We start from the raw sequence: 144,179 nt of genomic DNA, 5'->3' as shown, positions 1-144,179 counted from the left end.
ATATCAAGAACACAAAGCACTTTTACCATTTCAAGTTTCAAACTCTCAATTGTTTGTTGTTGTTGAAAAGAAACTCATTAAGATGAAATGTTTCAGTACTCCCACCACCAATACAACATAACTTGTCAAGGCCTTGAGGTTTTTCCTCATATTCCTCAAGGCGATATGAGGTGTAAGCCTTAATTTCAACTAAAAATATCAAATTTCAAATTTGAGTGATGAAGTATGGCTAAACATGATGGTTATATAAAATTATCAAAAACATCGCCCCTGTTAACTGCCACATAAATAAAAACTCTAAAGGTACATCATTAACGTCACTACTATTATCACTAATAGTATTGACTGATTTTTTTATTTTTTATTTTTTTTTGAGAAAGGGTAATAGTGTTGGCTTATTCTATAAATTTTTGCCTTCAATGTTTTTGAAATGTAGGTAGTAAAAGTAGTAAAGTTTATAAATGCTAATACAATTCCTCTATTAGCATTCCATATATTTTTTAAAAATTGGGCAAATTAATAATATTCTTCTAATCATTACATGAGAAGTAAAGACTTTAATTGTGTTTTATGAGGCATAAGCCTCTTATGATCCAAAGAATGCACAAGTCTCGAGGCTAAAAGTCGAGACAAGACTCAAAAGCCTTTTAAAACCATTGATTTCTAATTGCATTCATATAAGAGTACTATCCTCCAAAAGAGAGAAAAGGACGGATCTAAGCGACCTGATAGTTTCCCCATAACATGTTCAATTATTGCTTAATCAACAACCCGACCAATTAAATTTTCCCATAAAAGAATACTAAATAGGTTACATTAATTCACTTGCACGAATACGCTAAATATACCCAATGGTCCCTAGGTTTTTCTCAATTTGACCATTTTTCTATTAAAATTTTCAATTAGATCCTTACCTAAAAAATTTGTTAAAATTTGTCAACATAAAGCTAATTTGTCATTAATTTAGTGTTTTATTAACATATCTTGACATGTGAGCATGCAACTTAGAAAAAAATGTGTTTTGTTAATTGGTGGGTCGAGTTTTGCTAGGGGACAGGTTGGGTTTTGTGTGTTAGATAACATCCAATCAATAAGTTCACGTGTCCACATATGTCAATGCAATAATAAGGTATTCAATTTGAGTGATCAATTTTCTTACCAAATTTGGTGCAGCCCAGCCAACCAGAGCAGAAAGAATGGTCATCACCTTAAAAACAGCAAAACTACTAAGTAAGTTAGAGGCATCAACAAAGACCGGGAAGGTGGTGAAGACACGTGCAATGAAGAAAAAAAATATTGGTAACTTTTGACAAACATACTTACAATCAAAGCTGACAGACAGCCAGCCAAGACGATTCTCCTTGGATGCCGCATTGCCATAATCTTCAAGCAGAGAATTTAAAGATGAGAAAGTGAGTACATGTATTATTTAGAAAAAAAAAAAAGAAAAGAAAAATCATTATTTTCTGTCACACAGCCCTATTAGGGAAACAATTTTCATTAGAAGAGTTGAGAAATACATCAAAAATTGCAGCCGAAACCTCCTTAATAACAAACCATATGCAACTATATGTCCTCCTGACAAATTACAATTACCTAGTTTTAGACATAAATAACATAGAAAGACCAAGTATATTATTCCAGATTCATGATTTTATAACATCATTACAGCAAATGAAACTGCATTGCTTACATTTTGGAGAAAAAAAAAATTCTTTTTACGTGTTTTTATAAAATATATTAAAAACCATTTAAGTGTATGTGAAACCATACTATTTTCACACCAGATTCTACTACTTCAAGTTTTTTAACTGAAATGCATCAATCCCCACTATTAGTCTCCACTTTCCAATTTTCATTGGTTAATGCTTTACATAACTATGATGGTATCGAGCCATGCATCCCGTTTAACTGCGGAATGTGGACAGTCATTACATTTCAAAAAGGTCAATACATGAACAAATGGAACAACATCAAAACTGAAATTACAACCAACTTGGTGAAAGTGGGGAAAAAATGGGGAGACAGACAGCGACAGGAACACTGTTTAGGCAAAAAATCAAAACAGTGGATATTTATCCTCATAACCGAACCGCAATTCCGCCTGGGAGGACAAGTAAACCAGTAAAAGTAGGAGATTTGCACCTCAAACGATTAAATTTACGTTTCACTCGTCTTTGATCAGGAAGGCGATGTAAGGTCTTAAGTACAGAATTTATGCTTAGAAAAAAGAAAAAGCGAATGCAGAAAATTCCCTCCTTCTGTCGGTCTCAAATTAGTCTGCACTCGCACTGATAAGTGATAACCACAAAACGTGATCCCCAAACAAACTTTAAAATCCACTACGGTATACATATTCGATTCCAAGTCAACATTCGGAATTAAACGCACGGCTTATACTAGAAGACAAGACACTAAGAAGAACTGATTTATCGAAACAATCAAAAAAACAAAAAAACAAAAAAGAAACCTATAATCATCGACTAACCGCAGCGGCGAAGAACGTCTTATCGCCGATCTCGGAGAGCACTGTCATCGCAAGAGACTTAGTAAAACCCTAGCAAAAACAACGAGAAGAAGAAACACGGATTGAATTGAAAATACAGAAATCTGAATAGAATCAAGAGAGATGAAATGAAATACCTGGACGACGGAGGTGGCCATTGATTAGGTAGAGAAATGGAACTGAAGAGGAGCGTCAGAGAATGGAATCTCCGACAGGCTCCGATTCCCCAAATGCAAATTTGAGACGCAGCAGTGGGCGTGACTCGGTGAGTCGCTCAGAAGTTCGAAACGAGGCGGAGAGGAGAAAGAAGAGCGTGTGGTGGCGGATTTAGATTAGAGATTAATAGGTTTTTTTGTTTTTATTTTTCTTTTTTGGTTGGAATAAATTAGATTAGAGTTTAATGGTTGCGTTTGACCACAGCTGAAAATGAAATTATTGGTCTTTTATTTTTTAATTTTGGTTAAAATTAAAAAAGTTAAACGATTCAGTGAGCGAGTCCATTTGACTCGGGATGCTCCACGCTGGCACTCGTTGACTTCTTCTCTCTCTAATTTTTTTTTTTTAATTCAACTTTAACCTTAAACCTTCGAATTTATCAATTTAAATCTTTAATTTAATAAATATTAAACTCTATACTTAAATTAACGAGTGTAATTTAATAAATATTGAAATTTAAACTCTATCCAATCCTTTTGATTTTGCATTTATGCTCCTGACTAGGAATGAACAATTCACCCAACCGCTCTTAAATATTTGACGATTCATTACTTTTCTAAATATCTTTTTGTTTTTACATTTCTTTCTTAATTATCACCGAGGAAATTGCTCCTTGCCTAATAAGTAGCTTAAGTATTTTTTGAGAAAAAATTGAATAAATAACTATTAAAAATTTTAAAGGTGGTAAGTAGAAATATATCTACTTATCAATAAATACAAAATATATCTACTTATCGGTAAATACCTAAGTTTTATCATAGGAAAAACTTAACTCTTAATTAATAAGGATCTAGGTCCATCCTGACTACCTTTAAAAAATTGACAGTTCATTATGATCTAAAAAGATGTTCTATTTCTATATATTTTTTTTAGTTAACCGTTCTATCGAACGGAACTAAAAGCGCTTTCTTATTAAATTAGATACGACTATAAAAAAAAAAAAAGAATTCTTTTTGTACCCATGTGAAAGAGCTTGAACAATAAAAGATTTTGTATGTCCAATTTGAATAGTGAAATACCAGATGCTTACCTGTCAGAATTTACTATAGGTGTTTTCTTCCACAATCCCTACCCCGAATATATATCGTTCCCCAGTCCCACCCCCACCCTTGAAATTTGGAATTGATATAGTTGTTTAAATTTTTCTCCCACACGCTAGTCTAGAAACTATGGAACATTTTTTTTGTATAGAAGCCACAAATTTTGAAACCCACCCACCAACGGGCGGCTCGTGATGATACGGGACCTTTTAAGTAAAATTTTGATTGAGATATCTTATGGTAGAAAATATCATCTAAAATTTATTTTTCTTAGTTTTGGAGATGCAAAATTATGTATTAAATTTTGAAAACCTAAATTCATACAATATGACCCATTATTTAATTTTTCTTGTGACAAAGTTGACCTTAAATACGATTTCATTAATTTTAATTTTGAAAAGCTTTCTTTTAGTAGAAGCAACTGTGTATTGTTTAATAATATTCTATAAACAATATATGTATTTAGAAAGGTGTTTATTTTTTTTATATAATTTAATATTTTAACGGGACAATCAATTTGATTTTGCAAGACCTCTCTTAATATTTTTAATTCAAAAAATAAATCTAAATCGCTAATGTCAAGAAATGTATCATGTCTTAATGTATTTTCAATATAAATACAATATGTTTTCAAATTATCATCATCTTAATGACTTTAAAATTTTCATATCAAATAAGAAGTTAGAGATATTTACATATACGTAAAATTGTTCAAATATATTTTTAAGTGAAGAAATTGCTGGATCTATTATATAGTAAAAGTAATCCATTCTATAAGAATCTCGTGTGATCGTGTTTTTTCAATATCAATATTCTCATTGTTTTTTTTCTTCTTCTTTTTTCACAAAATATTGATTGTATTTTCATATCATTTGCAATTTTCTTAGCTGAAATCGTAGCAGTAAATTCATTTTCTCTATATTTTCTCTCTATTTTTTTTCCATGATTGGATACTTGATTCCCAATAGTCATATCATCCTCTACTATTTTTCTTTAATCTCTTATTTGTCTATACGTATCATTTATTTTATTAGTTTAGCAACAAATTCATCGAGAGCAAATTCAATAAGTTTTTCTAGTCTTCTTTTCTTCTAAAGCTTTTTATATTCAGATTCATATTTTGCATATTGATGTTCTAAGTAATCAAATCTAAACAAATCTTTGATATTAGGTTTTGAGCGATCAACAATATGAAATCATTTATATATAAAAAATAATAATAAAATAATTTGAACGAAACACCTTTTATTGAGCCTAGTGTAGAATCACAATCATTACACATTCATTGTTGGTCTGGCTGCGGGTCTAGCGATCCTTCCTAGTCGTCGTCGTCGGTGCAGTAGTGAAACCAAAGTTCTGATAGAGAAAGGTGAGAGTTTAAATTTAAATCAGTGAAACTAAGTAATATATTTATGAAATTTTTTTTTGGAGGAGTTGAAAAGTTTTAGTGGTTAAAAAAATAAATAAAATAGAGAAATATGGAAGGTGTTCATTCTCCAATGTAAACTTGGAAGAATTTCGAAGAGCTTGTATTAATGGGTTGAGATTTTTAAGGAAATTTGAAAGGAATATGAATAAAAAAATTAAGGTTAACCAATTTGAAAGGTAAGCAATCAAAATTGAAAGAAATTTGTAAGCATATTAATTGTGGGTTTTTTTAGTAGTGTGTATTTTCAATATTACAGAAAAATATGAAAAGTTTCTTTAAAATTTTTAAATTTAATTTATAATTAACAACTAAATTAAATAGATACCAATATTATATATTTTATGAAAAATATGAGGCATTCCTGGAACGGTGGCCTTGCTCGTCTATAGCTTAAGCCGACCTTGCCACCAACCAAATGTAAATTTATCTCAAAACCTCGAGTGTCAAAAACGTATTTATCCCTTTAATTTTATTTTTTAGTATTTTAATTTTTCACGGTTCAAATATTCTATTTTAGATCATAAACTTTGCCCACACAAAATTTTATTGCAGTTGTTGCCGGCAATCTTTCATTAATCAAATTAAAAGGTATATATTAATTATTTTTTACCTTCAATATTAACCTACCACATGTATTTTCCACCTCATATCCAAAGAAAATGTGTTACACAATAATACTCGTTAACATCTTATTTGTTTAAAGAATTTTAATCAAATAATAATGAAACTTTTAAAATTAATTGGACCAAATTGAAATTAAGCTAAAACTATAAAGATTATATGTAGGACAATCGATCTTTCTATATTTTCACATATTGTTCACTTTTGTTATAAGACCTAATGACTTTGTCTTTTGTTTTAAAAATATCTCGTACCAAGAGATGTTGTCTTTAACTTATGTAGTATGATCTTTCCATTATCTAAATAATGTAGTACTTGGATTACATTTCTAACAATTTCGAAGATAAAGTACAATCAAACATCCTTAAATAATCATCCCTCCATTCATGAGCTTACTTTTATTCAAGCTAACTCAAACTCCTCGTGTCTGTTTGATATTCAGATAATCCATTTTTTTTTCTTTAAACACGTCATCTACTAGAATTCATCACATATCATGTTATGGATAATATGAACTAATCTACCATATCACCATCTTGAGCCACACTTTGTTATTTATTGAGAAAAAAAAAAGAATAATGACCAATATTTTTAATAAAAGAAAATTAAAATTAATATAAATTATTAATCAAATGCTCATTGGGTCACATGTCTTGCATAGGAGATTACAGAGTCCAAGACATAAGGGATCGAAAAATGGAGTGAGGTTGACTAGCTGGAGACAGGCCCCGTTTACTCAGATGAGTCTTTTGATTGAAGGTTTCAAAAAATACTCATTAATAACTATGTTCGTGAATGACATGTACATGATAATCAAATATGTGTTTAGTTGTGTATGGAAATGTTATCAATGTTTCAAATAATTTTTGTGAGCGATGTGAAGGATTTTTTTATTTCCATTCTAAAAAAGTTATAGTAAACAACATAATTATAGTAAAATAAATAATATTATCATTCCAATTTATTTTATTTCTTTTTTAAGTCCTAATTCTTTTACCATATCACAAAAAAATATTATAAAATAAATACTGTTCAATAAACTAATTTTAAATATATTTCATTCACGTGAGGCTACTAATGATTATTTTATCTCATGAACACAGTTGAAACATCAAGGATAAAATTACAAAAATTTTCTTTTAGACCAGCAAAAGTACGAGATTTAAAACTTAGTCTTAATAACCATTTCGTTTTCAATTTTCAACTTTTGGTTTTTAATTTTTGAAAAACAAATTTATTTGATAACCAATTCAATCTTTTTACTAATTATTAGTTTATTTCAGGAACACAATTGAAACATTAAGGATAAAACTACAAAATTTTTCTTTTAGACATGCAAAAGTACAAGATCAAAAATTTAATAAATCTTAATAACCATGTCGTTTTCAATTTTCAACTTTTTGTTTTTAATTTTTCAAAACAATTTTGTTCGATAACTAATTCAATTTCATTTTTTATTCTTTTAAAATCGTTTCCTAAATTCTTAATAAATTAAAGAAAAAGTAGTTTTTAAAAAAGAGATTTTTGTTTTTCATAATCTCTTTTTTATTTATTCTAATGTTCAACTTTTTTTTTTCTTTGACATATTTTTCTCTAATAATTTTTTTTCTCGTTCTAAAATATTTCTCTACCTAAATTTCGCTCTCTAAAAGAATTTATCTTTCTTTCTCTAAAATTTTAATCTCTCCTATATTTCTTTCCCTCTCCAAAACTTTTATTTATATGTATTTATATTTCTTTCTTTTTGTTATAACATATCACTTTCTTTTTTCTTTCTCTAAAAATTTAATACTTTTCAAACATTTCTCATTCTCAAATTTCACATTTTATAACTTTTCTTTTTTTGTCTAGCTTATTTTTTCTCTAAGAAATATATTTTTTGTTTTCTCGTTCAATATTCTTCCATTTATAACTTTTCTTCCTCTTTTTATTATTTACTTTCAATAACAAATATGTTTTAAACTTTTTCTTATCCAAATTTTGTTCTCACTATAATTTTTCTCTCTTTCTAATTTTTTTTCTTTGTTTAACATGTATTTTGCTCTCAACTTTTACTCTTTCTAGAATTTTCTATTTTTGACTTTAACTTTTATCCCACTAATTTGTGTTTCTAACTTTTCTCTAACTCTCCAAAATTTACTCTATTGAAAATTTCTATTTTAAAAGTTTATTTCATCTCTCTAAACTTTTATTTTTATATACGGCAAAAACTCTACGAGGAGTTCCCACTTTAAGAATAGATAATTAATTTCCTACTATGTCCTGTCTCTCCATTTTTTCAATAATTAATGTATATTGTATAAATTGTTTGACAAAATTATGAATAAATATTAATCTAATTATTTATACCAGTAAATAATAATGTTTTTGTAAAATAATATAAATTATATATCTTTATTAGTTTTATTTTTAAATTTTAAAAATAACTAAAATTAATTGTTAAACCAATAAACTTTTTCGTGAAGATCCTCGTCCTCAAATGAGAATTCTTGAACCTGGACCTCGATCCCCGAAATCGAATAATAGGTTGGAGATGAGAATAAAAAATTCCATGGAAGAGGGAATCCCGACTCCTATCCCACGCTATTGTATCTCTAATATTTTAGATAGCTTTTTATATCTCTAACATATATTTTTAATTTTCTAACTTTTTAAAAATAGAAAAACCAAAAACGAAAAACCTAAATGATTATATTTTTAATTTTCTAACTTTTTAAAAATAGAAAAACCAAAAACGAAAAACATAAATGATTATTAAATGGGTCCTAAATATAAGGAATGTCAAGGACCCAAAATGATATTTGTCTCGTTATATTTATGTAACAAAAAATGACATATTGTGCGGTTTCACATTAAGTTATTGCTTTGGTATCTATCTTATGTATGTTTATTAAAAAAAAAATAGACTGCTATACATGTAATATATTATTTTTATTAAGTTATTTTGTAATATTTTCCTAATTTATGGGACCTTTCCCAAAATCTTATAATTATTAAAAAAATAACTCAAAATATTTTGTGAATCTAAATAATGGCTAAATAAATGTTTTAGTCGACATGAGTTTCCACTTTAGGTCTTTATATTTTAACATTTTTAAATTATAAAATTTTTATTGGTGAATGTTAAATTTATTGATAATAATTTATACAACATGATACTGATACTGAGTGAGTGATCAAATTAGACGGCTGGTCTGGAAAAGTTTACAATTCTTTCTCTAAATTTCTAATAAGCGAATATAAATTTAATTTTTTATTTTCTTTAATAACTTAATTTTATCTCTTAAATTTCTCGACTCATTAAGTATCACATGTCATGTAAATTTATTATCACCCAATTTTATCATCCATGAAAATTTATAATTAAAAAAATATTAAAATATAAAGGACAAAATCAAAAGTTTTTAGACAGATACTAGGGGTGATCAACATTCTGTCGATTTTGGTGCAAAACCAACATTGAAACCAACTAGGTCATGGAAACCAATTTTTTTCATGGTTTTTGCCAACCGACCGATCGGTTCGGTTCGGTCGTTTCAATTTAAAGGGACTCTTTTTTCTTTTAAATTTAGAAAGAGAGCAGAGAGATGAGAGAGGAGAAATGGATCCTCAAATCCCTAATCAGAACCAACAATAATATACACTTTCCTCCGTAGTCAAAACCAAATTTCCATATCTAGACCAACAAAACCACACAACCCCAGAACCTTGAGCCCTAGATCTTAAATCCCTAAGCTCCGAACCCGTCTAGAATGCAACCTTGCCTCTTGAGCGCGTACACAACCTCCATGATGGTGACGGTCTTTCCGTGAGCGTGCTACATTACAACATCAAGGAATAACATTTTCAAGAGAATTAAAGGTACGCGACAAAAATTGAAAAAGAAACAAGATTCTGAATCCTAAAAACACACTCGTAAATGTATAATTTTTTCTTTTTTAATTTTATGTTAAAAAATCGGTCCATCCATCGATTTTATTAGACCTAAAAAGAATGATCGATCGATTGTCATCCATAAACTGACCACCAAACTATTCATCCTCTTCAATTGTGTTGGATCATTTTTAATATAGACTAAATCATATATTCAACTTAAAATAATTAATTAAGAAAAAGCATTATACATCAGATGCATTGTGAAAGGTGGAGATTTAAAAGGTGCACTAAAAGATGATAGTGGATAAAGACTAAATAATAAAGAGAATAAAGGCACATCTTTAAATTGTGAAATGAGAGAGGTGAATTGGAAAAGTGATAAACTTTGACTCGACCTTTGTCTAAAAAGAGTAACCATGCTTTAAAATGATCAATAAAATTGTCATGATATTATAAATTTGGCCTTTTATATTTACTTGACATTTTTTTAAAAAAAACTTCAACAAAAGTTTAATTTTAACCTTAAAATAAATTTTTTTAAAAAATATATCGACTTTTATGTAACGCAAACTTACATCTATATTCAAGTTGACACGATAGACTGTCAACTTTTAGATTTTTGTTGACATCAATTACGTAACTTTTCGTAAATTGTCGCAGTCCCCGTGTTTTTTACATAGTTGACTGTCCTTAGCCGTTGACATTTTCCTTTGATATTGACGGCTAAAAACATCAATAAAACAGGAAATATTGACGCGTTTTAGCCGTCAACAAAAATATGCATTGTTGACATGTAATAACTGCCAATAATTCTTGTTTTTCTGATGGTTAAAAAGCGTTAATAAAAAGAGAAATATTGACAGTTAATATATGTCAATTATACTACATTTTAATTGACATTTAGAACTCGTCAACTTACATTCATGTAAACTGTCAACTAAAACTATTAAATTTGATGGATATAATTGACAAATTTAACCCGTCAATATTAAATTAAAATAAAATGCATTACAACAAATTGTTTCATTTATAGCATTCCATTACAACATTTATGAAAATAACACTATTAAAAGTTAAAGAAAAAAACACGACAGTTGATAGGTGGGAATTCACTTTTCAGAACAACTCCCGCTCATTCTTTTCTTCGTTTTTCCTTGAACATCTCTCTCATTCTCTCCGTATCTCTCTTACATTCCATCAAGGGTTTGGTAGAAGACAATGTCTTCGAAACCAGCATGGTCGGTAGATACCAAACCTTTGTTTTTTTTATTCTCTGAAAATGAATGAGGATTCTACCATCTAAATTAAAACTGATTACAGAGGTTTATAAAAGCTTCAGTAAGCCAAAATAACATAAAGGTAACTACTCTTAACAAACTAACAATACATAAGCATATAATAGTTATCATAACTACTCTGCTTAACAAACTAATAAGTATAATTAGCATATAACAGTTATCATTCCCCCTCAAAAGAATGCTGAGAGAGACATGAGTTTGGTCAAAAAAACATCAGACTTGGGGAAGGAAGAGGCTTGGTAAAGAGATCTGCCACTTGAATATCAGTAGAAATATAAGCAAGCTCAAGATCTTTGCAAACCAACAAAGTGAAAATCAATTTCTATGTGTTTGGTACGACCATGAAACACCGGATTATGAGCCAACTTGATTGTCGAAGTATTCACACCACAATAAGGGTGGTTTAGTGCTAAAAATACATCATAACCAAACAAGTTTGGCTACAGTCGATGCAATGGCTCAATATTCAGCCTCTGTCAAACTACGAGACACAGTTGACTGTTTCTTAACACCGCAAGATATCAGATTAGGACCTAAGAAAACAATAAACCCTGAGGTAGAGCAATGATTACTAGAATCATCGGTCCAGTTGGAATTAGAGTATGCACTCAAACGAAGAAAATCATGGTGGCCTTTACAAAAAAACAATCCAAGACCAAGAGTCCCATTAAGATAACGAAGAACCCATTTTGCAGCAACAAGATGAGTAACATGAGGCATGTGCATGTATTGGGAGAGCTTACTGACAGCAAAGGCAATGTCAGGTCGGCTGAAAGTCAGATAATGTAAAGCACCAATGAGTGCCCTATAGCTCTTAATATCCTCTGATGAATAAACAACACCTAGATCAATAAGAAATATCAAAGCTAAAGGAGTCGTGCAGGATTTAGCACCAAGCATGCCAAACCGTTGTAAAACATCCTTAGCATATTTAGTTTGATGAACCAGAAAACCAGCCTGTGAATAAGAAATTTCCAGCCCAAGAAAATACTTTAAAGAACCCAAGTCAGTCATGTAAAATTGAAGCCTGACCTAGGAAATGAGAGTAGTAATATAACAAGGACCAGTACCAGTCACTATAATATCATCCACATACAATAAGAGGTAAGTGAGTGAGCAGCCAGCATGTCAAACAAAAAGAGAAGAGTCAGCCAATGAAGCCACAAATCCAAGAGTAAGCAAATAAGAATTGAAGCAATCAAACCAAGCACGAGGTGCTTGTTTGAGGCCGTATAACGACTTAAGAAGCTTACAAACAACAATGGATCGAAGAGGATCAACAAAACATTGGGGTTGTTGCATATAAATATCCTCATGAAGCTCACCATGAAGGAACAGATTCTTAACATCAATTGTCTTAATTGCCAACCATATTGAGCAACCAAAGAAAGAATGATATGGACAGTAGGCTTTTTGACAACCGGGCTGAATGTTTCATCATATTCAATCCCTTCCTCTTGATGATAACATTTAGCCACAAGACAGGCTTTATAACGAGCAACGCTGCCACCAGGATGTCGCTTAATCCGATAAACCCATATGCATCCTATAGTATTTTTACCTGGAGGAAGAGACACCAAACACCAAGTATTTTGCTTAACTAAAGCATTGAACTCTTCGGTCATTCTATTCTACCAAACAAGAATTTTAGAAGCCTTAGTAAAGGAAGAAGGCTCAAGGTTTTCACTTGTGTCAGCACCTACATTAGCAAGAAATAGCCTCTTTTTGGTAATGTCAGACTTGCTCCGAGTCTGCATAGGGTGAGAATTGGTGGAACAAAGGCTGTAGGAATATCAGAAATAGTAGGTTCATTTCTCATGGTTCCAAGCGTTGATTTTCTGCAACATAGTGAATCTATATCAAAAACTAAAAAACATTTAAGGTTTATTTCCAAGAAACTCTGCCAATCCCTCCACGGTACGTTAAATGACTTAGAAGATAAAGCCATTATAGGGGTCAAGGTATTCTTATTAATGGAAAATATCCATAGCATCATTCACTCCCAGTGAAAATAACAGCTACACCCTTCGGTCCTAAGCCTTTGAACTAATCCGAGTCTCTTGAACTCTTTATGGCAGCTAGTCCAAAGGGGGAAGAGTTTTGACCGAAGCCGAAAGGTATCCTGCCACTTTTTTTGGAAGGCGAGATACTTATGTGTGATCGTAGATTCCACCCGAGAGGCAACGATCATAGTTTACGAAGCAAGAGTCATAGACAAAGAGACTACAAATATATATGAATAAATTAAAAAAAAGTTATGTTCAAAATTTTTATGTTAAAAGGAAGAAAGTTACTTTAAATTAATATATTTATACAAATAAAGTTTTAATTTTTTTTAGAATCACGTATGACTTAGAAAAAATGGTAGGATTCTATTGTTTTTTTTTCTTTATTTTCAAATTTGAGAAATTATATAAGAAATAAAAGCAAAATCACTTGTCGAGGCATTAGACAATAAAAAATAATAATAATAAAATCAAAATTACAATTTAATAGTTTCCAACCCAAGTTTCGAAAGAGTTTGCTGCGCATTGTGCCACTACACCAATGTACAATATATACTATTAAGTAAACAAATTTATAGATATTGTAAAGTTGGGGGGCTAGCTAACGCCACCAGGGTAGGTTTTGTTTTTATTTTTTTGATTTTTAAATTCACTTGATTTTACCTTTAAAATGTTAGAATCTGAAAACTTTTTATACCACCATTGTTTAATTATATAATATTCAAAGTTCGTAGGATCTCAAAATTTTTGCAACCTCTTCTTTTTATAGTTTTTTTAAAATTATTCTCTTCATTCATTTTCAACTAACAATGTGTATTTATTTTTCTTTTCTTTCTTTTCACTATTTTTTTTTATTTTTAAGGTTTATAAATCATGTAGGAGAACACATTCTAATTTTTAGAGTAAAATTAATGTTGCTTAGCAGCTTTGAATATTTGAGGTAAAAATATTATTATACATAACTCAATATTTCTCCTGCTTCTTCCTCTTTTTTATCTTTTTAATTTTAAGGTTTGTTAATTAGTCTAGAAGATGATTATATTCCAATTTTTTGACATTTCAACTTTGAATATCATGGTAAGAGGTTAATGTATACATAATTCAATCTTCTTTTTTTCCTTAATTAATAATAACGTAGATCACATTCCAAATTTTTAGAACAATATTGTTTAACGGCCTTAAACATTTGCAAGAAGTATATAATACATAGAACAAACAAAAGAGATACTATCGGTGGTCGAGTAATAATGGTTTTAGACCTCTTAATATTCTCATACTTCAACTTACATAGGCATGTTTATTTTAGTAATTGAATACTAATGATAATATTTTTGGTCTAACCTATTGGACCAACAATTATTTTATTCCTTCATGAAATCAATATATATACACATATATGCATCATTTGTGCCTTGCAAAATATTTTTCCATTTAAAAATAAATCTAACAGTATAATTTTAAAATTATGTATAATTAGTATATAATAGGTTTTTTCTATGTGTGGTCTGAGAATAAAAGTATTAGAATAACGGTTAAAATAGAAAAGTAATAAAGTAAAAATGGTTAAATATATATTTTGGTCCTAATATATTTTAATATTTTTTAATTATAATCTTTCTTTAGTAAATATTAAAATTTGTTGACGATAAACTTACATAATATGATACTTTAGTATTTAATTTGGTATGAATTTATAGGACGAAATGTATACTATCTTTGTGCGGGTAAGTAAATCAAACCTTATTTCGATAAAAATAAATAAATCAATCAAACCTTATTTACTTATATATGTAAAATTAAACTCTTTTTACATTCCCACATAAATATCATAAATAGAATCTTTAATAAAAAAGAAATTCATCGACTCACATATAAATAAAACCAGTTAATATTTTTTTAAAATTAAATTATTTCACATTCCGCGCAAATACCACAAGAATTTAAATAGTTAATTTTTTTGTAAACAAAAGTATAAAAATATTTAAAATTAAAAATTTAAATAAACTCATGACAAATTGTGAGAGAGTGTTAAAAATTAAAATATAAAAATATTGAATATAAATCGTCAATTTATTTATTTATTTTGGTTAAAATACTAGTTTGGTCTCTATACTTTTAGTTTTTGTTCATTTTGGTCCTTGCACTCTGAAAATTTTCGTTTTAGTCCCTATATTTTAAACTAATCCCTGTATTTTCAAAATCTTCATTTTGATCTCTGTACTCTTAAAAAATGATCATTTTGGTCTCTTAATTTTATTTTTTATCTCATTTTTTCTATCACAATTTCAACCGATATTAGAATCAATATATTTCTTAAAATGTAAACACTACTTTATACTAAATAGTTTTTGTTCCGTGTAAAATTTGTGTAAAAATTTTGCAAAGAATGACTAAAATGATCACTTTTTAAAAGTACAGGGACCAAATAAAAAGGGTTAAAAAAAACTTTTGGTCCCTATACTTTGTCTAAAGTACCAATTTAGTCATTGAAGTTTAGTTTGTAATGATTTAGTCCATGTACTTCCAAATTGGTAACAATTTAGTCCTTGAGCTTTAATATGTAACAATTTAGTCTTTATAATTTAAAGTTGGTAACAATTTTAGTCCTTATAATATAGATAGATAAACTAATGAGGGACCAAATATGTTTATAACTAGAAAGATTAAATTGTTATATGATAAAATTTGACATTTAATTTTAATAAAATTTTTTATGATAGGGACTAAATTGTTACAAATTTAAACTACAGGGACTAAATAATTACAAGTTAAATTTCAGGGACTAAATTGTTACTTTAGTGAAAGTATAGGGACTAAATTGTTACAAACTAAAGTTTATGGACTAAATTATTACTCTAGTGAAAGTACAGGGACCAAATATATTTTTTAATCAAATAAAAATTAATATTTTCAAAATACAATGACTAACATGAACCAAAGTTAAAAGTGTAGGGACCAAAATGAATATTTTCGAAGTACATGGACTAAAATATGAATTAAGACTAAAAGTACAGGTACCAAAATAAGTGGTGTTTTAACTTTTTTTTTTCTTTCTCACGTGGTGGCCTTTTTGGTTTGAATTTAACCTGAAGATAAAGCAGGTAGATTTATAGTAAATATATATAAAATAATTGATTTGATAAAACGATGAACTATTTATATTAATAATTATTACTAAACTTTAAAAATAATTAATAATTATGTACTAAAAATTAATAATTATCTAATTATATCGAAAAATCACTCACTATTTTATAGATATTTTATGGTAAATATAAATTACTATTATATTTAATAGATTATCTCAAATTGAAAAAAAAAATATGATGAAATAAAATTGAGATAAACACAAGCTAAAATACTAGTTAGTTTTAATGATAGTTTAAGTCCTATTCTATTTCCTTTTGACTAAAAAAATTAAAAGTCCTTTCTAGCTTAGTAAAAAAAAAAACGTATTTTTGTTCATGGTGTTGAAAAAACTCCCATGATTTGAATTGGATTATAAATTTGTTTGGATTGGATTTGATTGATTTAAGAGTTCACCTAAAATAAGTTTGAGTTAAAATAAATCAACCTAAACTTATTATTAATTTTAAAACAATTTCTTTTACTCACCATAAATTATATATGAATATACTTATTTTAATTTTATTTCATTTAATAACTCTTTATGAGTTGTTTATTCTACAACAACTATTAAAAATAATTTTTTAAGTCCCTTCAGCATGGTGCAATGGCAACGACAAGAGGCTTTGTGGTATCACCTACTATGAAGTATTGTGTTCAAATTCTACGTTGGTTACAATATTTAGCCAGACAACGAGCTCCCGTTATAGAGATCTACTAATTTTGATCCTTTTTTCTTTTAATGTGAGTTTGAAACTGTTGAGTTTTGGCAAAATATTAAAAGAGTAAATTGTCCCACATCGAAAATTAACATGAAATGAATCTATTCCAAATGCTATAAAAAGAAGTTTATGTCTTTGAGTTTTGTTCATTTCAATTGAAATACGTTATGATATTGCTTTGAGATGGTGTGTTTTGTGTAATTGGAGTTTGAAAAGAGAAATCTTTGTGATTGTAATACTTTTTCATACGATGGATTTTTCCTTTGTGGGTTTTTTATCCATTTGGGAGTTTTTCATGTAAATTATTGAGTTTTCTTTATTACTGTGCTTTCTTTTAAGTTTACAGTTTCATTCCTGCCTTATAAATCAGGGTTTTTTCCATCATAAACCAGGTTGCAAACTGAAATGCTTGTTCTCTAACCAAACGCGAACGAGGTTGGGGTCTTCGACTTCTAGGCTTTTTTATTTCCTTGAATTAGCCTTATAGTCTGGTAGACTTATTTGGATCATTTTTTGACTTGTTGATTTCTTTAGATCAACCTTATTGATCTCTTTGGATCTGGCTTGTTGATCTCTTTGGATCGACCTTTTGACTCGTGGCTTGTTGTCTGCCTTCAAACTTATTGATCACTTTGGATTTTGCACTTTTAGCTTTCTTGATCTATCTGTCTTGCAGGTTGGATTGAATTTATGGACATGTCGATACAAGATCTTATGAACTCATCAATCTCTTTGGATCGGCCTATATTTGTCAATCTATTTTAATCGGATTGATAGATGTCTCGAAGTTTTATATGTTTTTTAAATGTTCCAATTTTGTATTCATAGTTTTTCAAAGTAGGTGTGTCCAACCGGAAAGTGTAAAAGCTGAGACGAACTGAATTGTAAATCAACGATTTTGTTGGTTTAGTTTGCAGTTTGTGTTAAAGGAAGTACCTCGAGTATTGGTATGATATTGTCCACTTTAGGTATAACCCTCACGGTTTTGCTTAGAGCACACCCACGAATTACACAATGACTACACCTTCTGAGGCTCACCACTTCTTTGTTCGGCATCCAAGGATTTCACCCACACAGCTAGATTTTTAGACCATGGCTCTGATACCACTTGTTAAGACAATGGGACAATGGTACCCCAAGTATCCCGAGTTACCATGCCTTGGATAACAATGAATTTGAGTTTTTCTCCTCCACAATAGTATAATATTGTCCGCTTTGGACATAACCCTCAAGACTTTGTTTTTTGTTCCACCCAAAAGTCCTTATACCAATGAAGATAATTGTCCTGATCTTATATACCCATGATCACCTTCTATCTTAACTAATATGAGACTTTGTTTGCAATCACTTTACAAACTTAATAGTTCGTGAATGTTATGATAGATGGGTGAGCCAGGAAAGTGCGAACAAAAGGGTTACTGCAACGCGCTGGAATAAGAAAAGGCAACAAACATGGTGTAGAAAAATTGGTGTAGTTCGTTTCTCACAATTCTTCAAATCCATGTTCCAAGGTATTGTAAGATTTCATTATTTATTAATAATCATGAGTTTCTTTATATTTAATTTGAAATCCATTTAAGTTTCGAGAGATTTTTACTAAATTGTGACAAAAAATATTTTTATAGAGAGATTAATAAAATTTGTTTATTATTGTTTATAAGTTACTATGTCTACCTTCCCTATAGATACTTCTCAAAACACAACCCACACAATATCTTTACTTTCTTTATTTTGCCCTTTCAAGAGCAATTAGTCCAAAAAAGGGTGTTTTTGGCTGTGGAGATTTGAACTCAACGTGCAGAGTGGTTTGAGTGAGTTACACAACGTTTCAGTTGGATTGTTGTAAGGACATGTCAGAGAATAACTGCTGCACCGGTGGTTGATAAAGAAATACACTCTTTTTAAATAGAACGAGATACTCACACTTCAACCTAATTCATTACGTGTTTGTTTCTTAATATTTTCTTCAATTACCTCTATTATTTGTAATTCTCCACCCAAGATTTTAATTTTAATTAGAGGGAATAAAACCTAGCTACTCCTTTCTCAAAAGAAGTGGAGTCAAAATTTAAGGGCTGCAAGAAAAATATTAAAAAGAAAAGATATATATAGGTTGAGCCGTAGAAGAGATGTCAATCATTGCTGCTAAGGAGAAAATAAAAAGTAAAAGAGTAATATGAAAATATAGTTTTTCAGAGGTTTCATATGGTAGTCGACCTTCGACTCAACTTTGGACTTGGGTCATGTTCGCCTGTTCAATCACAGGCCCAATTTTCTTTAGTGAGTTTATTTAAATTTGGTTCTAGGTCGATTAATGACATTAGGCTAATTTGATATTTGTGCTTAAGCTACCTTTTTTTTTTAAAACAAATACCAATGGAATGTGCTTAAGCTACCATTTAATGAACCATTTGGACTTATTTAATAGGGATCCCATGGTCGTAGGACTCAATTTGACCAAGTAATCTTCCACGATTAAATGACTATAAAAAGTCAAAGCGAGCATACCTCAGCGGTAATTAGCATATATCTTCAACCAAGAGGCTATGAGTTCGATTCCCCACCCCTACATGTTGTACTAAAAAAATAGCTATAAAAACACAGGTAGTATTATTTAGATTTTCCATTTTTTGTCTTTTAATTTTAATTTACAAATGCATGTTAATTTTTTATTGGTCCCAAAATTAATAATTTGCTATTTTTTAGAATCAGAATGGCTAAGAACTAAGATGACGAGAAATGAGATGATGACGTATAGAGGGTATTTGTCTCATGTAAAGACAACATTTAGTTGTGGGACTTGGTCTAGAGTAGAGGCAAGCTGACAATAGTCACGATTAAGTTTAAACACATGTGTATTATCAAGGGAAATTCAAGTTGCACATATAGTTGTTGTTGGGATAATGGAGCCAAAACAGGAACCCGATCAAATTCTATGAAGAAAATGATTTTCAACAGATTCCTACAAATGGTAGAATATTGTTTTCTTATAAGCATTATAATTTTGTTTTTCTGATAAGGATTAGGATATTTGTCCTGAGTAGAACCCTTTTGTTTAGGTTTTGTTTACGTGTTGTTACACATCAAAGTGGCAGAGACGAGATTCCGAGGTTGTAGTGTATTGTCGGCATTTAATTCTCGTAGGTACTTTGTGAGGTTTTTCATTCATATTTCCTAGAATTCTATTGTTGTAGTTACTAGAAGCTAGGTAACTTTTATCGAAGCTTCTATATTTGAAAGATTATTGTATTTGTCAATTTTATTATCCTGAAATCATAGTAGAATATGTTATTGCAGAAGACTGTACGTATCCGATAGTTGGGATAAATCAGTATAAATCTTATGTCGTTTACTTCACTTTCCTTATATTTCTCTTATTTTGTGATTCACTTAGTTTTCATTTGGAAGGAAAAAATATTATTGGTAAATAATTTTTCCAACAGTTGTGAAGCTTAAGACTAAGTCAATGGGTCGAGAAGATGCTCGTGTGTGTAGGTGATTTGAGTGAATGTTCAAGACGACATGGGGATACTAAGTATATAATGAGGCTTAGTTGAGGTGGAAAGAACATCACATATAATCCAACGGAGTTGAAAGACTTGTGCAAAGAATGTTAAAAGGGTGACTATGATGTTATGACACCACATTATTAGAAAAAGTATATGACTGCGACACATACTACCACAATTTTTTGTTTGATGGTTAAAATTGGTAAATTTTAACAGAATTATTTCATTGTACACTTTATACATTAATAAAATTTAATTTGTATATATTAATGAATTTTTCGTTTGTTAGGATTAATGGGTGATTTTTTTATTTACTTTTTTTTAAGAGAAAACTATAGAAATGGAAAGAACCCATGATCTCCTAACTGAACCCTCCAAACTTGGCCCATCAAATTCAATTGAATCAAGGTTTTGTTTCCTTACCCGGAATCAAAATGTGAATTAATCGAAATAGAAATAAACCAGAATGAAATTAACCAGAATGGGAATATTATTTTTTTTCAGGTTGTTTATCATAATTTTTTTGGAATCAGAATCAAATCAGGTATACCTTTTCTTCTTTCTAACTAATTACAAACACATTATGGGGTTAATATTTTTTTAATTAAAGTAATAATGAATTTTAATTTATTCTATTACTATATTATTGATAGTAAATATTTTATTTAATATTCATAAAAAATTCCATCAACTAATTTTTTCTATTATTCGAACCACCACCATTTAATATAAAATATTATTAAAATATATTATTCTAATATTTAATAAGAATGAAATATATTTAAAAAATTTATTTATATTAATTAATAATAACAAAATAAAATTAAAAATACTTTATAATAAAATCACATCAATTAATAAAATTTGTATAAATTTTTATTAAAAAATTATTAATGGTATAAATGAAAAAGAAATAATCAAAGTATAAAATAATTAATTAAAAAAGGTATAAATTTCATTAATACACAAGAGAAAAATGATAAAAGTAGTAAAGTGATTATGATAAATGTGTGGGGCTATGGAATAAGGAATGAGAATAAAATTAAAGAAGGTATAAAAGATAAATGAAATTACACCGTTTTACAAAGTTTGATGCGATTCCCGTTTGATTCTGTTATCTAAACATCCACTAACCAAACTTAATTTCCCTCTCTTATTAGTAGAAGAAAGAAAAAACTTCTTTTTTTAAAGATAAGAAAGAAAAAAGACAATAATGGGTGAATTAGGCATTAATCGCATTTTATTATTTAAAGCTATGCTAATTTTTTAGTCAAGGAAATAAATTTATGCAATAATGACTAAAATAAATGAGTCGTTTTAATAAATGATAAAGAGTATTAGTTATTATAAAAATGATTTCTCCTATTCAAGGAAATATAAATAAATGCTTCATTTTATAAATTTTTTTCTCAACAACAAATGTAGAAAAAAACATGCACACATAATCAAAATTAAACAAACTAAAATTACATCAGGTTTTACCATTAAAACTTATACAAATATTGACATTTTCATTTAGATAATTTTCCAATTGATATATATATGTATCGACTTTCTAATTTTGATGATTGAGTTGCATTTTGATATGATACATGTATTGACCATCCATATTAACATACTTTTGATAATTGGTTACCATCTTTTTGGGGATGACGCCTATATAGAAATATCATATAGCTCACACATCCTCGTGGGACAAGGCCACCTATAGCTCACACATCCTCGTGGGACAAGGCCACCTAATTTGGTCAAGTATCCCTCATTACCATCCTTTCGAGGATGACGCCTATATAGGGATATCGTCTGGCTCACACATCCTCGCGGGACAAGGCCACCTAATTTGGTAAAGTATCCCTCACGACTACCATCATTTCGGGTATGACACCTATATAGGGATACCGTCCGGCTCACACATTCTCGCGGGACAAGGCCACCTAATTTGGTGAAGTATCCCTCACAGCAACCATCATTTTGGGTATGACACCTATATAGGGATACTGTCTGACTTATGCATCCTCAGAGAACAAAGCCACTTAATTTGGTGAAGCATCCCTCACGGCTATCATCCTTTCGAGGATGACGCCTATATAGGGATATCGTCCGACTCACACATCTTCCCGGGACAAGGCCACCTAATTTGGTAAATTATCCCTCACGGCTACCATTCTTTCGGGGATGATGTCTATATAGGGATATTATCCAAGCGGCTACAATTTATTCGCTAACGATCAATCAGCTGCAATTTTTTTCCGCCAAGCTACAACTTTTTTGCTAACGATCATGCATCTACAACTTCTTCCCCAACGATCAAGCCGCTGCAACTTTTTTTTCTAACGATCATGCAGCTACAGCTTCTTCCCCAACGATCAAGCCTTCTTCCCCAACGATCAAACGTCTGTAACTTCTTCGCCGACAATCATGTGAAGATCCAGTTTGGAAGATGACACCTATCATGGGAAACAAAACCTAATTTAATGATTTATGCCCCAATGATCATCCTCTATTTTACTGTAAAGCTAGTCTTAAAAAGGGTTGATCATTGTATCGTCACCCTTGGTAAGGTAGTACATATGCGTCTTGCAGCGTCACTGTGGCCTCGCTTTTTTTTAACTTGGACTGAACTTAAAGTTTTCTTTAAGCTTCCTACGTACAATTTTAAAGAAAGAGATAAAGTCATAACGTAGTTTAGATACAAGATTTTTTTTTGGGCCATTCACATTTTAAACTCATGCGGGCTAAGAGTATCATGCAGTTTAGACTCTTACGATGAGGAGTGTTATATTTCAAATGCTCTCATTTTCATCACAACTTCCATATCCTCCATTAGGATTGGTTGAAATGAAGACCTTTTGTTTTACTTTTAAGGAACCTTCTGTATTTATGAGAAGGGAGAATTTTCTTTTCATACGTAAATGAACAATGCTGTGAATTTTCTTGTCATTATTCACTTCATCAGATGATTTTGCTTCCACGGTCTTCATCATTCTTTCGTATTGATCACACTTCGAGACGATCAAAAACATATTTCAAAGATTGATTTTTCTTTGACGTGGAGATGATTAGCCTTTGAAATACTGAAGATCGAGTGGGGATGGATGTAACACATTGACTTTCTTCTTTTGCAGTGGCCATACTCATCCTCTGAAAGACTGAAGGTCGAGTAGCTGAAGGCTTGATGCGATCGAAGACAGAAGTCCTTTGCTAAGTTATTTTAGAGTTGTCAATTTCTTCCACTGTCGCAACGTCATCGCGACGCGGAGCGGCCGACGTCATCCCCTGAAGGGTCTCTTTCGAGATAAGGGTTTGGAGTCGCCACCAATCATCTACGAGGTGTGACAGTCACCTAAAAATAAAAACAAAGTCTGCGAAAACAGATTGTTGGTTCGGGAGTCGACTGAGCGTAGGGAAGGTGTTAGCACCCTACGACACCCGTTCGAAAACAGTACCACATTTTGTAAAAAATTATCCTATTATTTTATTTGGTCCAAAGAAAAATATTTTTATTTTATTTTAAATGTCTCATATTATATTAATTCACATTTTGTAATAAAATATGAATGTCTAGGTATGAGTGGCACGAAGGCCATTAGAAAAATTTCGACACCTCGATAATACTGGAAGGTTCCAATTTTCGTCATAAAATCTTTTATTTAAAATAGATATTTAGTAAAAACAATGATAAAATGAGACATTGAAAGACTTGAACTTGGGTCATGTACATTATAAATCAAAACATCTTACCACTATGCTAACGTCTTAAGATGTAAACATTATATTCTTTTACACAAACAAAAGTTTTAATTTATTTTTTTAAACTAAAAAAAAACCTACGAATTTTGTTCAATTAAAACAAAAAATAAGTAACTTTTTTTATTTATTTCAAAATTAACAAGATTATTTAAAAAAAAACTTTTATTTAAAAATAAAGTCAAATTTACTTTAACAAAACTTATTTGCTAAAACTGATTTTTTGTTAAGATTCTTTTGAAACCATAATCACCAAACCATTAAAAGAAATTTTTAAGAAAATGAGATTTTATTCTAAAATATTCTGTTTTTATCTCCTCTTTTTTAAAAATCCTGCAGCAGAATATTCGTTTTTAATTAAAAAAATAAAAAAAAATTGACACAAAAAGTAAACCTTGTAAAAAAAAAAAATCCTTTTAATAGAAACTATCTCTTAAACTTTGAATCCACATTTTTTTAAACAAGATTTATTTTATAAAAATCCTATTTTTTTTCAACGTATTTTAACCAAAATTTTAAAGTAAAATATTTTATTAAAATAAAATTAAGTTTATATTTATTTCATTTAAAAAACTTAGAAAAAGAAAACCTTTTATTTTAAAATATCAAAATCCTTATTTTATTTTCAAAAACTTATTTAAAATTAATTTAGAAGATTTTTTTTATCTTAGAAAAAATGTTTCTTACTAAAAGCATTTTATTTTAAAAAAAGTAAAAGAAAAACTTTTTGTTAAAAACAAAACATTTTTTTCTAAAAAAAAAAATCTTTTGATAGAAACAAAAGAATCTGTTTCAAATTAAAAGCATGATTTCCAAAGCCAATTTTCCCTTATTTAGAAAAAAAAAATTTCCAACGTATTTGATACTTACTTAAAACGCACTACCGGGAAGGAGATCGTCGGAGTGCCAGTGGGCTTGGAAGAAGCTGTGAAGAAGATTGTTGCTGTTGTCGTTCGCGTCGTTCCCTTGCGTCGTCGAAGGTTATGGGTATGAAAGAGAAAAGTGGTGATGGTGGGATAAGAGATATAGAGAGAATAAGATACGGTAATGAGTTTCTAACTCTCTGCCCCCTCTCCCCTATGTTCCCTCTATTGCCCCCTTAAATACCAGAAAAAAAAACGGTAATACTGTGAGTTAAGTAAAACCAGAGAAAAAGAGGGAAGGGAAAGCGTTCGGTTTTGACGAAAGAAAAACGGGAGGTGAAAACAAATGTTTATTTTTTACCAAAACATAATCTAATTTTTTTAATTAAAATCAAATCTTTTTATTTCTTTTATTTTAATATTAAATCAAATTCTTTAAAACAAAATCTATTTTTTTTAATTTAATTTAAACCTTAGCTTATAACCAATGATAAAGTAATCTTATAAGTATTTTAACTAAAATAATCAAAATAAAACTTAATACAATAAGAATTAAATAATTAAAATTAAAACTAAAATGAAGCCGGACCAAATACGGTGTCTACAGCTTGCCCCCTTTGTGTATCTTTACAGAACTAAAAGGGTAGACAAAGGCAAAAGACAAAGTATTGGGAAGGCAAAAATTTTGTTCAAAGAAGGTATGATATAAATGGACTCAGCTTGACACTAGATGAGATCTTGATATGAAGGACCTGTACTTGACACAGGCTTCGACCTCGATTTTGGATCAGGTTCGATTTAACGAAGATAAGATGCAACAGACCTGACTATAACACAGGCTTCAACCTCGACTTAGATCGGGTTCGATTTAACTGAAGATAATGTAATGGACCTGGCTATAACACACGTTTCGACTTCGACTTGGATCGGGTTCGATTTAACCGAATGATAGTGTAACAGACCTCGCTTTAACAACAGGCTTCGACCTCGACTTGGATCAGGTTCGATTTAACCAAATGAGAAAATGCAACGGACCTGGCTTTAACACAGACTTCGACCTCGACTTGGATCGGGTTCGATTTAACCGACTGAGAAAATGCAACGAACCTGGCTTTAACAACAGGCTTCGACCTCGACTTGGATCGGGTTCGATTTAACCGAATGAGAAAATGCAATGGACCTGGCTATAACACAAGCTTCGACCTCGACTTTGATCGTGTTCGATTTAACCGAAGATAAAATGCAACGGACTTGGCTTTAACAACAGGCTTCGACTTCGATTTTGATCGAGTTCTATTTAACCGAAAGATAAAATGCAACGGACCTGACTTTAACAACAGACTTCGACCTCGATTTGGATCGGGTTTGATTTAACCGAAGATAAAATGAAATGGACCTGGCTTTAACAACAGGCTTCGACCTCGACTTCGATCGGGTTCGATTTAACCGAAGATAAAAATTACCAAGCTTGCGAGCTCGGCTCGGACGGAATGATGACCTTGAGGATGGGTTGAAACGTGTTGAGCAAGAGGCCTGCAAAAGAATATCCTACGACACTCAAGTCAAAAAGAATCCGAGTTGTATTTGAGGGAAAATACAGTGTTCGCGTACCTTGGATTGAGACAAATGATTTTTATATGTAGACAAGGTCTCTGACATAATTCCCATCAAGGCCTCAACTGCTCTTTAAGGTAAGCGTGAATTACGACGTGATGTCACGAAATTTGATGGAATATATGGTTGAGCAAGACACATCTAGGTCGGTTCAAACAAAGAACGGGAGCAAGACCAAAGGAGATCTTGGTCGGCTCAGTCGTTACGGGCGTTGGTTTGGTAGATAATGGAAGTACCGAGGTAAAAAAAACTGGTTTCACAGACTTAAAGCCACGCGTGTTTTTCTATTATAATACGGATATGCCATGTGTGAGGTAGAAAACCACCTCCAACAGATTAAACTACAAGTTCTTTAAAAAAGGCTAAATTTATTTGATTTATTAGGACGTTTGTTACCTGAGTTCAGGGTTTAGAAAGCCTCCTAAACTTGCTAAATGCATGAGATATGCACTTGACACATGACGATAAGACTAACAAAAACCACGTGTTCATGCTAATGGGAACTTCCATCAGTATGCAGTACTTATCGTAGTGAGAGTCTGACATCCGAGCGAGAGGTCAGACCAATCCAAATCATCTTGGAAAACGACACTACACTACATAAGTACTTGTGCAGGTGAGGCGTTGGTCGGTCCTAGAAACGGCCGTAGCGGCATGAGGAGTTAACGATTGGAATGCCGAGAGATCATAAAGAGTGAGATATGAATGGAGGTGGTGGAAAGCTGTACTAATATTAAATTGTGTCAGCTTGTAAACTAAAGAGCTCCTGCCAAAAATAACTAATGAAGATCAGGAACCTTGTCGCTGACAATTGACTGTAGCTTATCAACTAGCTCTAACTCTAAAGGCCGAGGAAAAGCAAAAGGGATCTGCAGGTGGCTCCAGAAGAAGCTGCTGCGCAACTTCTAGTGCAACTATCTTATGACGAATGGGTGCATCTACAAATTTGTATTGCCCCAATGTCATTAATGACAAATGATGCTCCATTTTATTTTCCATTTATTCTTATCACTTGAAAATGTGTGACAACATGCGATCTGTTTTTTTTTAGCTTAACCAATAAATTTGATCTTCAATGCATGATGCAATAATGTATATGCCTACTAAAAGCTAAAATGCAACATGTATGCATGATACTAATTTTGTTTTGACAATGGAATGTGATTATGAATGCACAATGCATGATACTTAAATTTTCATAATCTAATATGATGTGACAACTTTTTTTTTTGAAGAATATGTATGCAAGTGATGTGAATGCATGATTAGTGAAAATATAGTTGAGAGAACAAGAAGTTTTTCCATATTTTGTAAAAATATTACTCTTTTGTCTACTCTCATTCTTCTTATTAGCAATTATGTAGCAAAGAATCAAATGAGAAAAGGTAATGTCGACATTGAAGGAAACATTGCCAACTCTTTTTTCTTTTTCATTTTTCTTTTTCTTTTGTCCTTTTTTTTTAATAAATGCCTTCACCTGATAGAAGATATACACATAAAGGTAATTTCTCAACCATATCAGGTTTGGTGGGGATGATTTTGTATATGTATCTCATTTGCTACTTTAGAGAACTATTAAAAAGTAATACATAGCATTGTACATCTTGCTTGATTAAACTGCTTCATAACCTTAGCCTTGTAATTGACAAGAAGATTGGATACGAGAACATGAATTTGACATTATGAACAAACGAGGATGGAAATCATGATTTTCCATCAAGCCTCACGACGAGAAAAGTCTGCGAGCTTCCTTTTTAAAGAAAAGGAAACCAAGGAGTTCAAAGATATTTTTTCAAATCTCTTGAACAATAAGAGATTGATTTTTTTTTTATTATTGAAGCTTTGGGTTAGAGACTATGATAGAAGAGTGAAAGTGATTCAATTTCTTTGGATAAAATAACCTTGAGAATTGGTTGCGTAACTCCCCAAGAGTTCATCTCATGTATCTTGCCCCTATTTGAGTTTAGCTCAAGATCTTTGATAACAATATTCTTTCTCGCCTTTAGCTTCACTTTATGGTAATGTTGCTGCAACCCACTTTTTGAATGTAAGGCTCCCTTTTTAACCTTAGCTTGGACGTGCAGTTGATGCAATCCAGTTTTGAATGCAAATGACCTCTCTTTTTCTCAAAATGTAGCTCATTATAGAGTTATAGAGTGCACTTTGTGAATGTTGAAGATTTTGTGCGAAGAGAAATGTAACAATCTCAGTCTGAAGATGACTTTTGCCTCAAAGCTTTGTATAATGCAATTACAAATTTACCCCGATGTAGCATTACTCGACTTTGCCCTAGTATGAAGATTTGTAAAAAAGACCCTGAAGCCTTTGAATCTGTAGTTGTTGATCTATATTGATTGCCCCATTCATTGAACTAAAAGATGGTCACGACCTTTTTATCTTTTTTTTTTCTTTTATCTTTTTTCCTTTTGGTCGGATATAATCTTTTTTACAAACAAAATAGGGTGCAATCACATATATAAAAGATGGTCATGCGTAGTCACCTCTACTGCCGTTCCAAATTATGTCTTTGCTGCTGTTCCAGTAAAAATTGCTCTCAAACGAAACTCATCAAAGGAGACTGAGATCTTGAGACTTTGTCAAGTCGCTAACTTCCCAATTCTCAAAATCATTATCCTCGATCTTGGAATTACTTTCTACTCAAAAGAAAAGGAACAGATGAAAGATTAAGCTTGAAGAACAAGACGAAAGAGAGTTGGGAAGAAAAATTTAGATATGAATAAAAGGCAGTCAAAATAGGGAGATGCTTGTGCGACTACAAGTACCAATTCATGAAGCAGTAAATTATGAGAGCCTAATGTTATTTTACTACCTTCTAAGCTTTCAGGGTAACACTAGGTGAATAATTTTGGACGTTTACCATACAATTAGATGTGACAAGCTTAGCAAAAGACTTTTATGGTAAGTAGACAAATATTGATAAAATTGTATGTGACGAACTGAACAAAGGATCTTTTGCAGTAAATGGTCAACTCTCGATGTTGATCTTATTTACCATATATCTGGTAGGTTAGGTTCAAGGTAGGTTAGACTCAAAGAGGGCTAGGCTCAAGGGTTTACCAAGTGAGCAGTTTTGGGTTTTCACCTCAAAAGACATCCATGCCCCAGTATGAAATTTGGTGGTTTACTGGTTTGCACATGAGAATAAATACGGAGGCCAACATAAAGCTGTTTTGAGTTAGGGTTTAGCCTGAGAACAAAGCTTGGTAAAATTATATCTCATTGAGGACCTTGAAGGCATTCAAATTTTTCAAATTTTTTCATTTTTCATTTTTTTCCACAACTTTTTTTAATTATTTTTCCACTTTTTTCCGTTTCCTCCAAGTGACTTACAATGATTGTTTGATTCTTGCTAAAGTCTCAACTAACAAGAAATGATAAGAGTAGACCATATTAAAAATATTATTGAGAAATTTCAAAACATGTAATTTCCTTTTCATCGAGAGCCTTTCAAAGAAAACATTTTTTTTTCAACCAATGATATGATATGAGTGATGCATGAATGAATGTATGACTTTGATTTTTTTTTTAAAGAAATATAGCTCAATTTCCACACGCTCACATTCTTTTTTATAAGTACTTAGCTAAATCATGGGTGACTAAAGCTTCATTGTCGTTTTAACACTAGCAAGCAATCTCAAAGATGACTTCAAAGAAGAAATAAACTTTATTGATAATGCAAAGCAATAGGTCAACATTGATTTTGATAATCTTGTACACTCATGATTCTAGTGCTTCATGTGTTGACCATCTTCCGTTGAAAACTTTAGTCATCCTGCTTTCATTAGAACTTGCACTTTATGCTTTAGTGAAGTACAGTTCTCAGTTGAATGACCTACAGCTCTTGCATGATAATCACAGTGGACTTGTGGGTCGTACCACTTTGGATAAGGTGGTTATAATGGCTCTACGGGTATTGGAGCTAATAGATTACCTTGAAATAATTGGGATAACAACTTGGTATAAGATATTGGAATAGGATGAAAGCTCTCTTGCTTTAGTTGCCTCCAACTATTATGATTGTCAGGTAATGTTGACAATCTTGCATATGGACCATTCTGTAGAGCCAATGAGTTTACGGGTACTGTAGACAGATTGTATACCGCAGATCCTTGTTGGTGCCTCCACTTGCGCTTCGAGATTAGTGTCTCGACTTTATTTTTCCTTTTAACAAAACTTCTATTCGTTTCAGAATGTGGCTCTTTATTAATTAAAGGCACTGGCAGTTGTTCTGTTGCTTTTCCCCATCTTTGAGCATATTCTTTCCCTACAGTTTCTTTAGCATCTCCATTGGAAACATTTTCTTTTTCTTTACCTTTTAAAATATTTGAGTGAATGACTTTTGATGCTTGTCCATCTTGGAATGTGAATTCAACCTAACAGATTGTAGGAGCTTGTTGGCCTTTCTTGGAAAACTGAGTTTCATGTGACGAATTATGCTGGGGGAAGTTCATTGTTGATTGACAAAGAGGTGGGTCCACCCTAGGTGATGAGTTATTATGAGGTTCAACTAAATTGTTAGGTTGAGAAATGTCCCCAACTGTAACAATATTCTTTAAGAAATTGAAAATTTTTGTGGCTTGTCCCTGAATCTTATCGATATCTTGTCTCATCTTCTTTAACTCTGCATTTTGCACTTCCATGACCTGTTCTTGAATCTCTTCTCTTATTTTCTTTAGCTTAGTATTCAATTCTTCCATGACCCGTTCGTGGATTTCGATTCTGATTTTTTTTAGCTCAGTGTTAAATTCTTCCATGTTATGCTGCTTTATGTACCTTGTATATAAAGAATAGAAAATATATGGTTATTGAGCTATTTTTCTAAGAGTTCGTGTTAATTATGATTTAATGGAGAATACACATATTTTGATTGTTTTTAAATAGAAATTGATATGCATGAGACGATATGATGCAAATGTTGGATCACTAATTAGGGGAATTTTAAATGATTGTGCGAAACAGTGCTTGCGAAAATATTGCTTTTTTTTTAAATATATATATTTAGACATATGGAGTGATGCATTAGAATGCGAAATTTTTTAATTTATGATATAGACATGTAAAATGATGCACGCAAGAGATAGATATTTTGTTTAAGTTATGCCATGGACATACAAAATGATGCATGGTAAAACTATGTTTTTTTTATAATTATTTTCTTTAAGGAAAAAAAACGTGCTACCAATTACCCCCAAGTGATATGATATGCAATCTAAATGCATGTAAATGTAATACTAGACTATAAATCATCCCATGAAGGAAGATCATGAATATGCGCATGGAATGAAACCTTAGGGTTATAAGGACGAACTCCTAAATAAGTGATAAGTTTGAAAGTTTTTATGTGCCTACAACAGGGACATTTATAACCCCTTTGAAATGCAACACTTCTATCCAACCTTAAATAAATAGCTGGGAAGAAATAAGGTAAATGATTTTTTTTCTTCTTTTTTATTTTACAAAAAAAGTGGTTCATTTAAAACCTTATGGTTAAAACTAGGCCAAATTGACCCTATTTTTTTTATTAAAAAATAATTTGCCATGAATGACATAACAACCCACATATGCAATATGAATATGGTGTGAAGTTATGTACTAATGCATCCTATAGGATAATGGCCCTCAAATCTTCCATATGCTTTGGCAATATGGTCGACTTGAATGGAGAATTTCATGTGTCTGTACGGGAACCGAAATTCCACGAAGGTCACACTAACCAGTCTCTGATCTAATCCTAAAGGTAAAGTCCGGGTAGGAGGTTTGTGAATTTGTGTGATATGCATGAATAATGCAAACTTACAAAAACAAATAATTAAAACACAAAATGTGCAATAAGAAAGGAATGAACCAAAATATTTTATAACGGATAGTAAATGACAAAAATAATGGCTTGATTCTCTAAAGTCCCCAGTGGAGTCGCAAAGCTGTCTCAACGTCATCGCGACCCGGAGCGGCCGACGTCATCCCCTGAAGGGTCTTTTTCGAGATAAAGGTTTGGAGTCGCCACCAATCATCTACGAGGTGTGATTGGTCGCCTAAAAATAAAAACAAAAGTCTGCGAAAACAGATTGTTGGTTCAGGAGTCGACTGAGCGTAGGGAAGGTGTAAGCACCCTACGACACCCGTTCGAAAACGGTACCACATTTTGTCAAAAATTATCCTATTATTTTATTTGGTCCAAAGAAAAATGTTTTTATTTTATTTTAAATGTCTCATATTATATTAATTCACATTTTGTAATAAAATATGAATGTATAGGTATGAGTGGCACGAAGGCCATTAGAAAAATTTTGACACCTCGACAATACTGGTAGGTTCCAATTCCCATCATTGGAGTTTTGAAATAATTATTTAGAAAAAAAAATAATCAATAAAAAATCATTTTAATTTTAGGGAACATCAAAACTTAAACTTGCGACATGAGTATTGACACTAAAACATCACACCAATGTGTCACCACTTTGAGATATAAGCTATGCTTCTTTTTAAAATACATTGTTTGGGTATTTTTTTGAATTCAAAATAAATGAGAGTGCAAGTATACGCCCGTCACAAGTAGTAAAAACGGAACGAGTATTCCGAGTATCGATCCTCCGGGACAAATGAATTCATTTTATAGGAAATGTTAATGATCGGAGACTTTGTAATTGAATTTGGGGTGACAAATAATAAGGATAATGTTGGTTTTGATATTTAAAAATTCAATGCAATAAACCCAGCCCAGTTACTTCAAATTAGCTAACAATACACAAACTTTTTCCAACTAGGCGTCAGACGGCTCTCATAAATTGTCTTCGGTTTTACTTCGCCATCTTCTTATGTCTAAGTGATTTTGAAGGTTTAAGTCCATTCCTAATATGTCTATTAGAAAAAAGAACTTAATTTAGTAAGAACCAACCATAACCTTAGGTCGAGGTCCTATGTCTAGGCTACCCGAGCGAAATCTTTATATCTAAAGTATTCCTCTCTAAAGTTAAATCAGTAAAGTTGTGAAAACGTATCAACCCTTTCAGTATTGATGTTTGGTTAAAACATTAATTGGCCAAATCAAGTTCCAACTTATGGAAACAACTTTAAGTGATAAAATAGGAGAAAAACGCCTTTTGCCTCGTTGGATTTTAAAAAAAAACTTTAACTAACTATCCATAACTGGGCTTGGGAAAAATAAATTTAGCTCATGATGATAAAGGAAAAACAAAATTTAATGTTCATGGAAGTAGACGACATAATTAAAGGATGAGTAGAATTAAAACAAGCCGAAAATTATGAAGTTGTAACCCGAATGACCCTAACCCGTTCTCTTTCAAGATTGAGGAGCAATACTCAGTCAATTCCACAAGGTTGTGTGATTACAACTTCGTGATGAAAATGAGAGAGATAAGAGTAACAAAGAACTTGCTGGAATTTTAATTAAACAAGACTAAAACTTACAATTGAAGAATAATAAACTGGAAAATAAAGGGAAAACTTGAAATAAGTAAGGTTAAAACAATAACAACTCAAAAACTTAAAGGGAAAACGAAAACAAGCTGAGAAGTAAATGTCTAAAGCTGAAATGATCACTCCGGGATGATGAATGAAGAGAATGAAATGCTGAATTTATAGGGACTTCAAGGTGGTTAGGAGGTTGAGAGCTTTGTGGAGAGCCATCCATTTCAAACACCTTTTGATTAGGTAGTTGTTGAATTGGCAACCTTTAGTGTATGGAAGACACGTGGCAGAGCTTTGGAAGGCTTCAAATCACACCAAAACGTGCGTTTTACATTAAGGGCAATCTCGGGATTGGGGAAGGCCCCAAGCGCCTAGCTCGAAATTTTCTGCACAAAAGTGTAATTTTCGTTAGAAATCAACTCTAAATAATGTAAAAACGTCCTATGTGCATGTATAACCCAAGATAACTTAAAATGAAAGGTTTTGGATACTATACCAAGCTTAAATCACGGTTTCCGAGTTTAAAACGTTAGAAAACAGCACCCATTTAACTTCTTTTTACCCTTATGAACAAGGGAAATCATACATATTTTGTATTTTTGAATTTTATTTAAAAAAAAACTCTAAATGAAATCTTTTATTTAAAATAAATATTTAGTAAAACCAATGATAAAATGAGGCATTCAAAGACTTGAACTTGGGTAATGTACATTAAAAATCAAACATCTTATCACTATGCCAACATCTTAAGATATAAACATTATATTGTTTTACACAAACAAAAGTTTAAATTTATTTTTTTAAACTAAAAAAAAAACCTACGAATTTTGTTCAATTAAAACAAAAAATAAATAACTTTTTTTATTTATTTCGAAATTAACAAGATTATTTAAAAAAAACTTTTATTTAAAAATAAAGTCAAATTTACTTTAACAAAACTTATTTGCTAAAACTGATTTTTTGTTAAGATTGTTTTGAAACCATAATCATCAAACCATTAAAAGATTTTTTTAAAAAAAATGAGATTTTATTCTAAAATACTCTGTTTTTATCTCCTCTTTTTTTAAAATTCTGCCGCAGAATATTCGTTTTTAATTAAAAAATAAAACAAAGTTGACACAAAAAGTAAACCTTGTAAAAAAAAAATCCTTTTAAATAAAAAAATATCTCTTAAACTTTGAATCCAAATTTAAAAGAATCCAAATTTTTTTAAACAAGATTTATTTTATAAAACTCCTATTATTTTTTCAACGTATTTTAACCAAAATTTTAAAGTAAAATATTTTATTAAAATAAAATTAAGTTTATATTTATTTCATTTAAAAAACTTAGAAAAATGAAACCTTTTATTTTAAAACAAATTTTAAAATATCAAAATCCTTATTTTATTTTCAAAAACTTATTTAAAATTAATTTAGAAGATTTTTTTTATCTTAAAAAAAAAGTTTCTTACTAAAAGGATTTTATTTTTAAAAAAAGTAAAAGAAAAGCTTTTTCTTAAAAAAAAACATTTTTTTCTAAAAAAATAAGAAAAATCTTTTGATGGAAACGAAAGAATCTGTTTCAAATTAAAAGCATGATTTTCAAAGCCAATTTTCCCTTATTTAGAAGAAAAAAATTATTTCCAACGTATTTGATACTTACTTAAAACGCACTATCGGAAAGAGATCGTCGGAGTGCCAGCGGGCTTGGAAAAAGCTGTGAAGAAGATTGTTGCTGCTGTCGTTCGCGCCGTTCCCTTGTTTCGTCTGAGGTCGTGGGTACGAAAGAGAAAAGCAGTGATGGTGGGATAAGAGAGATGGAGAGAAGAAGATACGGTGATAGGTTTCTAACTCTCTACCCCCTCTGCCCTATGTTCCCTCTATTGCCCCCCTTAAATACCAGAGAAAAAAAACGGTAATACTGTGAGTCGAGTAAAACCAGAGAAAAAGAGGGAAGGGAAAGTGTTCGGTTTTGACGAAGGAAAAAACGGGAGGAGAAACCAAATGTTTATTTTTAACCAAAACATAATCTAATTTTTTTAATTAAAAAAACCTTTATTTAAAACAAAATTATTTAATTAAAATCAAATCTTTTTATTTCTTTTATCTTAATATTAAATCAAATTCTTTAAAACAAAATCTATTTTTTATAATTTAATTTAAACCTTAGCTTATAACCAATGATAAAGTAATCTTATAGTATTTTAAACTAAAATAATCAAAATAAAATTTAATAAAATATGAATTAAATAATTAAAATTAAAACTAAAATGAAGCCGGACCAAATACGGTGTCTACATCCACATTTATGTAATGTGAACTTGCAAGATTTTCTTTCTTCTTTTTGATATAAAATAATTTTTTTGGGAAGAATTCATTAAGGTCGCCGATATCTGGGGTCGAAAGGAGTCTTTATTTTCTTTCCTCTCGAATTTAGGCTTCCTTAAATCCTTCTTTCCTTGGTGTTCATGCTCTTTGCTGAACATATATGACTTCTTTTGAGCAAAACTTTGTTTTTGTTTCTTCTAACGAGTCACAATAGCCCAATTTTCCTCTCCCTAATTGACGGATTTGACAACATCTTTAACGGCATTTCTTGAAGTCTTCCGTTGAGAGTGAACAAAAATAAGCTTCAACATTCCAAATTGGATCAAGTCTATCCCCTTATTGTAGAATAGACTTTGAGGTGTTTGGCTGCCTATATTTGTTGTTACTGCAGCGTGATTTGATTGAGCTATTTCATTGAAATTCAGCTCAATCTTTCCTTCTCGAGCTAAATTTAGGATACGCTCTTTTATGACAAAACACTTTTCCATTGGATGACTGATAACTCGGTGGTACTTACAATATTTGGGATCATCAACTTTACCCATTTCTTCTAGTCGTATACACCCAGGAAGTACTATCAGTCGTGTTTCCAGTAGTTGTTCCAACATATAAGGGATATCAGAATCAGGAAAAGGATAGACCTTTTCTTGTCTTTCCTTCAAGCTTAGCTATCTTTTCGTATTTCCTTTTTGCTTCTCAATTCTCTTTCCTTTTACTTTTGAAAACAACTTGGGAGAGATTGTGTTTACACCAAAAGACTCATTTGAAGTTTTCTCAACACTTTTGCTTTCTTTCTCTAAGTCCAGCACTAAAGAATCCTTACTTCCTCGATTAGCAATGCTTAGCTTCACATCGTGAGCACGAGTTGCTAGCTCTTCAAAGGTGCGAGGTTTTATACCTTGAAGGATGTAAAGAAGTTCCCAATGCATACCTTGAGTGCATAATTCGACAGCGGATAGTTTAGTAAGCCTATCTTTGCAATCAAGACTTAGAACTCTCCATCAGTTGATATATTCAACAACCGGTTCGCCTTTAGGAATTCTCTTTCAAGCTGTTCTCAACTCTCGATCGTTTCAGGCTCGAGATCAGTATACCAGTCAAAGGCGTTTCCCTTTAACGTTCGGACGAATTGCTTGACCAATTGAATGCCTCTTTTACCAACATTATCACAAGTTTCAACGAAGTGAGCAATATGTTGTTTGAGATTGCCCTTCCCATCGGAATGCTGGAATTTTGGAGGTTGGTATCCAGCAGGCATTCTCAGATCATTAATCCTTTTAGTATATGGCTTAGAATACAAGAGGAAGCTTTGAGAAGGTCCGTTATATTGCGCTCTAATCGTGTTCATGATCATATCTTGGAAATGCTGAACAGACAGTGAAGTGATCGAAGTGGAATATTGCGATTGATTTTCTTGAGCGATAGTCTTTTCCTTGTTATTTATCTTGAGAGTAGGGGTTTGACTCGACTCAGCAACATCTCTATTTTCAATCTGATTCTTTAGGGAAGCGATTTCATAATCTCTTGCTTCCATTGTCTTCATCAATGCAGCGAGCTTCTTTTCCATTTCATCCATTTTTTCATCCATAGTGCTTGCATCAATCATCATAACAGAGACAATGTCAAGATTATTGTTGCGCCTCTGCTTAATAGCAAGAGGGACGAGTGCAAGTGCACACTGTCACAAGTAATAATCTGGAAATATTCCAAGTTCGTCTCCACAAGGACTAGTTTTCTTTTAAAATTAATTTTGCAAATTGTTGGAATGAGCAATCAGGTTTGTGATAAAAATTGGTGAGATTGGTTGAACACGAAAATAATAGAATTTTGAAACCAATCCTCATACTACTGACTTGTTCGAAGAGAAATGAATTACGCCTATCAGAATCTCACACTAAATTTACTATCTAATTGCAAACTGGTTCAACTCTTATTCCATACCGCTTTTGGTTTGTTTAGAAGATTAGGCTAGTATTTAAAACATGTCTGTAAAATACTAGAAGAATCCTAAGTAATCAAAACTCCAACTTACGTTTAATGGGTAAGAGAGCCTATGTCTAGGATCTTATTTAAGTTCTTATGTCTAAGTAACTTCCCATTTTATCTTGATGAACTTCGTTGACTCTAACTTTTTCAGAATTAAACTCAACTGTTGTGATTTAAACAAGTGGCCAGCAAGTAAAATCAACTAGATTAATTAACTCAATCAAGATAAGCAATTTGAGCGTAAACGCCGTGCTATCTGATAGATGTAATTAAAATGATGGGAACTAAGTCATTCGTAAGAGGGTTGAAAAAGCAAATTAGCTACTCATAAAAACATGAAAAATAGAAATAATAAGAAGGGGAGCGAAATAAAATGTCATATTAAGTTTAAGAAGTAATTACAATAGCTAAATTAAAATCGAGAACCAAAATCTAAAGAAAATGATAACAACAAAAAGAGATTGCAATAAAAATAATTCCAGGAATGTTAAACACAATTAAAGACAAAACAAATTATCAAAGCATAAATTCTAGAGAGAAAGCCAGCTGGATTTTAAATGTCAAGGGAGCTCCCCTTTTAAGCTTGATGGAACTTGGTATTTATAAACTAAACCTTGCAAGTTGGTGGAGAAAATCTTGGGTATTTGAGTGGAGGAGCTACAATGGGGCTTAACAGCATTTGGTTGCACGGATCAAGGATGGGTTGAGATTTCTTCCAACTGCCCGGTCAACAAAAGCCCTTATTTGTAGGTGGAGAATGCGCCAGACGCATTGCTGAAGTTTCTGGAATGTTGGCGATGCGCCAGACGCATCGCTGCTAGCTTTAAGATATAGCCTCTGTGTCATCTGTAACAGGTGCATTGCTGCTTTTTCCTTCCTTTTTCCCTATAATACATATATATTTCCTCATAATTCCATCTATTTATCCAAAACCAAGTGTACAAGTCTTTCTTAAGAAATAGTCTCATTTATACCGGATTCAATGCATGAGACATATGTATTTAATTTCAGAAGACACTAAACATGCACAATTTGTAAACACTTTTTCCTAAAATTCAAGACTTATCAATTATGATCAAATAAGGGGTTATGATTAACAAGAAATTTATCTTCAATAGATATTTCTTGTGGCATCATTACTTTGTTTGCAACAACAGGAGTTTGATGTTCCCGTAGTTGGAATTCATCAGAGCAACCATAGGTGATATGACTCGTATGAAAGTTACTCATGTAAGCAGCTGTTGTAGAAGCCTTTTTAAATTCCATTTATTTTCTTGAAAAACTTTAAGTCTTGAGAAGGAGATGAGAGGTAGAGATGGTCCCATCGAGCGGCCAATTTGTTCACACAAAATTCTCGGAGAAATTATATTTCGTGGAGTTGAACTTTTATATTGTTTGTATGTGTGTATAGTGAATTCAATTTCTAATCTTTATCCTCTGATTCTTTCTCTCGAACTTGATATGAAGATTGAGATGCTTGTTCTTGAATTTGGATCAAAGTTATATGTTCTTCGAAGGTCTTCAATTCTTCAGGCTTTCAAAGTCTTCGAGTTGGTCTTTGAATCTTCAAGTCTTCAGAGAGTCTTCAATTTGGTGTGAATTCTCTAAATTCTGAACCTTCAAAACGAATGAGGTCCCCTCTATTTATAGAGGTTTCCACAGGCTTGGTGGGCCTTTGGGCTTGGATAATTTTGGGCCCAGCCCAATTCTTTAAATTGATTTAAATTTATTTAAATTTAAATATCAATCCACATGATCTCATGGTAAATTGGGTTTTGGGCCAAGTTTGTGAACCAAATTGATTCCAAGCCCAGTTCTCATATGACCCAATTACATATTTTAATTGTCAATTTATCTTTAATTTAATTTAAGATTAATATATAATTAATCCCTAAATGAAATAGATAATGACGTGGCCATTTATGATTGGCCCAAAATTTATATTTCTACACATACCTTGATATATGTATTAATAAGTAGTTTGTGATTAACTAGTTAACAAACTTGATTTCAAAACCGTCCCACATACCACCATATTTTCACTCAATCCTTGTACGTATTTAAAATGCCTTGAAGGTAGAAAAATGAATTTAATTTCAAATCAAGTTTTTTAAAATAGGTACCAAAATTTAGTCTTCATTGGGGGAGGGTGAAGTGATGGAACCCACGATGAATAGACGTACAGAGTGTTACTTAATAAAGAAAATTTAGAAAAGAATTAGTGTGTTGAATGTTTGGGAAAAAAACTGAAAATAAAAAGTAAAAAGTGAAATGTATGGATGAAGGCAGTGGGAGTGGGAGTGGGAGTGGCAGAAAAAAAGGGAGGGAGGAGGGGGAAATGACACGTCACCCAGTAGCTGTAGCCTGTAGTGCTAGTAGCTAACCTACTAGTAGTACGGTGCCGTATTGGTATTGGAGAAACAACGTCATAACTTTTCTCTCTCTTTTTTTTTTCTTTTTTCCTTTCGGGGCCCACCTTTCATTCTAAAATAGACCAATCAAAACGGTGCCGTATCCTTACACCACCCCACAAATTCTACTTTTTTGTTTGATTTTATTTCCCCATGATCGATTGTCGTGCCCAAGGCTAATACAGAACAGAACCCAGTCTCCAGTGCCACTGCGCCTGCTTAGCGTGAAATGCAATTTTTCATATTTATGGTAAACTTTCTCAAACCTTTCTTCTCCCTAATCACTTTTATATCTTTTTTCAGTGTTGACAATTTTTCAGTACTTAATCATGGATGGTAAATTTGAAATCACCATATTTTAATTAGTTAATGTTCGGAGCGAAAGATATCAATAATCACAATAGATCTTCGACAACACTCCAAAATAAATAAACCTGCAAAAACAAATTAGCACTCCGACGATTTTGTTAGTCTTTCTGCCAAGTAATTAGTTGTCAAAGTAGTAGTTTAATCAGGCTTTGCGTAGCAAACACCTTGGCTTAAATTGGTACATAAAGGAAATGAGAAAAGTAACCCTTGGAGAGGTAAAGACCCTCATTTAAACGAAACGGTTCCAATTTCGCAGAAGTAAAAAAACATGCCACGTAAGTAAGATTCAGAGGCTGTTCAATGGACGTCGAAGTCAGTATTTGAAGTAGCCTTTACTATATATCTTTTCCTTCTGATTAACTTGAGTGGTGACGCGTCTTAAAACTCAAAAGGTTAAACTGCTGAGGCATGACTATTTTAACAAATTAACACATGATTTATCAATGGATTAAGGGAATATATGGTTTATGCTAATTAGATTTAGCAGAGATGAGCATGCCATAATTTTTTAAACAGTGCTGTTCCCCGTAAAGACCTCTGGCTTTTTCTTTAAAATGTATATTTGAAGGGAGAGAGAAGAGAGAGAGAGTAGAAAATGAAAAGTTTGGGCATGGATGATGCCTGGCCAAAACAAAACCCACATCACAAATCCAACTCACAAATAAAGTAACAAGAAACAAAGGTTCCGGAAGTTCAGGCCTTTTTGTTTATTACTAATTCATTTTTTTAATAAAAAAATAGTTTTTTCAAAAAAAAAATTAACAATAATAATAATAAACAAACAAATAAACCAAGTCATGCTTGATCACCATTTCTTGTTTCTTGTGTTATAACCTTTTAAATGAAAAAAATTCAAGTTTTATATGAAAATTAATTATTCAAAATTTTTATATTATATCTACTTTTTATTTATTTATTATGCATTTTGTAAATCAAGAATAGTAAAATAAGACTTTTTATTTATGTTTTCGAAAAATTAAAAATAGAAACAAGAAATAAAAACTTTTTGTCAGATTGTAAAATTTCTATCCATTCATTTTAAGTGAGATTTTTATCAACCGGTTATATTTATCTGAGAATTGAGAAACAAACAACAAAAAGGAAAATAAATAAATAAATAAAGGTTAGAAAACAAAATTTAAAATCTAATTCAAAGGCGTAGGGGCTTTTGTCCTGATGTTGTGTTTGTGTCTCGGGGACCCGTTCTCCCAACCACAATTCAAACTATTTATTTATTTATTTATTTATTTTATTATTATATATTTGTTGTCTGTGCAACTTCAACTTCTTATATTATTCTTAATCTTAGCTTTGCCTCTACATTTTCCCTTCCCTTCCCCTCAATCATTTTCATTATTCTCTCCTCGAAGTTTTCTTTCCTTATATACTAAATACTTTCAATCATCTCATTTTTAGGTAATTCTGGATTCTTCTATAATATTATTAAAGAAAATTCTAATCGGTAGTAAAAGATTTACTCATATTTGTAAAAATGTCAACGATTGTTGAACTTGCATATGAATTTTTATTTTTGAAAATTTTATAAAAATTTTACCCTCGGCACATACATTTTATAGGTATGTCAGAGGTATATCACAATCAGATAATCATATCATATCAAACATATATAAGGTAGATGAACACATACATATAGCAGGTATATCAGAAATATATCATAGGTATATCAAAATCAGATAATCATATCAAAAGTATATCAATAACATATATCATAGATAAATCAATGATATATTAGCAGAAGAACAATAACATGTCAAGCATGGGAAGGAATTCCAAATTCGGAAATTATCGAGTCACTCATGTTCTAATCAATAAGGGAGGGAAGGAAAACACAAGATATTATCAAACAAATTGACAATCATAAGATTAAATACAAAGTACTTTACATATAAACAAATTTATTGTCATATCATTCAAAATCTAAAAGAATTTGTATTATATTTTAAACATAAAAAACTAGAAGTGAATATAAGTTTTAAATTTAAAAGACATTGTATTATAATCTAACATAAAAATCTAAAAGACATTGTATTAAATACAAATATTTAATAAATCAAGTCAAAATTAAGTTGATCATTATCAGTCCTCCTTCTGGGTGATTGTCGTATATTTGGGGTGATATCTTAAATTTTTGTTTTTGTAAAGACATGATTTTTGGTATTGGTTTAATCTACCTTTTTGGATGTGCATAGTTTACACTAACTTTTTCTGCATCAATTTTAGCTTTCTTTTTCCTTGTTTACATCCTTGTTCAAACCTGAAAAAAATAGTGAATATATTAGTTAATCAATGGTATATAAGCGGTAAATTAATAGTAATATTTCATAAGATATATCATTAAAGTAAATCAATAGTAAATAATTGGTAAATCAATAAGGTATATCATGACATATATATAACAAGTATATCATAGATATATCAAAATTAGATAATCATATTAGATGTATATATCAGACATATATCGGTGACATATGAGCACACAGATATCATAATTATATCAATAATGGTACATCAAAGGTAAATCAATAAGGTAGACGAGCACACACATATTGTAAGTATATCAGGTTATTTGGGTCTCCGTTTTTTCTAAAAAAATTGTTATATTTGAAAAACTTCAACATTGATGCTAAATACCATTTTCCTTAATGTTTTTGCTATACTTTATTAATATATTTGAACATATGAACATATTATTTAACATATAAAACTTAACGGGTTTGAACTTTAAAATCTATTCATTAATTTTTTTATTAACAAATTTCAACCTATATTTTCTTGGAATTACTTAATTGAGCAAGATAAATTTTAGAATTTTAAAAGATTAAGGACGAAATTTAAAATTACCTATAAGATTAGAGATCATTTGGTATATTTAGCGTATATAAATGTTTAAATTCACCAACTTTGGCAGGTTTTTTGCTTGGGATTTTCTTAAACCTCAAGTTATATTACTTCGAAAGCGTATTATTTATGGCCTCTAGTATATTTGGCTTAAGTAACTTAGCAAAGGTAAGAACCTGTATATTAGTAATTTTCATATATCACTAATGTCTCCTATATTAGATATAGATACAAAAATGATATATTTTATATTAAGATATAAAAATGATATATTTTATGTCTATGTAAACGAGGGAAATATTTTTCATTTTTGCAAATTATTTTATAACAAATTTCTAAATATGAAAACTAGTTTTATCACCATTCATAATTTCCCTCTTATGAAGAATATGTCATAGAACAAAAATTTGTGTACCATGTGTTTTTTATTAGTCCATCCAAATTTTTAATTGCCAAAACGATCATAGCTTAGTGATAATTGACATATATCTTCAATCCAAAAGCTGTGAGTTCAAATCCTCACGCCCACATATTGTACTAAAAAAAATCCAAATATTTAATTATGTCATATATATGCTTAGATCGTACAAAATAATAGGTTATAGCTACAAACATGAACTTGAAGTTGTGTAATGCGTGTTTAATTTAATAGTCACAAGATTATGTAATTGATCACAAAAAATAAAATAAAAAATCGCTTTTGTCATCCAATCAATACTAATCAAAAGTGAAGGGATTAATATAGGAACTATATTAGTAAAAATACACACTAACGTAAACATAACGGCTCAACTAAAGCTTAACTAACAAAATAATAATTTCAAGTAAAGCCGAACAAATAAAAGAATAATCGTCAAAATGAACATGACTCAACAGTAATTGACATATATTTGATATTTAAAAAATAATAATAATAATAACTTAGGCTAAATAAGTACCATTCTCTCTCCTCGTTGGAGGTGTTATTCAATTTGTCCGGCCACCAGGCTGGCTATAATTTGCGAAAAAGTTAATATTGTACAAATAATTGGTTCATAAACTCGAAGTTTTGTGACACGTGTTTATATATAGTATGTGGACTAATAAACTATATCGTGAGATAAACAAGTTCTAAAAAAATAAATTATAAATTGTACAAACCACCTATAAAGTTGCAATTTATCCTTAAACTTGTATAAATGTTAAAATTAAATCCTTAAACTTTTATAAGTAGAAAAATTGTACTCATACAATTGTAATTATAAAAATTAAACTTTAAGGATCCGTTTGATAACCATTTTTGTTTTTGGCTTTTGAAAAACAAAAACCATATATGTTTGATAACCATTTTTTGTTTTTTTTTTTGTTTTTAGAAAACAGAAAATCAAATATATTTGGTAACTATTTTTAGTTTTCTGTTTTTAAAAAGTTTAGAAAATTGGAAATACATATTAGAGAAAGAAAATTCTATGTATGTAGAGTAGAGATGTTAATGGTGTGGGTGCGAGTGAGAATGCTCTCCTCCATTCTCGTGCTTGTGAAAATTTTTAGTCTCCGTCTCCAACTCGTTCTTCGGTCCGAGAGATGTTCTCGAGAAAAATTATCAGTTTTATAATTGTTTTTAATTATTTTTAGAATTTAAGTATAAAAAAAGTGTAATAAATATATATTAATTATTTAAAAAATCGAATCAGGTACAGGGTCAACAGTGAAAAAAAGTTAAAGACAAAAAGAGAAAAAATTTAGAAAGAAAAAAAAGTAGAGTTGAGAGGTAAAGATATGTTAAAAAAAAAGAAATTATAAAGAAAGAGAAAAAATTATAGTGAAAACGAATTTAAACATAAAAATAAGATTCAAAATATAATTTTTAGAGAAAATAAATAAATGCAGAGATACCCAGCTGGCTGGTCAACCTCAAAGATCTTATCGGCCGGCAAATCGGAGACAGACGACCATGGTCCCGACCTTATCAGCACCGGAGGTTTACTAATCAATGAACCCCCGAAACCTTCTTTTCACCCCGGGGCATGCGCGAGAGCCCTTGACAGGCACTCCAGGATCCGCCAACGCTCATTCAAACCCGGGTCAGTCGATCCTCAATTCATCCGACCAGAGGTGTGGCTGTCTCTTTCTTCTGTCCGGTATCAAAGCCACTCGAAGTCGAATGCCTCACCCGCACCTACTTCGTCGCACCAACTCCCTCAAACACAAGGGAGCGAACACTGCTCTCAGCCTGTCGTAACAACAAAACGAAACTCCATGCCGGAAAGTGAAAGAAAATTGAATGATAAAGTAAGATATAATTTTCAAATGAAAAATAGATTACAAAGTAAAAGAAAAGTTATAAAAAACGAAATTTTAGAGAGAAACAAGTAAAGAAAAATATTAAATTTTTAGAGAAATTTTAGAGAGAAACAAGTAAAGAAAAATATTAAATTTTTAGAGATAGAAATGAAACTGATCTGTTAGAAAAAAAATTTAAAATAAAATACAGAAAAATTTGGAAAGAGAGAGAAATAATAATAAATATGAAAAATTTTAGAGAGAAAAAAAAATTTTGTAGAGAGAAATTTAGAAATAAAAAATTTTAAGGTGAAAAATAAATTTTTTAAAGATAAACATGAGAAAGAAAAAAAATGATTATTAGAAGAAAAATAAGATTCTAAGAAAGAAACATGTTTTTGAAAACTACTTTTTTATTTATTTTTTAAATTTTCATAAAATTTTCAAAAGGGTCTTTTTAAAAAAAAATTATAAAATTGAATTAGTTATCCAACCGCCTCTTTTTAAAAAACAAAAAATAAAATAGTTATCAAACAAACCCTAAAATTTCATAATTAACAAAATTAACACATAAATTTTCCATTTTAAAAATTAAATCCTAAAACAAAAAACCTTCATTTACCTGTCTACACCAAGGAAAAAAGTTTCATAAACAACAATTCCTTTCAATTCAATTTATTCACGTTGTTCCAAAGCATGTCTAAAATAAAAATTCAAATTTATAATGGCCAACACCAATTTCATACTCTTTATTTCTCCTATAAATTGTTGAGAACTCAATTAATTTGATCCCAAAAAATTGTGTTTAATCTTAAATTTTTCTTCTCAATTTTCTCGGCATCCACAGCTAGCTAGGCTTGATTAAACTCAAAACCTATGGAGGCGAAAATTGTTGTACCAAGACAAGGGGTGTGGGTCCGCCTCATCATCGAGCTAGAAGTCCAAAGGTCGGCCTACGCCCAGCCCAAACTCGATCCAAGCTCGGTCCAAAATCAATATTTGACTGGTCCGACCCAGCACAGCCCATCCATAAATTGGATTCGTTATGAATCTTTGTTTGTTAAATTGGGCTGATCCATGGACTAGCCCAAAGGCCCGATCCAATATAGTCTATATTATTATATATTGTGTATATATATATATATATTAATTATTAATATATAGTTAATTATTATCTGTCATTCTCATTTCTCTACATTTTTTATATTAATATAGTAATACAATTAATTTCTTTAAAAATAAAATAAAATAAGTTGTAAAAATATGATATAACAAAATTTATTGATAACGTTTTGAAAAAAAATGGTACTAAATAAAAGAAAAACACAAAATCTAAAACTAAGAACATTGTTTGAAAAAATATTTAAAAGATAATTTTTAATGATTAAAAAAATTATTATATAGACTAATTCAAACCTGGTCCAAAGAGCTCATCCAACCCCGATCCAACTTTGGTCCATTAAGTTAGGCCCACGGATTGGGTCACAGTTAGGTTTTAGTGGTTGGGCCGGGCTTGATAATGCCTAAGGCCTGTAGGGCTTGGACTTGGGCCAAGCTCGAGTCTTTGCTTTTTTGGGCCGGATTGGGTCGGGCTGGCTCAATGATGAGGGTGATGTGTGGGTGTACCATTGACAAAGAAAGTGACGATGTTGTTGAGATATCATATATGAATTAAATTTACTGAACCCATCAGCTTAAGTTTTTTGGGTTGAATGATGGTTTATTCATACTTAACAGATTTTGAGAAACCGTGTTTTGGAGGAAAATTGCTATGCCACGTGGAGGACAGTGAACCGCCCACGTCGGTGAAGCTTGAAAACAGGTCCACCTCGAACCTTACGAGGTGGATTACTTAGTCATTTATTCTCCATCTCACCCATATAAGGGTTCGATCGAATCCAAGATCGACATGTCCGATCTACTATCCGACACGAATAACCGCCGGTCGGGAGGTCTGTAGGATCCTAAACCTATAAATATAGAGGGCACCATTTTTACATCAGGTATCGAATTTCTCCTTGAACTTACTATTGAGTCCGAGTTATTTTACTGACTTGAGCGTCGGATAATTTGCCCTATTGTGCAGGTCATTTCGTAGAGTTTCGAGTGAGTGAGCTTGCGTGTCCGACTTTGATCAGGTATGATCTCGTTTCGATTTTTGCATAAAAAGAATAATGGTACTAGAAGTTGAAATTCAGAATCATGAAAAATAAATTTGAAATTGAAATTGGTACGGAAAATTGAAACGTTGAGGTAGATGAGGGAGAATGACTATGAGAGAAGGAAAAGGGGAGAGACCAGTAGTTAGTAGTTTGGGTGAAATTGCAACCACACCCTACTCATGGAACTTAGTGGCCTCTTTGTCAAGAAAACCAGTCCGAAGCTAGGTCAATATCGGATGGACTCCCCCCTCCAATTAATTTTTGGAAATTGAATACAGATGGATCTTCACAAGGTAATCCGGATATGGCTGGGGCATGAGGGATCATAAGGAATTCAGAGGGAAATTGGATTAAAGGCTTTCAGCAAAATATTGGAAGCACAATGGCTCTAACAGCAGAGTTATGGAGAATTTTAACGGGTTTAGAGTTGGCTTGGGAGTTGGGGTGCCGCTCTTTGGAAATACAAACAGATTCTATTGTAGCTTGTAATATGATTATGAATCACTCTCGATCTAATACCATCATCCAACCATTGTTGAGGAAGATCACATAGCTGATGGATCAGGATTGGAATGTTTCGATTAAGCATATCTATAGAAAGGCCAATTACTGTGCGGACTGGTTAGCTATCAGAGCCTGTCGACACCCTCTTGGAGTCTATATTTGTGAAAATCCTTCTAGAGGGTTATATCCATTACTGATGATAGATTTATCTGGGGCCACCATGCCCCCTTTAGCCATTGTGTAGTTTTCTTTCTGGGCAATTGCCCCTTCCTCTTCCAAAAAAAAAAATAATATCAATTAATCATATATCTAAATGGCACTAAATAAATAAATAAATAAAAATATCTTTCTTTTTATTTTTTCTTTAAAGCTGGCCACAATCTCTCCTAATCTAACGATCGGTTTGATTTCATATTTAAATATCTCCTTCAAAAGATAGATAATTTTATTAATATAGATAAACTACTAATTATTTTTTTAAGTACAATAAATAGGAGTGTGGATCGAAATCACAACATCTTAGTTGGAGATATATGTCAATTATCGTTAAGCTATATTCGTTTCGACAAACTATATATCTATGTTTCTAAGGAAATTTATATTAATGCTGCATCTCTCAACTTTCCCTAATATGAATTCATATATTATATTAGTTCAATATATGCTACATCAATCTTTGCAAGTATTATTTGTCTGGTCATTAAAAAATTGAACATTAAATTGGATGTGTTTCCTCATCACAATTATGTCACGTGTTTTATTTATTATTATTTTGACAAAACTGAATTCAATAGCTCAGAAATGCTGAATGTGAAGGTTGGTGTAAGCATTTAAATTTTTTTGTCTTTCTAAACAAGACAATGCTGAAAAAGTTCACTTAGCATTTATTGATAACTCATTCATATTTGCTTATTTGTGTACATCACTTATTTGGAATATTTAATATTTACTCTTCTGTCTCTATTTTAGTTTGTGGGTACATTGTCATTACTTCAAACTTTGAATCTAGATACACTTGTTAGTTGATTGTCGTTCTAAAGTTTTTTTTAAAAAAAAAAATAAATAAAAAACAACTTTTACATATAATTGGGTGGGACCTGCTTTACATTAATTTAATTTAAGATACTGTTTAAGACACATATCTACTATCAAAAGATTGTGTGTGTTCAAATCCACACCCCTACATGTTGTACAGAAAAAAAACTAATCGATTTGTATGAAACTTTATCAAATATTAGTATGCTACAGCTTACGAACACTCCACAAGATAGGGTGAGATCTCTCCTATTTGAATGTTCTCGGTAGTTGACATGTAACTCCTAGACACAAATTGCAAAAGGTTGATAGAGGTTAATTATATCTTCAAATCAGTACGATGCTCAATTCATTGATTGATCCTATAACTAGATGCATACACCTTTCAAGTTGATAGTCGAAGGGTATGTTTGGGAATGAGGGTAGAATGAATGATTTAAAAAAAAGATTTACGTATAATTGATTTTTTAAAATCATCGCCTAAGTGATACCATAAAAATCTATTTAAAGTGATTTTAAACTTTCTTAAAATCAATTTTTTAAGTTGCCAACCATAATTAATGGAAAAGGAAGTAATCTAGGAGGATATTTGGCATCCGCACCTATTTATTAGCATTTTTTTTGATTAACAACATGAGCATAAATTAGCAATAAAATGTATGTCACTCCTTTGCTTGGAGTTCGAGGTTTAAAGACTCATACTCTACATTTGTTATTGAAAAACGACTCAGTAAGTTCGAAGGGTCTTTTGTACTCAGAGGATTTGTTAAACCTTCCCAGCTAACTCCTACCTATACGTTTTTGGTGAATTTGAAATGTAATATCTTGTCCATCAAGTAGAATTTGTAACTCGTGTTGTTAATTCTTTGACTTTAAAGAGTTTCAATATTGTTATTCTTTACTCGTGGATGGTGGGTTGCTTCAATTTAATGTAAGCTTGCTTTTAAATAATATTTGAAATGCACATAATTGTATTGAATTATTTCTGTATTTTTTAATTTCCATCTTCAATTATATGAACTTTGAATTGTAATTATGACATACTACTGACATAATTAATTACCACTAACGTGATTAACTAAATGAGATAAACTAAATGAGATAATCTGTCTTATTGGATAAAAAATGACAAGACTTGACAAACAACAATAGAAGAAAAGAGAGTAAATAATTTATCCAGAAGATATGTGTTTAATATACGATTTGATAATTGAATCTCAATTTAAAAAATTGTCCAGTGTGTATGGTAATATATTTGTAAACCAAGAGTAGTTACAAATTAAATTTTAGTTTAATCTAAATTTATATTAATTAATTTATTATCATTTTTTTATGAATTTTGTATAATTATTATTTTACAAAGTTATATAATTTAGAATACATTATATTTTACATGTTTTAAGTTTAACAAACATAAAATGAATTTATAATATGAAGTAATGTATTTACCAAAATTTTTATCTTTTTTCGATGTAATTCTGCATCTTCAAAATTTCAAATTCTAAATCTGGAAACACTGAAAACATAAAAAAGTCGTTTTCAGAATTTCTACTGTTTGGATCACTGAATTCGAAAATAGTTTTAAAAAACGAATATGCAAAATCGTGACAAACACGTATTGGTTGAATCCATTTGATTAAGTGAATCTGAAAACGAAAAATAGAATCGAGTTTCCAACCGAACCGGCCCTAATATTTTTGAAGTTATAAACTTATATATACAGATCAAGATGATTGAAAAAATAATTAGCTTTCATTTTTCATAGTTTGGGATCATGATTCATTGAACTTAGAATACAACAAAATGAAAATATACCAACCCAATACCTTACTTATGCTTCCAACTTTCACAAAAACAAGAGAAAAAATGGAAAGAAAGAAAGAAAAGAAAAAAGACCTTCCAATCTGTATTTCCCTCTTTCACATTTCACCACTCTCAAGTTCCATGATGTTCAAGAAACATCGTCATATTTAAAATATGGAGTCAAAAAGATGATGTAGAACCATAAATTTCGAGCACAAGTATCTTGACACTGTTGTAGAGAGCCATGATATTGGTTTGTGGCATAACTTCAAGTTTAGAACTCCACGATGCTAATATGAAAGGTCAGGACACACTCTTGCAAGTAAAAAGGACAAGGAAAGATAATTTATATTTGCAGAGCCACGACGCTCTACCCTAGAGCCAGTGTTGTAGTGATTTTTTTGTAACTTTCTTTTGTTTCGTTAATTCGAAGTCGTGATGTAGAAAGAAAAAGTCGACACAATTCTTCTTTTTATAAATGTGGTGCAATAGAGCGCTTAATTGATACACAAAAGAGAGAGTACGAGAGAAATCTATTTTGTTGCGAGTTACAGAGAACTTTTAGACTAATTTGTGAGCCTTTCCTTAGAAAAAGCAAGAGAAATTATTCTCAAACAATTGTAAACTCTGGTACTATTTCTTCCTGTCATTTTAGTAGAAATCTACAGGTATAGCACTTAACCCCTACATCAAACGCAAGTTAGAATTTGGTATCCATATTTCTTTCCTTATATTAATCTATTACCGTTATTATTGCTAGAAGTTAAGCTGCAAGTTAGAATTGATTTAATTATAGGATTAAATAATGTACATTGCCTCAGTTTATGATTGATAATACATAATTTTATCGGTGACATGTCTTGCTCAAAGTTCAAAGTTCAAACTTCAAACGCAAAAGAAGAAAGAAGGCAACACAGACGAAGCCATTGTTTCATCTCTCTGTTAAAAGCACAAAGAAAAAATGAAGCGGGTAAAAAGAGGTCGATAATGGGGATTGGACGTTGGAGATTGAAACGAAGGTTACGTACAGAAAGAGGAGAGAGAGAGAGAGAAATCTGTTTTACCTCTGGAACTTGGAAGAGTATTGGGAAACTAAAATCCCAAGTCAGAGAGCAATAATGAAAAAGTCTGATTCTTTCTTGCTTCCTTCTTCGAACAAAACCCAAAACAAATCAATTCTTTAATAAAAGGGGGAGAAGGAGGAGCCTCTGTAGGACTGATCCGCTATCCTGTTCTTAAAGATTACATCTAAAGATTTTCCTCCCACTGCACTGCACTGCACTGCCATTGCTTTCTTTCTTTCTTTCTCCCAAACCCCAGCAATTACTTTCAATCGCTCTGCTTTTACCATCCCAGATTTCCTTGTTTGTTTCCTGAGAAAGTGAAAGAAAGTGGGGGCGTTCTATTTTTTTTTTGTAGTTAAAAATGCAGAGCTTTGAGAACCCAGAACAGTTTTACGCCCATTCTTCTTCCATCTTCCTCCGGTAGCCCAGCATTGCTCTTTAATGGAGTTTTTTGGTTTTTAGTGTTTGATTATTTGAAACTCTGTTTTGGGGGTTTTGGTTTGGTTGTAATAAGTTCCATGGCGGCTCTGTTTTAATTATTGCTTGTGTGAAAACAGGGGAGATGAGAGTGGGGGAATCCATAGCCATCATACGCGTTTTCTTCCGGATATTGAGGAGCTTCAACAATCCGCTGCTTTTCATCACCATGATGCTGTTGATTTAAGCCCAAGTATTCTCTCTCCTCTCTCTCTCTCTCTTAAACATTCCTCTTCTCTAACTACCGTCTGATTTTAAATATATTTTATCCTCTAGGCTCTGTTTTCGGTTTAAAATCGACCCACGCCGGTGCTCTTCCCATCCACCTACCGTACGCGGTATTTCGTTCATACCCACTTCTCTATTTTTTCATCTCTCTGAAATTTTTGAATTTACGAGGGTTTGCATCTGGGTTTCAATGGCGGATTTTGATGGGTTTGTGTAGAGCTCGGATTTGGCGTCATCAGGAACAGGGTATTTAGACACAGGGCAGCAATTGATGCGGCTGAAGAGGGTGGCTCCGCCGCATACGACGGCGGTTACGGTGGCGGCTGCGTCGTCGTTGGGAAACGGGAGCTTTGAGAACTGGGGAGAGTCAGCCATGGCAGATAATAGCCAGCAGACTGACACTTCCACAGACATCGACACCGACGAGAGAAACCAGGTGGTTCAATCAGAAAATGGATAAATGGAATTTTTTTGGGAGTTTCTGGTGGTGAGTAGTTATGGTCTCTGTTTTCTTTTTTCTTGTTAGTTTCAGGGAGCTGCAAATGGAGCTCTCATGGCGGTGGACTCTCTGGATCACTCTAAAATGAAATCTGCAGATCAGAAGGTCCTCTCTATAAGGCTTTTTTCTCTTCCAAATATAGCTTGAAAACTTCAATCTGTAACCATAGAAATTTTTCAACAGACTCTTCGTAGGCTTGCTCAGAATCGAGAAGCAGCCAGGAAGAGTCGATTGAGGAAGAAAGTAATGCTCTATCTCTCTCTTATTATTTGAAACAAGACTCAGATTCATACTAGGATTGGATTTAGAGTCCGGGTCGAAAACTTAATAACTTAAAATCCTTGTTATCTCGGGGCTGGCGGTGCGTATGAGCGTAATGCAAGAAGTGAGACCGATGATATCCCAATTGTAAAATGAAAAAAGGAATCAATTTGAGCCATGAGTATATGCAAATGTGTGAGCTCATTTGGATGAATACTAGGTTTTTGTTTTCTGTATGTATGATTACTAGGTTTTTGATGTCTTGAGTTGATGAAGGGAACATATTTGGAACATTTATAGGTTTTGGTTTTGGATAGGCATATGTCCAGCAGCTGGAAAATAGTCGACTGAGGCTTACGCAGCTAGAGCAGGAGCTTCATCGAGCGCGCCAACAGGTGTTCGATTGGCCGAGGCTTCCTGGGTTTCATGGTTGATTTTCTTGTAAAGGTTCTAGTTTCCTTGATTATGGGAAGTTTATTGTGTTTCTGGTTTGTGTTTGATTGGTATCTCAGGGCATTTTTTTGGCTACTGGGGCTGGAGACCATTGTTTATCAATGGCAGGGAATGGTAAGCTAATAGATGAGTTGATGTTTTTATAACATATCAGTTTGTTATATGAATTATGGGATGTATCGACTATGGTGTTCTTAGGGGCCTTGGCATTTGATCTTGACTATGCACGGTGGCTCGATGAGCATCAGCGGCTGATCAATGATTTGAGAACATCTGCAAATTCTCAGATGGGCGACGACGAGTTGCGGTTTCTTGTCGATGGGGTGATGGCACATTACGATGAACTCTTCAGGCTGAAGAGGGTAGGTGCCAAGGCCGACGTATTCCACATTCTTTCAGGCATGTGGAAGACACCAGCTGAGAGGTGTTTCATGTGGCTGGGAGGATTCCGTTCGTCCGAACTTCTAAAGGTTATAAACTGTTTCATATATGTGCTCGAGATCTACATTCACTTTTATTCGATACGAGAATCAGTGCGTTTCAGTTTAACTAACTTCTCCTGCCCTTGCCTTTGAAACAACAATTCAGATAGTTGGGAACCATTTGGAGCCTTTAACAGATCAGCAGTTGATGGGTATATGCAATTTGCAGCAATCTTCCCAACAAGCTGAAGATGCATTGTCACAAGGGATTGAAGCCTTGCAACAATCTCTTGTAGAAACTCTTTCCACTGCTTCTTTAGGTCCAGCCAGTTCGGGAAATGTTGCGGATTACATGGGCCAAATGGCGATTGCGATGAGCAAGCTTACGACGCTTGAGAACTTTCTCCACCAGGTAACAACTCCAAAACTCTTCGCTCGTATAAACTGTGTGACAATCAAGCATGTGTGCAGCTGATTGAGGAGTCCTTTTGTATCTTCTCTTCTAGGCTGACCTTCTAAGGCAGCAAACACTCCAACAAATGCATAGGATATTAACTACTCGTCAAGCTGCACGAGCGCTCCTCGTCATCAGTGATTACATTTCGCGTCTTCGAGCTCTCAGTTCTCTATGGTTGGCACGTCCGAGAGACTGATATCTAGCCTTGCCATATCGACACTTGGCTGAGGGCATTGTTGGAGGTAATTTGCAGCAACTTCTGTGAGAACCTGGAACCATGAAACTTTGGAGACTGTTTCAAGAATCCATTTGTTGCTGCTTTATTGTGTTTTATCCCAAGTCATAGAAAATGTAAAGGGGGTTAGCTTGTAAGTTGAAACCCTTTGTTGTGTTGCCAAAGTGTCTTTACCATATATTTTTCTCCAAGGATATGCTTTATTGGTAGTATGGTTTAATAGAGATTAATGTAGTCATATATTAGTCCTTTTTTGTACTTTCTTTTGCTAACTCTACAAGTTTAAACATTAGAGTTCACTTGTATAAAAAAGTTTAATTGGAGTAAAAAAAATGATTCAAATTTGACATTTGAATATGAATTGAACAAGTATGGCCAAGCATTTTATTTGAGACAGATCGATAAGAGTTAGTTAAATTTCTCTTTTTTTTTTTTTTTCCAATTTGGTTTAAGCTTTGATTTGTTAGTATGTACTTTTCCAAATATATCTGATTTTAAATATATTTTATAGATTTTTTTGGGAAAAAAATTAAATTAATATTGAACAGAAAATTTTTCCCATGAGAATTCTTGATTCCTAAACAAGGATTCTCCAACCTCTCGACTGTTGAACCAATGAAAAAATTGACACTATATTAGAAAATGTATATACGAGAGTAGGTAATATGTAATTTGCTACTTAAAATATAGTTTATTGAATGAAACATATATTATCATCTAAAAAATCATGGTTTGATCCTCACCCATACATGTTTAACTAAAAAAAAGATAAAAATAATCTTATGTTTCCTTAGTTTTAAAGTATGGATGAAGTTTCAATTTCGATGAGAAATTGTTTCCAAAATATTTTCTTATTTTTAAAATTGGTCTAAAAAGAGGTAATGGTGATCAATTTTGATGAATGTATTTTAGACATTGAGGCTTTCCTTTTCCCTTTTTCAATTCATGTCTTGACTTGAGTTGCATACCAAGAACATTCATATGCAAACATTCTAAGTATGATTGATGATCCCTGATAGAGTGTTCGATTCTTGAGCCAAGAAATTTATTCTCTGTCTCTAGAGTTTTGATCTTAAGGCAAGCCGCATCTAACCTAAACCTTTAGGTTGAAATCGAATTGATTTGAGAGCCATTTCACTAGTATTTTCATGTCAATAATTTTGGAAAACATTTACCCATTTATCCAACAGATGAATCAATAGCTTGTTTGAATGATAAAATAAAGGAAGTACTTTCTTATCTAAAAAGAAATAAAGTACTTATTTTGCCTAATTTTTTTTTTAATTTTTAGAGACACCTGCTAATTACTTTAGTTCTCTGGTATAATTTACTTATTCACAGACAAGCTGATGTTATAAATCCTCATCAAGTTTCAGAAAAAGAAGATAGGCAATTAAGCCAACAACAGGGATAAATCTAAGAGAACTTACAATTCCAACCTTGCTCTCCTTGATATTTTGAAGATTTTCTCCAATCAACCAAGGCTGGAACAGAGTGTAAAGACAAATATCCCAAATAAATGCATAAGCTAACCTCTCTGAATATAGATATTGGATCAAGAACTCCCATCTCTCCGCTATGCTTCCAAAATTACCGTCTGCTCGACCAACGAAGGCCCAGATTATGGATACGATGCATGCTGCACCGCCAATCAGGCCAACGACGGGCGCCCCATTGGTCATCAGAGACCCCAGCCTCGACTGCTGGCGCAGTGGAGAGTTTCCGCTAGCCTTGTTAAGTCGGATTGCCATATAAGGTATCAAAAAGGCTGGTGGATGACATGAAAAGTTGTTAGTTAAAATAGTTATCCGATCGCCATTTTAATTATTGTATCTGAAGTGTAAGTTATCATCCCAGATCCTTTCCAGCCCTAACCAATATGGAGAAACCAAAGGCATATAATGATAACCATAAGAGAACATAAAGATCATTCAACAGATCTTATAATTCTCAGGCATTGCAACTGATAGTCAACGCTCATTGAAAATATATTTTCGACTGCAACTTCTAGTAAAAACAAAAAATAGACAGAAATAAAACTTACTATTTGTAAGGAACATCTGCAGACCCCATAATACATCCAACGAACCCTTGTATCGGTCCCTCTTTCGATCCGTGAACAGCAGGGGAGCAAACATGAGTGTCCACGCGATGACAAAATTGAACAATCCCTCAGACATCTAATGAGAGAGAAAAGCCCATTATGACAATGGTGTCATTGAATAAAGAAAGATGATATATCAGAGGTCAATGATTTGCAAATAATTCTTACTGGGTGAAGAACAGGAGCATCAATTAGACGAATGCCGACTGTCCTGCCAGAAAGTTTATCGCCGAAAATCATGAAGGAACCAAAATTGTAAAACGTATTCTCATGTTACAATTGTGGCAAATGTTCTACAAAGTTAAATAGATCTTGCTAGCTTTTGATATGAGCATAATAGAAATGTAGATGCTGCCTTAATACAAACGAGTCTGAAAAATATAGTGAACCACCCATTTTAGAATCAGGTCCTTATTCATCATAAGTTAATGTATGAATGATAAAATCCTTGACTGATCTGGTCATGTATAAATGCTGATTCTGATAAGGCTTCATAGCATGAAGAATGAATTTAAACTACCCACTTATGTGTAAAGAAACATTCAAACTTTAAGGGGTATCACTCAAAGGTTGTGGAATCAACTAGAATATGAAATCTAAGTCCTAAGCAAAAGAAACATAGACATCGTTTGGTAATGCTCTCATTTCTTTCCTTTTTTCAATAACCAGGGTGTTCAGAAGCCCCATTTCTTACATTTTGCTCCTAGCATACTCCACCTTCTACTTTCTCTAGTTTTTAAATATTTGGTTTAAATTTTGAAATTCTTTTAAAGAAGTAGATAACAAAATAAAAAAAAAACAAGGTGGGACCGGGAGTAGTGCGCATAAGATGATTTTTTTAAAATAGAAAACAAAAAATAAAATAGTTATCAAACAGTCATAATTTTGTAACCAGGGTTTGAACATGGTATCTTTGAGGATATAGCAAATCAACCTGAAACGACACCACAGAAACTCTATCCTTCAACTCCTCACCACAACCCAATCAAATGCTATAGGGGTTCTTTTTCTTCTTCATACAGTTTTTTGAAAAGAAAAACGAATGTTTGGAGCGAGACAGTTCCCAATACTAATACTAAGACAATTGATCAACAAAACATCAGCTATACTTTCGAATTGATAGACAGCAATAACGTAAGTTACAATAACAAAAAAGAATTTAGTCATAAAGTGAAGGAAACAGCAAATCAGGCATACCGGAGTTTATAGCAGGCAATATAAGGAAAAAATTCAGAGAAAGCCCCACAAGAGAATTCACCGTTTCTGAACTGATTGCCCATACAGGATCTCCCTGTACTTATCAAAAACCAAGAGAAATTCATATAAATCCACGAGAGTATACTAAGAAAGTACTATCTATTTGGTAAAACCTCAATTTCCCAACACAGAATTAGGCTTAATTAAATGCAGAAGCGATTAAAACAAACCGGGGCATAAGGAAGGAGAAATAGCCACAAAATGTAAACCGCCTCAGCGGTCCAGAGCAGAAATTGAAGCACCCGTCGGACATCGGAATCACCATCATCAGAAAAGGCCGCAGAATCCGGCAATGTGGGTTTCCGGCGAGTGGCGGGACAGGTGAGAGAACGATTCCGGCGATGGTGTAAGGGTGGGAAAGCGGTGGTGGGCAGTGGTTGCGGTCTGCAAAATCGGAAACGAGAGAGTGAGGAGGAGGACGTTAGGATATAGGGTTTAATCGCTGGAAAGGAGTTGTTGCAGAGCAAAGCTTGAGATGCTATCATGGCCGACGCCATTCTCTCTGTGAAAAGCGTGTGCGTGGCGAAGTTGTGGCTTCCAATTTCGATTTTGAAACGAGAGGCTGTTTCAAGGGTGTTGGGAGTGACGTGGGGAGTTAATTAATCTGGAGTTATTAAATGTGTGTTTGAGGTATAGAATTATTTAGTCTATAGTTATGAAATCTATATTTGGGGTGTAGATTTATTAAATATGGAGTTGTTTAATCTGAATTTTTGTCTGCATATTTTTTCACTTCATTTTTACTCTATTGTCCCGTTAGAGCTACGTATTTTTTCTAATTTTGATTAATTAAACTTTGTTTCATGAATTCTATAATTTAGATCTTAAGTTATATTATTTTATGAATATTTCAAAGTTTTATTTAAGTAGTTATTTTGATTTTTTGTTTCTTTTTAGAAATTAATGCATTTAAAAATTAAGAAAGATCTAATTTTTAATTTTACACAATTTAAAAAAAAAAAATCAAACGCCCTGCATTTTTTTTTAACTTTCTCCACATCTTTTCATTTTCTTTTATATTTCTCTCTACCATTTAATCTTCTTTTCTCTTTTTTTTTTCTCCATTTATTTTTCTTTTTCTCTCACCCATTTAATTTGCATTTAATAAACTTCATCAAAATATTTTTGATAATTTAAAATTTTCTATGAATTATAAATGTTGAAAATGTTTGATTTTTTTTTTTCGAGAAAAAAAAGTTTGATATTTAATAATAAAAAAGGAGTAGAAACCTAAAAATAGAGAGAAGAAGAAAGGTAAAAGCCAAACAAGAGGGATAAGAGAGAGCACAGAGAAGAGAGAGAGAAAAAGAACGAAAAAAAGGGGAGAAGAGAGGGAGCGCATACACAGAGTACAGAGAATGTCACAAGCACAAGACTTATATGGAAAGAAATCGTAATCATCGATTTACAAAATCATGCACATCCACCACTCTTCTACTTCGTCTTTGGTCCCCTCAACCCAAAAGTGGAGAGAGAGAAACACTCAACATAAATAGAATGCAGAAGCAATTTTCCAATTTTCTTCTCTGGATTGTATCGTTTTTGAGTAAGAAACTTAAATAGACAAAAACACTAAAAATACCCACCAGAAAAGAAAAAAAAAAAGAAGAAGAAAAGAAACGAACAAAAACACCCACCATCACGCATTCAATAGACCAGCATTTGCAGCAACGAGAAAGAAAAAAGAGAGAGAGAGAGGAGAAGAAGCGTGAGAGGGAGAGAGAAGCACGAGGAAATTGAGGGAGAGAGAGGAGAAACTGCTAAAGAATTGGATGAGAGAGAAAGCTTCGCACGTGGATTGAGGAGGAGTTGTGAATGAACTCCGTGTGGAGTTATTTAACCAAGATTATACAACTTCTTGGGCCAAACAGAAGGTGGACTTGGGAAGTCTACCCCCAACTTCGGGCTTAATAAATCATTGGGCCAAACAGCCCCTAAAGTTTGGGAAATTTAACTGGATGGCTAAACTTTGCTTTTAAAAAATGTCTATTAATTTTAAATTTTACACAAATGGCTAAAAGGTATTTTAAGAGTTTTACAAAAGCACGTAGTTTTCCAACAATACCATTTTCTATGTCTTTTTGGCTTTTCCTTATATTCAATCACTTAACAAACTTTGTTTTGAATTCAAAATGATTTTCCTACGTTCAAGGATTTCAAGTTAATTATTTTAATTACTTTGTTTTGTATTTTAATTAATTTAAATGATAATGATTCATGTCTCATCTCATCGTTCTGCAATTGTTCTACTGTATCTTCTTAATGTATATATACATATTTGCATCAAGTAGTATATATACCTAACCACTAAGGAGTATATGCTGTCACAGGTTATTTGTATTCTTGTTTTCTTATTTCTTTATCATTTAATAAATCATCTACAACAAAAGTAAATTAAAAAATCAAAGACTAACAACCCATAAATCAAAGCGATTAGGAAAATAGGTGATGCCTCTTAAATTTGTAGTCTTTGGGCGTGTATCGTCATCATATTCAATTTCTTAAACTTCTTTTGACGATGAGTTATTTTTCTTATGTTCGTCAGTGGACTCATTATTCACTCTTTCATTCTCTTCATTAGACTTTGTATCATCCTTTAAAACATTAGAGAATTTATCAAAATTAAAAGATCAATAAACGTATATACCAATTAAAGAAAAATCAAAATTATAATTCAATACATGTATATATCACCATGAAACTCAATTATGTCAATACATGTACATACCAATTCAAGAATTAACAAAATACGAAAGTCAATACATGTATATACAACTATACAACTCAAATATCATAAGTAGAATGTCAGTACATGTATATACCAATAATTACCTCACTGACACGTTCTTCCTCAACTATCTTGAGACCTTTTCCTTTTCCTGAAATATACGAGTACAGTTAGCTCAATGAATCTAATTTGTAAATATTACTGTAAAAATTAACAAACAAGAAATATATAAACTACTGCATCTATACATCTTTTTCACTTTTTAAGTTGATTTTGCACGATTCCTTTGAACGTCCTGTTAGTCATTGTTGAGATGTTACTCCTCTAACTTTTACCATATCTATAGATTCTATTTAGAATTTAAGCTATATAAATATAGTAAGTCTGTTGCAGTTAGTTCTCAAATCTAATTATAAACAAAAGACACATGTCGGTCCCACACTTGTATTTTTTAAATACCCTAAAATATAGGAAAACCAAAAATATCTTTTTAAATACCTATAAAATACAAAAAATCTGAATAAAGGGTCTTACCTTCCTTGAACAATTGCTAGAAGATGGAAGTTGGGCGGCATATCGGAAACATATCAAAGCGGCAGTAGGTGGATCTGGTCTTGGGCGGTCGACGGATCGTATCGGCCTTGGGCGAATCTGGTCGTGCTGCGGGATGGTAGATCTAGTTTGGGACGTGGCGCATCAAGCAGATATGGTACGTGTTGCGGCCAACGGGGAGGGCGGCGGCGGTTGGGTGCGGCGGCGACGGGTCTGGTTTTAGTTCGTGGACTGTGGCATGAACGTGAGCGGCGCACAAATTTGCTTTGTGAGGTGAGCAGCAAGACGAGATGGTCGCCTTGAAGGTGAGTGGCAGGATGGCGGCTTGCGGATCTGCTTCGTGAGAAAGCCGATGGTTGTGGGGCGCATGAAGTTGCGTGAGACCACAAGGTGGGAAGAAGGTGGGACTCATAAAACCCTAACTTCTCTAACTCAAGTCAAAGGTAAGAAGTAAATTTTATCATTTACCTAGTAATAATCTTATTTATCCCCTTATTTTGGAATTTTAGAGGGGTAAATTTCAAAATCTACCCCAACACATTTTTAATAATTTTTTCTTAAATCCACTTTCAAATTCTGATTATTAATGTTAATTATTTTAATTTCATTCATTTGATTTTCCCTAAAATGAAGGCCCATTGTTTTTGCTATTAGTTAAAAATCATAAATCCCTAAAATGATGTGTATATACTTAATTGGTTACAAGACTATTTTTGTCTACAAAATATTTTAGAATTTAATGGAAAAAATCAATTAGTCGTTATTACAATATTTCATAGGTTTGGACATTTTTTAAAATGTGTTATTAAGTTTAGCCATTCCTACAATTGCCCCCTAAAGTTTTGCATGTGTTCAAATCACCGCATATTTTGGGAAATTTGAGTGGGTGGCTAAATTTTGATACCTGTTTTAAAAAATATCCATTAATTTTAAATTTTGCACAAATGGCTAAAGGGTATTTTAGGAATTTTACAAAAGAACGTGGTTTTACAACAATACCCTTTTTCATGTTTGTTTTTTAGCTTTTCTTATATTCAACCACGTAACAAACTTTGTTTTGAATTCAAAATGATTTTCCTACATTCAAGGGATTTCAAGTTAATTATTTTAATTACTTTGTTTTTATATTTCAATTAATTTAAACGATTTGTGTACAACGATTCGTCTCACATCTCATTGTTATTCCATGTTCTACTTTATTTTCTTAATGTATATATATATATATATATTTGCATTAATTGGTATATATACCTAACCACTAAGGAGTATATACTTTCATATGTTGTTTGTATTCTTGTTTTCATATTTCTTTATCATTTAATAAATCATCTACAACAAAAGTAAATTAAAAAATTGAAGACTAACAACCCATAAACCAAAACGATTTGGAAAATAGGTGATGCCTATTAAATTTGTAGTCTTTAGGCGTGTATCGTCATCAAATTCAGTCTCTTAAACTTCTTTAGATGTTGAGTTATTTTTCTTATCTTCATCGGTGGATTCATTATTCACTCTTTTATTCTCTTCATCAGACTTTGTATCGTCCTTAAAACATTAGAAAAAAATTATCGTGCAACTCAACTATGTATACCAATTCAAGAATTAACAAAATTCGATAGTCAATACATGTATATACAACTATATAACTCAAATATCATAAGTAGAATGTCAATACATGTATGCACGAATAATTACCTCACTAACACGTTCTTCCTCAACTATCTTGAGATCCTTTCCTTTTTCTTTAAACATACAAGTATAGTAAGCTCGATGAATCTAATTTGTAAATATTACTGTAAAAATCAACAAACAAGAAATATATAAACTACTGCATCTATACCTCTTTTACACTTTCTATGTTGATTTTAACAATTCATTTAAACACCCTGTTATGGTAGTAGTTTTTAATCATCATCAACATGTTTCCTCCTCTAAGTTTTACCATATTTATAGATTCTATTTAGAATTTAAGTTATATAAATGGCTAAATTTGGCCCTCCACTTAAGAAAATGTCCCTTAGTTTATAATTTTGCAAAAATGGATAAATGATAGATTATGAATTTTACATTTTTAAGTGTTTTCCCTACAATGCCCTTCCTACGTTTTAAACGTATTTAACAATCCCAACAAACTTGCTATTCAATTAAAAACTTCTTTTCTACCTTCAAGGGATTTTATCTTCATTATTTTAATTCTTTTATTAGTAATTTCACTTAATTTAAACGTATTACAGTGTTCAACGGTCTCCATCTCATCCTTCTGCCATTCTACTATATCTTCTTCTTTTAGCTCCGTCTTTCTTTGTAACAATGGTAAATGTAGTAATCACAATTTTATATGGTGGTACGTGGAGTGAAAAAAACGGATACAACAATTTCAACATCTCACAGATGTTAATTCGGAAGGATTGTACGTTGTCGCAACTTATCGAAGGCATTATGAAGAATATGCATTTAACAGATGGTAAAAAAGTTTCATGTATATCGTTGGTCAAGAATGATAGTCACAAGTCTCTTATTATAAGATAATTGTGTTGTCAAATGAGTTGGAGACAGAGTACTGCATTGTCGTTGATACTGTGGATACCCGCATTGACTTCATAGATGGAAGTAGGAAACCATTTCGGACGAATGTGAATATCAACATCTATCCTAGCTATGAGAGTTCTATACAAGTGCAGTCTACACTAGATAGCATTGTTGTAAATACTCCCATGGACCCATGAATGGAGGTGAGACATAAGTACAGACATCCCACCATAAATGCAAGGAACTCATACTAATGGATCTGAGTCAAATTCATGGTTTCCCGTCCAACGTTGTACTGAAAAAAGATTGTGTTTTTCTAAGGAAAGAAGAATTGAAGAAAGCAGTTTACTCTGTAGCCTTGAAGGATAGTTTTCAGTTCAAAACAGTAAAATCCAACAAAAAACAACAAAAAACAGTTGGTTTTAAAGTGTCTAGACGAATCATGCAATTGGTACCTCCGTTCTTCTCGTTACTTAGATAGCAAAATATGAGCTATTAGAAAATATGTGGAGGAACATAGTTGTTCTATTGATGTTGTAAAGAATGATCATAGGCAGACAACCTCAATGATGGTCAGTCAGTGTGCGAAAACAATCATGGACATGAAAAATAGCTGTAGTCCTCGGGATATTATTAATTACACTCGAAAGAACTATGATGTTAATATTAGTTAATACAAAGCTTGGAGAGGTAAAAAGAAAGTATTAGAATCAATTATGAGGTCAGTCGAAGAGTCGTACACGCTCATTTCGTTGTTTGCATCAAGGTTGATTGAGAAAAATTTAGGTAATATATATATATATATATATATATATATATGTATGTATGTATGTATGTATGTATGTATGTATGTATGTATGTATGTATTGATACTATAAATACGTTGTATATATGTATATGTATCAAACATTATCATCACATTATTTTTTTTTATCGGTTCTTCGATTTGGGTGTGTATGTGTATATTTACCAGTAATTATCATGCAGGGACATATACAGCTCATAAGGTCGACGCTATAGGCATATTCAAATATTTCTTTATGAGTTTGTATGCTTCTATAGAATGATGGAAACACTGGTTTCTTGTTATATCTGTTGACGGCACACATTTAAAAAACAAGTTCCAACCCTTTGGGTTTTGCTATTGTTGACTATGAGAATGATGCATCATGGGAATTGTTCTTCCGTAACTTAAAGTCTGTACTTGATGAACCTAATGACCTAGTGGTAGTGTCTAACCAACACAATAGTATATCGAAAGGAGTTTATAACGTATATGATGCAGCATATCATGGAATTTGCACGTACCACCTATTAAGGAATCTCAAACAGTGGCATAAATGCAAATCGATCAATGGATTTTTTAATAAATGTGCAAGGGCATACACAACATTTGATTTCGAATTAAATATGAGACATCTGGAACAAATAGTTCCATCAATAAGGGAGAAGTTGCAAGAAATTGAATATGAAAAATGGGCTCGTGCATTTTCTAATAAGAATCGCCATGGTTTAATGACAACAAGTCTATCAGAAAGTATCAACTTCACTTCTAGTGAAGCTCGTGAGCTACCAGTTATTCGTCTTCTTGAACATATAAGAGACCTGATGCAAAGATGGTTTTACGAGCGTAGATCTTTCTATAGCTTTCAACAGATAGAAATTACTCCATGGGCTGCTAGTGTTCTACGTTCATCCTTAAAAGATAATCGCACAATGGATGTAAGCTGTCCATATAATTGTATCCTTTTATTTATCGTTCTTGATGTTACTTACTGGTCAATTTACAGATATACCCCGTGGACCAGTACCTTAATGAAGTCCACAACAACGATAGACATTTCAATGTAAATGTCCTCTATTGTACTCGCAATTGCAAACAATGGGATGTAAATTTCATTCCATGTTCTCATGCATGTCTTGCCATAAGTCGGAGAGGATTAGAGTTACACTCGTTTGTTCACAAATTCTACCATGTTAGAACATTACAACTATTATACACTGGGAACCTAAATCCTATTGGTCGGACTCAAAACATATCTCCATCAGTTCAACCAGACAATACAGAAATCCTCCCTCCTAATGTTAAACAATCGGCTGGTAAACCACGAAAAAAAACACTTATTAGTTGTGCTGAAGCTATTTCCGCAGTAAGATGCGACAGATGTCATAAACTAGGTCATAATCGCAGACGTTGCAAAAAGCCACCTGCCACTTGAATATTTTATATTTTGCACCATTTAGTTTTTATTTTTATAAAACAATAGGTAGTTAGGTATATTGCTTGCAATAGGTAGCTTGTTATTATATTTTAAATTTAGTTATTTATATTTTAATTATTTTTAGTCATGGTTTTCTATTACTCTCATGTATATTTAATATTTTTACATTTTTTCTTTCTTTTAGGCCAGTAACTATTGCGAAATCCTTAATCCCAAATGTTACCACCTTTCCACCAATACTAAAATTCAATTCAGAAGCTTTTTTTGGTTTGCACTGTCGTTATATTAGATGTAGGAGAAGCTGTGATGATGTTTTTCCCATCGAAAAGTCTAAGAATTGGCCGAAGCAATTGTTTCTAAATGTTTCACAATTTTTTTCTTCTAATCTTGTCCAAATGGTCTCCATGGTAGAACTCTTACAACAAAGATTAATCTGAAACGGTTTTGTTCTCTTTGACTTTTTCCTCAGATAAATATCGTCCTTAGGCATAATCAAAACGAAAAAATAAGTCATACTTATCGATATGTACAACATGCATATTATACTAAAACAAATTAAAAATACCTCATCATCATCATCTGCTGAACCAAAAACATCTTTGTCCTTTTGTTTGCTTGTTCTGGCCTTGACCTTCCTTATAACCTCTTTCTTAACATTATCCTAAACCATTGAAGTTAGTACATAGTATTATCAAAAATAGATTTTAACGGAAAAATTCTTTACCTTTTTATGTTCTACATTTCTTCTTAAATTTGTAGCCTTCTTTGGACGCGCATCCTCATCAGATTCTGTCTCTGAAACTTCTTTAGAAGTTAATTATTTACCTTATCTTCATTGATAGATTCATTATTCACCCTTTCATTTTCTTCATCAGTTTTTGTATCATTCTTAGAAGAATTATCAAAATTATAAGATCAATAAATGTATATACCAATTGATGATAAACCAATATTAGAATACAATACACGTGCAGATCGTTACGTACATATCGCAACTCAATCATCAAAATTAAAACGTCCATATATGTATGTACATGAAAGTTGATAGATGTATATATCAATTCAAGAAACAACCAAGTACGTAAGTGAATACATCTATTTACTGTTGTACAACTAAATTATCATAAATAAATAAACTAGTAAATGTATATCCCAATAAATTAAAACGTCTATATATATATGTACTAATAATTCAGCAATTAGTAAAATATGAAAGTAAATAGATGTATATATCAATTCATAAACCAAATTAAAACGTCAATATATCTATTGACTTATAGACAGCTATAGTAAGTACATGTATATCCCAATAACTACCTCATTACAAACGTGCTCTTCTTCAACTATCTTGATACTTTTTCCTTTTCCCTAAAACATAAAATTAGAATTAAGTTAGTGAATCTAATTTTAAAATATTACTATTCAGCAGCAACGTTCTTACCTTCTTCGTGCATTCTGAACAACCCAAATTCCTTTTAGGGTCAACTTTAATCTGTTTTGTTTAACCTCCTGCCAAGTTTCCTCCATCCCTCTTTTTGCTGGTCTCATTCAATTTCTTACCTTTCTTTCCCTGGACATCATCACATTCTACAGTATTCATTGGAGTCTCTACCTCGGTCATTGATGATTCAATCTTTATATATAAAGATAAAGACATCTATGGAAGGATTTTTTAAAAAACAAATAACTCATATATAAACTATTGCATCTATACTTCTTCACTATCCAAGGTGATTGTGCAGGTTTTTCTTCGACGCCCTGCTATTCCACCAACCTTTAATCGTTTACTCGATCGTCGAGTTATTCCACCTCTAACTTTAATCATACCTATAGATTTTATTTAGATTTTAATTTACTTAAATATAGAAAGTTTGTTGGAGTTAAACACATATACTCCTTAATTTTGGTTATTAACAACACGCTCATGTATAGGCCCCACATTTATATATTTAAAAAATACACCTAAAATTTAGGAAGACAAAATATATATTTTTAACGTAAGCTTTATACGCAAGATAAGAACAATGATTTTACCTTTCTCACACAGTAGAGGAACAGTCTTGGCGACGACATGATGGGAGCGGCGGCTGGGTGGGAGCGGTGGTAGGACAGAAATGGTGGGGGATGGGAGCAGCAGCGTGATGGAAATTCTCAGCGTCATCGGCGGCTATCTTCTACGGTTGGGGGAGCGGCGGAAGGATGGAAACGGAGGGGGGATGGGAGCAGCAGCATGACGGAAATTCTCAACGGCGTCGTGAGCTTAAGGATTTCGCCAAGACTATTCTGCAGCTGTCTTTTGGGCGTGAAAACAATTAGGTAAGGTGTGTTTCTTTTTATTTTTATTTTTTTCCTTTTTGAGTTCTCTCATGTGATTTTTTTAAAAATCTTCATTAAAAAAAAAAACCAATTAAAATATTCCTCCCTAATAATATTTACTCTCTTATTTTGTAAATCTTATATTAAAGATGGGTAAATTTTAAAATCTACCCCAACTCAATCTTATTAATTTTAATAACATTTACTTTTTTATTTTTTTTATTTTTTTATTTTAAGACTCTTCAAGATAATGTTGATTTTTTTAAAAACCCTAACTTTTTTAAAATGAATAAACTTATTCCTCCCTAATAATTTTTACTCTCTTATTTTGTAAATCTTATATTAAAGATGGGTAAATTTCAAGATCTACCCAACACAATCTTATCAATTCTTTTTAAATTTACTTTATTAGCAATTTAAAATTAGAATTAAGATAATTATTTTAATCTAATTTATTTTTTATTAGATACGGTTGATTCCCTAATATTAAGGTCGATTGTTTTTGTTATTTGTAAAAATCTTAAATCCCTAAAATTATGCATATATACCTAATATCATACAAGGGTATCTTTGTCTAAACATTCTTTCAGTATTTTTTTTAAAATCATTTAACCATTATTGCAATATCTGATAGGTTTGGACATTTTTTAAAACGAGATATTAAATTTGGCCATTCCTGCAATTGGCCTAACATTAATTATAGGCCAAAGGAGAAGAAATAAGGGGTATCGGGCTAAATAGCTTTTTTTAAAGGCCCATTATGAAATGTGGCCCCTCTCCTCATTTTTATGTTTTGTAAACATTTGCTGACATCAATTTTGTTTGAAAATACGTACTTACCCTCTTCATTTTTTCTTCAATTTATTACTTTCCCCTCCATTTCTTTGTCCTCTTTCCTCTCTATATCGTTACAAATTCTCTCTTTCTTGAAAAATTCAACCAACTTTCTCTCTCTTATTTACTCACCATAAAAAAACCCTAAATATTTATTGTTATCCTTCTCCTTATCACTCCTAAGCCGCCTCTTCCCATTCTATTCCTTTTTCTTCACCTTTTCTGAAAAAACAAGCAACAAGTTGCTCAATTTACGATTTTTTTCCAATGAGAGACATACGTCGAGAGCGAGAGCGCCGAGAGCGGGAGCAAGAGGGGCGAGAGTGGGAGCGAAAGGGGCGAGAGCAAGAGTGGTGAGAGCGGGAGCGAGAGGAGCGAGAGGGGCGAGAGTAGGAGAGAAAGGGGCGAGAGCGAGAGCGAGAGGAGCGAGAGTGCCATAAGATTGTTTGGTTTGTCGACTTCATAAGTCCATTTATGGACTCAAACAAGCATCTCGTCTGTGGTTTGACAAGTTTTCACATGCTTTATTACTCATTGGTTTTAAGCAAACTAAGTCTGATTATTCTCTATTCGTAAAAAGGTTATGGTGATAGCTTTCTTGCTCCTCTTGTTTACATCAATGATATTATCATTACTGGTGCATCTTCCTCTTTGATTGATGCTTTGAAAGTTCTTCTCCATGGTATTTTTAAACTCAAAGATTTGAGACTTGAGCTAGCTCGTTCTTCTACGAATATTTTTCTTTCTCAGTGCAATTATGCTCTTCAGATTCTTGAAGACACTGGGTTTCTTGCTTGCAAGCGTTCTATGTTGCCCATGGATCCTAATATTAAGCTTTGTTCTTTTGATGATACTCTTTTGGAAGATCCCACTATGTATCGACATCTTATCGGTCGGTTATTGTATCTTACAATCTCACGGCCTGATATTACTTTTACTAATCATAAACTCAATCAGTTTGTGGCTCAGCCTCGACATCCTCATCTTCAGGCTGTTCATCATCTTCTTCATTACTTAAAGGGATCTACTAGATAAGACATTTTGTTATCTAAATCTTCTTCTTAGCTTCGTGCATTTTTGGATGCAGATTGGGGTTCGTGTCTTGACTCTCGGAAGTCTACTACTGGATTTTGTATTTTTCTAGGAGAATTTCTTATTTCCTAGAAGGCTAAGAAACAAAGTACTGTTTCTCGCTCCTTGGTCGAAGTTGAATATCATGCTCTTGTCGTTACTACCAGTGAGATTATTTGGCTTACTCACCTTTTACAAGATTTGTAGGTTTCTTTTCAACCACTAGCACTTATTTTTTGTGATAATGGGGTTGCTATACACATTGCTTCCAGTCCATCATTTCATGAGCGTACGAAACACATTGAGCTGGATTATCATTTCATTCGTGACAAGATTACTGATGGCCTTATTCGACTTTTGCCTATACGTTCAAGTCTTCAGTTAGCTGACATTTTTATTAGTTTTGTAACCATATTAGTTTGTTTAGATTATTCTTGTAACCATATTCTTGTAATTGTGTGGAAGATTCAACTTATTCTCAAAGTGAAATATGACTAAATAAACATAACCATCCAAATTCAAAGATTTAATTTATAATTTAACCTGAAAAAATACAGTAAAAATGAAATAAATCTAAAACAATAAATAATGGGAAGTTTACCATGTTTTATCCCTGATTCAATCTATTGGTAAGGAAATAAAATTGATATAAAGTCAAAACAAATTAGTTTAAATATTACAAAATTATTAAGCTCATAAATGTATCAACGTTTGCGGGTTGAGCTACGGGTTCGATATGGGCTCGTGTTCTTTGGTTTATCATGCATAGAAGTGGAACTGGATGAACCATTTGATTTCTTAGCAATTGGCCCTCCCCGGTTTTCCCTTTTGTTTCCTTCCAATTTTTCCTAAGCCAAAAAAGTTAATATGTAAACTAGAAAGTTCAATCAAAAAATAAAAATATTATTAAATTAGTATATTTTGTAGAATGCAAGTGGAAATCATTATAAATGAGGATGAAATAACAATGTGAAGTTTGAACACAAGACCTCACGCTCTTATACCATTTTTAGGCTGAATCAACTATCACTCAACCCAAAAGTTTAAACTTATCCAACCCATCAACTTAAGATTTTGGGTCGAGTGGTGGTTTATTCATCCTTAATATGGTATTAGAGCGGGAGGGCTTGTGTTCGAACCCCTACATTGTTATTTCCTCCCATTAAGTAATTTACCCAACCCATCAATTTTAGTGACAAAAAATAGACATCTAATCAAAATTTAACACCAAAAGGTATATTTTTGCCATTTTTTTATCAAATAAATACTTCAAACCCTTGTTTAAACTGAATTATATATTTAAATGATATAATATCATGATGATTGATAGATGAGTTTTGGAAATTATAGACAGAAATTTGTTGATAATAATCTTAGTTCTTCTTTGTTTACCCTCATAAAAGTTGCATACCTGGTAAGGAAGAGAAGGTTGGTCCTGATGGAGTTGCAAAGCAATGACATTCTCAGAAGCAATGGCTCTTAGAAGATTCATTTTACTCTCCATATTGGGCTTCCTTGTGGACAGTTTTTGCATCATCTACCCAATTCCAACACAAAATCATAATGAAAAAACAAAAATTGTAATATGATTTTGAATATAAAGTTTTATGAAAGAGAAAAGAGATGTACCAATTCATTTACACCACTGTTGTTGCGCAATTCAACAGCACGACCACTGAACTCTCTGCCAAAACGAGAAGTCAAGACTGATTTAATTTCTTCAAGTTCTGGAAAATCTCTGCATCTTGAAGCTGCATATACCACACCCGATGCTGCCTCCTTCAGTTCATCAGGGCATTCTCTTCATTCAAAAAGAAAAATTTTAGAATTGTCTTTCAGATTGTTATACATAGAATTAGAATATTGAGGTTAAACAATCCTTTGAGATGAGTGTCAAATAAGTCGTTTGAACTTTTTGAAAAGCATCTATTAAATTTAGGGGATTGGATTCGAAGGGATTGGATTCGAAGGCATGAACTCCTAACCAAGGATATATTTGTCAATTAACATTGAACTAATCTCTTGACAAAAAAAAATGAAAGTTTAGAATCCTATAGAATACAAAATTTTATGTCTAACTGATCTGTTAATTTTTAGAAATGTCGAGCATGTGTACCTATTAGACACAAAGTTGGAAGTTCATAAACATGTTTGATACTTTTAAAGTTTAAGAATCTATTAAAGACAAAATAAAAAATTTAGGGATCTATTAGACACTTTTAAAATTTAAGGACATATTAGATATAAAATTTAAAATTTAAAAATTTATTAGATATGAACTTAAATATTGTTAAATAATGGTTAAATTTGTGAAAAAAAACTGGTTAAAAACATAATTTTCTTGAAACTATACTAGAAAATAGAGAGAAGATTATTTCTTAGGGGTGAGTATAGAAGACCGAAAAACTGATCCGACCGACCAAAATCGATCGAACCGACGTCGGTCGGTCAATTTATAAGATGAGTCAAAAAAAAAAGAAAAAAGAAAAAAAAGAAGGGATAAGAGTCGAAGGGAAGAAACGAAACAAATTGGGAAAGAGAAGGTAGGAGACAGAAAAAGAGAGGGAAAAAAGAGGGAAGGAGAAAAATGAATCGAAAAGAAAGAATGAACGACTAATATAAAGCCACTGTGGGTTGAAAAACGTAAAAGAAAAAAAAAATCTTCTCATGATTCACGTGAAATGTATATAAGTATTTACTTTCATTTCTTTATTATTATATTTTACTTTTTTACCCACTTTTTTACCTACGTGGCTGAGAGCCATTCCTTCTTTTTCATTTTCTCTCTCTCTTATCTCATTCCTTTTCTTTTGTTTTGTCGTTATCACGCACGTTTTCTTCTTTTCATTTATGTTTTCTCCCTCCACCTATCTTCTCTTTCTTCCTTCATGTTCTTCTTTCTTCCTCTCTTCATCTCTTCCCTTTCTTCTCTTTCTTCTTCCCCTCTTCTCTTTCTTATCTTTCTACCCTGCATTTCAATCACACAACACTCATTTTGAACAACTTTGATTTCTTCTGAGCACTGACCAAACCGGCCGATCGAACGGTCAATTAAACGGTCGGTTTGTATAGAGAGGTAAAAAAAAGTTTCCGATCGACCGAAACCGACTATGTCGATTTTCGACGTCTGGATTGGCCAAAAATCGACCCCAACTGACCAATGCTCGCCCGTATTATTTTTTACAGGAAGACGAGTAACCTCATAAGTCCATAACCAAAAGCATGACCAGGTCCAGGACATGACCAGGTCCAGGGCATGACCATGTTCAAGGGCATGACCTGACCCGGCCAATGACATGACATGACCAAGCCGAGCACGACCAGGTCCGGGACATGGACTCGGCCGACCAGTTCTCAGCCGACCAGTCAGGTCTCGACCGACCAGATTCGACTACTGGAAAGCCTACTACAGGCTGTCGATTCCTCAGTTCAACATTCGACCCACAAAATGCCCACGACCCATCAAAGTATGTTTCCTAAGGACATCAAGATTCGACGTATATAAATATAACAGTAAACTGAATCCTAAAGGTATGCTGAAATATCCTACTCTCTATACTCAACTACTCCTGTTTATGCAGGAATTTGCACAATGGTTCTTCACGAATCGAGCTCGAACCCGGTCTCCGGTTCCGACCTGAACACTAGAGTGGACCTGCACAAGAGGGTAAGCACTCCGACGCTCAAGTCAGTATAGATCGGACTCCTTATTTAGTTCGAGGTGAGATTCGATACCTGAGCGTGAAATGAAGTCCTCTATTTATAGGTGATGGATCCGACAGTACACACGACCGGCGGTTATGTGTCTTTTCTCATATCGGGCCTGTCGGGTTCCGAGCAGGTCGGACCCCAGTCAGGTCGAACCTTGGTGCTCATACTTAGTCTTTTATAATGGGCGAACCCGGTCTCCTCGGCGGGGCCGAGGTAGACCTAAGCAATCATTTTTATTTGGTTTCTTCAAACACTAACAAGGGTCCTCCACGTGTCTCGGGTATGTTTACCCCCAAACATTGACCCCCTCTCTGTCAGGTTCGATCTCGACCTGACAGAGAAGTTCATTCGAATCTATTTTGGACATATGGCGACTTTTCATTTGTGGAGGGAATATGACCGTTGCGGAAGACGTTTCGACCTGCCAGGTTGTCGGAGCACTCAAGTGTTTCGCCGTTGCGTATCTCGAGAAGATCCTAGCCACTCGTTGATTACACGTGTACGGTGCAGAGGTTTTTCCCATCAACTATAAATAGTCCCGAAACTTCAGGTCAAACCCTACGTTTCCTGAATTTCTGGAGTTCGATCTGAAACCAGCTCGAACCTTCTATAGGTCAGTCATTTTCACTTTTACTTTCTTTTCGAATATGGTGGTGTTCCTGTCTTCCCCCTCCAGTAGCGATAGCCTGGGTAGCGTAGGTCGAACCATAAGTAGCTCACCCCCCAAACCAAGTGATTCTGAGGAGGTCTTAGCTCGTAGGTTAGAGTCCGAGCTGGAAGAAATAGAGAACTTTAGGTTCTCAGATGACGGAGAGGATAGTGATACCTCCACCTTGGGCCAGTGTCTGGAGTACCCTTCTAGGATGCCCGAGCACTATCTCGGACCCCTTCGTAGGGGGTTTAAAATTCCAAACAACATCCTCCTTAGGATCTCGGAGGAAGGGGAAAGAGCTGACAATCGTCCAGAGGGATGAGTCACTCTTTACTTGAAGATGTTTGAGTACGACCTCAGACTTCCCCTTCATCCCTTTGCTCAGGAGTTCTTAAACCGAACTGGACTGGCTCCTGCTCAAGTGGCCCCCAATGAGTGGGGTATCATTTTTGCTTTAGCCATTCTTTTTTGGTTGCGAGCTCGGGACGAGGATGAGGCCGAACTTCTAAGCGTTGACCAACTTATTGGGTGTTTTGAGGCTAAGAGGATAGCTAAAAAACCAGGTCGGTACTATATGTGTGCGAGGAAGGGCGCGGGTGGTATGGTCAAGGGGACCTCCATCAAAGGATGGGTAGGTAAGTGGTTCTTTGCCTCAGGTGAATGGCTGGCAAAGGACGAGTCAGGTCGTCCCTTCTTTGACGTGCCTGCTAGGTTTGGGAACCTAGGTATGGAGTCTTTCTTGTTTTCTTTTCTCTCTTTTGATTTCCTGACTTTCACATCTAACTCGAACTTTCGTTTGCTTTGTGCAGTATCAATTAAGCCGATTCCCGAGCTAACTCAAGCCACCTTCGACACCCTCAAATACTACAAGGACAACTCCCCAAGGGGCCGGAAGATCGGGACCTTGGTCACAGACACGCTGCTGCTAGAATCAGGGCTATTGGACTACAATCCTTTAGTTCGTCCGATTGAAGCTTCAAGGCCAAACTCCGAGCTCAGTAAGCCGTGTTTGATTTCAACTTCAATTTTAGATTCAAGTTTTTACCTCTGACATTTCATCTTATTCATATTGCAGCCATGGTGTGTGGATTCACGAGCAGCGTGAAACACAAGTCTAAGGGCCGTGCTCACGCCCTTAAGACAGTTCAGAGCTCTGATCCCGCTACCCCTGCTGTGGATCAGCATGCAGCTCGGGACCAGACGGGTCCATCTTCTGGAGTTCCAACTCCAGTGATCGAGCTGGATTCTACTGGGGAGCGCTCCAGGGAGAAGCGCTCGAGGAGCGAGTCCGAAGCACTGGACGTGTCACCGCTTCGTGAGGTGAGAGATGGCTCTCCTTTGAAGAGGAGGAAGAAAAAGAAGAAGACCACCTCCTCCTCGGAGGTTGGACCTCGTGGCCCCCTGCCTTCAAGCCACGCCGACCTGGTAGACGACCCTGAAGCTCAGATGGGGGGGACATCCGACGTGAAGATGCGGTTCAGAGTGGAACCGTCGAGCTCCGGGGTGAAGGACCAAGTGTCACGCATCTCGGCCGCGTGCTTGGATCGCTGTCTACGGAGAGCGTCCAAGTTTGTAAGTGACCCGGGGTCCGTGCTGCAACGGACCATCGACCACGCTGTGAGGTAAGATCTACCCCTACACTTATTTTCTTGTCTTATAGCTCGATCTGACCTGAACTTGCCTTTTGTGTATTGCAGGCGTTCACCGCCTCCATCCACTCAGCAATCATGATCAAGGCCGAGCTGGATGGAAGGGAGGCCTTGGCAGCGAAAGAGAGGGCGAACTCCTCTGCTGCCTTGGAGGCTGCCACCACGCTCAAGGGCGAGCTGCTGAAGGCTCAGGGCGAGGTGGACGTACTGAAGGCCGAGGTAGAAGCCAAGGCCGAACTGCTGAAAAGGGAGGATGAAAAGCATAAGGCCCACCTCCGAGCTGCCCACGCCATCACCAAGGGGCTGGAGAAGGAAAAGTTCCAACTTCTTAAGGAGAAGGACGACATACTCCAAGCCTTCGAAGGGAAAGACGCTACGATCGGCCGTTTCACTGTCGAGCTGAAGGCGAAGAAGGAGCGCATTTCCAATAGAACTCTTCTGGAGGCAGCCTTCAGGCAACACCTAGATTTTGATGGGTTTGCCAAGGACTTCAGTGATGCAGGCTTCAAGTTTCAGATGAAGGGCATTGCTGCCGATATGCCGCACCTCCAGCTTGACCTCGGCAATATGAAGAAGAGGTATGCTGAGAAATGGGCTTCTGGGCCTAACGGCACTCCTGGCCCCGTGGACAAGTACGTCAGGGAGCTTGACTCTAACTACTCCGACGTGGAAGAAGATGATGCCCCAAGCCAAGAGCCTACCGAGGTCGGCACAACTCAAGAGGAGGCTCTATCACAGCAGGGTGGATCCCAGGAGGTCAACCTTCTAGGCTCCCAGGGCGAGCTGTCCTCCCACCTCGGAAGTAGCTGAGGCTCTCTTTCCTTCTATCTTTATATTTCTTTTTGTAAGTCTTTGGGCAGAGCTGCAAGGTATATAAGCCTTGGCTCTGTTCTTTTAATCAATGAAATTTCCATTTCTCCATTTCTGTCTGTTCTTTTACTGCTTTTCCCTTTAAGAAGCTTTTTAAACTTGCTTGTATAAGTCGGAACTTATGAAGGAACAGATTCATCTCGCACTTCTAACTCATAACTTTTTGTAAGTTTAAAGGCTTGTGAGACAACTCTTTTCACATCGCACCTCTTTCCTAAGGTTTGAATTTGAGAGTTTCTTTTATTAATCTTTAATATTTCTCCTCGAACTCGAAAGTCCAAAAGATAATATCAAGCAATTTGAACTTTTTTACATCGCACCTCGAACCCATGGGTTTTGAGGTTACCGATTTTAAGTCTTATAGGAGTCCGTGGCCCCCATTTAATTTCTAATCGAACTCGGAGTTATGAAATTAAATAACTCCATTAATTAAAAGTTCCGCCCTTTGAAAATTTTTACAAGCCCATTTTGGAACTATTTTGACATTTCAAGGGTAATATCGCTTCAAATGCTCCGCGTTCCATGGATGCGCAAGCACTTTTCCCTCCAGATCGGCTAGCATATAAGTTCCAGGTCGGACTATGCCTTTGACTTCGAACGGTCCCTCCCAACTTGGGTTGAGGGTGCCAACATGACTCTGAATTTTTCTTAAGACCAAATGTCCAACTTGGAAGCTTCGAGGTCGAACTCGAGTATTGTAATGTCTGGCCATTTTGTTCTGATATTCTGCTAACGCAGCTGGGCCATTTCCCTTTTCCCTTCTAATAAGTCCAGGTTGAGGAGTAGCTCTTCCTCGTTCTTTGCTGGCTCGTATTGTTCTATCCTGTCTGTTGGTATGCCGATTTCTACTGGTACAACGGCTTCGGAGCCAAAGGCTAGCGAGAACGGAGTTTCGCCAGTTGACTCCCTTGGAGTGGTTCGGTATGACCACAAAACTTCAGGTAGCTCCTCGGCCCACCTTCCCTTTCTGGCATCCAGTCTTAGCTTGAGGCCTCGTTTTATGATTTTGTTAATCGCTTCAACCTGCCCATTTGCTTTTGGATGCGTAGGGGACGAACTGATGTGGCTCATGCCCAGTTTTCTGCAAAAGTCCTTGAACTTTGCATTGTCAAACTATTTTCCGTTGTCCGTCACTATAGCATTGGGTATGCCAAAGCGGCACACGATGTTTGTCCATATGAACGTCGTGACCCTGGACTCTGTGATGTGGGATAGTGCCTCGGCTTCGGTCCACTTGGTGAAGTAGTCCACAGCGACAACGGCGAACTTTGTTTGTCCTTTGCCCAGGGGAAAAGGACCTATGATGTCTACTCCCCATTGCGCAAATGGCCATGAGACCGAGATGGGGGTGAGCAGTTCGGGAGGTTGATGGATAATGTTTGCAAAACGTTGGCAGTTGTCACAAGCTTTCACAAATTGCTTTGCATCCTGCTCGACAGTGGGCCAATAGTACCCTTGTCGAACCACCTTGGCCGACAACGACCTGGCGCCTGAGTGGTTGCCGCACACTCCTTCGTGGATTTCTCTAAGAATGTAAAGGCCTTCCTCAGGAGTAACACACTTAAGCAGGGGCAGGGAGAAGCCACGTCGGTACAACCTTCCTTCTCGGAGTGTGAACCGAGCTGCTCTTTGTGCCATCTTCTTTTGTTGCTTCGGGTCTTGCGGTGGACTTCCTTTGATGAACTCCACGATTGGGTCCATCCAAGAGGGTGATAGAGTATCAACCTCCATCACATCTGGCTCCAAGATTGAAGAAGTGTCCAAGATCTCGACCGGGACCGATCTAGCCAGGTCGGTCTCATATGCTGATGCCAATTTGGCTAAGGCATCCGCATTAGAGTTCTCAGATCTTGGAACTTGACTCACCTCGTAAGTCCCAAAATGGGCGAGGTGCCATCTGACCTTGCTTAGATATTTTTCCATCCGGGGGTCCTTCGTTTGGTACACCTCCTTAATCTGATTTACGATTAGCTGAGAGTCACTAAAGACCTTAATGTGGTTGGCCCCCAGCCCTTTGGCAACGCGCAGGCCTACCAGGAGTGCTTCATACTCGGCCTCATTATTCGACGTCCGAAAGTTGAATCGCAGAGCATACTCGAATCGCTCACCTCCTGGTGCAAGCAAGAGGATCCCTGCCCCGCACCCCCTCTCGTTGGAAGATCCATCAACGTAGATCGTCCACGGGAGGTCGGACTTGGCCAACTGAGGTGGTGAAGTGAGCTCTGCGATAAAATCGGCCACTGCTTGCCCTTTCAACGCAGTTCTGGGCTCGAACTGGATGTCGTACTCGCTCAATTTCAATGCCCACTTCATCAGACGCCCATATGTTTCGGGCTTAAGGAAGATATTTTTCAGGGGCAAGTTTGTGAGTACTACGACAGTGTGCGCTTGGAAGTACGGCCTAAGTCTTCGGGCTGAAGTGACTAAAGCGAGGGCCAGCTTCTCCATTTGGGGATATCTGGTCTCGGCCTCGGTCATGGCCTTACTGGTGTAATAAACGGGACTTTGGCGTGCGCCCTCCTGCCTGATTAGTGCCGAGCTGACGACACTATCAGACACTGTCAGGTACAAATGGAGCTTCTCTCCTGGCAATGGTTTTGCGAGTAGAGGTGCCGAGCAGAGATAGTTTTTTAACTGCTCTAACGCTTGCTCACACTCTACCGTCCATTCGAACTACCCTTTCTTCCTAAGAACCTTGAAGAAAGGAAGGCACTTGTTCGTTGATCTTGACACGAACCTATTCAAGGCCGCAATCCTGCCGTTGAGGCACTGAAGCTGCTTTAGAGTCTTGGGTGCCTCCATCTCGAGCACGACCTTTATCTTCTCTAGGTTAGCCTTGATCCCACGGTTGTTTACCATGAAACCAAGGAATTTTCCCGAAGAGGCTCCAAAGGCACACTTGGTCTGATTGAGCTTCATTTGGTATTTGCAAAGCACTCCAAAGGCTTCGGTCAGATCGGAAAGATGCGACTTTGACTGCTTGCTCTTGACAAGCATGTCGTCCACATACACTTCCATATTCCGACCGATCTGCTTGGCGAACATTTTGTTCACCATTCTTTGGTAGGTCGCACCTGCATTCTTTAGGCCAAAAGGCATCACCTTGTAGCAGTACAGACCTTGGTCTGTTATGAACGTGGTATGATCTTGGTCTGGCAAGTGCATTTTAATTTGGTTATATCCGGAGTAGGCATCCATGAAGGTGAGCAGCTCGTGCCCGGCCGTTGCATCCACGAGCTGGTCGATCCTCGGAAGGGGGAAGCAATCTTTTGGGCATGCCTTATTTAGATTTGTAAAGTCCACACACATCCTCCACTTCCCGTTGGATTTTTTAACCAATACTACGTTAGAGAGCCACTCAGGATACAAAATTTCTAGTATATATTCAGCTTTTAAGAGTTTGTTTACTTCCTCAACAATTACATCACTCCTCTCTTTATTTACAGGTCTTCTTTTTTGCTTTACAGGTCGGAATGATAGGTCTATGTTGAGGCGATGCACCATGATCTTTGGGTCGATGCTAGGCATGTCCTCGTGAGACCATGCGAAGACGTCCGAGTTAGACCTGAGGAAGTTGATCAGTTCTTCCCTGTCAGTGGCCCCCAGCTTGGTTCCTATGCTTACGTGTTTTTCAGGGCTAAGTAAAGGAACAAGCTCGAGCTCCTCTGCTGGCAGAGAAAACTGGCTTTTGCTTTTCCTCGGGAGGTCGTCTTCACTGGTTTGCTCTTCCAGGGTACATACCGACGAACCTTTGAGCGTGGACGCGTAGCACTCCCTTGAAGTTTTTTGTTCACCTCGGACCGTCCCCACTCCATTAGGGGTTGAGTACTTCAGGACTTGATGCAATGTGGAGGGGACGGCCCGAAATGAATAGATGATGGGTCTTCCTAAGATGGCGTTGTAGGCCGACCTGCCGTCGACCACCACAAACTCAGCCATCTGCGTTACTTGGGTAGCATCTTGTCCAATCGTGACTGGTAGATTGATACACCCTTCAGGGGAGACCGATTCTCCAGAGAATCCAACCAAGGGCGTTGGACTTTTCTTCAACTGTGACCTGGTCCATCCCAAGGCAAGATATGTTGGGAGAGACAAGATGTTGACAGATGCGCCTCCATCAACCAGTACTCTTCGGACCAGGACGTGGTCGATGAGAGGAACGTTCACGAGCGCGTCATTATGGGGCAAATGGACCCCCTCTAGATCGGCATCGTCGAAAGTGATGGAGCACGTGGGCTTCTGCTCCCTGATGATACATACCTCGCGTCTGGCCTCGCGAGCTAACTCTTTTCTTTTGTTTCTGGACTGGCCCCCACTCGGGCCCCCGAAAATAGTGTTGATGACCGCAGGTCGGTCATCCCGGTGAGGCGGCGTTCTTGAACGCTTCCTATCTTCTTTCTTTTCAACCGAGTTAGACCTCGGTTTGCCCACAAATTTTTTGAAGTAGCCGTCTTGAATGAGGTATTCAATCTGGCGCTTCAATTCCCAGCAACTTGACGTATTGTGGCCGTGATCGCGATGAAAACGGCAGTACTTGTCTTTGTTACGTTTTTCTGGGTCTCCCCGGAGCTGCTCGGGTCGCTTGAGGAGCTTTTCCATCCCAGTATCCTCAATGTTTGTAAGTATTTCAGAGATTGGGATGGTGGTCGGGGTATAACATTCGTAAGGTCGGCTTCGGCTGAGGCCAACATCCGACCTGTGATACTTGGACTTGACATCTGTCCTCCTCTTCTCCTGGTTCAATTTCTTCTGGTCGATCTGCTTCTCAGGTCGGCCAGTTTTGGTTTGGAGGAGCTTCTGTCCATCAATGACCTTCTTCGCCTTCTGCAGGACTTCAGCGAAGGTTGCTGGAGCCTCCTCTCCGAGCTTAACGGTGAGGGTCTCATCGGCCAGGCCGGTGAGGAAATAGCACATGGCCGAATCATCGGAGCAGTGCACGACCTTCAACTGCTCCTCCTGGAACCTCGTGACATACTCTCTCAGCGTCTCTCCTTCCTTCTGTCTGATAGTGGCGAGATGAGTCGCTGTCTTTCTGTCATAATGTCGAGAAGAGAACTGGCTAATAAATTCTTTTCTCAGCTGAGAGTAAGTCGAGATCGACCTAGCCGGCAGCCTTCGATACCATAGGCGCGCGCTGCCGGTAAGCGCGATCTGGAAGGCACGACATTTAATTGCATCCGTTGCCGCTTGAAAGTCCATGAGGCCTTCGAAGACCTCAACGTAGTCTTTAGGGTCCTTAGACCCATCATAGGGCTTCATAGTGGGAGTTTTGAACTTTGGAGGGATTGGAGCCTCCATAATATCCGAAGTGAATGGCGATTCTCCCAAGTCGCCATCGTCAAACGAGCTTTCCTTCTTCTCGCACCTAGCTTTGAGTGCCTCGACCTGTTCATCGAACCTGTGCTTCATCAGGTCGAACTCTTCCCTGGTGATCACAGCTTCTGGTGTTAGGGGCTTATACTTTGACTGAGCCTTAAGGTCAGAGTTGGAGAACTCTCGGGAGTAGGACGGAGAATCTTCCGGCTCTCGAGAGGCTTTCTTCTTCTTATCAGTGAGGTGTTTTCTAAGATCGTTGTCTCGCAAGCTGTAATCCACCCCTTCATTGTTAGGAATGGGCTCGCGATCACCAGGTTGGGTAGATGGAGCTCCCTTTTCACCGGGTGCGCCTGGGACTCTAGAGGGAGACGCAGTTCGGTTAGCACGTGTTGCCTCAGCGTACATTTCTTCCATCGTGCGCAACCGATGTCGCATATCATCCAATTCGCGCTGGAGAGTAGACAAAGCCTCAGGGTCTGCCGCCGGGTTCGCCCTTCGGGAGACCTTTCTGGAGGTCCCACCTCGACCTCGATTGGCTTTTGAGGGTTTCGGGTGGGCGGGTGGCAACTCCTGGTTCGCATGGCGGGCCGATCTCCGTGGAAGATCTCCCTCTTGCCCTGCTCGAACCTGGTCCTCGACCATTACAGCGTCAAGGTCTCACTGAGGACCGTTATCAGCATTCACACCCCTCCGCTCTGTGGTATTAGCAGAGCTCGCTTGATGCACCATTTTTGCGTATATTTTCTAGATCGGGATGACTTGAGATGTCTTGTTCCCACAGACGGCGCCAAATGTTTATGCAGGAATTTGCACAACGGTTCTTCACGAATCGAGCTCAAACCCGGTCTCCGGTTCCGACCTGAAGACTAGAGTAGACCTGCACAAGAGGGTAAGCACTCCGACGCTCAAGTCAGTATAGATCGGACTCCTTATTTAGTTCGAGGTGAGATTCGATACCTGAGCGTGAAATGAAGTCCTCTATTTATAGGTGATGGATCCGACAGTACACAGGACCGGCGGTTATGTGTCTTTTCTCATATCGGGCCTGTCGGGTTCCGAGCAGGTCGGACCCCAGTCAGGTCGAACCTTGGTGCCCATACTTAGTCTTTTATAACGGGTGAACCCGGTCTCCTCGGCGGGGCCGAGGTGGACCTAAGCAATCCTTTTTATTTGGTTTCTTCAATCACTAACAAGGGTCCTCCACGTGTCTCGGGTATGTTTACCCCCAAACAACTCCGATTCTGATTGTTCTATTTAGTTTTGCAGGTTTCGTCGATTCCTTCTATTATAGAAGATTGATGCAACTTTTGGCGAAATCCTAAAATATCAAATTTGTGCATCTAAACAATTTTGAAAATATTTCTAAAATAATGCAAACCTCTGTTGTACAAGAAGGTAGATTCTGTCCATCAAGAGATTGAGATAGCCTTCAATCATACCATAAGCATCCAAAAGGTTTTGATGTTTAATTACTTGCTCGCACTGCAAACATTAAAGAAAATGGAATATTGATTCAAAAAAAGGTTAGAACTTCTGTTCGAAAAAAAAATAAAAGAAGAAAGAATCCTCAAAATGAAGGTTTGAGACTCGTATTTCTAAGAAATATACTTTAACCAAAGCCATATTCAACTTGGTAAATATGATATTAGTAAAAGAAATTAAAATAAAGTAAATTAAAAAACTTATTCTGACTTTAACTTTTGTTTTGACTTCTAAAATTTAAATAATTTATTCCAGTTCCAGCTTTGAAATGTCTTGGTTTAACATATGATTTTGTAACTATTATAGTCTTTTAACTATTTATTTTTATATTCATTAACCTTTTTTCCTTTCCAAAATCTTTTTTTAGCACAACATGTGGAAGTAATTTAAATTCATACTTTTTAGTCGGAGATATATGCATCAACTAGATGAACTGTGTTTAGGTTGACATTGGATGAAATCTCAATTCATTTGTAAACCCAACTTCTAATTTACTAGATGTTGGTTTAAATATTTGTTTACACATATCTACTTATCAAATTAATGAACAATATGCCAAAGCGAGAATAGATTAGTGGTAATTGACATATATCTCTGATCTGGAGGTCATGAGTTTGAAATCCCACCTCATATGTTATACTAAAAAAAATAAATAATAAGTTCATTCCAACCGCCATCAACAAAATTTCTACTTTTTCCCAAGTGACGTCACCACGTAACTAAGCATATTAACAAACTAATAATTTAATGATACGTAAGCTTTCTAGTAATAAATTTTAGTAGGTTCATTAAAAAAAACATAATTGAGAAAGATTTATTACTTTAAAAGCAAAATTAACAATTTCAAAAAGTTAAAAAGAACTAAATTAAGAATTATTATCTAAAATATTAATGACACAATTGGATATACTTAGTCTTACAAAATTAAACGCAAGGACTAGACTAATTTAATTGATCTTACAAAATTAAACGCAAGGACTAAACTAATTTTGTATATATAAATTAAAGAGACAAACGAAATGTCCAAGAATTCAAAGAGGGAAAGTAAAATAAGCATACAACTTCACTAATTAAACTTAAAATAGAATTGAATTTATATCAATCCTAAATTCAATGGTGGTAATAATCATGTATGGATCTCTAGATAAAGTTTGTAGTGAAAAGTTAACCTCTAGAAAACAAAAAGTACTTACTCATGATTTGAGATATTTTTCATGGTCGAAAGTTTCAGCCACGAAAATATTTCGTAACTGAAGTACATTTTTGTTGTAGTGATATATAAATTTAATTATCACGGCGAACAAAAAAGAAGAATCGAAGAAGTGTGTACATACACGAGAGAGGGCGAGATTGTGGAGGCCATCCTGTTGGAGGAGGCGAACGACGTCGTCGCGATCCTGGGAATATCTGCGGCGGCGATGGGTGTTGAGCGATTGGAGGCGGGTGAAAGCGGAGTGAATAAGACGTCTGAAATTGGAGGACTTGAAAGTTCTTCCGAGCAGAGGATTCAGAATTCTTCTCATGTTTTTCAGAGTGAATGAATGGTTGACTCTCTTTTGCCTTTGGTCTTTCTTTATTTTGTTGTTAGGAGAGAGATAGAGAGATTTCTTCCCTCCTAAGCTATCTCATTTTTCACAAATTGTATATTGTGTGTTTTTTTTTCTTTGGTTGTATTTTGGTCCTTGCAATTTTAAAATTTATTCTCAAACTTATTTTACTTTTAGTTTAGCAATTTATGCCGTTGGTATTCGAATGGTTAGTTGTTTAATTAAGGGATTAAGTGACCCCTTCTATTATTATTATTATTATTTTGAAAATGACCACCCTTTTATTTTTTTAGTTCAACCATTGTGGAATGGGAGGTTTGATAATCAGAATCTCCCCCTTTTTTTTAAAAAAAAAAGGGAAGGCAGTTGTACTAATGAATGGATAAAGCCACGTGTGCTACACTTGGGACAAAAGCTCTTATGCAATGTCATTGCCATGGAGATAATTCAATTGATTGGATCCATAATCTGATTTTGAGTGCTTCAAAACAGAGGTGTTCTTCATTTCTTGATTCTGACCTTGTAGATGGCTTAGGAATATACTTTTGAAAAGAGGCTGAAATTAGGTGGAGAAACAAGTCTTAGAAAATTCATGTTAATTTCTATACTAATTACCTGTTCTTTAAAATTGCTCGGTGACGATCGATTGATCGTAACAAAATATTTGCTAGAGGTTTTTGGAATCATCAAATGTGTCAAAATAGAGAGACATACTTCAATTTACAAGCTTGATAGAGATTTCATTTGGAAATTTGATTGAATTTTGCAAGTGTTGTTAGCGAGCTTTTGGAGTATTATTGATAACAAAAGGAGCAATAAAAATAGTGAGTATTGTTGAGACTTTCTCTTGATGTTGTGCAATGTATAATTAAGATTAGAGCATGTTCGTTGTTTATCCACTTCAATCATTTTATTTTAATAATTTTTGTCCACAAATCAGTTGTCTTCTCTTAATAGATGTGATCAATTTTCTTGTGTTTGTTTTTGTAACTTTGTTTGTATAAACACATGAAAGTGATCAATTTCTAACTTGTTTGTATAAGTACATTGAGGTGATCATTTTCTAATATTCTTTTATTGGACTTTTGTGATTATAATTTAATGTAATTTGTAACACGTGGTTATAATTTCTGCAAAGTGTCTGAGAAATCTTTGTTCCTTTTCTTTTTAAATATTGTAGCAGAATACGGCAAGTGTACGGGCCGGTCAAGTTTTAATATGGTTGGTAAGCAAATATCGATATCATCTTCAGGATTGAGTTTCCAGATCACTTCAGTACCACATATACTTTTGTCTAATTTTATTTAGAAACTCAAATTGGAATGTTCGAATATGATTAAAGTAAATCAACATAAACTATTAAAGAATGTAAAATCAATGGGAAGAGGGAATATATTTCACCGATTGAATTTATGAACTAATTATTTAATTAATCAAGATTGAGCATATTATCAATTCTATAGGCCAAGAACCCTCAAATCTCAATTTCCTCTCCCGAGCGCAAGCCAAGTCTCCTTTACTAAATTACTAAACAATTCTATCATCATCTCTTCAAGGCAGCAACTTTTTGCAACAAATTCACTTGTTTAGGCATCCATTGTTGATCATAGTCTTGCTAAGACATTGTTAAGAACTCTTGTGGGAATTTCTGTTCGTATTGCTGGGTAAGATTAGAATAACTTTCATCATATTGTCCTCTCCATGAGAAATTTGAATGATCTCCCCAATCTTAGTTGTAGGTGTTCAAATAAAGGGTTTAGTTGCACCGGTTCTATTGTTGACCTATAAAATAATTAGAATTATGATTAATTGAACAATATTCAAATATAGTTATCACCACAATGTATACAAAAACAATTGATTTTCACAAGCTATGAGAAAGTTAATTCTCATTACTTGGTTGTGCTGCATTTGAAACATTGATGAAATTGGATCGTTCAAAGCACTTTTTGTTGGGTGAAACAATAAAAGTACACTCTCCTACTTTTTTCTCTTTTTCGGTTTCTAAGTCTCTATTCCTTCTTTAACGACCTCTTTAAAGTTGTGTCAATCTTAGGATCGAGAGACAACATAAAAAAAGTTCTATGCTCATACACCAACCAAAACTCATGAGGTTAAGAATAAATATGAGAATATGGTAAAACAAACACGACAATTGCACACATCAACAGATCGCAAAAATTAAAAAAAAAAAAAAAAACTACTCAATCCTTGGCAAAGGCATCAAAAACTTGTTTGGGATTTTGAGTTAAAACTAAATGGAAAGAGCACAAGTGTACACCATCACAAGTAATAAATGGAATGAGTATTCTGAGTATTGATCCTTAGGGACTAATATTGTCTTTTTTGATAAAAATGGTAATGGTCGGAGAGTTTGTAATTGGTTTAAGGTGACCCAGCCCTAGTTACTTCAGATTAGCTAACAAATAACGTCGGGACTAACTCGGGACACTTGGTATCTCTCTTTATATTTAACGATTACGCTTCTTAATCCGCTTATATCTAAGTGATCTCGAAGTAATAAGTTATTTCTAATATAACTATTAGAAAATCTCTTAGTTTTGGTCTAAAAATAATCACTATATCTAGGCTATAGTTTTGGTTTTAAAAATAATCACTATATCTAGGCTACTTAAACGAAACCTTTATATGTGAACGCCTTCCTCTCCTTGATTTAATCCCTTAAGTTGTATAAACATGTAAACCTTCCTATGGAAAACAACTTATGTGAGGAAGGAAAAATAGAATTTAATGGAGTTGTAAATGAAAAACATGATTTGAGATCGAAGTAATAAGAACAAAGCTATAAACGAGAAAGTTTGCAATCCGAATGAACTTTACCCTTTCTCTCTCGAGCTTAGGGGCGTAAGAACTTGTTCTATCCCAAATAATGTGTGATTGTAAGATTCTATTGATGAACAAGAAGGAAATGAGATGTAAAGAATGAAAGAACAATGCTGGAATTCTATAAATAGAAGTTAAAATTACAAGAACAAATAACAATAGTTCTGATTAAAAAGTAAAGGAAGGCAATAAAGAAATAAAGTCAAATGAAGAGCAATGTAAAACTGATCTATGCTGATAAAAAATTCTAATAAAGCTTGTAAGGTGATCAAGAACGATAGAAAGCTTGATGAAAATGAAGGAGAAACAAACTGAATTTATAGGAAACTTCGAGTTGGTTGAATGATTGAGAAATTTCATGGAGATCCAATGGTTGAGAAATTTCATGGAGATCCAATGGTTCTTAACTTGTTTGACTAATCTTTTGCTATCAAATATTCAAGTTCTTTGCATGGGTGACACGTGGCTCCTAGGTGTAGTTTTCTGCATAAAAAAACATAAATTTTATTATAATTGTATCTTTATTTGTCAAAAAAAACTTATATCTACATGTTTAACCCAGAATACAACGACTATCCACAAATTGGACATAAAAGTAACCCATTAAGAACTATTTCTAAGTAAAATATAGTCGAAAAGTATGAAATTGACCTATCCTTACCCTTGTAAACCAGAGTAATCACATTTATAAAAAGTTGTAACAAACTTTTCTAAACTTTGAGAAATGCTATAGAAAAGTTTACTTAGCTTTTTATAGAATTTTTGTTTATATTCTTATAGCATCTTTTAAACAAAAATTTGAGATACTTTATATAGGTAACAAATAGTATTAAATATTATTTCAATTGGACTCATCATCTATATTATGTATATATATTTTTTAGTACAATAAGTATTATGGTGGGTAGATTTGAACTCACGGCTTCTTTATCAGAGACATGCAATTATTGGCTAAGCTCATGTTGTCCAATCTATATCTATACTGTATTAAAAAGGACAATCATAGACAAATATTTTTGGACTAATATGACCTTCTTTCAATTTCTAAATTACTAGACATGTCACTGCCAATTAATTTCCAACAATCAATTAATTTTTTTCTCTCATTCTTTAATTAGATAACCATTTATTTATAATTACAAAATTCATTAGTAATTTGGTAAGCATAAGCTAACCTAAGTTGATTATAAATGTTGACCACAAATTTCGAAGATGTGCACATGTCCCTTAGATGAGCGGTTTCACCGGAGAACAAATAAGTCTGCAATCAGAAAACTCGAAACTAGTGCAGTGTCCCACCTAATGCACTCCGACGCTCAAGTCAGTAATCATAGTAAAAAAAAAAAAAAAGGAAAAATACACCTCAGATATAACTGCAGGTTTTTTACTTCCGTGGTGAAGGTGGGGGTCCTTCCCTTTTATATGCTCGGATGGCCGACCAAGAAGGACGACTGTTGAAATAGTAGGGAGGTGTTGTGCTTTGCAACGCCTAATGGGGGTGTACGCTCCCGACAATTGATTGATTGTGCTTCCACCTACAAGCTTATGGCCTGCCACCGGTAGGCAACAGGGCTCGGCGTGCTCCTCGCATCATAGGTGTAATGGCGTGTCTCTCCCTATCACTGCAGGGTACGGTGTGTAACCATTAGTGGTCCTGTGCCCCTCTGTGGCCGACGCGTCCTATTCGATTTTCACCCTCAACAATAAATATAGTTAATTAGTTAGTTGACAATTAATTATCAATAATACTAAATATATTGAACATAAAATGTTGGAATGCAAAACGCTTTTCCTACAACTTTTTTAAAAAATCATTTAATTATAATTTAATATTTATGATGAAATTTCTTTTGTAACTTTTCGTCATCTATTACTGTATAAATATAAGCCTTCTTTACAATGTTCACAAATACTTAGAGATCCATTCATTCTTCTTTCTCAATTCATTGCTCTTTAAAGAACTTTTCAATCTTAAAAAATGTCTCAAAAGGTTGGTGACATATTCAAGTTGTAAGGGGAAGCACATGTTCGATTTATATCTCGAATCCTAGGCTTGCCCTCGTAGTACTCTTCAATCTTCAAGTACATCTCGAAATGTTGGTGACATATTAAAGTTGTAAGATTATACGTTTTGGATCTAGTATCTCAAATCCTAAGTTTTTGACATTACAATTCCACTTTGTTATAAAGTTGCATCATAATATTGGTCAATCAATTATCAAATGAGAAATTTATTTGAAAGAATTTTACGGCATTGGATTTTGTTTTTTGTTTTTTTGGTTTTTCTTGCTTTTTTTTGTTAATTTTCTTTTATAATTAGTGTATTTTTTTTATTTCAAATGTTTGGTGAACTTATTGATCACAATAACAAGCTTATGTTCTTTTAAAAAAATAATAATGTAAGTCAATACGTTAGAAAGTTTTTCATGTGATCATATTTGGCCCAACACTCGAAGATGACACCTACACCAACAATAAAGAAGAGCTTGAGGAAAGACCCCCAAACGAAGGAGACTTCGGACACACCAACGAATTTGGACTATTTTGAGAGCCAATGAAGAACCCACTAGGGTCAAGAGGAAGCGTGGAGAAGAAGAGAGTGGCCTCATTACAAGGACAAGCCCATCGAGGAGCCACCCGCACGCAAGCACCAAGCTTACGTCCCTTCGCACGCTCCCCTACCGTGCACACCGTGTCGCTAACTTCACAGCGTGCCCCTGCCACGCACGCCGTGCCGCTAACCTCACAACCGTCCTGCCATGCGCACGCTGTCACTCGACCACGCCAGTGCAGCCACCTCTTGCGCGGCTACGCCCTCTGCGTGCCCAAGCGCTCGCGCGCCTTGCCACCACCAATGCCCATACACACGCGCACCGCATGCCCGCCAGCATCCTACTGCCCATGCCACCAACACCCCACCGCCAAGTGCCAGCTCCCCCGCGCGTGCTCTCGTGTCAACGCCCCTACCCCACGCCCACGTGCACGCCAGCGCCTTGCCCCAACGCCTGTGTGCACGCCTCCATGCCAGCACCAACCCCAGCGCGCACGCCCAACATGCTGCCCAGGCCCCGCCCGCGCCCAACGTGTCTGCCCAGCCCCCACGCGTAACCAGCCACCTTGTCGTCCACTCCTCCCAAATAAGGAAAATATTTCCTTATCATTTTCATTTATTCTTGGGAGATTTGTTCGATTTTATCTTTCATTTATTTGTTTTATTTATCATTTTTAAAATTCACTTTTAGGTCAGTATTAGACTTTTTAGGAATTTATCAATTTTAGTTTTATTTTAAATTTTGTGTTTTTCCTTAAAAGGCCAAAGGCCTTAGACTATATATAGGCGTAGTCCCCCTTTGTAACACATCCAAGAATGTTAGAATTGTTTTTTGAATAGTGTAGAGACCGTATTTGGTCTGGCTCGTTTTCGTTTAAAAAAAATTATTATTCATTTATTTATTATTTTATTATGTTTATTGATTTATTTTAAAATAACATAAATTACTTTATTATAAAATTTAATGTAAAGTTTTAATTAAATCAAATTAAGTTTTAAAATTAGATTTTGTTTGAAAATAATTGTTTTTTTAGTATTTTATTTAATTGATTTTAAGATTTAAAAAGTTTTTTTTTCCTCTCATTTAATTTTTTTCCTTCATACGTGTCTCATTCCCTTCTTCTCCTCCCTCTTTTTCTCTCTTCTCTTGCCTTTTTTTCTTTTTTACCGTTATCTTTAGGTGTATTTAAAGAGGGCTGTAGCGGAGAGGAGGGGAACACAAAAAACCCATACAGAAGAGGAACAAAAATTCACTTCTTTCTTTCTACCATCACCTTCTCTTCTTCTTCACCCACATTGGCGACCCCGACGATACTCTGACTGCACACGTTCCCCGAAATCACAAGTTCCGACAACTCGCAAAACAGTAGTGCGACGTAAGGCTCTATAATCCCGACGGACAACAATAATATAACGTTTCAGACCCGCCTCAAGATCTCCGGCAACTTGACTCCCACCTCAAGTGCTCCTTCACAGTTTCAGACTCGCGGGCACAACAAGGATTTCCTCACTGCAGTATGTGATATAAAAAAATGCTTTTAGAAATGATTTGATTTTTTTAAATAAATTTGTTTTAAATATGAGTTTTTAAATAAGTTTGTTTTAAATTTGATATATATATATATTTTAAAATAAGTTTGTTTAAATATGATTTGATTATTTTTAAAATAAGTTTGTTTTAAATATGAATTTTTTTAAAACAAATTTGTTTTAAGTATAATTTTTTTTCTTTAGAACAAGTTTGTTTTAAATATTTTTTTTAAGTTTTAAGGAAGTTTGTTATAGGGATTTCAAATCTAAAACAAAATAAAGTTTTTTTTTGTTTTAGTTTTAATTTTTGTTTTTTTAAATAAAATTTCAAAATAAAGATTTATATGATAAGAATTAAAGCTAGGTTGTATCATGTGGTGTTGGCATAGTGGTAGGTTTCTTAGGAGTAATTCACATGTCTTACGTTTGAGTCTTTGCTTGCGTAAATTAATGTTATTTTTATATTCATTATTTTTACAAAACAGCTATTTTAGATAAAATATTTTTTAAAATAAAAAAAGAAAACTTTTGTTTCTTTTTAACAAATTTCAAATATTAAAACATTTATATAAAAAAAATTAATATCTTAAGATGTTGGCACATTGGTAAGAGGTTTGTTTATTGATTCTTATGTCACAATTTCAAGTCTTGATGCGCCCTACACTAAAATTATTTTTTATTTATTAATATATTTCTTTCTACTAAATAATTATTTCAAAAACCACAATGATGAAAATTAGATGAGGTGATAAAATTTTTCTAATGGCTTTCGTGCCACTCATAACAAAGTGTGAATTAATATAACGTGGGACATGTCAATCAAAATAAATAATTTTCTTTTGGACTAAATAAAATAATAGGATAATTTTTTAGAAAATATGGTACCGTTTTCGAATGAATGTCGTAGGATGCTAACATCTTCCCTACGCTCAGCCGACTCTGGAATGTAAAATCTATTTTTCGTAGACCGAGTTTTTAAAATAGGTGACCAATCACACCTCGTAGATGATTGGTGGCGACTCCAAACTCATATCTCGAAAGAGACCATTTAGGGGATGACATCGGCCGCTCCGCATCGCAATAACGTTGCGACAAATAGAATTAAGTGTTTCTCTCATTGCCTTGTGCAAAACCCCTAAAATTTCGAATCCCTTTGTGTGGTTGAACTTACGCCTTCGTGTTTAAACCCCTCGGAGCATGCTTTTTTGATTAGTCACAAACTCGTGAAGTGTTTCCGGCCTCGAGTATAGTGAGTGATCTATCTGCTTAAGCTAAGGACAGTAAAGGTAATCCCTCTGACATTGGCCTTTCGAGTTGAACCATTTATACGATTGGATTCAAGTGGCTTGTGGTTTGAGTAACTCAATACGCTTGGGTTGTCGCGTATCATTTGGTATCAGAGCTTAGGCTCTAGACCGGGATATATGTTTATTTTCTTTTTTTAGATTTAAGTCTTGTCTTTACTTTCCTTTATCGAAAAATCTCATAAAAATTCATCCATTGTTCTTGTCTTCCACTAGTCAACTTTATCTATCATTCTTGCAAAGAATTTTTTATTTCAATAATCTACTTTAAATTGTTCAAAACTTGTTTGTTTGTGTTCTGCACCTCAAAAGCTTTCCAACAAACCAAGTTTCACTTTAATCCGAGCCCTATAGCCAAAGATATTTTTGCAATTGACCCACTAGTAAAAAAAAAAAAAGATATTTTTGCAAGTTGCTTGTAGGCTTATACTCACTTGTTCTAAGACCGATTCGCCACGAAGCATTCAAGCAAGCATCTCCAAAGGGTATCCACAACAACATTCACCCTACCAAAGGAGAGGAAGCCGAGAGGACAGGTAAGGGAGTGAAAGAGAATTTTTTTCTTGTTTATCCTAACCTTTTACTTGTGTAGTAATGGCATCAAGAGGAAAGTCTCATGACTCACAAGAAGAAAGAGACAAGGCTAACGTGAGCGATGAAAGACTTAAGGAAGCTCAAATCCAAACCTTTGCAAGATATACCCAAAGGCTTCAAGATCTAACCGAATCCTTGCAAATGATGAACGCACGAGTTCAAGGATTGGAGAGGCCCCAAAGAATGCTACATCGAAGGAGACCAATGAGCCTAAGAGAGATATCCGACGGTTCTCAAGAAGATGAGGTAGGTACTTTAAATGAATATTTTGCTAATGAAGATCCTTTTGATGTAGGTCCAAGAAGAGCATACGTTGGCCAAGGAAGAGAGATTCCAACAAGACCAAGAGAAGCTAAGAAGAGAGAACTACCTTGGGAGCATCAAGTTGAAAATCTCAACCTTCCATGGAAAATCTACACCCGAAGAATTTGAATCATGGGAAAAGGAGATTGAGTTAGTGTTTGCATGCCACAATTATGATGATGGCAAGAAGGTAGTTCTCGAAATCACTCATTTTAAAGATTATGCACTAACTTGATGGGATAAAGTGATGGCTCATAGAAGGAGGAACCATGAAGGACTCGTTGCTTCATGGATAAAGTTCAAGGAACTCATGAAGAGGAGATTTGTGCCACCATACTACCATAGAGCAAATTCAAGGAAACTTAATAAGCTCTATCAAGACACCAAGGGAGTTAAAGACTACTACAAGAAGATAAACATGTTGATGAGCCGATTGCAATAAGAGGAAGATGAGGAGACCACTATGGCTCGTTTCTTAGATGGTCTTAATCCGGACATAGCCGACAAGCTTGATTTGCAACACTATGAAGACATGGATGAACTTTTACATCTTGTCGTCAAAATAGAGGAGCAAAACCAAAAGAGAGCTAAAAGGTATGTCAAATCTACTCCTAAGGCCACTAGTAACAAAACGGAGAACAAATCCCTAGAGTCAAAACCGAAAGTTAACTACATCCAAGTCCAAAGCCCAACCCAAAATTCCCAAAACTAGGACTAGTGACATTAAATGTTTCAAGTGTCATGGAGTATGCCACATAAGCTGAAATTGACCTAACCAAAGAGCCATAATACTCAAAGAGGGAGAGCTAGTCACGGATGATGAGGAAGAAGAAAAAGTAGAGGTTGAGGAGAGGAAAGATGAGAGTAGTTAAGAGGAGGAACTAGAAGAAGATTCCAAGGACATAGCCTTAGTGGCTAGGAGGAACCTCAATGTGCAAGTTAGGGAAGAACCCTTAGAGGCACAAAGAGAGAACCTATTCCATACTAGGTGTGTAGTAAACTCCACCCCATGTAATGTTATCATTGATAGTGGGAGTTGCACTGATGTTGCTAGTAAGGATATAGTGGAAAGGTTGAATTTAGCCACTACACCCCACCCACGGCCTTATAGCTTACAATGGTTAAATAATAGTGGGGATGCGAAGGTCCAAAAACAAGTTCAAGTTCCATTCAACATAGGTAGGTCAAGGATGAGGTCACTTGTGATGTTGTACCTATGCATGCTAGTAATTTATTGCTAGGGAGACCATGGCAATTTTATAAGAAAGTGAGTTTTGATGGTTTTCTTAATAAATATTCATTTGAGCATCAAGGTAAGAAAATCACACTTGTACCTCTTTCTCCAAAGGAAGTACACATTGATGAGTTAAAATTTGAGGAAAGAAGTTGGAGGCCGAGAAAAATGAAGTTATTGAACTTCAAAATAAAAAGAAAGAAAAGGCTCCAAGAAAGAAAGAGAAAGTCGTGACCCTCATGGCTAGAAAAGATGAAATAGAGCGAGCTCTTCGTGCTACACAATTGCTTCTTCTATATTTTATTGAAGGTAATGAACTCCTAACTCAAGAAAGAAGAAATACGCCTTGTCTAGCACTTGTGTTTAGTCTTTACAGAAAATTGAGGAAACAATGCCCGAAGCCATGCCAAATGAGGGGGGGAAAATGGAAGAAGGAAAAGGAGAAGGAAGCAACATCGAGCTGCCCACTCAAAGATCCCAAAAACCTCAAGAGGCCGAGCCACATGAGGAGAGCACAAATAACAATCAAATGGAGATCTTCGAGAAGAAGGAAGAAAATGAAGTTTTTCAACTTCAAAAAGGTAATAGTTCTACTATATATACATATTATTGGACTAACTTGCTTCGTTTGAAGGTAAGTAAACAACTTGATTCGAGGACGAATCCAATTCAAGAAGGAAGAGATGATTGACAAATTATAAATACATGAATTAATTTAAAATTTAATACAATATATGGATGATAGTTTGATTCATATTTTATATCATTTTTTCATTTTAAACTTATTTTATTAATAATAATAATTACTTATAATCTTATATTTTTACAATTGCTCTAATTTATAAATAATAAAATATATTTAACGAATCTATAATGTGTTTATAAATTTAAAGCACATACTAATTTAGTTAAATAAATAATTTTTTTAATGAGTGAAATCAATATTTTATTAGGTTGACTCACGTGTGATACACTAATTATGCATGTGGAGGAATGTAATTTCATATTTACACCAACAAAATATTAGGTGGAAGAATGTAAATTCATATTTACACTTACAAAATATTAGAAATTTTAAAGTACATATATAGAATTCTCAAATTTCCAACCCACGTAAAAGCGGAATACTATATAATCCTAAAAAAAAAAAGCTCACATAGACTCTTAGAATATTCTAATACATATACCAACATAAGTCCATATTCTCAAGTAAATATATATGAAGGAAAAAATAGTACATAAATCCAAAATACATCCATTTTAAGAAGTCCCTCGTTCAAAAAGATTGAGACAAACATATATTCCATACGAATCGTGTCTCATAAGTACTATAGGTGTGTCATCCTTTCATTCCCCTATTAAAAGCGAAAACAAAATATATTTGTAAGATGAAATTATTTTTCCATTCATATTAAAAAATAAATAATCAATCTTTGATTCATAGAAACAAAATTAAACAATAAAATAGCATTTGTTTACATATTTTTACATATTTTTACTTTATTATTACTAGTATTTTGGTCCATATGCTCCTGCCATTACAGTATAAAACAACAACAAGACTCGACATATTTTTTTTTCTTTTGATAAGAAACAAAAAATTATATAGATTTGTGAGGTACAACCTAAGACTAAGGGATGAGAAATCCCCCTCCCAAAAAAACCTAAGCTTTCCAATCAGATAAAGCCCAACTTTATACATCTATCAAACTTATATTAAACAACAATCAATAGGAAATATAATAACCTAAAATCACCCAACAAAGAACACATTATAAGCTCAAAAGCTATGCACAATTAATAAAATTCCATAAAATCTAAATGCATGATCAACTTACCTCTTTGGTCGGGGTGATCTCCAATCTGTCTTAGCCTAAATGGGAGGTGATTAGCTCTACCTCCTTGGCCGAGGTGGTCTCCAATCTGTTTTGGCCTAAGTGGGAGGTGATCAACTCTACCTCCTTGGCCGAGGTGGTCTCCAATCTGTTTTGGCCTAAGTGGGAGGTGATCAACTTTACCTCCTTGGCCGAGGTGGTCTCCAATCTGTCTTTGCTTAAGTAGAAGGTGATTAGCTCTACCTCCTTGGCGGAGATGGTCCCGAATCTCTCTTAGCCTAAGTGGGAGGTTATTAGCTCTACCTCTTTGGTTGATGTGGTCTCCAATCTTATCTTTCCTTGTTTAGGTGGGAGGTGATCAACTCTACCTCTTTGGTCGAAGTGGTCTCCAATCTGTCTTGGCCTAAGTGGGAGGTGATTAACTCTACCTTCTTCACCAATGTGGTCTCCAATCTGTCTTGGCTTAAGTATGAGGTGATTAGCTCTACCTCCTTGGTCGAGGTGGTCTCCAATCTCTCTTTGTCTAAGTAGGAGGTGATTAACTCTACCTTCTTGGTCGAGTTGATCTCTAATCTTTCTTGGCCTAAGTGGGAGGTGATCAACTTTACCTTCTTGGTCGATGTGGTCTATAATCTTTCTTGGCTTAAGTGTTAATTGATAATCTCTACCCCTTTGGTCAAGGTAGTCTCCAATATTTCTTGGGTTGAGTGGGAGGTTAGCTTTACCTATTTCGTCGAGATGGGCTTTAACCTTTTTCACTGCTCTAAATGGCCCCCACATAATTGACGCAATTGGTCAATGGTGGATGTTTATTCGCCTATAACAAATTGATAATATATATAAATTGAATCACCAAGAAAAAGAAAAGAAATAATGAAAGTTGAAACTTGTAAAATAAAACTATCAAATTTTCAAACCAAAAAAATAAAGAAGATGAAGTAATTACAACACAATGATTTATAGTGGTTCCACTAAATTGGTGTACATCCACTCTTCGGTCAATATCTCAACTTTCTATTAAAAAATTGTGCAAAAGTTACACCCTCTTGCTAAATACAAGAAGAAAATCCCCTGTTCACATATCGAAAACAAGAATAGAGCAAAAAGTTTCTAAACCTAAAAATAGTAAATGGGCTGAGGTGAAAATGGACTGAGTGTAAGCTTTTAGAAAAAATAAAATGATGTAAACATTTGTTGATGTCTCAGTTTTTTCACAAATCACCCTCGTGATACAAAGCAAATTTTAATTGTTGAAAAAAAGCCTAAGACATTGATCGAAACCACGAACCATCAACGTTTTCAGCCAATGCCTACTTTAAGTAGGCAATATAGGTAACTCAACCTAACTCCTGAGACCACCATCGTGAGCATATCTGCTCGATTATTAGAAGAAAAAATCTTTTCAAGCTTCACTTTCTTTGATGCTATACTATCTCTCACAAAATGAAATTTAACATCTATATGTTTTATTCAATGATGAAACATATGATTCTTTGACAAAGTAATTGCACTCTGGTTGTCATAATATATACATGGTTGAATAATAATTCCAAGCATATCACGAATTAATCAAGATAACCATATTGCCTCATTCACAGAATCTACTATAACAATATATTATGCTACAACTGGCTGAAAGTTAGACATCCAACTTATAGTATTCCGAATCAATGTAAACACATAACCTGAAGTTGACCTTCTTTTATCAAGGTCTGCAGCAAAATTAGCATCTACAAAATATTTTAAAATGTCTAGACTATCCTCAGATTTTTAATATATCAACCCATGCCCTTGACTGAATTTTATATATCTCAAACCCATTTGACAACCTCCCAATGAGGTTTATCAGGCATACTCATGAAGCGACTAACAACACTAACTGAATATGTAATATCAGGACGAGTACAAATCATCCCATACATTAAACTCCCAATTGCATTCGAATATGGGATATGAAACATACCTTGTATCTCAGTTTTAATTTTTTGGGACTTGTCTCTTGACCTCTTAAATGCTAAGCAAGAGAAATTTTAACACCTTTTTCTCCACCCATGTTGAAGCGTTTCACTACTTCATCAATATAATCTCAATGGTTTAAAAACAACAAATTGCTAGCATGATTTCTTCGAATTTCCATTTTGAGAATCTTATTAGCAAAGCTAAGATCCTTCATTTCAAATTCCTGACTAAGCAAAAGTTTTAAACTAGCAATTTGAGAAGACGGAAAGCTATTAGCATATCATCTACATAGAGCAAGAGATATGTAGATACATCATTGAATATTATTTTTATGTAAACACAACTATCAAAATCACTTCTACGAAAATAGCTTCTTATCATAAAGGTATCAAAACTCTTATTCCACTGTTGAGACGATTGTTTTAAACCATACAAAGAGCGTTTAAGATAACAAACCTAATGCTCTCTACCTAGTATTACATAACTTGGGGGCTGGTGCATATAAATCTTTTCTTCCAAGTCTCCATGAAGAAAAGTAGTAGTAACGTCCATCTGTTCCAATTCAAGATTAAACTAGTTAACTAAAGTAAGAAGAACTCGAATTGATGTATGTCTTACCACTAGAGAAAATATCTCATTATAATTAACACCATATTGTTGTGTGTAACCTTTAGTCACAAGTCTATCTTTATATCTAGGTTTCTCCCCTTAACAGTGGGTTTAATCCTGAAAGCCAACGACAATCAATCAATTTGTAATCTACAAATGCTTATCAACCAATACCCAAGTTTCCTTCTTGTATAGTGAAGACATCTGTTTATCCATAGCTTCCAACCACAAATCTTTTTCTTCACTATTAACAGCCTCTTCATAATAATTGGGTTCTACATCAGTCAATTTTTATTCACAGTTTAAATCATACACGGTAATATCAGCTTCATATCTCAAAGGAGGTTGAATTACCTGTTTTTCTCTTTCTCCGGTTAACTAATAATCAGCAACTAAACCACGTTGATGGTCATTTTGTTGCTCTTGAGTAATATCAATTTTTGTATGTTCAAAATCAATAACAACAAGATCAGAAGAAGAAAAAATTTCAATATACTCAGTAGTTTAACAACCACACCCTGAAGTTCCTACATCACTTGAAGTTTCAGACGTTCTTAAAGTACCTTATTGTTCAGTCAAAATTTCAAAAGAAGAATAGTTACAATCCTATCCTTTTTGAAATCCTCACAGGACTGATATTTCCAGGGCATTTCCGCTTTATAGAAAGTAACATTTCGACTCGCGATACACTTTCCTTCACCGGTTCTAGCAACCAAAAGTTATACCATTTTATACTCGAATGGTAGCCTAAGAACATACATCGTTTAGCTCTTGGAGCTAACTTATCATGCTTGACATGAACTAATGTTGAATAACCAAACACATGCAAGTAATCCAACTTAGGGGTTTCTCTGTCTATATTTTCTGAGTCTTCATCTGTAGTGCCCAAGACGAGCTTCTGTTAATAATATAAACAACAGTATTACAGCTTCTCCTAAAAACACCTTTGGTAGTTTGCATTAGACAACATACACCTTACATGCTCAAGAACGGTTCTCTGCTCAAGAACAGTTCTATTAAACTTCACAGCTAAACTATTTTGCTGAGATGTATAAGCCACTGTCAAATGCTTCTTAATCCCATATTCAATGCACATACAATTAAAATTCTCATTTAAGAACTCTAATCCATTGTCTGTTTGAATTACTTTAATTTTCCTCCATATATAGTTTTTCAAGAGTTTTTTTTTCTAATCTTTGAACACCTTATAAACATCATTTTTTTTTAACAAGTGAGTCCACACCTTGTGTGAGTAGTCATCAACTTTGGTCAAAAAATATTTTGCACCTCCATGTGAAGCAACTCAAGCTGGCCCCCATAAATCTGAGTGAATATAATCCATAATTCCTCCAGTTTAAATTAAATTTAACTTTCGCTGCCTTCCCAAGAACACTGTGATAAAAAAAAAAACGAATGATGTGATCATATTTGACCCAATACTTCAAAATGCCACGTACACCAACAATGAAGAGAAGCTTGAGGAAAGACCCACCAAACGAAGTAAACTTCATTTGACCCATCAACAAATTTATACCATTTTGAAGGCCAATAAAGGACCTACTAGGGTCAACAGGAAGCATGGAAGGGAAGAGAAACCAAGCGAGTGGCCCCACTTCAAGGACAAGCCCATCGAGAAGCCACTCGCACGCACGTACAGCCAGGCGCATATCACCCGTGTGCGGGCGTTACCATGCCGCGAGAACCTCACAGTGCACGATCCCTGTCTGCGCTGCCTGCCATGCGCCCATCGCATACCGCCTACGCCTACCCCACACCCCTATGCGCCTCTATCTGCCGCACATGCCCGCATGCGTACGCCTACCCCCCAACGTTTACATGCCCCTGTCTGCCGCACACGCCACGCGCCCACACTTACCCCAGCGCCCGCGCGCCCATTGTCTACCCAGTGCCCATGTGTGTCGCTCCTGTCTGTTCGCTTGCCTCATTTCCCCAAGCAACCGTTCGCCCCTACACGCCATCAGCACCCAGCACAGTGCCCACACGTCCCTGCACGCCCGTCAGCGTCCAACGCCAGTGGCCAGCACCCCCGCCGCCCATGCTCGCGCCTACCAACGCCAGCCCTGCTCCTGCGCGTGCCAACCCCCCCCCCCCCCCCCCCCCCCCCCCCCCCCCCCGGCAGCCTTGCCTTGCTACCCATTCAATCCCACTTAAAGAAAAGGTTTCCTTCTTATTTTCCTAATTTATTTTGTGAGATTTCTTTTTTATTTATCAATTTTTAAATTTATCTTAGGCAAGTTTAGCACTTTTTAGGAATTTATCAATTTTTATTTTCTTTTTAATTTTGTTATTTTCCTTAAAAGGTCATGTGCTTTAGCTTGTATATAGGCGTGTACCCCCTCCATGTTGAGGTATCTTTTGAATGTTGAGTTGAATAAAAACTTGATAGTTTTTTTTTTTCCGTGTGCAAACCCCCCCCCCCCCCGGCAAAATATTGATTCCTTTGTGTTGTTGAACTTAGGAACCTTTATTATTACACTCAGAGCATGCTTGTTTGATTGGTCATCAAAGTTGTGGAGTGTTTTCGACCTCGAGAATTGTGAGTATTCTGTCTACTCAAGGTAACCAACTGCAAAATAATCCCTCTAACTCTTAGCCTTTCGGGTTGAACAAACTATACGATTGGATCCAAATGGCGTGTGGCTCGAGTAGCTCAATACGCTTCGATTGTCGCGTATCATTTGGTATCAGAGCTGAGGCTCTAGACCAGGATATATGTTATTTTTCTGTCTTTAAATTTCTTGCCTTTGCCTTTACTTTCCCTTATTAAAAAATTTTACAAAAAAATTCATCCATTGTTCTTATTCTTCCGCGTGCCAACTTTGTCTATCATAATTGCATGAGAATTTTTATTTTGAAAATTGCTTAAAGTGTATAAAACTTATTTGTTTGTGTTCTGCACCTCAAAAGCTTTCCAACAAATCAAGTTTCACTTTAATCCGAGTCCTATAGCCAAAGTTATCAATTTTTCTTCGAACCCGAAAATTTGAGAGACACCTTGAAAGAGCACAAAACCGAGAGCCGACTTCAAAAATCCATATCTTTTTGCTCCAAAGTCCAAATTAAGTGAAATCAGTATTATTCAAAAGATCTCTGAGTTAGCTTTCCAGAGAACCTAGAATCAATAATTTTCGATTTGAAGTTTGGAAGTTATCGAGAAACACTGTTTTTCTGGAAATCCTGCAGCCGCTGAGAGAACAGAGTCCCAATTTTGACCATTCATATATCTCTGACCTTTTTATTGATTATAGTCAAATCAGGTGTCAAACTGAAGGTATTTGAGAGAGCTTTCCAGAGACATAAAGATTGTAGTCATCCGAGGTCTGCAACAAAAGTTATCAGTGTTAGAAGAGAAGGTATCCAGGCAGAAAACTTTCCATATTTGAAGCTGGACGATTTTGGAGAAAATCTTTGGGCCATCAAATCTAGTCCAAATCAAATTATGTTTGGCAAGTAATCCTAATATTGTTTATAATTTGATTTTAAAATACTTTTGGATTATTTTGACCATTTTGGACAACCCAAAAGAAGGAGGACAGTCGCCTAAGCCCACTGGACCACCCGAGAGATTCTGTTTTGTCCAGCCCTAGACTTCTTTGAGAGAGCAGCCCCCTCCAAACGATTTCTAAACCATTTGGCAGCCCACATACGTTCAGTACAGTCGTTGTAGTTCAGTTTGCCACTGGAGCCCAATCCAAGCCGTACATAGTACGCACCTCTCACCCAAAGTCACCCTACTTGCCGCGAAGGTTACTATTTTGTTGGTAAGAAAATCTTTTGTATGTGTTTGCACTATAAGTAGGATTTTGTACATCTTTTAAAGTTTATTTTTTATTTCATTGATTTTTATTGCATATTTTTTATTTGTTTAGCTTTGACATCACTTTGCATATTGTTGTTGAGTCCTTAGAACCAAGAGCATTAGGTTCAAGGTTGTCTTTTATCTATCCTTGTTTATATCTTGCTTCATTCATCTTGTAATATCATTTGGAATCATTTGTATCAATTCCTTGTGGTATATCATTTGGTATTTGTTTGCCACCATTTGATTATTGTCTTTGGTATCATTTAGACCATTGACCTTTAGTCAAAAGAAAAAAAAGTACTTTGTATAAGTTGCTTGTAGGCTTATACTCACTTGTTCTAAGACCAATTTGCCACGAGCATTCAAGTGAGCATCTCCAAAGGGTATTCACACCAATACCCACCCTACCAAAGGAGAGGAAGCCGAGAGGTCAAGTAAGGAAGTGAGAGAAAGAGTTTTCTTTATTATTACTAGCCTCTACTTGTGTAGCGATGGCAACAAGAGGAAAGTCTCATGATTCTCAAGAAGAAAGAGACAAGGCCAACGTGAGCGATGAAAGACTTAAGGAAGCTCAAATCAAAACCTTTGTAAGGTTCACACAACGACTTGAAGATCTTGCCGAATCCTTATAAATGATGAACACACGTGTTCAAGGATTGGAACGGCCACAAAAATTGCCACACAGAAGGAGATCAATGAGTCCAAGAGAGATATCCGACAGTTCCAAGGAAGAAGAGGTAGGTTCTGTAAATGAATATTTTGCCAATGAAGATCCTTTTGATATAGGTCCTCAAAGAAGAGCCTACCTTGGCCAAGGGAGAGGAAGATTCCAACACAACCGAGAGAGGCCAAGAAGGGAAAACTACCTTGGGAGCATCAAGTTGAACATCCCCAACCTTCCATGGAAAGTCTACACCCGAATAGTTTGAATCATGGGAGAAGGAAATTGAGTTAGTGTTTGCATGTCATAACTGTGATGATGGCAAGAAGGTAATTCTCGCAATCACCCATTTTAAGGATTATGCACTAACTTGGTGGGATAAAGTAATGTCTCATATAAGGAGGAATGACGAAGGACCCGTAGATTCTTGGATCGAATTCAAGGAACTCATCAAGAGAAGATTCGTGCCAACACACTATCATAGAGCAAATTCAAGGAAACTTAATAAAATCTAGCAAGGCACCAAAGGAGTTGAAGACTACTACAAAGAGATAGACATGTTGATCAGCCGTTTGCAACTAGAGGAAGATGTGGAGACCACCATGGCCCGATTCTTAGATGGTCTTAACCCGGACATAGCTAACAAAATTGATTTACAACATTATGAAGACATGAACTTTTACACCTCGCCATCAAAATAGAGGAACAAAACCAACGAATGACTAAACGGTATGTCAAATCTACCCCTAAGGCCACTAGTATCAAAGTGGAGAGCAAATCCCTATAGTCAAAACCGAAAGCTAATTATGAGAAGGGAGAGTCATCCAAGTCCAAAACCCAACCTTAAATTTCCAAGACTAGAACTAGTGAAATTAAATGTTTTAAATGTCGTGGAGTAGGCCACATAAGCCAAAATTGTCCTAACCAAAGAGCCATGATACTTAAAGAAGGAGAGCTAGTTAGAGATGATTAGGAGGAGATATTAGAGGTTGAGGAGAGAAAATAAGAAAGTAGTCAAGAACAGGAAGTAGAAGAGGATTCCAATGATATAGCCTTAGTGGCTAGGAGGAACCTCAATGTGCAATTTAGGGAAAAGCCCTTAGAGACACAAAGAGAGAACATATTTTATACTAGGTGCATAGTAAACTCCACCAAATGTAGTGTTATCATTGATAGTGGGAGTTGTACTAATGTTGCTAGTAAGGACATAGTGGAGAGGTTGAAATTAGCCACCACACCCCACCCACGGCCTTATAGCCTACAATGGTTGAATAATAGTGGGGATGTGAAGGTCCAAAAGCAAGTTCAAGTTCCATTCAACATAAGTAGGTACAAGGACGAGGTCATTTTTGATGTTGTACCTATGCATGCTAGTGATTGCTTACTAGGGAGACCGTGGCAATTTGACAAAAATGTGAGTTTTGATGGTATTCTTAATAAATATTCCTTTGAGCATCAAGGTAAGAAAATCTCAGTTGTACCTCTTTCTCCAAGAGAAGTACGTATTGATGAACTAAAATGGGAAGAAAGAAGGTTGGAGGCCAAGAAGAAAAGGAAGTTGTTGACCTTCAAATTAAAAAGAAAGGAAAAGCCTCTAAAAACAATGAGAAAGTCATGACCCTCATGGCTAGAAGAGACTAGATAAAGCGAGTTCTATGTGCTACACAATTGCTTCTTCTATACCTACATGAAGGTAATGATCTCCTAACTCAATAAAGAAGAAATACTTTGCCTAGTGCTTGTGTTGAGTTTTTACAGGATATTGAGGAGACGATACCCGAGGTCATGCCATACTTGGAGAGGAGAATTGAAGAAGAAGAAGGAGAGCAGCAAGGAAGTTCTTTTGAGCTGCCCACTTAAGGATCTCAAACACATCAAGAGGCCGAGCCATATGAGGAGAACCAACATGACAATCAAGTGGAGATCTTTGAGAAGAAAAAGGAGAATGAAGTTTTTCAACTTCATCAAGGTAATAGTCCTACTATAGATGCTTATCATTGGATTAACTTACTTCGTTTGGATGTAGGTAAACAACTTGATTCGAGGACGAATCCAATTCCAGAAGGAAGAGATGATACGATCATATTTGACCCATCAACAAATTTTTATTATTTTGAAGGTCAATGAAGGACGTACTAGGGTCAAGAGGAAGCATGGAAGGGAAGAGAAACCAAGCGAGCGGCCCCACTTAAAGGATAAACCCATCGAGAGGCCACCCGCACGCACGCACAGTCAGGCGCACGCCACTGTGCGCGCTACCATGCCACAAGAACCTCACAATGTGCCCCCTGCCGCACTCGTCTTAGCCCCGCTAACCTCACAAGGAACGACCCCTGTGCGCTCCTATCTGCCACACATGCCCGCGCGCCTACGTCTGTCCCCAGCGCTCGCACACCACTGTCTGCTGCAGACGCCTTACGCCCACGCCTACCCCAACACCCGCGCGCCCATTGTCTGCCCAGCGCCTATGTGCACTACCCCTACTTGTCCGCGAGCCTCATTTCCCCAAGCAACCGCGCGCCACTGCAGGCCATCAGCACCCAACCCAGCGTCTGCACGTCCCTGCACACCCATCAGCGCCCAATGCCTTGCACCGCTGCCCATGCGCTCACCTACCAGCGCCAACCCTACTCCCGCACGCGCCAACGCTCTCCCCTAGCCTTGCCTTGCCGTCCACTCAATCCCACTTAAGGAAAATATTTCCTTCTTATTTTCCTAGTTTATTTTGTGGGATTTGTTTTTGATTTATCAATTTTTAAATTCATCTTAGGCAAATTTAGCACTTTTTAGGAATTTATCAATTTTTATTTTATTTTCAATTTTGTTATTTTTCCTTAAAAGGTCATGGGCGTTAGCCTATATATAAGCGTGTACCCCCCCCCCCCATGTTGAGGCATCTTTTGAATGTTGAATTGAATAAAAGCTTGAGAGTTTTTCCCTTACCGTGTGCAAACCCCGCCCCCCTCCCCCCAAAATATCGATTCCTTTGTGTGGTTGAACTTAGGAATCTTTATTTTTACCCTCGGATTTTGATTGGTCATCAAACTCGTGAAGTGTTTCTAGCCTCAAGCATAGTGAGTATTCTGTCTGTTTAAGGTAACCGACTGCAAAGGTAATCCCTCTAACTCTTAGCCTTTCGGGTTGAACCAACTATACGATTGGATTCAAGTGGCTTGTGGTTCGAGTAGCTCAATATGCTTGGGTTGTCACGTATCAAAGAAGATCACCAATTTTATCTTTACCCAACAACTCTATTTTTTTAAGTTGCTTTCAAACCTCTTTCACTAACATGACACAATCTTTTATGCCATAGGGATGACCTCTGAAACTTTGAATCAATGACTGCATTTACAAAGTCTATGATCATTCATCCTTGAAGAACATATAACCCATTCTTGAGAACTCCTTTTAATTTTAGCAGCGAACCTTTATAAACTTTCAAAACACCGACCTTATCCAAAGTACCAAGAGAGATGAGATTTCTCTTGAATCCAGGCATATACCTCACTAACGTAAGAAGTTTTTCAATACCATCAGCTAACCTTAACCTCAAAGATCCTATTCTCTTGATATTACACTTCTGATCATTTCCCATCAGAATGTTTTCCCCTTCATATTCACTAAAGTCTTAGAAATAATCTCTATGAGGATTTGTGTGAAAGGAACATCTAGAATCCAAAATCCACTCCTCTTCACAACGATAATCTGAGACTGCTAGAACCTCAGTTGATTATAACTATCATGTATGTTTGCTGAACTACCTTCTTCTTTTTTCTCTGCACGTTACCTTGCTTTATTTTAGCTTTCAACATATAATAATATCGTTTTATGTGTCCTTCTTTGTGACAACAACAACATTTCTTAACCTTTCCTCTTGATTTCGATCTAGATTTTCCACCGTGTTTACCTTGACTTGTATTTTTATGTTATGTTCTTCCACGAGTCAAAAGAACTTTTGCATCTTTCTTTTCTGATTTAATTTCCGGATCTTTTGATCAGAACTAAGTCTAAAGTTAATGAATCCCTACCATATTTAATCGCTGACTTAATTTCCTTGTAGCTCTCAAGTAATGAATTTAGCAATATCACTGCTTGGTTTTCATTTGACATTTTCTCCCCTATACTTGCAAATTCAAGGCAAATCTTGTTAAGTCCATCCAAGTTATCATCCAAGCTCTTAGAAGTATCCATCCTGAATCCAAAGAACCACTCCTTAAGATAAATTTTATTAGGCTCCGACTTACTAATGAACAAATTTTCTAACATAGCCCATAGTTTTGCAGCAATATCCTCCTCATCGATTTGACAAAGAACATTATCCTCTAAATATAGGTTAATCAAACTAAAGGCTATTTCATCCATTTCAAATCTGTTAGCTTCAGTAAGTGTTTCCAGTAAGGTTTCTGGCTCATCCATGGCTTGCTTCAGTAAGTGTTTCCAGTAAGGTTTCTGGCTCATCCATGGCTTTTGCGACTTTTTGATGAACCAATAGTGCACTCATTTTCTTCCTCCATAAACTAAAGTCGGATTTACACAACCACAGCACTAATTTCACAAAATAACAAGAAACCCAGCAACAACAACTTCAGATATCAACAATAAATGTGAAAATATTTCGATTTCATGGCCATATTAAATAGTCAGAAAAAGATCTTAGCAACGAACAACTTCAAATATCATCGATAAGTAGGAAATCCGACCTAACCTGGTTGTGATATCAAACTTTCAAACAAGAAAAATGAAGAAAATGGAGTAAGAAACGACACAATGGATTTATAGTGGTTCTACCATACATCCACTCTTCAATTAATATCTCAAACATTAATTAAAAAACAACTCAAGAAGAAAACGCCCTCTGCTCACATACCAAAAACAAGAATAGAGCAAAAAGCTTCTGTAAATTTTATGGCCTCACTATAACCTTCCAGTTCAGTAAAAACTACATACAAAGGCAAACCCATGTACTAAACCTAAAAATAGTAAATAGGCTGAGGTTAGAATAGGCTTGGTGTAAAACTTCTATCAAAATAAAAGGAAGTAAATTTGCTGATGTGTCAGTTTGATCACAAAACCATTTTGTATCAAGCAACAAACAGGAAATAATCAACCCTTGGAAATAAGTAGTGTTCAGAGTTGCAATATAAATGTAAGAAGAAAGAGAAGAAAAAAGAAAAGAGAGGGAAGTAGTTTACGGAGGCTATTGTGTTGAGGGAGGCGAACGACGTTGTGGCGATCTTTGGAAATAATTTCTTCTCATGTTTCAGCTTCTGAATCGGATTGGAATCTGAACAAGAAGCTGTAGACTCTGGACAATGGTTGACCCTCTTCTCTGCTCTCTCTCCCCTTATTTGGTATTTCTTTATTTTCATTTCTCACTAATTATATTTGTATATTGGTCCTTGCAATTTTAAAATTTACTCTAAAAATTATTTCATTTTTAGTCCTTCAAATTCTGAATTTTTAAATAGTATAATAGTTTGTGTCGTTGTCGCTGATGTCATTTAAAATTCGTTTGGTAATGTTCCGTTTCTCATTTCCAATTTTCTTTAAAAAACTCTATACATCTTGCAACTAACTATATTTCTTGTTTCTTATTTGTTGATAACATTCTTAAAATTGTATAGAAATTTTGGAAACAACCAAAATAAATTTCTTTTTTCTTGTCCCCATTTCTCATTTGCTCCAAAACATAAATAAGAATGATGTAGAACGATGGATTGCCATGATATCAGAGGCGGTTCCACGTGGGGACCACCCCTGAATTTCTGTTAAATACAAATGAAGTATATGACATTGCAGCCAAAACGTAACAGGTTCTGGTGGTTGCCCGTTCCAACTTAAATCCGTGCCCCAGTCTGTTTTTCTTCTTCTTTTTAAGCGCATCTTTATTGTTTTCTTTTCTTTTCTTTTTTTTTTCTTTGAGCACTTTTATTATTTTATTATTTATTTTTCTTTTTAATTTTAATTTTAATTTTTATTCTTATTGCCATTTTATTTTTACTTTTTTCTTTTGTAGCACTATTTTTAGCGTAGTTTTTATTTTTCTTTTTTAGATAGGTTTTTATAGTAATGTGATTGATTTTCAAGCCTATTTTTACTTTTAAATATCATTTTTTTAAATTATCTTTTATTTAAAATAAATAATTTGTCTAATTAAAATCTTTAATAAATTTAAATGTATAATTCTAAACTATTCATAACTTTTATTCCTCCCCCTCAATAAAAAAATTTACAAAAACTCTCTAATTTAATAAAAGTCAAAGTTTATGAAATTAAGTTTTATTAATACACAAAATATACTATTTTTTTTAGTAATACACAAAATCTACGGTTTAATAATCGGCCAAAACATATAAATTTAAGCTAAAAAAGTAACTCTATTGTCGTTTTAAGTTAAAAAAGTAACTCTATTATCGTTTTTTTTCCTACATCCTATCAATTTTGTTTTCATTTGACACACGACGTATTGTTTTCAACAATTTTTCAAATCAAAATCTATTAAAGGGTAAAATTTGCAATTCAATGAAAATTACAACACTCGTAAGGTGTAAATTGATACACATTGCCAAGTTTAAGTTTAAAATTGATATTTTTTCATCATGTTTATATGCATTTGTTCTCTGGACATAAAATCCTAGATCCACCGTACCACTGCATGACATAAGATTAACTTAATATATATATTTTTTTTTTATCAAAGTTAGGTGAACAGATATTTTACCGAATAGATTTTGTCCCAAAACACCTCATGTTGTTGTTGTCGCCTTAAAAAAGCCAAAAAGGAAAAGAAAACTAGAGGTTTAAAAATGGGGAAGAGAACGAGGAATGACTAGGGATGGAAAAAAATCCGTGGGACCTGATATCTACTCTGATCGCGTCGGGAAATCCTCGATTTGACTACGTACGAGATCAAATCCACAGAGATGGGTGGAAACAATCTCTGTCTCATCCTTGATCTTGCCTCTGTTTAATATTCTAATAATTTTAATTATTATATATATTAATAATATTAATAATATATTAAATTTAATAAATATTTTATCAAAATTAAAAACCTCAAAATTAATAATTCCCTTTCTCATATTTCATTAGGCGAATATCCAGACAAAGAAATTTAATTTAGATAGATGGTTAATCAATCAATTATTGTCTTAATTTTTTTTTAATTTGAGTACAATACATGAGGATGGATGATGGAACTCACAACCTCTTGGTCGGAGAAATATACCAATTACCGTTAAGCATAGCTCAATTTGGCATCAATTATTGTCTTAATTATGTTACCAAATTTGTAGTTTATAACATATGTCTTAATAAATTAATTAATATTATTTTAGATTGAACTAAAATATTTAGTTGGTAACTATTATTTGTTTGAAAATATATTACTAAACATCTTGAACAATTTTTTAAATTGAGATTCAATTAATTCTAAATTTTCTACCAAACACATATTCTAAAATATTGAAAACATCAAATACAACTTTGAATTTCATTAAATCCTATTGAATCCGACCAACCAAACGCATCCTCCTAAATCCTACGAACCTAAAGAGGGCATTATTGAAATTTAAAGATAACTGCATTTTGTTTTATATGAGAATTTATCGGAATTTTTCAGGAATAAATGATGTTTGTGTTTAATGTTGTGTTTGATAAAAAAATGACCAACTCTGTGAACTTCGACTCAGACTGAGAGCTGCTAGAAGGATGAGTTGGACGGGTGACCTGCAAAATAGAACACACTCCGATGCTAAAGTTTGTAGCTGGCCGAACTAAACTCGAGAGAAAAGTTAGTATTCGCATACCTTTTAATTGAGCAAATGGATCTTATTTATAGGCGAGATCCCCAACCATACGACAATGCCTCAACAACTCTTTAAGATTGCCGCAAAACTCGACGTGTTGTCGTAGAATCTGTCGAAGAAGAGGTTGAGTCGAAGTGGAGTAAGCGGTTCAACCAACCACTTGGAAACAATATTTAATATGGCTTGGTCGGCTTGGTCAGAGAGATCATGATCGAGGTAATGAAACTTGTGCCTTGACGGTATAAGACACATGCACCTCATATGATCAAATTACATCACATCACTTGTGAGTTGAGAAATCACATCCACCATGGACAATATTAATACATTTATACGTAAATAAATGTGTTTGGCTCGTGCCATTATTTCCAACCATTTTATGGGATTATAAAACATTAAAATAAATCAAAATATCTTACCTTTTTATATTAATTATGTTTGTAATTTATATGATATAATAAAAAATAATATATTGATTATTACTTCTTAGTGCAAATTAATTAGATTCTTAATGATGTGATTTAAATAATTTTAGCTAATTAATATGTTGAATTGTTTCTTTTTTTGTAATTAATTTTAAATTAATGTATCTCAAATTACTAATAAATTAATTATAAATTATATAAAATTTAGATTCTAATTATCTAGCTAAATTATCAATTGAATACCTTGATAATTATTACCAACCAAGGTTCAAAATGTCGATGACGATAGAAATATCGAGGTCCCGATTTTACAGACATGTCGATGTCGACAGATATTTGGAAAAAATCACGGAAATTGTGAAAAATAATAAAAATTATTTTAATTAGTAAATAATACTTTAATTGTAGCTTAATTAAGCTACAATCGATCACTTCTAACCATCCTATGTAAAAATATGAGTAATTTACTTATGAAAATGTTGATGTCGATAAAAATGTCGGAATAAGATAATGAAGATTGATAAAAATAATTTGAATTAGTAAATTGAAGTTCAATGTTGCTGGATTGTGTTTTATTGATAATTAATAATTTTAACCAATATAGTGTTTTATTACATAACTGAACAAGATATAAAATATTGATATATATACCTAATTATATTGAATTATTATAAATTAAATTATGAATTTGAAAATTTTGTAACTAAATTTGAAAAGAAAAATTGAAAGAAGAAATTCAATTAGTTAATAGTGAAAATTGAAATAAATAAATAAATTTAAATAATATTAATATTAATATTAGAAATAGAAATAGAAAAAGAAAGAAAAAGAAAGAAATGAGGAAAAAAAAAAAGGCAAAACTACATATGCAAATCCCTCCGGTCTCAATCCCACATCGGAAAGGGACGGAGGCTCCCATCCCCCTCTTCCTATTCTCGTTCAGGCGGTGGGTCATGGGTATTTAATATATCGTCGATATGGAGGAAAAATGTGTCAATGTCGAACCCGTCAACATGTCGAACCTCTCATTAAAAAATTCGACCCACCAATCAATAAATTCGTTTGCCCCACCTTACGTCCAAATAAGCACGTTTAGTCAATAAAATTCATTTGTCCCGTCAAAATAGCACATTTATGTAACTAAATATGTAATTATGTAATTATAACAATGATACGTCAATTTTTTTCTTAATAAATTTTAACTTATTAATATTTTTAATCTAAAGAAGGCTGTAAGGACAAAGAAAATTTTGAAAGGTCACGAGACCGGTATTTGGCACATTTAGCTTACATTTTAATTCTAAATAATAAATTAATGAAATAATTTACTTGGACAAATAATTGGGATGGAAAAATAAAAAATAAAAAGGTCAATATGTCAAATTCCTGTGAATACAATACATCATGTAAACAAACAAAAATGTTGAATTCCCATACATTACCAAAATTCCTAAATCATTTAATTACACACTCTTTCCACGATCTTTCCAAACCAAAAAAGAAGGAAAAAAAAAGATTTAGAAAGAAACCAAAACCAAAACCAAATGGGCACGTAAAACCCAATTTTCAATTACAAATTTACATATGTTCTTCAGAATCCACGAACTCTCCTTGTTCTCACTGACATTGGCTTCTTCTCCAGATTTAAGCCAAAGCTTGGCTTCTGAGTTTCCTCTGTGAGTTCTGGCTTTGTTTCTGTTTCCATGTCCAAGCCAGTTTCAACATTTGGAGCTCTCTGCTCCTCCATTTCACTGTCTTCTCTACTTGGAGAAAACGAAGCAGGCATTGAGTTCTTCACTTCTGCTGTGATTTTGCTGCCTGCTTCTTCTTCTTCTCTTCGATTTTGGTATTCGATTTCCTGTTTCGGTTTCGATTCTACCTCGGATTTCTTTTGCTCTTGTCTCTTATTTGTACTTCCAGAGCCAGGTTTTGGGGTGCTTGGATCATCAGGATCTTGTGATTGAGAGCGGGAGAGCTCCATGGCAGCTCTGGCAGCCGCTGCCGCCTGAGCGGCTGATTCGAAAGCAGCTTGAGCTGCATCCGCCACATCTTTGTACTTCTGTTTAGCTTGCATAGAACCAGATGGAACATCAGCAGAGAATTGCAAATTGTCCCCCACTTCAGCCTTAGGCTCCTGCTGGTAATTCTGCCTTCTGTTTCGGGCAAACTTTTCCTATGGTAATCAAGAACAGAATCCCAATCAATTTAAGAGAAAAAACGAAAAAAGTTTCTCAAAAGATCAAACATCCCCCAACATATCTATCAAACTCTTCTATTTTGTTTATATGAAGTTTCATACCTCATTGGAAAGAGGATGTTCATCGAGTTGCAGAACAATGTTATTCTCAGAAGCAATGGCTTCCAGCACATTCATTCTGCTCTCCAAATTTGGCTGCCTGGTAGACAGTTTTTGCATTATCTACAGAAATCAGAGCACAAGGTATGAATAATAATGAAACAGATCATGAAAAACAAAATGAAATCGCCAGAGAAAGACAAAATTGAAATCATAAAAATGAGAATACCGAATGATCGACTCCACAGTTGTTCCGTAATTCAACAGCACGAGCAGTGAACTCTTTGCCGAAGCGAGTGGTCAAAACCGATTTGATCTCTTGAAGTTCTGGAAAATCCCCACATCTTGAAGCCGCAAAAATCAGTCCCGATACTGCCTCTTTCAATTCCTCAGGGCATTCTCTGAATTAGAGCATAAACCAAACATTCAATCAAAACAGATCATAAAAGAAAAGAAACAGCAGGATGTTCCAGAATGTCGGACAAATCAGAAAACCTTTCTTGTTCGAGGAGGTCGGTCCTTTCGATCAAGAGATTGAGATAGCCTTCAATCAGAACATAAGCATCCAAAGCATTCTGCTCCTTAATCACTTGCTCAACCTACAAAACAAAAATCAACAAATTCAATTCAACCGACGAATTGGGGCACACAACACAACACAGATCAAATGAAATTTCAAAAGAAAAAAAAAACAATGGAAAGCAGAAATTGAATGCGAGAGAGAGAGAGAGACGAACTCGAAGGAGAGCGCGGTGGTGGTGGCCTAATTGGAGAAGTTGGAGGGCATCAGAGCGAGCTTGAGAGCGCCTCACATGGCGCTGGTTGGTGAGGACGGCGAGGCGAGAGAGGGCGAGATTGAGGAGCGGACGGAACTTGGAGGCCCTGAAATTCCTTCCGAGAAGAGCGTCGAGCTTCCTTCCCATGGCGTCGTCGGCCGGAGAAATGGAAGAAAAAGAGTGAGGGGATCGGCGCCGGTGGGGGTTTATATATGTTGTTGAAGCGCGTGGGAACGGGGCTTTGTGTGTGTTTCAGTTTTCTTACGGCCGAAGTCTCTCTTCGCCTCGTAAAATTTTGTTGGGAAAATTGTCCAACGCGCTTCCCGAACGTCACTACGGCCTTCTCAGAATCTCAGGTCCATGGAGACAAATTTTGGGTTTATTTATCATTTACAACCAATATATATATATATACTATAATTATGATTAACTTCCAATATCGTGATAGTACGTTAATTAGCATATATCTTCCATTAGAAGGTCGTTGGGAGTTTCTATTGAACCATACATTTCTATGATTCATCTTATTTACATTTTTTTTCCCTTCATTATTTTTACCTATCTTTTCTTTAATCAATTTTCTTTATTTTTATTTTTAATTTTATAGTTTAAATTAATTAATGTACGACTAATAAACAATTTTATGCAATTAATTATATTTATATATTACATTTAGATATACAATAAACTTTAATTAAATTATATAATATCTCAATTTATTTTTAACTCGTAAGAAATACGTGTGATGTACATGGAACTTTAAAGTTTTATTTTAAAGTACATAAAAATTAATTAAAATTATAAAATTGAAGATATTGGTTTCAGCATCTTACGGTTATTGTATGAATATTTTAGATATTCATATTATATTATACTAATTTTGTATAATACAAAATATTGATTTAAACATATTTTCTTTTCATAATTTATTTATTGTGCCTTTTACAATTCCTAATTATTTATTTATGTGAATATTTTCGTTAATTTTTTTTCATATGAATTTTTTTTATTGGAATTTAAATCAACACATACGATATTGTGTGAATGTCTACGTATTATATTTTATCATGATTTTTTATAACAATATTTTATCGTGATTAATTACAATTCTTCATTTATCTTCCAAAAATATCACAATATATTATGTACTTATAATTTTTTTTGTAATTATAATTTTTAAATAAAAAGTAATTAATTATTCAACAAATTTGAAACTTAATTTAAACATGTTAATGAAATTAATAATTGATTTATATAATACAATACATTATTTGTTCGAATTTGTTTCTAAAATTAGAGGTGGGAAAGTTACCTAAATTACCTACTATAGTTCTCGCCTATTTTTACCTCTACCGACCCAATATTATCAATGTAGCTCAAACATAAACTTCAGCTAATAACAAAGCCCGACTACAAGGATTTTGTATTTCTAAACCTAAAGGCACAAATTCAAGAAACCTATTTTCTCTCCTCTCTCTTCACGAGTGTATCGCCTTTCACTATTGTCTTCTTCTATCTAGTGCCGCTACTGTCTCAACAGCTTTTTCCTTCTGGCTCACCACTACCGTTCTCTCTCTCGATCTCGCCCCTAGCATAGGAGTTTAAAACAACCACATTCTGCGACCTCGACTACAACTGTTATGTCATCTGTCTTCCCTGTAACGACTTCTACTATGTCCTTTAGTTAAGTATGGTGAGAACGAAAATCTCACTTTCGCACAAGTTTTTTTAGTGCTCTCCCCTTTACATTTTGTATATACCTCACCCACTATGTGAATATATATCTTTCGAAAATGAAGAAAATGAAAGATTTTTTAGAAGTTAAATGGATTAAAGATAATGGAATATTAATGATTTCTAATTATAGTCGTTTTTTTTACAAATCTAATTATAGTCTTGATTCATAGTATATGGCAAAATTGAAATAGGAAGATGGAATACTTTTTTTTTTTAGGCAAAATACAAACAAAGTTAAGAACGAGATCTACAATCCACCGCCAACACCGAAGAGATCTCATTAGGCCATTCCTCCACCCAGATTTGAAGGTGAGGTGAAGTCAATGCCAGTTGAGCTAACAGATGGGCTGCGGCGTTGCCATTCCTATGTGTAAAACTAAAAGAAACCCTCGCAACATGAGAGAACAAAAAAAGCATGATGATAGAGCAGAGAGCCCCAACTTCAGAATCATTCACACAATCTGTCGTCAATAAATTAAAAATCCGGAGTGAATCTGTTTCGATCTGGAACCGAATAAAATCTGCTTCCACAGTAAGGAGAATACCCTCATAAACCGCGAAGCCTTCCACCCAATCAACATCACTAGCACGAGCAAGCGGACGAACGACTGTAAGATACACAAAACCGACCGAATCCCGAATAATTACACCCACCCCTGCTACAAAAGATTCCTTTCTGAAAGCCGCATCCACATTCACCTTAAGGAGAGGCGCTGCAGGAGGACGCCAGATAGCCACCCGAGGAGGACGACAAACCACTGGAGCAGATGTAGAACTCCGTTGAGCCGCTTGATAAACCTGGAGGTAATTTTCCGACCAAGAAACAATGTCCGACAAAGAGCCACCTGACGAGAAATGTTGGGGAGTTTGATTACGCGCGTTCCAAATAGCCCACAACAACACCACAATAGCTCCAATATGCTGCCAAGAAACTAGATCCGTCCACACCCGCATAAAATGACCCACATCAGATCCCACCGGCACCCACAAAAGATGGAGAAGATGGGAGAATTTAGAACACTGCCATATAGATCGCACTTTTTTACATAACCAAAACACATGGGCTGCACTTTCCCCCTTTTGGCCACAAAACCTGCAGCAATTCAGAATATAAACTCCTTTGGCTGAGAGGTTCTCCCCCGTCGGTAAATGGCCAAGGCATAACCTCCATCCGAAAATATTAATTTTACTAGGGAGTTGTAGTTTCCAAAACCCCTTCCACCACTGTAACAGAGACTCGAGGGAAGAAGGGGAAGGCAAACCATGAACGATGCTGCGCTGTGCAAGACGGTACCCACTTTTAACATTGTATTGTCTCCTTTTGTCATAATGCCAAATGAGTTTATCCAGCAGACTAACACCAAGCGGAATATTCAGAATTGAGGAAGCCTCCTCATCGCTAAAGTGCTGTCGAATTTTCTCCACATCCCACTGATCTGAAGGTAATAGGAGATCACAAACTAAGCTATCCACAGATAATGAAGTCGGTGAGCGAATGTACAAAGACCCATCCATGGGAATCCAATTATCAGAATAAACTCTAATGGACTCACCGTTGCCCACTCGCCACCAAAGACCAGCACGAAGAAGATCCCGACCCCAAAGGAGACTCCACCATATGAAAGAAGCATTGGATCCTGCCCGAGCACTCAGAAAATCACCAGTCTTAAAATATTTGGACTTCAGAACTCGGGCAAGGAGGGAAGACGGGTCAGAGAGAAGCCGACACCCTTGTTTAGCTAACAAAGCCTGATTGAACGATTCCAGATCACGAAACCCCAAGCCTCACATACATTTAGGCAAACACATGCGCTTCCAGCTAACCCAGTGCAACTTACGATCCTCATCAAGTTCACCCCACCAGAAATGGCTCATCAACATATGAATTTCATGGATTAGGTTTTTCGGGAGGCGGAAACAATTCATTGTATAACACGGTATCGCCTGAATTACAGATTTCAAAAGAACCTCTTTACCTCCCACAGAGAAGAGCTTCCCTTTCCACCCTTGAAGTTGAGACCAAATTCGATCCTTAAGAAACTGCAGATGTCGTCGTTGGTTCCGTGGCATAAAAGTGGGTAAACCCAAGTACCGTTGGTGACAATCCTCTTGACGAACAGCGAGGAGTGAGCAAAGAGATTCTTGCAAGGAAGCCGACGTACTCCTACTAAACAAAACAACCGATTTGTCAAAGTTAATTGTTTGTCCCGCCGCTGTCTCATACAAAGTTAGGACGTCTTTAATCGTCTGACCCTCCTCGTAGGACGCCTTAAAGAAAAGGAGACTGTCATCCGCGAAAAACAGGTGAGAGATAGGCGGCCCGTAACGCGATAATTTTAGACTGGTGAGAGATCGTCGTGACTCAGCCCCAGACAATAAGCTAGAAAGACCTTGTTCACACAGTAAGAATAAATAGGGGGATAGTGGATCACCTTGCCAGAGGCCTCGACTTGGTTGCACAAGACCAACCCGATCACCATTAACTTTAAAAGAAAAGGAGACTGAAGAAACACACCGTAATAGCAACTGAACCCAGGTCGGCGCGAACCCCATTTTCAATATAATTTGTTCCAAAAAAGACCATTCAACCCGATCGTAAGCTTTACTCATGTCGAGCTTCAAAGCGGCCCACCCCGACTTCCCCATTCGCTTCCGCCGAAGAGAATGGATGCATAACCCAAAATGGCATTGTCCACCACGCACTGCCCCGGAATGAAAGCACTTTGGTGCCGGGAAATAATCTCATTCAGGATTGATTTCATTCTGTTGACTAAGGCCTTGGAAATTAATTTATAGAGGATATTGCAGAGAGAAATCGGACCGAAGTCTATAATACGACGCGACCGCTTGACCTTTGGAATAAGTGTAACAAGTGTCTTATTGAACGCCCGGGGAGAGACCTGATCATTCAAAACTTGTAGACAACAATCAACCCCATCAGAACCAACTATCTCCTGATAATTCCGAAAGAAAGAACCGGAAAGCCCATCTGGACCCGGGGCCTTGTTGGGATGAATTTGCTTGAGAGCGGTCACAATATCCATCTCAGTAAATTTACGCATTAGCATCTGATTCATTTTGTCACTAACACAACAATTCACATCTGCAATGGCACTTTGAATCACCTGAGGAGAAGGGCGGGAGGAAGAGAAAAGCCGTTCTAAATAAGACGAAATAATACCTCCAACTTCGTGAGGCTCCTGAACCCATAACCCAGAAGAATCCTCCAGCCCAATGATAGTATTCATCCGCTTTCGAAAAGAGGCGCTGTTATGAAACCACCGCGTATTTTTATCCCCCCATTTGAGCCAGCTTTCACAAGACCGCCGATGCCAATATATTTCTTCCCCAATGAGCAAATTTTCGAGGGTGGCCCCCTCTTGAAAGGTGATAAAACGCCTCCTTGCCTGGAAGCCGCTTGAATGCGACCTCCATAGCCGCCGACCTTCGCTTTCCTCCACCGTTGAAGTGTCGACATACAATTGTTGGTCTTTTAGGCTAGGCTGTCGGGGAGCGAATTCGAAGCAGGGGAGTGAAATTATTCTCTTAATGACTAGAGAATATGCTTCTCATTAATTTTCCATTATTACATCAGTAACAGAATACAACAATAGACTTCATATAAAACTGAAACTTGTAACAGAATACAACAATAATTAACCACTTTATAACAATTACAACTCATCAGTTATTATCCCCCCTCAAACGGTTGTTGGCTGAAGCAGTAGTTTGGATCGAAAATAAAACAAACGAGCAGAAGTGTGAGGTTTGGTGAAAAGATCTGCAACCTGATGAGTTGTGGGAACATAACAGAGCGTAATGTCTTTACGCACAACAAGTTCTCTGACGAAATGAAAGTCGATTTCAACGTGTTTTGTTCACCCATGGAAAACAAGATTTTTTGCTAACTGTATAGCAGAAGCATTATCACACCAAAGAACAGGTGACTGTGTGCTAAATACATGAAGATCCTTCAGAAGTTGACGAACACAAAATAGCTCAGCAGCTGTTGAAGCCAAACACCGATATTCAGCTTTCGTAGAGCTCCGAGACACTGTGGATTGCTTCTTAGATCCCCACGAAATTGGATTAGAGCCAAGAAAGATAACAAAGCCCGACGTAGATCTCCTATCATGTGAGTCCCCTGCCCAATATGAATTGGAAAAGGCATGGAGCCTTAAGTTTAAAAGAGTCCCGTTGAAACATAATGCCGAATTGAAGAGATCCAGATAAATATCGAAGGATACGCTTGGCAGCAACCAAATGAGACTCACAGGGAGCATGCATAAATTGGGAAAGCTTCCCAACTGCAAATGTGATGTCTGGCCGTGTAAATGTTAGATAGTGAAGGGATCCTATAAGACTTCGATAATTCCGAATATCTTCAGCTGAGCAAGAAGCACCAATATCAGTAGTGGAAGACAAACTCATGGGAGTAGTGCAGGGTTTAGCAGACAACATCCCAAATCGTTGCAAAACATCTCTGGTATATTTGGCTTCATTGATAAACAAGCCATTATTAGTATAAGAAATTTCCAACCCCAGAAAATATTTTAAAGCCCCCAAATCAGTCATTTCAGCTGGACTATAAGAGAAACAATATATGATGGATCACTCCCAGTAACTATAATGTCGTCAACATATAAAAGGAGATAGGTATAAGATCCATGAACAAGTCGGACAAACAGAGATGAATCTACAGAAGACGCCACAAACCCGAGTGTTAGCAAATGTGTGGTGAAACATTCAAACCAAGCACGAGGTGCTTGTTTGAGACCATATAAAGATTTACGTAACTTGCAAACATAAGAAGGATTTGTAGGATCGAAAAAACCTTGAGGCTGCTACATGTAAACTTCCTTTTGAAGTTCCCCATGAAGGAACGCATTCTTGACATCTAATGTCGAAGTTGCCAACCAAAATGAGTAGCTAAAGACAAGATAATTCAGACAGTTGGCTTCTTTACAAGATGTTTCGTCAAAATCAACACCTTCTTGTTGATGAAAACCTTTGGCAACAAGGCGAGCCTTATACCTAGCAATGCTGCCATCGGGATGTCTTTTAATTCTATAGACCCATCTTAGAAGCCTCGGTATAAGAGGATGGTTCTTCAGACAAATCAGAAACATGAGCAAGAAATAATTTTTTCTTAGAGATCTCAGACTTGCTCCTTGTTTGCATAGGATGCACATTAGTGGGTGCAACAGAGGTTCTAGGACTAACACCTTCCAAGGCAACACCCGTAGTAGTATTACATGAGCTAGGATCAGTAGCTTCAAAGGCAGCACTAACATTCACATTGTTATTAGACATATCTGAATAATCTGAAGAAGAAGAAGCAGTGAAAGAAGGATCAATCGAATCAATAGACTCATTTGATGGTGACATTAGGAATGCCAAAAGAAGAGGATTAACAAGGGAAGATGAGGATGATAAATCATGAGTAGAAATAGACACAGGTAGATTAGCAAATGGAAAAACAGATTCGTCGAAGAGAACATGTCTGGACGTGTATAGTCGCCCGATGCTCATATTATAACAAAAGTAGCCTTTATAATCCAAAGGATAACCAAGAAAGACACATTGGGTGGACTTAGGTTGAAGCTTGTGAGAGTTGTAAGGCTTAAGAAGTGGATAACAGGCACAACCAAAGGTTTTAAGAAAGGAATAGTCAGGTTATTTGTGAAAAAGAAGTTCAAAAGGAGATTGATTTCCAAGATAGGAAGAAGGAAGACAGTTTATAACAAAAACAGCTGTTGCAAAGGCAAAAGGCCAAAACTTGATAGGTATAAAAGCTTGAGACATAAGGGTTAAAGCGGTTTCAACTATATGTTGGTGCTTTCTCTCAACAACACCGTTTTGTTGAGGAGTATTGGTGCATGATTTTTGATGAAATATGCCACTTTGTTGTAAAAAAGTTCCAAGAGGATGATTCACAAATTCACCCCCACCATCAGTCCTAAGTATTTTGATGCTAGAGTTTAATAGATTTTCAACCAGAGATTTGAAATTCTTAAAGGCAGCAAACACACCAGATTTAAGAGGCAAAGGATAGAGCCAAGTATACTTGGAATAGTCATCAACAAAGGAAACATAATAGTTGAAACCATTTATTGAAATTTCAGGAGCAGGGCCCCATACATCAGCATGGACAAGTTCTAAAGGACGTAAAGACACACTAGTAGAAATTAGAAAAGGAAGCCGATGCATTTTACCATAGACACAATGTTTACATAGGCATTGAGAAGATTTACTGATTGGTAAATGTAAAGTGCGAAGAACAGAATTCAAAACAGAATCATGAGGATGTCCTAATCGATTATGCCAAAGGAATGAAGGCACCTGTGTTCCAACATGAGCAACCGGAGAGGCAGAGTTTTTGACAGGGGAATTCAAGTGAGCAGGAGCTTGATTTGAAGAAGACAAACAAGCATTTGATGAGATAGGATAGAGACTATTGATGCTAGGGCCTTGGTAGAGTATCTTGCCCGAACATTTGTCCTGGATGAAGAATTTATCAGAATCAAAGACAAAAAGGCAATTATTGTCAAGGCAAAGACGATGAACCGAGAGAAGATTAGAAGAGATAGTAGGTACATGAAGCAATTGAGATACAGTAAGAGAAGAAGAGGGAGTTTTAAGAATGCCACAACCTGTATGAGTAATAGGAAGAGACTGACCACTTCCCACACCGACTTGCTCCTCACCAGAATATTCAGATACATTGGAGAATTGACTTAAATCTGCCGTGACATGTGCGTTACAGCCAGAATCTGCAAGCCATGGAGAATTTATAGTAGCTAGGTGAGCATAATTTTGAGAAGCTACCATTGCAGCCAACTAAGCAGGAGGATGTCGTCCCTGATAACTATAGTTCATCCTATTGTAATAGTCCAACGCAGTATGTCCAACACGTTGACAGATTTGACAAACAAGTCTTTGAGAGAAACCATCTGAGCTAGGTCGTAAGTGCGAACCAAATGTAGAAAAAGATTGATTCGGTGAAAAATTACCAGGACCAACCATAAGAGACAGAAGAATTACCAGTATTTGCAGATTTACTTTGATTGACTGACTTAGATTTGCAGGAATAACCTCGACCACGACCAACATTTGGATTAGTGTTCTGATTACGAGGTGATTGTTGAGCAACTAAAAGAGCAGTCGGTGTAGAGAAAGCCTCATCACGTTTGACCTGTTTATCAATCGCAACTTCCTCTGATACAAGAAGTACATGAAGTTCACCGAAGAAGACCGGTGAAGAACGAGTTCGCATCGATGTGCGAAACGTATTATATTCGGCACGAAGACCATTTCATGTATAAATGATAAGATCCTCATCCTCAATAACAACCGAGATGTTAGCAAGCTTATCTTTAAGTTCTTTGACGCGTTGAACATACTGATCAATGGTCTCGGACGACTTCTTTACAATCGATTGGAGATTTGTTTTGAGATTCACAACATTCAATCTGGAATCCGATGAGTAATGCTTCACAAGCGTAGACCACACTTCCTGAGAATTTGCACAGCCAACAACAAAAGTTAAAGTAGTAGTAGAAAGTGTTGCATTGATCAAGGTCATTAGGGCATGATCCTTGGCGATCCAATCTTCATACGCTGGATTAGGTTGAGTAGAATCATCGTTCAGAAATAGAGATGGCTTCTTGGTTGAACCATCAACAAAGCCGAATAACTTGTGCGCTTTTAGAATCGAAGTTAACTGAAACTTCCATAGAACAAAATTGGATGAATCGAGTCTAATAGAGACAAAATTGCGTATATTGGACAGAAGAAATATTGGAGAAGCAAGATCCTTCGAGATATTGGATTCGCCATGAAAACTCACTGCAAGAAGAGACTTCACCGCAAGAAGAAACAAGAAGTAATAGAAGCGGACACGTGGTTTTGGATCGAGACGTGGGTCAATAGAAGTCTGATACCATGAAATTATTCTCTTAATGACTAGAGAATATGCTTCTCATTAATTTTCCATTATTACATCAATATATAAAGACTTCACATACAACTGAAAACTTGTAACAGAATACAACAATAATTAACCACTTTATAACAATTACAACTCATCAGTTATTAGGGAGAACCAGCCCCGAGACATCACTGATTTACAATCTGGAAAAGTTATCCATACATCCTCAAACCGAGGAATTTTATTAATGTATTTCCGAGGTACAACCGACATGTTTGCAATTTGAACCTCAATGGCCCTGTGATCAGAGAGAAAAAAGTCCAGGTTATGAACCAAAGAGTGTGAGAACAGAGTCTGCCAGGGAGAATTACATAAACAATGATCCAGCCTCTCGAAGATGGTTTCCCCATCCTCACGCCGATTAACCCACGTAAAACAATCACCAGAATAACCCATATCCATCAAGCCACACTCATCTATGGCTAGTCGAAAATTCAATAAAGCACTGCCCGGCTTTGTGCGTCCCCCAAGTTTTCTCATGATGGTGAATAATCTCATTAAAATCTCCCCTGATAAGCCATGGTACATCATCACTCCCACGGAGGTGTTTCAATAGAGTCGAGGTGGCGGGGCGCGAATGTTCAACAGGACTGCCGTAGAAACCCGTGAGACGCCACTGAGTGCCACCATGGTCCACCCAGCCGTTAATATGAGAGGCAGAGAAAGAAATCAATCTGAAATTCAATGCACAATGCCACAAAAGCGCTAACCCACCGCTTCGACCTACACAATCCACCGAGATACAGCCAAAAAAACCAAGTTGCTGCTTAATAAAATCCATTCTGTCACGCCGAGATTTTGTTTCTGACAAGAACACGAACTGGGGTTTTTTTAATTGTACAACCTTGTACAATTTGCGGAATGAACGGGAAAATCCCACTCCCCGAACATTCCAAAATAAACCGATCATAATGAACGGCGGGGCTGGGTACCAGCCGCTGCCAGAGGAGAAGAAGAACAGATATTGCCATGACCCCCGAGCCGTCCAGCAAAATCACCAACATCAGAAACCTCAGAACAAAGCTTTTTAGAAACAGGAGCACCATTCTGCCCTTCACTGTCACTGTGTAAACGCTTGCCCAGCACCTTCTGATCTAACGGAGTGGGTTGCATTGGCCCCTATGTGTTGTCACGTGCAGCTCTCTTCCATTTATTTCCACGTGGCCCTAAAAGATGAGGTGGCAGCAAAACTGGTCCACTATGTATATTTGATTTAGGTGGGCTAACCAGTGCAATATGCAGCCCAAATCCTTCCCACCACCTGGAGAACACGTAACTGACAAAGGCAACCCCCCACCATCAACCTGTGCATCGTTGTCAGCTAAAATAGGAGAACGTGGTGGTGGGGATCCTCTGCCCGACGAAACCAACGCCACTACCGTCGACTCACCCACCACCGGCTGCGAAGAAACCCCAGGTCCAACCTCCGACACCGCGCCCACAACTATCGGAACCCCCGACAGCACCTCCACCGTTCCCGGACTCCCCCGTTCAACCCCCGCATCACCCACCTGACTCCCCTCCCCAACACTGGGCGCTCAGTTGCCCGGAATGGTGAAGCTTCCCCCGCTCGAGGGGTAGAGTGTTTCAACATCGACGCCCGTAACCAATCTCTGTACTGTAGTTTATCAGGCACCAAGATTGCCGGTACCGGATCGCCACACTCCCGCAACGTATGCCCCAATCGCCCACACGGATAGCAAAAGTCAGGTAGCTTCTCATACTGGATGAGGCACCACAACTCCTTCCCCGAGTCCAACTGGATCTTGAGACCCCGTCGAAGCGGTTGTCCGATGTCCACCTTCACTCGGAGCCGTAAAAAAGCACCAACCCAATTATCCACCCCATTGCAATCCACGAATTCAACCTGACCCAGTAATGCCCCTAATTGGTTGGCCATCACTTTGGACATACACTAAAAGGGCACATTATGAATTTGAATCCCAAAGGAAGTCGAGGTGAAGCATAGGTCAGATAGTTGGTCTGTCGCCCCTGGAGAAATGAGAACCAAAAGACCTTTGTTGAACGTCTAGGGACCCGAATTCAACACCGGGATCTTATCAACGAGAGACCGGAAGTGGATAACGAAAAGGCTCTCTCCGGCCGGGGCAATTTGGGTGCCATTATGAACCCGCCATATAGATTTCATTACGGATTGGAACGCAACTAGATTAATACGTGAACTGGACAAAAGTTTTCCCACAGCACATTAATCCACCCGATCCGCCGATAGCACAGGGCAACCCTTATCAACTCGAAAAGTTGTCTCCTCTTCGCCCGTTAAGGTAAGCCCTCGCCATAAATCAACGATCTCCTCCATACATAACCACCCCAAAGCAACCGTATCTACAACCCAAGAACCTGGAAACCCAAAATCGGAAAGATTGCAAAACCTAGCAAAAACAAAAAACCTCTCAAATAGAGAGAAAACCCATACAGAGACAGGACTAAGCGGAGTGAGATAAAAGTTCAAATTAGGAAGATGGAATACTAAACGGGCATTATGGCATAAATGAAGGGAGGGTGAATTTAGAGAGGTGGGATCGTGAGGGAGAGAAGGGAGAAATGGAGAGAGAAAATTTGTATTTAAAGTACACAATTACAATCAAAACAATAGTGAAAAGAGTTGAAATGACAGGGTAAAAATAGAACACAAAGTTTCTCCTAATAGTGGCTTTTATATATACTATAGATATAGATATAGATATTTGAAAGGAATTATTATGAATAATATCTGTTATAAAAAATACATCATTTTAAAGAAATATTTTTTTTAACAACTTACATTTGATATTTTCCTTCTTAAAATAATATAATTTGATAATATAATAAATAAATCTCATCATAACATTAAAATATATAATTGTATTTTTTAAAAAATATATTAAGCTCGAAAGAAAAATTTATATTTAATATTAATTACTTTTAAAAAGTCTTATATTAATATTGAATTCTCGCTAATGACATACAAAAATTAATATGTATGCAATTAATATAAAAAACCAAAATATTAAATTCATTTAAAAAATCTGCAATTAATATAAAAAACCAAAATATTAAATTAATTTTAAAAATCTATTGTATTAATACAAATTAACTTAATGTATAAATTATATGAATATTCATAAGAGCATTTTTTAAACTTTATATAAATTTCGAATATTTCCAATAATAAATCATGCAAAACAAATGTGGCTATCCAAATATTTTTTGACATCTTTATAAATTTTCTTATAAAACAAACATGACTATCTGAAAATGTCGGACATCTAAAATTCTTGACATCTCAAATTCCAGGCATTTGAAGATATCTGGCATACACATTCCCAAAAAATAAACGACCCCTTAACGGTCACTGATTTAAATTGACCTTAGCAATTTTATGTGTATATGTGGTATATTTTTTTTAAAATTTTAATCTTTTTTATTGATGATAGACATTGATAAGTGTCTATCAATAATAGATTTAACAATAAACATTTATGACTGATATAGTATATCGATTATATACTGATAAAAGTAAATGAGCGAGGGAAATGTAAATTACGTAAAAATATCTAAGAAGGGAAAAAAAATTTAATTTTGTCATATTCGCAAAATCATAATCATATTACTATATTTGCAAATATGGCAAATTGAATTGTCACTGATTGAAATTTTCCTTATAAATTTTGATTAATTATTTCTATTTAGTCTTTAAATTAATTTTAAAATGTTTCAACTACCTTCTTAAAGTGACTGGTTAGATTCACATGCCTCTCAGGTGACTTAAAATTTTTCGAAATTTTTCGAATACAATTTTTTGTTGTGAAATTTTAAAGTTGAATGAATATACTCTTATTGATGTTGAAATATTAAAAATTTGGCCTGAATTTATAAAATAATGAAAGAGATAAATGATAAAGAACTTAATAGATGATTACAACTTAAGTACGTATAGTTGTAAACTAAATTGTTGCTTGATGGGTAATTTAAGGACATATATTTAACCAAAAATTGAAGGACAAAATCTAAATTTATAAAAATTTAAAGGTCAAAAATGGGAAAGCAAACTAAAACTAAAACTATTCAAATAGTCATGGACTTTTTGTTAAATAATGGGTACAGACACATCTTAAGTGTGATAGATTGTGATGTTTCATTCTCCATCACCCCAATATTTGAACGAACACATCATTTCTCTCCATAGGCGCCTCAACCCGAACAGTCTCATAAAAGTTTGAAGGGCAAAATCTATTTAAAATATTAAACATGATATTTTAAGTTTTTTTTCTTTAACGAAGAGTACAGAAAAAACAATAATAAGAAGGAACGAGCCCCGCCTCTAAAGCCAAAGAAATACCTACTTGAGTAGCCAAGCTCTCGGCCATATCAACATCTGCTACATTTGGGACAAACTGCACAACAGATAGGAAAACATGCCCAAGAATCCTGTATCACCACGCCCAGACCTACCACCAAATTCCCCTTGAAAAACGCAGCATCCACATTGACCTTAAAACCCGGAGCAACCGGAGGGCACCACACAACCGTACAACGGGATGACCACAACGACGGAGGGGAGGGGGGATAAAGACATCGCTGGGCTTCCTGGAAAACCGTTAGATACTACTCCATCCAAGGTGTTAAATCCGCCAAAGGGACGGCTGGAGAGCCATGAAACAACACCGAATTGCGAGTTTTCCAAATACCCCATAAGAGCACCAAGATATCAGACATACCGAACCACTAAACTCACTCCTTCACATCACGAAGGAGGTTTGCCACATCAGTCACCTTTAAGGAAGGTAAAAGAGCACCCACCTTAGAACATACCAAGAAAACATGCAGAATAGAGTCACCATAAGCACCACAAAAGGACCACAAATTCGGTACCACTACGCCTCGAGCCAATAGATTTTCCCCCGTGGGGAGGCGGTCATGAAACAAACGTCAACCAAATAATTTAATTTTACTAGGGAGTTGCAGCTACTAAAACCCCAACCACCATCGGCGTACACCATCCGAAGAGGAAGACGAAGGAGACCGGTGGATATCTGCATGCTGAGCCACCCTATAACCACTACAGACTGAGAATAAGCCCATCTTCTCATAATGTCATATGAGTGTATCCGGAGACTAGCTCTCAAATGGAAGAGTCAAGATACAGGTTGCTTCCTCCTCAAAAAAGTGTCGTTTTATCTTATCCACATCCCAACCTCCTAAAGGAGATCGAAGATCACATACTTGACTGTGCGCTGGCAAGGACGGAACAGATTGTACTCAGAGGAAACTCGTCGTAGGCAGCCACCTATCTTGATAGATCCAAATATTTTCGGCATTGCCCACCCACCAACGGAGGTCCGAATGTAAAAGTCCACGTCCCCAAATAAGGCTCCGCCAAATAAATGAACTACAACCTACAAAATATTTAGCTTTCAGCACGATTGAGAAGAGGGCATCCGGATCATTGAAAATCCGCTAACATTGCTGGGCCAGTAAAGCACGGTTAAAGTGCTCAAGATCCCGAAAACCCAAACCTCCAAAGCATTTAGGTAAGCACATTTGTTTCCAACCAACCCAGTGTATTTGACAATCTTCTACCCCCACGCCCCACTAAAACCAAGCCATAATCATATGAATATCGTGAAGGATACCCCTTTGGGAGTCGAAAACAATTTATCGTGTAACACGAAATGGCCTAAATGACCGAATTAAGGAAAATCTCTTTACTGCCAACGAAAAACAACTTCCCCTCCCAACCTTGCAAATGTTTCCAGATTCGGTCTTTAATAAAACGAAAATGGCCTCGACGGTTCCGAGGGATAAAAGTCGGTAATCCCAGATATTGAGCATGACAATCTGTCCGTCGGGCCTAAAGCAAAGACCTAACACCATACTGTAGATGGACATGTGTCGACTTACTAAATGAAATTACTGACTTATCAAAATTAATCGTTTGGCCTAATGCTTTCTCATAAAAATCTAGGACTGTGAGAACCACCTAACCTTCATTGGGAGAAGTCTTAAAAAACAGTAAACTATCATCGGCAAAAAATAAATGGGAAACAGATGGACCCGAACGTGATAATTTAAAACCAGTTATTTGCTTTCGTAACTCTGCCCCAACTAAAAGGCTTGACAGCCCCTGGAAAAACAAAAGAAACAAGTACGAGGACAACGAGTCACCTTGGCGAAGGCCACGAGTAGGCTAGAGGGAGCCAACTCGATCACCATTTATCTTAAACGAACAGGTGACAGAGGAAACACACCGCATTATCAGAGAAACCCAGTCAGATGCAAAGCCAGCTTCAGAATAATTCGTTCAAGGAACACCCACCAACCCGATCATATGCTTCACTCATATCAAGTTTCAGGGTCGCCCACCCCGACCGATGAGATATTTTCTTACGAAGAGAGTGGATACACTCGAAGCCCAAAATAGCATTATCGACCACACACCGTCCAAGAATAAAGACACTCTGATTTGGTGAAATAATATCATGCAACATAAATTTCATTTTATTCACCAATACCTTCGATATCAGTTTGTAGCTAACATTACACAGAGAAATAGGACGATAATCAGAAATTCGTCTTGGCTATGTAGACTTAGGAAGTAACGTAATAAGAGTCTCAATCAGAACCCTCAGCGAAACGCGGTTATTTAGTACCTGTAAACAATTACTGATAACATTCATACCCACGACCTCTAAAAAATTCCCGTAAAAAAACCCCGGAAGACCGTCCGGTCCGGGGGCCTTAGCTGGATGAATTTGTTTAAGAGCCTGCACAACTTCGTCCACTGTAAACGGTCGAAGTAACCGATGGTTCATATTGTCTGTAACACAACATCTGACATTAGCTAAAAACACTCTGCAAAGCCTGCTCAGAAGGAAGTGAGGAGGCATGAATATTGGCAAAATAATCAAATATAATACCTTGGATTTTCGTTGGTCCCTGTACCCATCGGCCAATGGAATCTTCTAAGCTCTCAATGGTATTGACCTGCCGTCGAAAAGAAGCGCGATTGTGGAACCACTTTGTATTTTGGTCGCCACATTTCAGCCAACACTCACGGAACCGTTGTTTCCAGTACACTTTCTCCTCCAATAACAGAGACTCAAGACGGGATTCCGCACTCAAAACTGCAACACGTGAGCCACCCACAGAAAGATTCTGTAAAACCCCCTGAACTCGGGCCGAGGTCTCTCGAATACGCCGGGTATAACCACCCACCTTCGAATGACCTTAGTGAGACAGAGCCCTAATACACTCCTCCGTCTTCCAAGCCAACCTCTCTGGTGAGCTAATCTCCGAGACAGAATTCCAGCTGTGAAAAACGATGGATTTACTATCCTCTTGGGACAACCAAGCATCTTCAAAACGGAGTATAGATGAACGACAAGGCGGGCCTCCAAACGGCCTTGTCCCAAAATAACAAGCCAAAGGGCGGTGGTCCGAAAAATTGTAGTCCAAATGCTGGATCGAACAAACGGAAACAGGAGCCACCATGCCGTCGTACAAAAACAGCGATCCAACCGTTCAAAAATAATCTCCCCTTTGTCACGCCTATTAATCCACGTGAAACGATCAACTTGGAAACCCATATTCTGTAAACCACAATCATCGATAGCCAAATGAAAATCCGACAGAGCCCGGTTCGGCTTAAACGCCCCCAAACTTCTCATGATGATACATAATTTCATTAAAATCCCCACCAACAAGCCACGGGACATCATCCTGAGCACACAACTACCTCAGTAAAGTCCATTATGCCATACGCAAGTGCTCAACCGGATTATCATAGAAACTTGTTAAGCACTAGCAAAGCCCACTGTGAGAGACCCAACCATCAATATGTGACATAGAGAAGCCAATAAGTTTGAAATCCAACTCCTGATAGTACTGCTAAACCGGCGCTCTATCCCACACTGTCCACTGAAAAGCAGCCATAGAAACCCAATTGACGCTTAACCGACTCCATTCTCTCCCTTCGTGACTTATTTTCAGATAGAAACACAAACTGGCATTTGCACGATTGAACCACCATGCATAGCTTGCGATGCTCGAGGAGACCCCACCCCTCGAACATTCTAAAAAAGGCCTATCATGATGAATGGCGGGGTTTGCACCCAGCCTCTGCCAACAAAGATGGAAACGATACCACTGCAGAACCATGAGCTACAATTGAATCGAAAGATCCGACATCACTAGATCGTGCCTTCTTAAAATCCGGAGCCCTAGAAATGGCCAAATAAGAGCTGCTGGCACGCTTACCCATAATCGGTTCCTCAGGAACCTCAGATGAGTTCGAAGTCGTAAGTTGATCCCTCGCAGCCGGTTTCCATTTGCTTTTCCGAATTGGGCCAGCTGGGACAGATGGGACGTGTTAAGTCACCATTAAATCAGAAACAATTGGGTTGGCAGAAAGCCTAATATCTAAAGAACCAGCCCTAGGACGCAGAGAAGAGTCCGATAAATTAGAGAGAAAACCAGATACTACACCCCCGCCCCCCACTTTCGGAGGTAACGCATTCCCATTAACAAAATCAACTGGGTGCCGCATTGGGAAGAGACGTGCTTTAACCACCGGCGCAACGGATGCAAACACTGGGGGGCCTCGTCGGCACTCACCCGCCAATCCACCGCTCCCTCCACACACTTCGTCATCCTTGTCCCACCCTCCTTCGGCTGAGGAAGATGAGGATCTGGCACCTAACGCACCAACCCACCTCGACATGGCTAGCTGTCACGCATAACAGAACCCCTACCACCTCGACGACCCTCAGCCTTCTTGAAAACTGACGCGCGCAGCCGTTCTCCATATTGTAACCGAGCGGATGACTCCGATGGTGGTACTGCTGTTACACATTCCCGAAGGGAGTGACCAATCCTCCCACAAGAGTAACAGAAGTCGAGAAGCTTTTCATACTGAATGGGACACCACACCTGCTTACATGCACCCAAATCAAGCTTAATCCCTCGCCTTAGGGGCTACGTAATATCGACAGTAACCCGAACACGTAAAAAAGCACCAACCCACTGATGGTGAACCTCACAATCCACAACAACAATCGGTCCAAGAAGACCACCAACTTAACAGCCATATCCTGAGTCATACATTTAAAAGGAACATTATGCACCTGAATCTAGAAATCCACTGACGTAAAGCACAACTCAAATAGTTGATCTGAAGCCCCTGGTGAGACGAGAATGAGCACCTCATTATCAAAACACAAGGCCCTGTATTCAGCACCCATATTTTATGTTACATATAAGGTGAATAGAAGTAAAAACATTATTAAATAAAATATATAAAAAGTTGAAAATCATATTTTATGGTTGGGTCTACTTGTGTTAGGTATATTTATAGTTCTCAAATATTTATTTGGAAATTCATTTTTACTAATGAAATTTTCTTTACCGAGGGTGTCTGGGACATGGAAGCATTTTATGAGACCCAACATCTTATTAGGATAAATAATAAAATTAAAATAATATCAAAAATAACAATAAAGAAGGATAAATATAAACATTAAATATAATATGATCTTCATTTGGATATGTTCAATGTTTCCTTTACGGAAAAGCGAAAACTTTTAATTTTCATTCTTTTTGGAAAGTTTTGATATAAGAAGTAACTTTTGTAAACATGTTACCAGAAATAAAATAATACAAAATTTGATGTATCACACTACTTGGTTTTCTTTAAACAGTCACCATTCTAGACTGATCACACACATATCCCATATGTGAATGGATGCATTGCTTCACTCAATAGACACCTCATCCGAATAGTAGCATCGCGTGGAAATATAGAGGGCACAGTAGGTACTAATTGAAATATTAAGGGCAAAATAGGTGGGAAAAAACTATCCTCTACCTGATTGTCGTGACTATAATGTTCCTATTCATCGACTAAAATAAGTTTCAAGGACAAAATCTTCATATACATTTTAAAAATAAGTTTTGGACAAAAGGAAAAAAATACATGATTTTCTTTCGTTTTATAATGATTTACAATCACACATACAGATATTCGAATGGATGTATTGTTTGTCAAACAGTCACAATTCATTTAGATTGATTTCTCTCAACATATACCTCGTCTGAACAGTCGCTTCTCGTAAAAGTTTAAGGGGTAAATTGAGTATGTGTTAAAAAGTTGAGGGCAAAATGGAGAGGTAAAGATTCTCCTCCCTAATCCTATTTAGATATAGTATAGATTTTGTATAGTCGCTATAATTAATATCCTTAACTAAATGATGATATGACACGCTAGTTAATTAACCTTTAGTTTATGTCAATAGGATACCAAAGTAACTAGTGTTTATCCCATAAGTATATCACATATTTATTTAAGCACCGTTTAATTACTACCAGAAATCAGAATGATAAGAAATAAGAATGAAAATGTAATGACCTGCATTACTTTTAACAATATTTTCGTGACTTTATATTATTATTGTATTTCAGCTAAGCTAGTCAAATCTGATAAGATTAGCAAGTTGATAATTGTATTTAAGTAACAAGATTAGCAATAGTACTTTAGTAATTAGATAAATGTTGTGAATTATGGTAATTGTAATGGTAGAATTAGTTGAGTATTTATAAAGTTTCACACATTTTACCCAAAGTTTTATTATAACGTAATTAACCAAGTAAAGCTCTCATTACCTTTATTTTACTCTTTATTTTTCTACCTTAAATAAATTAACTTAATTGAGGGAATATAGAGAGTTTTACCCTCCACTAACCATGATTAGGCAATATAACCCACATTCCACCCAAGAGACATATTCATTAACTAAGTTTGTTGGGAATACCAAAAATTACTCTTTATTAACTAAGTTTGTCGGCCATGCAAGGAGGAGAGAGATGAGAGTTTGTTTCATCTTCGTAGATCTTCCTCTTTAAGTTTCATATGTATATTTGTTCGATCTTCCTCCAAGAATATTTGTAAACAAATCTGAAAATTTCCTCTCAATCATCTATCCTATGTTTTAAATCACACCTTAGAGGAGTTGTAGTTGCTTTTCCAAATCCCTTCAAGGATCGTTCATTGCGGTTTTGTCTTTTCGTTAAGAACGGTTTCTTTTAGTCTAGTTTTGTAAGTAGATTTGTCCTAATAATTTTTATAGAACCTAAGCATGTTCATATCCATTTTCTAAGGTTTCCATCATCATTTCAAGCTCTCTTGATTTCTGGAAAATTTCCTCTTTTTATTCTTTACGGTAGAAAGGAAAATGCACCAACGGTAAGCATCATTCTTCCTTGTGTAGATTATTTTAAAGGTTCATTATTAAGATAAAATAGGTACTGTTTAGGCCTTATTTTTGTTGATTTGAGATTTGAAAATCAGAATTTAAAAGGTCCTAAAAATGTTCATAAAATTGCTTCATAACGGTTTTTAACGGTTTATGTTATTTTCATAGTTTTAGCTTGTTTAGTATCAAATTTTGCATTGTTAATTCTGAATTTTTGAGACCATGACCACCACCTTTAAACTAACATAAAATGTATTTGAATGTATTAAAATTGATTTTTATGATTAGTTTTACCTACGGTTTAAAATTGTGAAAACTAGTGGTATGTGTTTTCTCTAGTTTTTTTGTAAATTTGCAAAATCAGTAAATTATTTTTATCGATATTATAGTATATAAATCAGAGGCTAATATGAAGATTTAAAATTACTTTTCACAAATTTATATATATATTTTATGATTATTATGGGCTAGGTTAATTATTAAGGGATTTCTACTAGTAGAATAGTGAACATATCTAGTTACGAGAACTTATTGGAGAAAGCTTAGTTTAGGTAATTGAGTCCTAATTTTAGTTGTGTTAATTGTTATTAGGAAGCTTTAAGGAATTTCTTTTAGTTTGCGAAGTTCAGGTAAGTAGATTCTTTCATAAGTTACCGTCTTGTATGTTTTGTTGTATTATTGTTTGATTGTAAGTGAATTATGTTATGTGTTGCATTGTTTTGTTATTGAATTATGTTATTCATTTTGCTTAAATATATTTTGTTATTGAATGGTGATGGTGGTTAAATTTTATGTATTACAAAGCATGTTATGATTCTATGGCTTTCTCATGTCATTTTAAGTATGTTTAATAGCAAATCATGTTTAGGTAAAGCATGACATAATGTGTGATGCATTGCATTCGTAGTGAAGTTAGTAGTCTTATGTGTCATCGATTTAGGTAAGATTAATGTTATGCATGAAATACCCAAATTAAGCAGTTATGTTATGCAGCTAGATGTATGATATGACATGTATGGTTTCTGCTAAAGGCTGGGCCCTAGGAAACAAATTAGTTCATGTTAATGGTATTTATGGGGGGTAATTACCCTATAAATATTACATGCGGAATTGACGGTTATGGTATGGGGTATTTCTGTATAGCATGACGCCAAATTAAGGATTAGATATGTAAGTTTATGCTAGCAAGTACAAGTATGTTAAGTTAAGTTGTTCGTTGGTTTATATGTTAGGTTGAGGTATGCATACATATAAGCATGATGTGTGTGTTTGAGCATAAAAGGTTCCTTACGATAGGAACTACTTACTGGGTATTTTTTTTTATACTCATACCATGTTGTTTCAATTTTTTTACAGATAGTTATATAGTTGACGAGAATAACGTCAAGGATGACCTGGGCATTGACGAGGAAGAGATATGAGACACAGTTGAATTTTATTTATAATCTATACTTTTAATTATGACTATACCACAGTTTTACTTGTTTTATTTAAGGATAATAACTTTGTGATTTCCGCTGCTAAAGATTTATAAGTTAAATTTTATTAAGTTATCGTTTTCATTTTTAGATGAAAATAGAAGTTTTTATCTTATTTTATTTTAATGAAATTATGTTTTATGAGTAATTATCTCAATATTATATTATTAATGACATATAAAAATTGGGGTCATTACAGAAAATTAACCAAAATGGGAATGTTATTTATTTAATGTTGTTTTCTAGAAATTTTCTCAAATCATAATTAAAAATATATTGAGGTTTACAATTGAGTAGAATGGACATAAGAATGAGATTTATAACAATGGATAGAATACACGACTCTTATTTCTAGCTAATTACACATGCATTCACTAAAAAGTGTGCTAATATTATTTTAACTAAAATAAAAATTATTTTATTTTATTCTAATACTATTTTATTGATATAAATATCTTTTATTATAACAATTTATTTAATATTAACAAATAATAAATAATTAAAAAAAATTATTTCAACGAAAAAATATTAATACAAGTATAATAGAACACCCTATTGCTGTAAAATATTAATACTTTTATTGTTATAATATTAATAATAAATTATATTTTAATAATATTATTGATATTAGTAATAATCAAGTCAAATTAAATAATTAATAAATAAAATAGCATTTATAATATTTTATACTAAAATTACATGAACTAATAAAAGTTGCATACTCTTTTATTAAAAGAAAATTTTATTGGTAGTTGTTAATGCATAAATTTTCGACCTAGGACTACTAAATTTGTATCAATCTTCTATAATAAAATGGATTTTACGAAACGTGAATAATAGAAATACTACATATTGACGTGGTATACTACAAGAATTTTTTTTGGTGACCGAAGTTTTGGCAACGTGTTGAAAATTCGTCTCTATAGGGTACCTTTAGCAACGAAAGTTACATTTCGTCACTAAAAGTACCCTATAGTAACAAATTGAATTTTGTCGTCAAAATTTTTTATTCAAAACTTCTAGCGACGAAATTAAGATTTCGTCGTCAAAAGTTTTGAGAAATGAACAAGAATTTCACTGCCACAATTTTTAGTGAAAATTAATACAGCTAAACTTATGTTGATGAAAGCTATATTTCACCGTCACTGCCAAATTTAAAATTAAGACGAGGAAATTAGGAGTTTTGGCGACGAAAATCGTCATAGGTCACGATTAAATCTAGTCATCTACCTTTTCCTTCCTTTTTTGAATCTTTTTTTTTTCTCCCTCTCCCTTCTATCAATCATCGCCCCTTCCCCTCCCTTCTTCCCTCCCTTTGCTGCCACCAATACCATTCTCTCTACCCTCCATCCACTCTTCTCCTCTCTCCTTCCATCCGCTTCTCCCCTCCCTTTGTTAAAATTCGGTTTGTTGTTATTTTTTAAAATTAATATAGTCATCTCAAAATCACAGATGCCCATATTTATTCTTTGACGTGGTCACTGCCGCGTCTTGTTGGAAATTAAACATATACTATTCTAGATACATTATGCATATACATTCCTAGGTACATGATACATGTACATGAATTAGTACATTCATGTATTTAGATAAGTTAATTGTGTGTTCATGTATGTATAGATTCATAGGATGGAGTTTATGGATCTATATCTTTCCATGGAGTCCTATAAATAGGATGGTCATTTGTTGTATTTCAAGCAAGTGTGTGGAGAAGAAAAACAAGAGAGTGTGATCCAAGTGTGTATTTTGTGAGAAATCTTTCAATACAAGTAAAGTTGTTTATTCTCAAACGAGTCTTGTTGATTCTAAATTAGCAAGTGTTCATCACACGCTTCCAACAAAGTGGTATCAGAGCCTGAGTTTGAAAAGAGTTGTTTTTTGCAAATGGCAAACAACAATTTTGTTCCATTTCAAGTGCCTCGTCTTACCAAAAAAAATTATAGCAGTTGGTGTATTCGTATGAAGGCTTTACTTGGTTCACAATATGCATGAGAGATTGTTGATAGAGGCTATGAAGAACCGGCAGAGGATGTGGTTTTGAATCAAGCTCAACGAGAGACTTTGCAAAATACCAGAGAGAAAAACCAAAAGGCTCTCACCATTATTCATCAAGCAACGATGATACAAATTTTGAGATGATTTTTGGAGCAACCACCGGAATGCAAGCATGGCAAATTTTGGAGAATACTTATAAAGGAGTTGATCGGGTCAAGAAAGTCCGACTTCAAAAATTGTGAGGTGATTATGAAGCATTACATATGAAGGAGTCTGAATCAATTTCAGATTACACTTCAAGGTTGCTAGTCGTGGTAAATGAAATGAAGAGGTATGGTGAGACGATAAATGATGAGCAACTAGTTGAAAAGATACTTCGCTCATTGGATGAAAATTTTAATTTCATCGTTGTAGCAATTGAAGAATCAAAGGATTTGAGTACAGTGTCCGTTGATCAACATATGGGTACTTTGCAAGCCCATGAAGAGAAGCTTTTCAAGAAGAGCAAACAGACAATCGAACAACTACTTCAGTCAAAGTTGCAGTTGAAAGATAAAGAAGATAGCCAAGAAAGAGGTGATCGAGGTCATGGTCGTGGTAGAAGTCATGGACGTGGTGACTTCAGAGGTCGTGGTTGAGGAAACTTTGGTCAAAGAAAGTTTGATGGGAGTAATTTCAACTCCAGTTCGTCCAGAGGTCATGGTAGACAAAATTATTCGAGGTCGTATGGAGGAAATTCAAATGATTACAGAAGGTATGACAAAAGTCGAGTTGAATGTTATAATTGTCATAAATTTGGTCATTATTCATGGGAGTGCAGAAATAAAGTAGAAGAAAATGTCAATTAAGTTGTAGAAGATGTTAAAAGCAGTGAGCCATCATTGCTTTTAGCATGCAGAGATGAAGAAACATGTGAGAACAGTTCGTGGTATCTTGATAGTGGTGCAAGCAACCACATGTGCAGAAGTAAATCCATGTTCGTGGAATTGGATGAATCTGTTGGTGACAATATTATATTTGGTGATGCTACAAAAATTCTTGTAAAGGGAAAAGGTAAGATTTTGATCAATTTGAAGAATGGGAAGCATGAGTTTATCTCTAATGTCTATTATGTGCTAAATATGAAGAACAATATTTTGAGTTTGGGACAACTCTTGGAGAAAGGCTACAATATTTTGATGAAAGATTATAGTCTTTCAATATGGGATCATCATGACACTATGATTGCTAAAGTCCAAATGACAAAGAATAGAATGTTTCCATTAAACATTCAAACTGATGTTGCAAAATGTTTGAAGTCGTGTTTGAAAGATTCATCCTGGATTTGGCACTTAAGACTTGGGCATTTGAACTTTGATGGCTTGAGATTATTAGCCAGAATGGGCATGGTGAAAGGATTGACATATGTCAAGCATCCAGATCAACTTTGTGAAGGATGTCTACTTGGCAAACAATCAAGAAAGAGTTTTCCACAAGAATCTTCTTCAAGAGCAAAGAGACCACTAGAGCTTGTTCACACTGATCTTTGTGGAGCTATCAAGCCAAGTTCTTTCGGTAAGAATAATTATTTCTTATTATTCATTGATGATTTTAGCCGAAAAACTTAGGTTTATTTTGTCAAGGAGAAATCAGAAGTATTTGGTATGTTCAAGAGATTTAAAGCTCTTGTTGAAAAAGAAAGTGGTCTTTATATAAAAGTCTTGAGATCTGACAGGGGAGGAGAATTCACTTCGAATGAATTCAAAGATTTTTGTGCAGAAAATGGAATTCGTCTGCCTATGACAGTTCCATGGACTCCGTAGCAAAATGGTGTTGTCGAGAGGAAGAATAGAACTATACTTTACATGGCTCGGAGCATGTTAAAGAGTAAGAATACGTCATAAGAGTTTTGGGCACAAGCTGTTGAATGTGCTGTTTATTTGTCCAATCCTTCTCCAACTAGAAGTGTATGGAATAGAACTCCACAAGAAGCATAGACCGGAAGGAAGCCATCTATTTCTCATTTGAGAGTTTTTGGGAGTATTGCCTATGCCCATGTACTAGATCAAAAGTGCAGTAAGCTCGATGATAAAAGTGAGAAACATATTTTTGTTGGCTACGATGCAAGCTCCAAAGGCTACAAGCTTTGTAATCCTGCTACAGAGAAGATGGTGGTAAGCAGAGATGTCGTGTTGATAAAGAAGCTGCATGGAATTGGAGTGACAAACCAAAAGACTATAAGTATCTATTTTTTCCAGAAGATAATGACGAAACTGGTGATATTGCTTCTCCATCAACACCACTTCCATCACCATCACACCAGTACAAACCATGCCTTCATCATCTACATCAAGTTCAAGTGAAGGGACTCATCGCGTGAGAAGTTTGTGGGACATATATGATGAAACTGAAGAGTTAAATGAAGGTTTTAATGATCTAACCCTCTTTTGTCTATTTGGTGACAGTGAACCTTTAAATTTTGAAGAAGCTGTACAAGATGAAAAATGGAAGACCGCAATGGATGACGAGATAAAGACTATA

The 144,179-nt window shown here is 35.1% G+C and overlaps 6 protein-coding genes and 1 long non-coding RNA gene across 11 annotated transcripts in view; 2 read left to right on the top strand and 5 right to left on the bottom strand.

Moving 5' to 3' along the window:
* The window catches only part of LOC111010484 (GDT1-like protein 4), a 5,985-nt gene extending 3,136 nt beyond the window's left edge, over positions 1–2,849 (bottom strand). The window contains exons 1-4 of the mRNA XM_022283937.2: positions 2,644–2,849; positions 2,489–2,557; positions 1,324–1,383; positions 1,160–1,207 (exon numbers count right to left, since the gene is read on the bottom strand). Of these exons, the coding sequence (XP_022139629.1) occupies positions 1,160–1,207; positions 1,324–1,383; positions 2,489–2,557; positions 2,644–2,664 (198 nt within the window). The 5' untranslated portion in view covers positions 2,665–2,849. The remainder of the gene's footprint in view (positions 1–1,159; positions 1,208–1,323; positions 1,384–2,488; positions 2,558–2,643) is intronic.
* Positions 2,850–52,677: 49,828 nt separating this feature from the next.
* Positions 52,678–56,974, top strand: LOC111010348 (transcription factor HBP-1b(c38)-like). 2 transcript variants are annotated; one of them, XM_022283718.2, is made up of 11 exons: positions 52,678–53,206; positions 53,344–53,456; positions 53,540–53,601; positions 53,709–53,927; positions 54,024–54,095; positions 54,174–54,233; positions 54,569–54,646; positions 54,764–54,818; positions 54,903–55,174; positions 55,293–55,538; positions 55,633–56,974. In XM_022283718.2, the coding sequence occupies exons 1-11, from the start codon at positions 53,148–53,150 to the stop codon at positions 55,777–55,779; spliced, it is 1,383 nt and encodes a 460-aa protein (XP_022139410.1). In that variant the 5' UTR covers positions 52,678–53,147; the 3' UTR covers positions 55,780–56,974. The 2 variants fall into 2 exon arrangements, with proteins under 2 accessions (XP_022139410.1, XP_022139409.1); XM_022283717.2 differs by having other exon boundaries at positions 52,680–53,206; positions 54,018–54,095.
* Positions 56,975–57,122: 148 nt separating this feature from the next.
* On the bottom strand, positions 57,123–59,777 carry LOC111010316 (uncharacterized). The gene is made up of 5 exons (XM_022283670.2): positions 59,350–59,777; positions 59,120–59,213; positions 58,091–58,128; positions 57,863–57,998; positions 57,123–57,586 (listed from the first exon to the last, which is right to left on the bottom strand). The coding sequence occupies exons 1-5, from the start codon at positions 59,674–59,676 to the stop codon at positions 57,171–57,173; spliced, it is 1,011 nt and encodes a 336-aa protein (XP_022139362.1). The 5' UTR covers positions 59,677–59,777; the 3' UTR covers positions 57,123–57,170.
* Positions 59,778–68,653: 8,876 nt separating this feature from the next.
* On the bottom strand, positions 68,654–87,486 carry LOC111010490 (uncharacterized). Of its 2 annotated transcripts, XR_015790499.1 has the most exons (6): positions 86,446–87,486; positions 85,008–85,111; positions 73,061–73,232; positions 72,843–72,968; positions 69,245–69,499; positions 68,654–68,822 (listed from the first exon to the last, which is right to left on the bottom strand). XR_015790499.1 is itself a non-coding variant. In XM_022283945.2 (5 exons), the coding sequence occupies exons 1-5, from the start codon at positions 86,632–86,634 to the stop codon at positions 72,136–72,138; spliced, it is 735 nt and encodes a 244-aa protein (XP_022139637.1). In that variant the 5' UTR covers positions 86,635–87,383; the 3' UTR covers positions 71,937–72,135. The 2 variants fall into 2 exon arrangements, 1 of the variants encoding a protein (XP_022139637.1); XM_022283945.2 differs by lacking the exons at positions 68,654–68,822; positions 69,245–69,499 and adding an exon at positions 71,937–72,279 and having other exon boundaries at positions 86,446–87,383.
* Positions 74,168–78,393, top strand: LOC148211980 (uncharacterized). Of its 2 annotated transcripts, XM_088123316.1 has the most exons (4): positions 74,168–74,898; positions 75,013–76,519; positions 76,604–77,416; positions 77,492–78,393. In XM_088123316.1, the coding sequence occupies exon 4, from the start codon at positions 77,522–77,524 to the stop codon at positions 78,251–78,253; it is 732 nt and encodes a 243-aa protein (XP_087979442.1). In that variant the 5' UTR covers positions 74,168–74,898; positions 75,013–76,519; positions 76,604–77,416; positions 77,492–77,521; the 3' UTR covers positions 78,254–78,393. The 2 variants fall into 2 exon arrangements, with proteins under 2 accessions (XP_087979442.1, XP_087979441.1); XM_088123315.1 differs by having other exon boundaries at positions 75,013–77,416.
* A 2,180-nt stretch (positions 87,487–89,666) lies between the features above and the next one.
* LOC111010388 (uncharacterized) lies at positions 89,667–111,340 on the bottom strand. Of its 2 annotated transcripts, XR_015790193.1 has the most exons (3): positions 111,098–111,307; positions 90,678–98,373; positions 89,667–89,985 (listed from the first exon to the last, which is right to left on the bottom strand). It is a non-coding gene; the product is annotated as an uncharacterized LOC111010388 (long non-coding RNA). The 2 variants fall into 2 exon arrangements; XR_002601348.2 differs by lacking the exon at positions 89,667–89,985 and having other exon boundaries at positions 98,042–98,373; positions 111,098–111,340.
* Positions 111,341–115,493: 4,153 nt separating this feature from the next.
* Positions 115,494–117,579, bottom strand: LOC111010325 (uncharacterized). Its single transcript, XM_022283681.2, has 5 exons — positions 117,172–117,579; positions 116,930–117,033; positions 116,664–116,835; positions 116,438–116,557; positions 115,494–116,311 (listed from the first exon to the last, which is right to left on the bottom strand). Exons 1-5 carry the CDS (start codon positions 117,355–117,357, stop codon positions 115,730–115,732), a joined length of 1,164 nt encoding a protein of 387 aa, XP_022139373.1. The 5' UTR covers positions 117,358–117,579; the 3' UTR covers positions 115,494–115,729.
* Between the last annotated feature and the right edge of the window lie 26,600 nt (positions 117,580–144,179).

The sequence above is a fragment of the Momordica charantia genome (genome assembly GCF_013281855.1).
Source record: "Momordica charantia cultivar OHB3-1 chromosome 4 unlocalized genomic scaffold, Mcharantia_2.0 BLBB01000004.1, whole genome shotgun sequence".
NCBI lineage: Eukaryota > Viridiplantae > Streptophyta > Magnoliopsida > Cucurbitales > Cucurbitaceae > Momordica > Momordica charantia.
This window is presented reverse-complemented; position numbering and strand designations above follow the sequence as displayed.

Excerpts from the sequence above, each read along its gene's own strand:
- LOC111010348 (XM_022283717.2), top strand. The coding sequence starts at position 53,148 with ATGCAGAGCTTTGAGAACCCAGAACAGTTTTACGCCCATTCTTCTTCC. Across the intron at positions 53,207-53,343 it reads TCTTCTTCCATCTTCCTCCG|GGGAGATGAGAGTGGGGGAA; the intron begins GTAGCCCAGCAT and ends GTGTGAAAACAG. Across the intron at positions 53,602-53,708 it reads CCATCCACCTACCGTACGCG|AGCTCGGATTTGGCGTCATC; the intron begins GTATTTCGTTCA and ends GGGTTTGTGTAG.
- LOC111010316 (XM_022283670.2), bottom strand. The coding sequence starts at position 59,676 with ATGGCGTCGGCCATGATAGCATCTCAAGCTTTGCTCTGCAACAACTCC. Across the intron at positions 59,214-59,349 it reads TTCTCCTTCCTTATGCCCCG|GGAGATCCTGTATGGGCAAT; the intron begins GTTTGTTTTAAT and ends TGATAAGTACAG. Across the intron at positions 57,587-57,862 it reads GCAGATGTTCCTTACAAATA|CCTTTTTGATACCTTATATG; the intron begins GTAAGTTTTATT and ends GTCATCCACCAG.
- LOC148211980 (XM_088123316.1), top strand. The coding sequence starts at position 77,522 with ATGATCAAGGCCGAGCTGGATGGAAGGGAGGCCTTGGCAGCGAAAGAG.
- LOC111010490 (XM_022283945.2), bottom strand. The coding sequence starts at position 86,634 with ATGAGAAGAATTCTGAATCCTCTGCTCGGAAGAACTTTCAAGTCCTCC. Across the intron at positions 72,969-73,060 it reads ACAGTGGTGTAAATGAATTG|ATGATGCAAAAACTGTCCAC; the intron begins GTACATCTCTTT and ends GGAATTGGGTAG. Across the intron at positions 72,280-72,842 it reads AACCTTCTCTTCCTTACCAG|GAAAAATTGGAAGGAAACAA; the intron begins GTATGCAACTTT and ends TTTTTGGCTTAG.
- LOC111010325 (XM_022283681.2), bottom strand. The coding sequence starts at position 117,357 with ATGGGAAGGAAGCTCGACGCTCTTCTCGGAAGGAATTTCAGGGCCTCC. Across the intron at positions 117,034-117,171 it reads ACCACCGCGCTCTCCTTCGA|GTTGAGCAAGTGATTAAGGA; the intron begins GTTCGTCTCTCT and ends TTTGTTTTGTAG. Across the intron at positions 116,836-116,929 it reads GACCTCCTCGAACAAGAAAG|AGAATGCCCTGAGGAATTGA; the intron begins GTTTTCTGATTT and ends GCTCTAATTCAG.